Here is a 135,705-nt window from a genome sequence, read left to right on the forward strand (position 1 = left end):
AAACAAAACCCACAATGCCCCAGAGGGGGGTTTTGCGGGTTAGGGGAAGAAGGGCTGGGGAGCGCTGCCCTCCATCCCTGCAGCATCCCTGCCCACCACCCCCGGGCCCCTTCCCGGTGTGGCCGGGGGGAGCGGGGCTGCTGCGGCCCGGGGGGGGTGACCCTGCCCACAGGTAGAGCCGGGAGCCCTCGGTAAGGGGCTGTACAAGGCAGCCAGGCGTTGGGGGTGTGCCATGTGCTGCTGGGGCAGCCCAATGGCTCCACTCATTGCTGGAGCCCAGGACTGCAGGGGCACCCGCAGGTGGGTGCACCAGGAGGGTCCCCGCAGCTCCAGACTCTCAATTTCTGCAGCTTTAGCATCTCGATCTCTGCCTCTGTTGCAGCTCCAGCATCTCTGCCCCAGCGGCTGCTGCACCCTGCAGGTCTTGGGCTGGGGCTGGCTGGGAGTGGGGTCCTGGAGCACCCGGGGGTTATTGCTCTGCCCGGGGAAGCCAGTGGTGGGCAGGGGAGGCCTCTCCCCACGGCAGCTCAGGACACGCCAGGCATAAGGAGCTGCTTCCAGTCTGTACGGAGGATCAAAACAATCAGGGCACGCTGTGCAGGAGGGGGCTGGCAGGCAGCCTTGCTCATCCCAGCTTCCACTTTACACTGCAAAGAGGTTTTCTTCTGCTTTTAGCTTAATGCTGTAAACCAAAAAGTCTTGTGATCCTAATTCTAGCCTAACCCTGCTCCAAAGCGTAATTAATAAAACCCTCTCTGCAGGTTATGAAACTCCTGCAGGGCTGGCTAATTAGTGTGAGATTGGGTCATCAAGGCAGGACCCACTGTCCCGGCCGGGAGGTGCCTCACCACAACCAGGCCACAGAATCACAGAATCATCTGGGTTGGAAAAGACCTTGAGGATCCTCCAGCCCAACCATTAACCCCACTCTGACCGTTCCCAACTCCACCAGACCCTCAGCCTGGCTCAGCCCGACTCTTCAACCCCTCCAGGGATGGGGACTCCCCCCTGCCCTGGGCAGCCCATTCCAACGCCCAACAGCCCCTTCTGCACAGAAATCCTTCCTCAGAGCCAGCCTGACCCTGCCCTGGGCAGCTTGAGGCCATTCCCTCGGGGCCCAGCGTGGGCAGCATTGGCAGGGACAGCCCCATCCCCACCGAGCCACAGCAGGGTGGCCCCGGTGATGGGCACAGCCACGGTCAGCATCACCCGAGGCTGCACCCACCATGCCACGGGCAGGGTGTCACCGCACTGGCTCAGCTACCAAAAGTGAACTTTCTGTGTGTTTTGTTCCCTCCAGGCAGGAGCCCCGTTCTCCCCAGGAAGGGGCTGTGCCCCGAGCTGCCCTGCGTGTCCCCGAGGTGCTGGGCAAGAACAGCCACACGCCATGGCAGAGCGTGGTGGTGGCAGGACAAGGTACGTGACTGCGAGCCGGCGAGCGGTGAGAGCCACCCGACCCACCCGGCCGGCCCGGCAGAGCCTGCCCACCCCCCTGCTGCCTGCCCCCCGGCCTCAGCCTGCGCCCAGCTCCAGCAGGAGGATTTTTCCTGCCCCAGCCGGGGGTGCCCACGGGGAGGCTGGACTCTCCTTCCCAGCACCTTCTCCTCCTCTGCCCGCCTCGGGAAGGGGCTGGGATCTGGGTGTGATCCTGCCTGCCCGGTGGGGCTGGGCGGGGGCGCACCATGCTGTAGGGCTTCTGGACCCCAAACTGCCCAGCTCCCTTGGGTCTGGACCAGAGTGGATGACTCTTTAATCCACCACGCTTTTGTATCTTTATTTATTGTGTTTGAGTAGCTGCTGGGCAGGTTAAATGCTCATTACAGCAAGGATGGGCAGTGCGAGGGGAGAGTAAATCAGTGCATGCTAAAGCACAGTAAATACTGCCCTACCGTGCTCCTCTCCCACTCCTTTTATTATCTCCTTTCAATGTGTTTATGGGTTTTATTTCAGGGGATCAGCTGTCTTTTTAAATGCTGTTGTTCTTTTCTGTACTTGGATGTGAGAAGAGCTGTTTTAATTTTAGTCACTCATGCTTGGTAAAAACTTTAGTGGTTAAATTGTCAGGAAAATCATAACACCAAATGTCCTGACTCTGCCAGGGGAAGCTGGAGAGCTGGGGAGGCTCTTTCAGTGCCAGAATGGAGAATGGAGGAGGGAAAGCAAACACAGTGATAAGGGCATAAAACACTGATATCAGGCACTGCAGCATTTGAAGTACAGGAGAAAGAAACCCAGATGTCTTTAAGCTCCGCTTTGCAACAACGTGTTTATTGAGTATGCTTAAAAAAAAACAAAAACAAAAAAAGAGAAAGAGACCAAAGAGATGCATAGACTGCCCTATTGCATGCTCTACGCCAAGGTACAAAACCAAACCTACTTTGGACACTGGGTGTGTTGTAACCGCAGCCGCGCCAGGAGGTTGTACGTGCAAGTGCTTGGGGCGAGGTGACACGGGGCCCGACCGAGAGCTGGGAGAGCGGCACCAGCGGGTGTGATGCAGCTGCACGGATGCCCACATCTGCCTTCTCATGCGTGCAGCCAAAGACCCATTGCTTGTCCGCCCTTCCTAGTACACGAGGAGCTGCCTGCCTGCCTGCCTGCCCGCCCGCTGACCGTGGCACAGAGGCAGTGTGCTGGCGACAGACGGCCGTTTCCCAGGTACGCCTCCTGCCTTTTTGGGAACTCACCCTCTTCCCTGAACCTTCCAGCAACCCGTATCCCTTCCAAGTCCCTCCTCCTTGTCATCTCCAACTCTCACCGGTCCCGGCAGGCTGGGTGGGGGAGAGGAAGGAAGGGGTGGGAGGTGGCAGGGTTGGTTTTGGCCAAGGCAGTGCCTCTCCCCACCCAGCCCACCTGAGTTTCCAGCCGGTGCCGCTGCTGCCGACACCTCCCTCCTGGCCGCGGGCGGCTGGCTCAGCACACCGAGCAGCTGTTGGTCTTGTTCATGGGAGGCCTCAGAACCTGCTCCTTGGGCAACGTCTCCCTCCTCTTGCAGAGTGCCGGGCTGAGCCGGCTGGGCAGGTTGGCTTGCTGCAGCAGCTGCCTGAAGACCTCCAGGACATTCTCGTTGTCCTTGGCTGACGTCTCCACAAAGCGGCTGTTCCAGTCCAGCTCCACCAGTGACAGAGCATCCTCCACTGGCACCTGCCGCTCGCCGCCGCTCTCTGCCTTGTTGCCGACCACCACGATGGGAGGGAACTTGTCTTCCTTCACCTCCAGGATCTCCTCCCGCAAGCTCTTGATGCTCTCAAAGGACTCGGCATCATCTACAGCATAGACCAGGGCGAAGGCATCGCTGTTCTGGATCGAGAGTTTCCTCATGGCCGGGAAGGAGTAGCTGCCACTGGTGTCCAGGATTTCCACCTTGACCCTGGCCCCGCTCACCTCATACTCCTTGCTGTGTAGCTCCTCCACTGTGCGCCGGTGCTTGGGCTCGAAGGTGTCCATCAGGAAGCGGTGGATGAGGGCCGTTTTGCCCACGCCGGCAGCACCCAAGAAGACCAACCGCACGTGGTTCTTCTCCTTCACCACCAGGGACATGGCTGGGCGCAGAGGGGACAGGATGCTCCGCAGCTGGCGCTCACCCCACGGGTGTCCCTGGGTGGCCACAGCCCCGGCGTCCGTCTGTCCTCCCCTGCACTGACTCAGTGCAGCCAGGGTAGTTTGGTGCCACCTCCCTGCAAACTTCTCCCAGCTGTTCTGCTGCGGACACTACAGTCCCCGGGTCCAGCTCATCTTTTATTCTGGTTGCTCACTGCCATGTGGCACCAGGCTGACCAATCTCCGTGGGTTGAGGGTGCTGAAGAAGGGAGGGGGGGAGAGTGGGGTGCTCCGGGCCAATCCGCAGAGCTCAGTCCTGGAAAGCCACTCCAGCCCTGGAGAGCAGCGCGCTGCGTTGCACATTGCGCTTGCATTGCCCGCCGCTGCCGGTAGCACCGCAGAGCCGGCAGCATCGCAGCCGTCACACTGCGCCAGCTCTCCTGCCCTTTTCTCCTCCCTGGAGATTAACGTGTGTTTCTTGGCGTGGGTGTGCTGGCAGCAGGGTAGCTCAGTGGGGGTCCCCCACCTGTTGGGTGGCTCATGGCCGGACACGGCAGGGGCTGGCGGCTGTCACCTGCAGCCTTTCTTGCACTTATCTGGGGCTGGGGACTTGTTTCCAGACAGGGCTGCTGCAAACATGCCCAACATGATCTTATGAAATATTTGACCTGAGGGGAAAAAATAAGACGTCCTTGAAATTCATGTGTCATAACCTCCACGGTCAGCTGGCAGTTATTCTGTGATTTGATGAAATATTTAACCTGAGGGGAGAATAAAATCTCCCTGAAAATGATGCAGCATGATCTCCATGAGCAGATGCTGAGCAGTTGTGGGTAGGGATGCTGGCCATGACCCAGCCTCAGCAAAACTGCGACCCAGACCATTTGGGTGATTTACTGGGCAGAGAGGCGGCGCGTGTGTGCCAGAGCCCGTCTCTGCATGGATGGGCATCACCTCCGGAGCGGGTTTGCTCATAGAGGTGCAGGTTGCCCCGTCTAGGTGTGTTTCCTCAGCGCTCACGTTCTCTATTTCATGCCAGAGTTGTTTCAGAAGTTGATTTATGCACAAAGGGAACTTACTCAAAATAAGTTTTTATCCTAAATTTGTGCATGTGTGTTTTTTTCTAACTCTGTACAAGTTTTTGTAGTTTTAATGCAGCTGGTTTTCTTTCCATAGCAAAGTCCCTGTTTCGGTGTTGAGTTCTGGCTGAATTTATTCTGTTGATTTCAACAGCCCTTTTCACAAAAATTATTCCTGCCTCTTAATTCCCCAATTACTGTTACATTTTAGCCATGTTAAGAGCTTTACTATCTCATCATATTAGAAGGGCCAAGAGATTGCACTGGGGTGAGCAGAGTCCTGGCCTCGGCTCTGCCTGCCCTGGAGAAGGGGGGATGTTGGGTCCCTAGCAGGACTGGCAGTGGGCCTGGTGTCCGAAAGTACCGGGTACCCCATGGCACCCTGTGGGGTTTTGCATCAGCCAGTGATGCACCTTCGCTCGCACACGTGAAGCTCTCTCTGGAGGGACGGGCTGTGCCATGAGGAGAGCCCAAAGGCGGTGCCAGGGACTGAGCCGCAGGAGTTAGAAGGAGCTGAGGATGCAGAAGATGTGATGGCCTGGCTGTAAGACCTCAGCAGGCCAAAAGCCAGGAGAAGGGGTGGGTGAGCAGAGGATGCCGGGTTTAGGCACATGAACCAAGGGGACGATCATGTTTTGGTGCCTGACGCCACCATCAGTGGAAACAGAGAACGAAAGACGATGAGGAAGCAGGGTGCGACAAGTAATCTCACTCCAGTTTTGGAAGCTGTTTAAAGCTTTTTTTTTTTTTTAATCAGAAAAGAATTTGGTTAATGCTTCTTTGTGCTCAGACAGACATAATGACAGGTTTTCAAGAGAGGAGATGAAAGGAGTTGCCCACAGTTCTTCCCAGCTGGCTATGGTGAAGCTCTGCAGGGCTCAGCCAGCTCTCAGGAGGTGCTGGGGCCTGGGGAATGCCCTCACCACTGTTTGCTTTCCCTGTATTTCATCCAAAGGGCTGCAAAACACGGATCTGTTCAACTTCACAACACCCAGCATCTCTCTTACAGGTGCAGAAGTGGTGCCCAAGGTGAAGGAGAAACCCGTGGCAGGAGGGACCGGGGACCCTGGGCTTCAAACACCCCATCCTGGCTCTAAACCACCCCCGTTATTGCCAGCACCCTGCAGGGAAGGAGCCACGAGCTGATGGACACACCGAGAAACGCCGAGCAGCAACACCAGCCATGGAGGGTTTCCCAAATGGTGGCCAGGAGGTGACCTTAGTGCCATGGGAACCAGCACCGGGTCACATCGCTACTGCTGTCTGCAATTTGAGTCATTTCTGCAAAGAGTAGATGTGTCCTGCATGGTCTGGCCAGGACGAAGAGCCAGCCCAGGCTGTGTTAGACAAAGAAATGTGTTGCAGATAAGAAGCTCCCCTGTCTTGGAGCTGCAGTTGCACACAGCGTGGCTGTACATCCCCAATGATTTTTCACATCAGTTGTCTCCCCTTAGTTTTCACATCTGTGCTGCTATGGTTACCAAGAGCCTGGAAGGTTTTAAATCTCCCTCAGAGCAGTGGAGGATTTCAGCGGTAATCTTGTTAAGAGATGAGCAATGAATATTTCCAAAGGCCTTTTGCATGAATATCTCGTTCCATATTAGCTTATGGCCACTGACAACAGCGAAAGCAAAATGCGGGGGGACTGTGTGCAAGGAAGGGAAGAAACCAGAGAAGGATGAATGCAGTGACTTCTTTTCCACTGCAGTCTTTTGTGCCCAGAATGATGCACCTAAATACTGTATTTTTCAAGGAGGGCTTGGCCAGCCAGCTTGAGTGAGGCATTACAAAAAAAAAAAAAAATCAGCCTGTATTTGCCCTAGGGAAAGACTGACAGGATCTTGATGGGCACTTGGGGATGGGGCCACTCATGGGTGAGTCCTACAGAAAAGCCTCACATGCCACGAGCCTTGTGTGGGTCTGCAGGGACCCACCACGGTGGCAGGCAGAGCCGAGATGGCTCGTGGCTTCAGCAGGGCCGTGGGAGCAGCTGGGATCCAGCCCCCGGGGATTTAGTAACTCGGGTGGAGCGTTGGATCCTGCACCGAGGGCACGTGCTGTGCCCGTGGGCACTGGGGCGCGGTGGGGGCAAAGCCTCTGCCAACACTGAGCCAGGAGAGGGGACTCTGATGCCCCAGGGAGGGAGCAGGTGGGGAGAACAGCCCCGAGCTGCTGGCAGGGAGGAGTGCAGGCAGCGGGAGGAAGGATGAAGGCACAACAGCAGTGATGGGCAGGAGCTGGGGTGGGGCACAAACCAGCTGGGGAGTGGGTTTGGGCAGGTGGAGCCCCACACCCAGCAGTCACTGGCAGGACTAGAGTGCTTGGAGATGGGTGACAAGAGAGTTCTTGGTCATCCTTACCCTAAAGCCAACCCTCTGCAGGGCCAGCAGCGGTGGAGCAGTGGGATACCCCAGGGAGAGGTGATGGACTGTCCCCCAAGGTCCCAACTGGGGCACAGGCAGAGCAGCAAGCTGAGTGTGAGACACCAGCCAGGCCCTGCCTTCAGCAGTCAGGAAAGGGCAGTTTGGGGCAAAACACTGGAAAATGGCCTGTATGCTCTTGCTTCCTACCATGTGCTGGCCAGGGAGAGCCGGGGAGCAGCAGACACAGGGACCAGGGGAGGTACAGGGAGCGGACAGAGGAGGGAGCTGGACCCCTGCCCATGGAAAAAGCCAACAGCACTTGGTACAGAAGAAACTCAGGGCTCTGCACAAGTAACACGGTCCCCTCCCACTGCTGTTCACACGAACCTCTCCCACCAGCCGAGGGCTCCCCGGCTCCGCTGCCGGACACGGCTCCGCTGCAGCGCTGAGATGAGCACCGGGAAGACAATCTGCAAACTTCAGGAGCAGCCCGCGCTGCGTCTGGATGTTTTCGGGGAGCTCATATCTCAGTGATCAGCTGTCACGGTTCAGAGGGGATGGTGGCTGCTGAGGATGCCAGGAGCAATGTTCTGTGGCCGGGCGCTGGAGCAGCTGGTTCTGGGCAATGCTCCAGTCCCGGACACGGTGCCCCAGTGCCCTGCGCTGCCCAGCGAGTGCATCAGCACGGGGTGGTCACGGCCAGGGTGCAGTGCTTTCCTAATCACTAAGAGATGGGCCTTGCCCACTGCTCGCAGGCAGTGAAGCATCGTTACAAATGGGGTGGCAAATAGTTGGCAGCACTGTGATACATTTCCATGATTCTGAGCCAGCTTCTGGAAGCTCATGGAGCTGATACACGGCCGACTCCTGCGAAGGGGTGCCTGGTGCCTCAGTCTTCATGCCCCATAACAGGACACAGAGGCAGCGAATGCAGCCCGTGCCTGTAGGATGCTTGTGTCCCTGCCTCCTGTTTCTGCCCGTGGTTAAATTCATGGTGTATGTGAGAGCAGCTGCCTTTTCAGGAGGGCTTTCTGGCATTCCAGCTGAGAAGGTGAGAAGGAAGCGGTCAGAAATGAAAAACCCCAGCGAGACAGTCACCACTATGTCCTCAGCTGCTGCCCATCACCGCAGGCAGTGGCCAGGCAACAGCCTCGGGGGGGTGAAGCATCGCTTCTCCCACCCAGAATGAGCCCTGGATGGGAGACCAGGCAAAAACGGGAGAGGGGAGGAGATGGCTGGCACTGAGCTGCCAGTCTGCCCGTGCTGCCTGTATCAGAGGTCGGCGAGGCAGGTCCTCACCCCGGCATGGGGACACCGAGCCACACAGGAGCGGGTTAAACCTGCCTCTCCCGGAGATTAAATCCAAATGGCCTTTGATTTAGCGGCAGGTGAGAGGAGAAATCTGAACCGCTATAGCTTCCGCCCCCACTTTAAAGGGGAGCCGCAGCCCTCCCTGATGCATAGATGGATCAGCCATACGTGGAGCTCCGTGCCGCCTGTCTGGAACAGCGTGTCGCCGGATGGATCCTGTTCCCAGCGCCGGCGGGGCTGCCACAGGGGACCTGCCACCCCCAGCACGGAGACCTTTCAGCTCAGCCTCGCTTCAGGGGGGCACACGGGGGTGACCAGCCCTGGAGAGGGTCACACCAACCCCAGCTCCTGCCCCACTGCCTCCCTGCTGCCTGGTGACCCCATGCCAGGTGGGGTTAATGGCTTAATTAAAGGCTGTAATTGCAAGAGGTGCGGGCTGAGGTTTGCCCATAGCCCCAGACCAGGCAGGGCAGGAGGAGGAGGAGAGGAGAGAGGGGCTGGATTTGGGGTTGTCTGACAGAGGAGGGACTGGAGGGGATCCCTGCTGGCATTGCCACCCGCTTTAGGGGGGGGCGAGGGCATCCTCATGGTGTGTCCTGCCCAAGGGGACGTGCCCTCCCCTGGGGATGGGGCTGATTCAACCTGCAGCTGGGCTTGTGCAGCTATCGGTGAGGCTGCTCAGCCCCGTGTCACGGCCGCGACAGCCAGTCTCGGGCGCAAGGGCAAAGGGAAGCTGGCCCTGGCACGGGCGCTCCCTCAGCCTTCCTCCAGCTGATCCACCTCTTCCAAGAAAAAGAGGTCATCTCGGGTTTGAAAACCCACCTTGACCCAAATGCCTGTTTGCTGCCGCAGGCCCTGCACCCCCCCGCCGAGGGGGCCGAGGGACCCGCGCCAGCGCCAGCGCTGCGGGGGGGCGGGCAGGGAGCCCGCGAACAGCCTGTACTAGACAACCCCGGGTAATAAAATCTAGTCTCCCTGTAAACAAATGTCTTGCTGAGGACTAAAGGGATTTAGCGCAGCTGTTCTCAGGCTCGGAGGAGTTTCTATAGCATCTCTTATCTTGCCCTGGCCAGGATTATTAGCTGGAGCGAAAAGCTCGCCTCTCTTTGGGCCACCAACACGGTTTTCCCTCGGGTGACATGGGGTGACAAGCTCTGCAGCAACGCTCTCGGGTCATCTGGAGATGAAATTTGTGATGCTGGGGTCTCAGACACGTGTCTCTGCAGCCCCGAGGTGCCATGTGGGAGCAGGGCTCCAGCCCACCCCCTCCCAAAGCAAGCTGCAGTGGTCCCAGTGGTCCCAGTGCCCGGCTCTGCCCAGCTTTGCCCACTACAGTGGCACCGAGGAGGGAAGCCCAGCCCTGGCACGTGCCTTAACTTCTCTAAACACGAGCGTATGGCTTTGTATTAGCACTGATCCACTTTGAGGGCCAATCAAGTCACGAGCCGGCCAACTGATGGGGTGTCACAAGGTACGTTGAGCAGCCTGTTTCCTCCACGCTGCTCCCAGCAGGGCTGAGCCTGCCCCACGCAGGGCTGCAGCTGCAGAGTGACGGGTCTGTGGGCTGGGGACGGGGGTGGGGAGAATGCTATGACCGCTCCCTCTGTTCACCCTTGGCCACTGCAAAGAAATCAGCCTGGGCATTGGTGGGAGGCCCTTGGCTGTATGGCTGATGCTACCATAGGGGTGAAGCCCCCGATCAAGACCAGTCTTGCTGTCCTGGGTTCGGAGTACAAGTGGGGAAAGGCAGGGAGAGGGGCCAGGAGCAGATGGGGGGAACAAGGATGCTGACAGACCAGTGGGGCTGAATGTGAAAGAGGGATGAAACGAAATGGTACAAAGTGCAATAACATTCACCAGGGCAGGACTTGCAGGGGCATACGGAATCACAGAATCACAGAATCATTCAGGTTGGAAAAGCCCCTTGGGATCATCGAGTCCAACCCTCAGCCCAACTCTACAAAGTTCTCCCCTACCCCACATCCCCCCACAGCTCATCCAAACGACCCTTAAACACCCCCAGGGTTGGTGACTCCAGCCCCTCCCTGGGCAGCCTATTCCACTCTCTGACCACTCTGTCTGGGAAAATTTTCCTAATGTCCAGTCTGACCCTTCCCTGTTGCAGTTTAAAGCCGTTCCCTCTTGTTCTATCGCTAATTCCCTTGTGAGAAGAGACCAGCCCCAGCCTCTCTGCAATGTCCTTTCAGGTAGTTGTAGAGAGTGACGAGGTCTCCCCTCAGCCTTCTCCTCCTCAAACTGAACCGTCCCAGCTCCCTCAGTCACTCCTCACAGGATTTATTCTCCAGCCCTGCACCAGCCTCGTTGCCCTCCTCCGCACTCACTCCAGCACCTTGAGATCTCTCTCATATTGAGGTGCCCGAAACTACCTGGCAGCACATCTCAGGATGAGTGATGCATGTCCTTAGCATGCACAGGTAAGTTATTTCCAGGAGAAAAATGGCAGAATTAGGTGAGAACAGCCCTGAAATACAGCGTAGGATCTTGCCATTATCCAAGAAATTTAAATGTGAAGAGAGGAGCTACTCTGAAGCTCAGAGAAAGCCTGGCACCTCCAAGGGGTGCCTGAAGGTGTTTGGGGAGCCAGGAGTGGATATATGGCTTCTGGTGGCAGTGTCAGAAGGGAGATGGGCTCTTCAGCCGATGCACAGTGTTAGCCCAAGGTCAGGTGCAGCAGGGTCTGATCTGGCAGGAGGTACCTGAGACCCCAGATTCAGGTGACAGGAGCACAGGGGAGGGTTTCACGGGCACCCCACCAGCTTGCCATGGAGCTGGCCCCAACCCCTCTGCCTGTCCTCACCCCTCCAAGGTGCTCCCGCAGCTCAGGCTGGGGCCACGGCCCCTCTCTCCCAGGCTGTCACCGAGGCTGGCAGGGACGCTGAGCCATCGTCACGACTCGCCTCGGATCCCAGGCAGCCGGGCTGCGGCTCCTGCCCCCAGCAGCGTTTGCAGCTGAGCCTCCCCGGAGCCGTGTCTGAATGCGAGCAGCACTCTGCACCATGCCCCAGTGCAAAGGCAGGCAGACGTGATGCTCTTACCCTGAAACCTAAAAACTAAACACTTTTTTTTTTTCCCCAGGATGCATGAAAATGTCATGTTGTAAACATCCCCCAGTGATGCTGCCTGCCCGCGGGAGGCTGCCTGTCACTGCCCAGGAAGGCCCATGCCCCGCTGACTGTGTGACCTTGACTCCTTGGGCTTTCATGCCACTGTCCTCTACCCCTTCCCCAGTGACCCTTTGTCCCTAAATAACAAAAACCTTTATATCGTGGGGCAAAAGTTACCTCAGTGTTGTCGAAGATCTGAACTGATTTTTGCTGTAGCCGTGTTTATGGTCAAACTGCTCCTTCCTTTTCAGTGTGTGTGCAAAGGATGGAGCTACCAGAAAACGAGGTTGGAAACAAATGAGGTTTTAATTAATTTTACAAGGGGGCTTGATATTCCCTCTGAATGTGCCAGGTCCCACAGTGTGGGCTGCGTGTCCCCTGCCCCAGTGTCCTGCGAGCTGGGGGAGCAGTGACCCAGGGCAGCAGCTCCTTGGCTGCAACTTTCAGCTGTTGAGTTTTAACATTTTGGTCTGGCTTCCCCCAAAATCTCTCCTCCTGTCCCTTTTGGGTTCAGTGGAGGAAATATTCGCCTGCTCGCCATGCACTGTCCCCATTCCCTGGCCGTCATCTCACTGAAGCCGGCGTCACTGTCAGAGCTCCTGACAGCATTGCTTGAGCAGCTGCTGTCTCAGCTCTGCAGACTGCGCCAGCGGCTCCAGCACAACCACAGCCTGTCAGGACATTTCATGTTTAAAGCATATTTTCTGTCAGTATCAGCAGCCGTCCCTGTTCAGCCCAGGGACACCAGCCCGCTGAGCTCCTCTGTGCCCGGCTCGGTGTTGCTCTCCGAACTTCTGACATCCACCCAGCCCTTGAGCTCTTCTGGTCTCCCCAAGTTGTTCTTGTTTTGAAGGAAGCAAACTGGTGTCGGTGAGCCATGTGGCACCTTCCCCTCGCTGCCTGAGGTTGGAGTCTTCTGTTGTGGGACTCTGCCCTGCCCCAAAGGACGAGCCTTGCCTTGTCTCTGGTTTGCAGAGCACCCTGGCCACCTCTAAATCAGCTGCGAGTGAGAACAGGCCCCTCTCGTGGTGGTTAATGGGGTGGCTGTGTCCCTGTGTGTGCAGAGGTGCTGGGGGCTGTCCCCAGCAGGACTGACACTGCCAGCTAAGCCAGGAGGAGTGATGCTCTGGGAGTAAAAGACGAAGAAGCCAAAAACACGTTTGCAAGAGAGGAATGGGGGTAGAGGACATTGCATGAGCTGACCTGGGGGTCCGGTAGGGAAAAGGGGGGGCTCAGGCCTCCCCTTCCCTGCAGGGGTGGAGGACATAGCTGCGAGCCATGGTGTCTTCTGGCATCAGAGCTGCTCCCGAGTGCCTGAGCAGAGCTCTGTGGCTCTTCAGTGGCTTTGAAGATGGGGGACGACATGGACTTCACTTCCATCAGCCTCCTCTGGCATCAGCATGAAGCAGAGGTAAGATACCCCACGCAGCTGCTTTATGCTCAAAATCAGGTCTCATTTTTATCAAGACCAGTGTAACTCCAGTGGCACTGGGAGGGGAGGGGATGCTGATAAAACACCAGGATTTGAAGACCACATCTCCCAAACAGGGCCATGCTCACCCCGTGGGTCAGGCATGACCTCCTGCAGCAACCGACTGGTTGTATTTTCCTTGTGCAGTGACCTGTGTATGTACTCATGCGTTTCTCTCCTCTCCCAATAACATTTGAAACAATTGCCCATATTTAACCAGAGCTGATGGATGTGGCTTGTGCTGATGCTGGCCAAGTTCCTTCTTGTTTCACAGCAAGGATGTGGGAAGGCAAAAAGTCTCAGCCTTCAATCCACAGCTCCATCCCTCCGGCTGGGTGCTGTAGGCCAAAGGGGTGTTGCCAAAATCCTTTGCAGACGCAGCTGCAAGGGGAAGGGAAGTGTAATTTTTACAAGGTACACTGAGTCAAGAAAGGCAAAGCACTGCTTTTTTTTTCCCTGGGCAGCTTCTTTAAAGGTGAAAATAAAAGTGTAAAGCTGCAAATTGCTAACTGTCCACCTGGGCTGCAGCAGAGACACATCCCTGGGGGCTGCCAGCCAGGGCTGGACCCCAGGCAGGGCTCCAGCCTGCTCCCCTGCACGGTGCTGCTCACCCTGCTCAGGGTCTTCTCCAGCCTGGGGTCCAGCGGGGCTGTGGATGCTGAGAGGAGAGCACCCAAACCCCTCTGAGGTGCTCCTGAGCACCATGCACTGCTGTGCCTGAGTGTGCAGACCCGTCCTGCAAAGGCACTTTGTCCTCCTGGGGAGGCTCAGACCCATCTTACTTGCACTGTGGCTGCTGACAGGTACAAGTTAATCTGTGCAATTAATTATCCACCCAGTCGCATCCCTTCCCTGCCCTCTAGCAAGCCCCAGAGGAGGCACCGGGAGTCCCAAGCTGAACTGCTTCAGCAAAACAAGAATGAAGGCACTTTGTGGGCAGTAGCACCAGTGGGCTCTGCAGCATCCCCCCCCTGTGCTAAGTGGAAGCACCAGCCTTTGCCATTATCAGAGGACTGAATATCTGGAAAGGAGCAATCCTCTTGACATACCCTTTAAAACTTTTAAGCCGTGAGACTGGGACCAGGCCTGCCTGAGCCGAGGGAGAGGAGATTCTTGGCTGCAGAGTCCAGTGTGTTGATTTAACCAGCCCTTGCTCTACATCCCAGCCCAGGGCACGGCCGGAGGGAGCACGTGTGGGGCTGCTCCTGACACTGGGAGCAGAGGGATGTTTTGCTGGTGGTACCGTCTGTCCCACTGGCGCAGCACCAGGCTGGTCCCCTGGGCCTGATCCACTCCTGGTGCCAGCATTGACGGGGAAACCTGCCCAGCTCTGAGGGCTGGATGCCAGGAAACAGGGGCTGTGGCACAGGCTGCTGGTCCCTGCAGGCAGGGTCACCCTGGTGAAATCTTTTCCTGGGAGGGATGGGGAGAAGGAGCCCTGTGAGCACACAAACCTGCAGCTGCCGCAGGCAGAAACATCCCACGATTTCATTTCCAAAAGCCTGGTGACTGCCAGTCCTGCCCACCCATTGCAAGGAGAGCAGCAGCCCAGTGAACTCCTACGACCTCCCATTTCCCAGGACGATGACTCCTGACTCACTAGAAGCCAGGAGGTGGGCAGGCAGCATCCCAGCACGCTCACCAGGTCCCAGCAGATCTGTGATAGCCTGAGCGTTGCCTTTGGACTGGGGAGCACCTCCCAGTGACTGAGGCTGTTTCAGGACAGCTCACAGCATGTCCCCCACGGCCACCTCCACAGACCTCCCTTCAGAGTCACCCCAAGTGACCGGCTCAGCCCAGCCAGTCTCACACACTCCGGATTGAGCCCTTCCTTCAAAGATGCGGTTTCTTATCACTGTCACAGCTACAAAATGCTAAGGCAGTGCCATGAAGCATAAATGACACTTTCTGGCAGCTGACATCTCCAGGAAGAGTTTACCATGAAGACAAAATAACCCTAAGGTGAGTCAGTGTTCTCAAGCTGCTATCCTACAAAGCCCAGGACGCTCATGATGCCCAAACAGGAGAAAACAAAGGCGAGCGTTTGTCCTAGATCTGTGTGACGACTGCCAGCGGTGCGGGGCGACCTGACACGGCCAGATATGTTTGGCATTTCTCTGGCCCTGCTGCCTCATAAATTGGATTTGCTGCCACTATGTCATGCTCCAGATGACATGGTATGTGTGCCCGGTGTTGGGGGGCCATGGTTGCACAGTGAGCCTTGGACAAGTGCTGGCATCTGCTGCTACCCTCAGGTGGACTCAGTTAAAAGGGTCTTTCAGGGCTGAGTTCACCTGTGAACGAGGGAAATAGTGTTTGCACACACGGTTGTGTTTGTTCATAGTGTTTGCAAAAAAAAAAATGTTTGCAAAGCCACAGCACCAGTGCTGAGCAAAGGCAGGGTAAAGCACGCTGCTGAGAAGGGGCTGCAGCGACGTCCTCCTGCAAGCTTCTAGCTGCTGCCTGCTCCATCCTGGCTTGTTTTAAGCTCCCTCCCTTTCTTTATTTCCCCATATATTTATTTTTATATATGAGGCATGATACAGGCACTTTGTAAAGCTCATGTTTGAAGATATGGTTTCTGTCCTCTCCCATCCAGCCCAGCTAAGGTAGCTCGGGATGGAGGACTGGAGAGGACTGCTCTGCCCAGGGAGGGATGCTGCCCTGGGGCTGCCAGCGCTTTGCTGCCTGAGCCCCTGGGAGCCTGCAGTGTAGAAGGCATTAAGAAATCTCCTTGCAAAGAAGGGCTACAGGAGGTTAGGAAAAGCACTCGCATTGTCAGGGGGCTTAAATTTGCCACCAAGCACCCCTGCTGCAGCCTGGAACTTGTCAGCTTCTGTGTCCCTCTGCCCTTAGCCAGGCACTTGCTCCAGGGCTGAAAACACTTTTTTTTGGCAGTCCTTCACATGGAGCTGCAAACCGCAGATGAAATTTATGACTTTGCCCTCCCTGAACCATGAGACTGAAACTTGTGGGATGAAGACAGCAGCTCTGCTCTTTGCTTTGCTTTCACCTGCCAGGTTTGAGCTCCTCAGGTCCCTGCTTGAAATCCTCTCTCCCCCAACCTCTTCCAGGGAACACTGACCCCAGCAGCATCTCCCATCTGCCCCGGGGGCTCTTGGGGGCCGCCAGCATCGCAGGAGCTGGCAGCTTGTGATGTCGGTGGCCTGACTCAGAGCCCCGAAGCCTGGTCTGCTCCATGCCCATCCCTCCCTGCCTGCCCACAATCTCCACGCTCCGCTGGCTGTCCTGAGGGAGGTTGGTATGTGTGTGCCAGACGTTGCTCCAGGTCCCCGCAGTCTTTCTTTTCATCTCTGATGGGCTCCATGAACTGGTTTCTTAACCCGACAGTTCCTCCCCGGGGGGGTTAGGGCTGCTCTTTGGGCTGGGCTGGAGGAGTGGACAACTGCACCTCCACGGAGAGCCCCAGAGCGGCTGCGGGCACCGCAGGTCCCTGACATGACACGAACCCGCAGCAGCTTTCCAAGAACCCAGTGCTGTGTGTTATCCACTGACCTACTTCTCACCCACTCACCTGGCCCCTCGCTAATTAACTCACATCCTCCCCCTCCTTCTCCCCCCGTGGCTCCTCATCTGATCCTGAGCCAGTCACAGCAGCCAGTCCCCATCCCACACCAGCCCCGGGCCCCGCAGCAGAGCCCTGCTCCCCACCGCCCGGGAGGGGTCCAGCACCGTCCCCAAGGATGCTATTTCAGATCCACACACCAGCAGTGCCCCACAGGTCCAACTCACACCCACAAGTGCTTCTCTGCCCCCAGCCTCCAGCAAGGGTGATCTAGCAAAGCAAACATGGAATAGAATTGCAGCTTTTAAGCCTGAGACTATTTTTTTCTTCTATTTTAGGAGGCAAAGACCAGTGGCATGTTCTCTAGGTTCCCCCCCCACGGCTCCCCCAGCAGCAGCATGTCCCATGGAGGTTTGGCCCACGTTTCAAAGGGGTTTTTGGATATCTGCTTGCCCAGCTTGGTGTCACTTCTCCAGGTCCCCCAGAGGAAGGGTCTGGAGACATGACTGCCGAGCTTCCTGCTGTGGGAGGGCCGCAGGGCGGTCTCCACAGTGCCACGAGGGGTGACTGGGCCAGTCTGGTGTGTCTGACTTCACACCGGTGCTCTCTGTGGCCACACTGGTTCCGGTGTGGGGCGGGTGTACTCTCTCTGGGTGCCAGCCACAGGGCCACCACTTGGGCTGTGCCTGGGGCTTGGGATCCCCCAGCTCCAACCGCCCCCTGCTCTGCATGAGTCCTGAGCAGCAGCACCAGCTTGGTAAGATCCTGCCTCATCCCAGGTGAGGAAGAAGGCTACTGCTCAGCTCTGGAGAGGTCCCTTTGGCCCAGGGAATGGGATTTACCATTCCTCCTTCTCCTCAGTTCTTTTCAGTTCCCCTCAGCAGCATCTAGGGCTCAGGAGAGAGCCAGAGAGGCGGGTGGAGAGTGGGCTTACTCCTCTCTGCCGCACAGCAGAGCATTAAAAACCTTCAAAGAGAATCGCTCATTACGGCTGGTGTGGGCCGGCCGGCACCGGGGAGCTCTGCACACCCAAACCCTGAGCTCTGGGGAGGAGGAGGATGGTGCAAAGCAGAGCTGGAGCTCCTGGCCTGCCCATGGAGCAGTGCTGGCTCCTGCACGCCTCAGATGCTGAGGGGCCCTGGGTGGCTGCAGCAGGGTGCTGGGATGGGGCTGGCAGCTCTGGGGGATACTGGGTTTCTGTAGGGTTATCAGGGGATCATTACTGGGTGAGCTGGAGGGGCCTGATGACCCAGCCCGTGGATGCTGGCAGTGGGGTGATGTTCCTGCCGGTGCCTGGCAGCTGTCCCTGCTCCAACCCTCGCTGGGGACAGCTCACACAATCCTTTCTTGCTTTTTCTCTTGTTAATTTCTTGTGAAGGACAAAAAACCACCCATCTCTGTGGCTGCCCAGAGCTTCAGAAGCAAAGGAAGAGGCATGCAGGCAGCAGCTTGGCAAGATTGCTGCAGAGTGGCTGATGAAATGGGCTGATGGAGAGACAGGCCCTTCCCTTGCTCAGGAAAACAGGGTTTTGTTAAGGAAAACCATGTGGAGGAGGCTTCCCCCCGGGGATCCCGTCTACAGCTGGCCTCTCTCTAGGGCCAGAGCTGCCTCAGGAGCTTTCACCCCCAAAGTGGCCCATGTCCAGCAAGATAAACATCTTCTGGCTGCTTTGCTCAGGTCTGGTCAGGGGTGATGGTGGGTGCTGTGGTCCTGCAGGGCCACCCACCTCCACTGCGTCAGCCCCATGTAGGTCAGGCTGACACTGGCAGCCAAGCGGCATCACCAGAGCCTCGTCTAGCAACCATTTCCTCATGGGTCCTTGGGCCAGGGAGCTGCTGGCTTCAGGGTGAGAAGTGTGGCAAGGCCAGAGCTGCACCACATGGCCAGGGTGTGAGTGAGCCCAGCGAGGCTCTGCTGGCACAAGCTGCGAAGGGAGAAGGTTTCTGGGAGCTGTTATGAAACAGATCCATCACCAACCGATGAGGGGTTTCAGGGAAATCTGCTGGAGCAAGAGCAATCAATTAACCAGCTGTATTTACAGCAGCATGTGTCGGCCGCTGCCACAGCAGATGGGCTCTGCGGTTCGAGCGGGGCTGCGGTCAGAGAAGCCGGCGCTGTTTGGCCTCTCCAGCCTGCCGGAGGGAATGGCAGAAGCTTCAAGGGGGATGCGCTGACCTGCCCATCCCTCCCCAGGGCTGGCTCAGCCCCCAGCCAGTACCTGGCAACGCTGGTGCCAGCCACAGGAAGAGGAGCAAGTCCTGCCCTCCCCTCCCTGCTAAACACATTTTGGACCTGAGTCCTCCAGCCCCTTTGCTGATGTTTTAACACCTCCAGGAAGAGACATTACATTATAATAATACAAATAATTATGCAAACTCAAAAATGTTTGAGAAAAATTGTGGTTTTTCCATCCCTTCAAGGCTCTTTTTGGGGAGAACTTGCATGCACAAGCTAATGAAGTGCAACACAGCTGCAGCAACATGGCTGTGCAGGTCGGTCACATCCTTGCCTTAGGAAGGGCAGGACTAAACCGACTGAAAGCCAGTGTGGTCCTGTACTGTGTGGTGTATCTCCCAGGGATGTGTGTGAGGAGCCAGAGGACCCCGAAAGTGAGAGAGCCCAGTGCTGCCTGCCCCTGCCCACGGGCACACCTGCACATGGCTGCAGCCAGGCACATTGACATGGGAGCCCCCTGTCCTGCCAGGGTGAGAGGGGTGTTTCCATCCCCAAAGCACCTGGTGCATTTTGGACAGGGGAGTCTGTGCCTTCCCACCCCCCCAGTTGGGTTGCAAAGCGTGCAGCCCTTTCCCACAGAGTCCCCCCAAGCTGGGCTCCCCACTACCAGACGCAGAAGTGCTGGGGTAGGGGCTGTTCTCCCAGCAGGTCAGTGCTGCAGGCTGGGGTGATGCTGAGAGGAAGGTGCACACCCCAGGCAGCACCCAGAACCCCAGGAAGCAGCTCACCCCTGGGACAGGCTGGTTGGGGCCTTTTTGGCTAAGTCTGGGCTGAATCCACCCATCTCAAAGCAGGACACTGTTTGCTGCCTGCCCTTCTCTTGTACCATCACAGACATGAGCACATCCAAACCGCCAGCCCTCACACCAGCGATGTCTGCTCCTGCCACGGGACTGAGAATCACCAGAGACCTGGCCCCAGCCAGGGCTGCTTTATTAGTGCAAGGAGGAGAAGGCTGAGGGGAGACCTCGTCACTCTCTACAACTACCTGAAAGGACATTGCAGAGAGGCTGGTGCTGGTCTCTTCTCACAGGGGATTAGTGACAGAACAAGAGGGAACGGCTTTAAACTGCAACAGGGGAGATTTAGACTGGACATTGGGAAAATTTTCCCAGAAAGAGTGGTCAGAGAGTGGAATAGGCTGCCCAGGGAGGGGCTGGAGTCACTATCCCTGGGGGTGTTTAAGGGTCGTTTGGATGAGCTGTGGGGGGATGTGGGGTAGGGGAGAACTTCGTAGAGTTGGGTTGATGGTTGGACTCGATGATCCCAAGGGGCTTTTCCAACCTGAATGATTCTGTAATTATGTGATAATGTGTCACCACCCAGGAACTGTGGCACCAGTTGGGCACGCACCCTCAACCAGCGTGAATTGGCACCGGCAGATTGGCCCCTGCTAAACAGCTTTCCTTGCTACAAAGTATAGAAATTCATTTATTGGAAAGAGTGCTAGCTAACCTCTTCAGGGCTGATCCTGGCGAGCCCTGTGACCAGGGTGTGTGTGCAGTTATTTATTTCAGTGCTTAAAAAGGGGGTGTCCTGGGAGCCGTCTTTCACCTGCCTTGCCCTCCTCTTTCTCACCTCCTGCCAACTGTCCCTTTCCATCAGCCCCAGCGCCTTCAGGCAACCCAAGGAGGACAAGAAGGGACAAGGACCACACAGTCATGTTACTCTAGGGACTATCAAAATGCATATGCCAAAGAGAACCCTGCTGCCAGCATCTCCTCGTCCTCAGCTGTCTTAGCCAAATGCATCTTCCTGGTGTTTAGTCATTCCCTCTTTCATGCATTTCTCTCCCTCTGTGATCTCTTTGCCATGGAAATGGGCAAAGGCCTGGATTTCCCTATTTATGCCAAATTTTTCATTTCCAGAATCCTGCCCATGGGAGGTGCTGGCTCCTGCGGAGGCTGGTGGGGGATAAGTGACCGAAGGAGGCATTGAAGGGTGCCCCAGGAGGTAGGGCAGGGGCCCAGCGCCTTGCGGGGGGGGGGGGGGGGGGGGGGGGGGGGGGGGGGGCGACACATGGCAGGTGTGAACGCACACAAGCACAGACAGGCTCACAGGAGGGATTTCGTGTATTTACCTTGTTCTTGCCCTCTTCAGCTTGTGGTTGCTGCTGAAGGCAGGCCAGGTGGCCCTGGAGAGCCACAGAGTGTCTCCAGTGTCCCCTGCCCCACGCCCATCTGTGTCCCCGAAGCCCCAGGGGGGACCTGAAGCGATGCTCACACCTGCAGTCCCACGGGGAAAGAGGGCCACCAAGTTTTACTACAAACACAGTGTGGTGGCTGTGGCCAGCACCTGCCCTGGGTCCGTTTATGATATTCTTGTGAGGAAAAATGCTGTATTTTCAGTTCCCACCTTTTTCACTGTGCGGTTCCTCCTCTTTCTGGCTCCCTCTTCCTGGTGGACTCCTGCGGATAATTAAATGTTTGCTGCCTGTTGCAGCTCATGGGCTAATTCTTACAGAGGCCACAAGCAGAATATTTTTTTTCATTTCTACAGGATTTTTCCCACCAGCTCCTCAGGGGTTTTCGCCAGTGTTGATGAATTTAGTACTCTGTTGAAATGATGACTGGTTTAGAAGATCCCTGTTATCAGAAGAGCAAAACAAAACGACAGGCTGATGCTGGAAGGGCAGGCGAGCATCCCTTCATCCCGGTCCGGGCGGTTTGGGGCCGGAGAGGCGCCTGCTCCCCACAAAACACTTTGCTGGACGGGGTTGCACAGTGGGGGGGACGCCTGCCCCGTTTTGCGTTCCCAGTATGGCCCAGTGTCAGGGGGTGCTGGTGGGGGGCAGCAGAGCCCGGTGGGGAGCGGGACAGCCGGAGCCCCCCCGTCGAGCTCCTGCTGACACGAGTCCCGGGGCGAGCGGCGCCGGGGCCGTGCGTGGGCTACTGGCACCATCTAGTGGGGCTTCTGCCAGGGACTCCCCGCGCTGCAGCCACCCCAATTTCTGTGCCCTGTTCCCTGGGACAGCACAACAGCCCCGGCCCCCCCGGCCTGCGCTGCCTGCTGCCCCACCCATGGGTTTTCGCCCCCAGCTCTTTGCCCCCGGTATGTGGGTTTTCTACGCTGGGCTTTGGCTGGTTGGGTTTGTGCCCCCCCCGTAGTGCCAGATGGCATATTTTGGGGTACAGAGGCTGCCTGCAAAGCTGGGCTCCCCCAGGGTCAGCAGCCGTTGGGACCAGTAATCCCAACGAGGGGGTCCAAAGGGTCAGCATGGGCACTCTTTCCCTTTCCTTTTTCTTTTTTTTAAACAATTTAACACACAGCCCTCAGGAGTGGGGCAGTGCTGGGTCACAGCAGCATCCCAGGCCTGACCTGCTGGGGGGATTGGGAGCCTGGACACCCCTTGGGTTCTCCATCCAGGGGAGCTGCCCTTCAGGTCACCCCATGGCAGCAAGGGAAGGCTCTGTCAGCACCAAGAAAGGCCTGAGACTGATTCATTTGTTTGTTTATTAGGCCAGAAGGAGAGTTGGGGGAGGCTTAGCTCTGCCCCTTGCCAGGGGCGTGTGCCCAGGGGCTTTCTGGTCTGTGAAGGGGGCCAGCATTAGCCCTGGTTTCCACAGCCCCCATGTGCATGGGGGAAAGGGCTGAATCAGAGCTGGCACCAGCCACAAAACCAGGGCCCCTTCCCTGCTCCCCTCAGGCCTGCAGCTGCCAAGTGCCACCCAAGGGACCAAGGCTTACGGCATGACTTGAGATGAATTCAGCAGTGGTCGTAGGGGAGGGAATAAAAAACCCAACAAACTAAAAATCCTGACCTTTTATTTCCCAGTGTCCAAACTCCTTACAACAGCATGTTAGTGAAATAAAGTTCTCTCTTCCCTTTCTCAAAAAAAGAGACATGGCAAATAGAGTAAGTTCTCTCCTCCATTTCCCAAAAAAAAGACATGGCAATTTTTTTCTTTTTAGAGCTGAATTGTGCTGGATGGTAATGACTGTTGAAAGACAGCCAAAGCCTAACACTTCAGGCTTAGGATTTTTCTCTCCTGGAGGTATTAAGCAGCTCTCGCCCCAGGAAGCAGCTTTTCTGGCTGCTGCAGACTGTGCTGGCCTTGCACCTTCCTCCAAAGCTGCCGGCGCCACGCAGTCCTGAGGAGCTGGGAGCAAAGCAGCCGGGGTGCAGGAGGGTGCCAGGCTGGCCCTGGCACACACCGGGCACCCCCAGCACAGCATCGGCATGGCGGCGAGGGCTCCACGTGCAGCCCGTGCTAGCAGGGATTACAGAAGTCTTTTTTCCATTGTAATTTTAACTTGTCTGCCTACGCCAAGCACCAGAATTAGCCTGTCCCACAAAGCGATGGGAAGAGCAAACGGTCCTGGCTGCTCCCGCTACGCAGGCAGTGATGCGGGCAGCGAGCCAGCACCAGCCCTGCTGCAGGAGACACTTTCAAATGGCAGTTCAGGACCCTTCACCTTGGGTGACTCAGAATTTATGGGCTGGTTGGCATGCTAGATTTGCAAAGGACACCAGGGTCTCACACTGGAGAACAGGGAGCCCTCGGCTTTGCAGGGAGCAGCAGGGCCTGGCAGGGGAAGGCAGGTAGAAAAAGGGCAGGTGACATTTCTTCCAGGAGTTTTGCTTTGTTTCAAAAAAATCCACTTAAAACCCCTAAAACTAAAATACACGGCTCAACCAGATTAATGCTTTTCCAAGGGGAGATGTATGGCGGAGCAGCCCCAGCCTGCATCCTTATCACCTGCTCAGCTCAGAGGAGGGCTGAGCCTCGCAGTTTTAGTTGCCATTTCAAGAGAGGAGCATCGGCCAGAAAAGGCAGCTTTCCCCCCACCTCCCCGGGCAAGCACAGCTGAACAGCCAAAGCCCCCTTCTTGTGCAGTGTCTTTTCAAGGGCTTTTGTATTTAGTAACGTCCAGAGCAGCAGTAAGCCAGTCCCATTATAATTATGTGCTGGCATAAAAATATTGGCCACATGTTAAAACTTGAAGTAGGTCAGGCAGCCATCTGGTCTTGCTGACAGACCTCCATGACCATAGTTAAAGATTCTCATTTTAGAAACTTTACAGCTTGGATAAAATCTGAAAGACCAACCATAAATGGATGTTTCAGCCACTGCTCTAACTCCAGGGGTTAGAAAAACCACAGCCTGGCATTTATTGGATTCTGTTTTAAAAATAGCTAAAGCTTTGTCTACTTCTACAGATTAAAAAAAAAAAAAATCTTAATTCCCCACATGTGATAGTCTCAGCCTCCCACCCAAGAAAGCACCAGTGGTGGGGGCAGCCAAGGAGCCCCCTGCCTCCACCCCGTATGGCAGCAAGGACTATCACACCCCTCTGTGGGCAGCTCTGCATGCTTATTCTTAAATGAGAGAGAATTACTGTACCTTTATGTTACATTTCAGTCAAAAACCCCCAACCCTATGTTTTGCCAATTATCAGGCCTAGCATAAAGGACACAGCCAGCATAAAGATGAACCAATAACCAAATTGTGTTTGATACAAAAGGGTCAGTACATGGGTGAGCGCTGGGGGTACAGTCAGTCAGATTATACATAATTGACATTAATCCCACTGACCCCAACGACGACACCGCACGACCAACAATGGGGGGAATAAATGGTGACATGCAGTCTCCCATAGAAGGGACAGGAGACAACTGAGTCAACAAACCAAATACATGAGACCAAGGAAGCCACATACTGAATCTCTACACAGCCCGTGTTTACAAAGGCCAGACCTGGCTGGAGCCCAGTCCCAGGGAGGTGGGAGGTCCCTCCCCAACAGGAACCTCTGCAAAGTGCATCCACTGCCCCTTCCTGCAAGTGGTCCCAGCTTTTATCCCTAAGTGGGACACCTGACCCTTGTTTACCGGGGCTCCTTTACCCAATGGCTCTCCCTGCCAGGCCGGCCGCACCCTGGAGGGAAGCCTAAAGGCAAACTCACCCCCCTTTGTGAAGGGCTGGGGGAATCACCCATATGTCAACCTTAATTTGGGGTTTGGGGTTGAAACCCCAGCATTTCACCCTAACACTGCAGCTGCACCCACCAAACTCAAGCACAGAGCAGTGTAGCTGAATGTTCACCTGCAAAGAGCCACCCCCCTCACCAAGCCCCCACACCTCACCGGGGAGCAGAGCAGCTCTCACCCAGCCCCATGGTAAGGCAAGGCCTGCAGAGCTCAGAGCAATGGCAAGGACCAGGATTTAGGGGCAGTTTTTGGGCTCAGAGAGCTGTGCCTGCACCAACACCCCTGCGGCTTGTCCAGGAGAGTACGTGCTCAGCCTAGGGCTATAGGCAGCTCCTTGTTCTGCCAGGAAGCCTATGACAGGGCCACTGGGTAAAACATGAGGTAAAAAAAGAAAACAGTTATTGCACTGGCTAGTTCAGGTGGACAGACACATTTGAGCCTGCAGAGGGGCAAATGAGAGACCTTTACCTGTACCCTTGCTGTGCCCCTTGTAGATAACACATGTAACACTGCACAAGGGACACTGCTGCCATCAGCTCCACTGCTGAGGCTGAAGCTCCCTCTCAAACTGTCATTAAAGAACATAAAGTCATCGTGCAATCCATAAACCCAACCCTTTCCTTTTTAGGGCTACCTGAAGACTTTTTCAGCCCAGTATTGTACATGTACTGTGGGGAAAAGGGAATTTTGTTCTGTGACAGAAGTGGTCTTCCCTCTAAAACCACATTTCCTCAGACCTTGTTTCTACTCCCCAAGACAGACTGAAGCTTCTCCACATCAGCAGAGTGCTGAGGTGCCTCCTGTGCCCCGACAGCAGCACTGCCCCACAGCAGCTCTGGCAGACTCAAATTCATCACATCAAATAACCTGGAAGCCTTCCATCAGGTGAATGAAATAGAGGCTGACCCTTTTTTCCAAACAGTTCACATTTATTGATAACGATAAAAAAATCTTTTAAAGACTATCTGTATTTTATTACCAAGAATGAGGTATTATGTATACAAAACATTTACAGAATTTGATATGCAGTTCATGAGTACAGACAGGAAAGTGCAGAAGGACACTGATAACAGGAAAAAAGCCAACAGAAGAGTTATTGGCTGAGAGAAAGAAGAAAAGCAATAAAATCACACAAAGAAAGACCAGGATATGGGAAATTAATTAGACTGCAGTAATCAAGTCATATTGCCACAGCACTTTGCTTAGAGGAGGATTAGCTATTGTTTTTCTGGAATTTTATCTCCCCAGCTGTTTGTGCTGTCATGTGCTTTGAGCTTAAAAGATGTGTTAAGATTAACAGCAGGAAAAACCCGAAGTGCCACTTTTGAGCCAGCTCAAGTGAAAAACAAAATATAGATCTTCAGACTTGAAAAGTGACTGCAACTCAAAAAGGTCTACAAAGCCAGACACCTCTGGACAGATGTGGAGTGTTGAATGAAGCAGTTTCTTTACAGTTGTCAGCAAAATCGCCATCTGAGAGAGAGAGAGAGAGAGAGAAAGAAAGAAAGAAAGAAAGAAAGGGGACCATCTTCAACCCTTACAGCCTGGTAAATGGACAGAGGCATTTGCAAAGAGCCATGAGTGTCATTCAGTTCACCTCAGGCCCTCCTGCTGCACTAGCTCCCCTGCTCCTGGCAGTACTGGCTGCTGCATGTCGAGAATCAAAGCCCCTCTTCAGCAAGCAGGGTTCCTCCCAGGCTGACAGCTCCTAGGAGCACCCCGGCACACGGCTGCTGTGCAGACGCTGGGCACGGAGCTGCTCGACACCAAAGCAGTGGCCTGTCTCACACAACAGCACACTTCAGCAGCCTAAGTGACAGTCTAACCTCCATCTTTGATCTTTAAGTCCAAAAAAGACAAAACTAACCAGTTTGGTTCAGTTTAAGGAGACTGGCCTCTCAGCACCTCTAAACCTGTTACTAAACCACTTTTTGCCAGCTGCCTGCCACACTCCACAGCCACAACTGGTCTGCAGGAGGTGCTCTTAGTCAGAGGTTAGCATAACCTGCTTCTCAGAAGCTTTGCAGTCATAAAAAGAGATTCATACCGAGTTCAGAACCAACTTTCCTCAGGCAGGGCATCCAGTATCTTAAAGAAAGAGCAAGACCTCCACAAGCTCCTCTACCACTTACCCACAACAGTGCTGCCTCCCCAGGACTTATTAGAGCCTGTCCAGCTTCCTCTAGGGACTGCAGCCAGCACAGCAGCTCCCTTCTGCCTGGATAGATAGTTTAGCTCTAAGAGGGTGAGGAAGATCAGGCAGAGTCTAACTACACAAATCCTGCTGTATTTCAGACTGAAATCTTCTCTGCTCCACTGCCAGCTATGGTCTGTAGTTGCCTGTTGAGAGCCCTTTGCTCAGCACTTCAGTCTTTTGTGCCTTTTGCTGTGCATGGGACAGACGGCTTGAAGTGGAAAAATACCTGAACAGACTTTGCCAAAAAGAGTTCAAGTAGGATTGCTTGGGCCTGGGTAGAAGAGGGACAAAATCCAAAATGGCAGTTTACCACTGGCAGTAGCAATAATGAAAATGGTCAAGCAGGCACTGCTTAGAGCATCTTCTACCATATCACTGAGAGTGAAGATCCCTGTGCTCCCTGCCTACATTAAAGCTTCTGCTGCTCAGAACTAAAGCTCTCTATTTCTGACATGCTCAGGGAAGGATAGGAGGCAAGAGGGACTGAGAAGTGCACAGGAAGGATGTAAGCCATACCTCCTCTAGACTAATTTAAGAAGCAAGCTTAAGCTCTGCATAAATTCCTGGTAAGAACAGAGTCTCAGTAAAATCAATTCACGTGGAGTGTACTAAGGAAGCAGAGTGAAGCTCCAGCACAGAGATGGGAACAAATCCTCAGACCGATTGTGGATCAGCCCAGCATGACAGTGAGGGAGAGCCTGCTCTCTGCCTCTCTCTCCGGAGTGCTCCAACCGCAAATCCAAGGAAAGAATTAATTGCTTTAACCCACCAAGACCCAGAGCTCAAATTCCCCAAAAATGTGCTCATACAAAAGGTATTAGTGTTTACAGCCTGGCCACAGCTCTGTGGGTAAGCCTTGAAAAAAACGGACTCACAAAGTCAAGTATCCAGCAACTGCTTTTCTTTGTCTCGGACATCACTGAGTGGCAATGGGAGAACAGTTTGCAGCACTGGAAGATTGCAGGGGATTTCTTAAGATGGCAAGGAATGTCCTGACAGGAGACTTGCAGTTGATCTCTAATGCACTACGGAGCATTTTTGGTAGGGTTTTTCTCTTTTTTTTTTTTTCTTTTTTAACATTTACACAGTTAAAAAAAGTTATTCTTAACTGATGCACTGGTTATTTTTCCTTTCAGTGAGAGCCCTTGTGTTCAGAGTTAGGATTTGTGCAAGCACACTTGCAAAAATATTTATGGCTGAGTTAGGAAAAAGGGTTAAAGTTAAGAGACAAGCTGTTGGATCTAACAAGGACCAAAACCACTAAGTTTAAAATTCAAACAGCTACTTTACTATCTATAAAAGGCTTTTGTGGGGTGGGTTTTTTTTGCGTAATTGCCAGTTGAATATGCTGTATTGCAGTCAGCTGCCACAGGCGAGGGTCCAGCCATCTCATCCATTTGCTTTTCATCTGTTGTGGCACTACCTGGAAATCATGGAGCTGGAATGGGACTGGCTAGAAGAGGTGGTGGCAGCACTGAGCTGGGAGAATCCACTGTGGCTTGATTCAAGGCTGGTCATAGATCCCCTGCAATAAAAAACAGAGTTGTTTTAAGCTTCAGAGCATATAAAGATTTTGATTTCTGCTTTGTATCTATTTTATTTGTTGGCACACTGAATAAAAAGCAGGTAATGGTTTTGGTGCAGATACTCAAAAGCTTTTCTGCCTCACCACATAAGGTAACGGGGATACCAAGCACCTTGCAAAAAACAGATGCTGTTCAAAGAGACTGAGAATTAGTTTCAGCCAAGGCTATCAACTGGCAAGCAGCTGAATTCACTCAGTTCCATTCTGAGTTCCACCCATCTCTACATGACAACCTGCCAAGCCCAACAACTTACACAATGCTTTCAAAGCAAAGCGACCAGTGATGATTACAATGAGATAATTAATCCCTTTTATACATTAGCTGCCCACAGTGACAGTACTGGTTGAATTTTTTTATTTGGCTTTTTGTTTTTTGAGGCCTAAGAAAACATAAGTCCTCACAATTTATTTGTATTTAAGTGAACTTGACACTGACTTGACCACTTAAGTATCAGAAAGGTTTGACACCAGCTGCCCTTCATGAACCTTGGCCAGACATACCTGAAATCTTCAGATCCTATTACTTCTGTATAGTACATCACTTTACACTTGTGAGAGGAAACCTGTAGAGATGCTAAGACATCATCCACACGAGGCAGGTTGGTTGTAGCACAGGCAGGCATGCTGTGAAATTTCCACTGGAGAATATAGAATCCAGGCCACCTGGTCACGTGTGATCCCTGGAAGCAGCCACAGCAAAAATTAAAAATTAACCTTGTTAATACAGAGGTTTGTAGGCTTGAAATTTCTTTTCTAAGCTTAGAAAAGCTGCCTACATGCCCATAAGATTTTTTCCCCAATGCCAATATTTCAGTTCCTCAGCCAGTGCTGGTCAACTCTCCCCGCTCAGCATGCTTATAAAAGTTATGACAGAACACCAGCAGATCCTCCTGCTTTTTGACAGTGTCAAGGGGTTAGGATTTAAATATACTAAAAGGACAAAGTTCTTGTTTAAAACAATATCAATTTTTTCCATTTATTTTCATTAACAGCTGTCCTTTGAGACTGAAAAGAGCAGTCAAGGCTCCTGCCCCACAGAAAGAGAAAACGCAGTTCAAGAGGTCACTACCCATATTTCCAGTTTAACATTTCCAATTAGATGACTTCAGGAGCTCCTTTTTCAAAGGCTGTCCAACGCTTATTTCAAGTCAAAAGGAATAGCAGCAGCAGAAGGTGACTGTAAATATGCTGTGTGTAGTATCAAACTTGGTAAATTAAAGGATAGGTTGCAAATGCCATTAAAAGAACTTGAGGAACCTTGGCCATAAGGACCTCCTCAAGGTGCCTGTTAGAGGGACACACAGAAGCTCAGTCTTAATTTCCAGACTTCTCTCATTACTGAGGTAAGACACTATGATACTCTTCAAACACAGACTGTTTGCTTTAGAAAATAATGGTCAAAGTTACAGCACAAGGCATGTCTTGCTCTTTCTGGATGCACACTTCATTCTAGGTGGCTCCCCTGTATTCCTTGATGAACAATGCCAGTCACCATCGGGGACTGATGCAACGTGCCCTGCCAGCAGAGCCCATGAGCACCCTCCCCCCGTTCCCTGCAGCACACAGCTAGGAACAGAAGCTGAAATGTCGGCCCAAAACAAGCAGACAGTCCAGAGCTGAATCACCAGTCAGTCCTCAATGGGTGTGAATTAGGAGATTTGGAGCTAGCCTCCATCTGCTCCCACACGAGGACTAAGCAGCCTTACCTGCACACTCTCCCCTTCCTTGCAGATAAGGGGAGACTCCACCATACTGTAATCACGCCCCAACTGCCAGACTTTGTCTATCAACTGGACGTTGTTCCCACCAGGAGATGTAATACTGTGAGCTCCCAGAGAGTCCTTTTTAGGAGGCTGTGGGGCTCTTTTAGAATGAAAGATGTTAAAGACAATGTCGCCCTTGCACACGTCAAAATCCCACGTGATCACAGATGAGGCATCCACAATCTGTATGAGAACCTGAGACAGAAAAGTCATATTAGAACATTAGCAATTTGCTCAGTAAAGAAGCTCCTACCAGAAGAGACACAAAGAACAGAGCTTTTCTGTTGCTGGGCTTGGTTTGACTATTGAAAAGGTGTTGTAGATAAAGACACTCCATCAGGAAAGAATTTATGTTTTAAACACATGACTTTCAGAAGCTCTCAAGTAGCTTCTGAGAATATTGTTTGTCTTTGCTTAGAAAGTGGTTTTGAATAGAAAGAAAACCAGCAATATTTTCTAAATACCAACAAGGTGATACTAGGAATGGTCACAAACTTCAGCTACTAAAGCATCATTATGCAGCAGAACTACAGAACAAGGTGAAAGCATGGCAACTAAATAATTCAAGTTCTAAACCATTTTCAGACTGAGACACACAGAGTCCAGAGCAGAGGGCTGAGATGAAAGAAAAGAAGGGTAGGCTGCAACTGTACCTCATGGGGAGCTCCTTTGAAGACACTTGCAGACTGGTAGATTGTTTCAGTCCAAAGCTTTATGTCTTCATTTTCCAACTCTTCTGCTGTTCGGTAAAGGGACTTGGGAACCAGCCCACCTTCTGGTACTTCACACTAAAAGCACAAACAGCCATTAAAAAGGACCCCATCTACATCCACACCCTGTCATGCTTTCTGCCTGCTAGCTTCAGAAACAAAAACATTCAGCAACTACCCAAAAGAATGAGATATGAACACTGTTTGGAAGTAATTTTATAGCTTGTATATCATACACACATACATTTATTTTACAATGACCTGGTTTATGTGAGTTTGCAGAATTACATGCCAGAGGAATAGATCTTGTATCTACACAGCAGCCACCACCACAGAAGATGACCGTGCAAATGCTATAGCTATCACTCATAATGCCCTATACTGAAGAAAGATGTGAGCCACGTAAGAATCCTGAGGAAAGTGGCAATAGTGAGTCAGTCTAAAAAACATATAGCCCCCCAGAGACCTAAAAGAACTGGGGTAGCTAAATTTAAGGACAAAGAATGGTGGGGAGATAGAGTAAGTTTCCAAACAGGTAAAAGGATCTTGCAGTCAGGAAGGTAACAGTTTTGAAGTTACAATTGTCTTGACATCTCAGTACTGGAACCGATTACACAACTTCTCTAAGCAATCTCCTTTTTTAAAAAAGCCTGTAGTAATGAAGTTAGACAACTAACTGATCAGGAATATGCTCCATGGAAGTGTTTGGGGCAGCAGAAGTGTTTGATAACTGAATTAAAACAGAGACTTTGAAAGAATCTTTGAGAAGTCATTTTTGTTCAAATATCCAGAAGTAAAGAAGAGAAAGAGATTCTATCATAGTCTTGTGACCAGCAGGAAGTACTCTAGCAATTTGCTTTCTGGTAACATTCACTTTTGCTTACTTAAGCAGCAGATTTTTCCAGCTTCTCAAGCTCCAAATTAGATAGCACAGACTCTCTCTACTGAAAGCTGCAGCAAAAAGCAGCCCACTGAAGATAAACACATGCTCTACTCTGACACGTTTAACAGTACTTTATTATAATTTCGAGCTGTGTTTGAACAGACCTAGATGAATTTAAGAATGGTACAGAAATTAATCTAGAAAGTGTACAGCGGTTTAAAGAGCAAGCCTGAAATTATATTTTAACACAGCTGAGTTCAGAAAAAAAAAAATCATCTAAGTGTTACTGTGATGGAGGCTCCAGAAAATGCCTGAATCGCACTCCCACACCTCAGTCACACCAGTGAGCCTGTGTTGTCAAAAACATTACAGAGAAAACAAACCTTACAGTATCACTGAGATGTGAAAATGACAGATTCAATCCACACCCATAGCCTAGGCAGGAAACAGCTATTAAGGCACATAAGGGACTGAGAAATACAGTATCTTGCAGTAAAACATTTTTTTTTGTTTGTTGTGGGCCGATGCACACATTGCACTAGGAGACCTGCCTGTTTAAGCCCTGCTAGCAGACATGCCACACATTTCCTCAGGCTCCTGTGGTATCAGATGGTTCTTTTAGGTGACAGGCCTCTGACCACCTGATGGTGACAGCTCCTGCTCAGTGCTGTGCTAACACATCTGCTTGAACCTGACAGGTAACAGACACTACAGCTTTTAACCGTGCTTGGCTCTTTTGAGAAGTTATTCGATATTCATTGTAGAGAAGCACTGTGCTTCTCTTTTTAAAGTGGATCCAGAAGAAAACACTAAGCCTGCAAACCTACATCATAGTCCCTGCCTCCAAACTACATTAGGAATCCTTCTGTGCTTCTAGGCTTCTTTGTTTAGAGGAGGGGAGGGGAAAAATAAAAACCCCACAAGTTGCTATATGCACTAGTTCGTATTCATACCATGCACTCTCCACCAAGAAAATCAGGGATAATTTCTTTATCGATGTAATCCAGCAGTCCCCCGGGGCCCTGGTAGTCATTTCCAGCATAAATAAGGAATTTCTTTCTAGTGTTGTCATCAATAAATGGACTAACCTACAAACAAAAGAAAAACAGAAGAGATCAGGCTCCCACATTTTTCTCAAGTCAATTTTGAAGGCATCAGTTTGATCGCATTAAGTGTTACCATCCTTCTTATGCAAAGTTCACACTACGAAGAACTAAATTAACCAACTATATAAGCAAGTTCTTAGGCAGTGTTTTTTAATCCATTCCACAAATCCTATAAAAGAGATGTTACCAAATGGTAACATTTCCTGCTTATAAAGTCCGAGTTCTACAGTGTTTTTACAAACTACAAGTGTGCATCAGTGTGCTGAGGAATACTTTGAATTACAAACATACCAGTGTCCAAAGAACTGGGAATACTCGAGGTGCTCTCAGGATAAGAAGACGACCCAAAGTCTCAGGGTAATTAGCTTCAACCACCTCAATGATCCTTAGCAATGCTTTGACACCAGGTCTCCATAAATGACGCATGTTCAAGCCTTCCAGATCTACTAAACAGGTCCATGAGCTGAATTTGAGAAAGATAAAAATGAAAAGAAGAATCTCAATAGCATCAAAATTCTCCTTTCTTATGCAAGAGTCCAATGTACTGCAATGTGTGGACCCCACTGCATGTTTCAGTTTCTTCTGTTTTACACGACCTGTAGACACTGGAGTTTAAGGTCCTTAGAATAGAAATGTCTTAAGAGTATGCCAAGCACAGCTACAGAGGTCATGCAACAATCACTTTGCACATCACACGTATGCCCCGCTCCCTGCAGCATGCCAACTCCATGTGAAGCTTAACATGAAGCCAAAAGAGATCCTGTCAACAGCCAGCCCAAACGTTAAACCATTGTTTTTACTGGGAAATCAAGTGGCCACGCTGCTGCTATGTAAAGCAGTTTAGAATTTATGGTGCAGATTTCCTAACACTGTACAGCAACAGTGCCATTACATGTCAAAGATAATTCTGTTGTCAAGTCTCAGGGAGGGAAGCTTTTTCTATATGAACAGGTATGTTCTTAATACTAAATACTGAGCTTCAGCATATGCTTTAGTTACTTTCCAAGTTCAGGTCTCGCCCTGGGCATGAATTCAAGATTTACAGCTGTGCTGCACCAGCTAGCATCCATTAAATTATGCATAAGGCTTCTATGAAACAGCAAACACTTCTTTGTTTCACTTCAAATGTTTAATATGTAGTGCTTCAGGATTACTTCTACAAACGAAAATCCAGCGGGCAGCACAACTCCACAATTACACACATGGATCTGACCTCTCACTGACAGCTAGGACAGCAAGTTCTTTAACAGGGAAAAGATAAGCAGACATACCATGCAACCCCAGACCTTTACAGATTAAGGAAAGGAGTCAGAAACTGAAAAGAGTCCAAGAAACACTGTTTCGTTTCAGGGCCAGTACTGCATTCATTCCACACTCTTAAATCCATTTTGCAGTTAACACTTTCATAAGTGACCCCTACAAAGACTTAAAGATGGGATGGCAAATCATTTCTGACAACTTCACATGAAGTCATGCCAGTACTTGGAAAACTAGACCCCAGGTTTCACAGGAGCCTCATGACCTCACCTTGGATCAAGAGTTAAGTAACTGCATATAATGAATGAAGAATGCACACAAGAACTGAGTGTAATGAGCCTTGGTATGGACTATAGGTGAACAACTAATATGAAGATAATAACCTTTCCAGTAGTTTCAGGTATCCATGATATTATCATGGCCTGATTTTTTTGGCAGCCTGTACCAATGTCTGCCTATAAAATCCCTCAGAAACAAAAAGGGGAGTTAGGCTGCATTTCTTTGCAGACATTCAGCAGTAGAAGCATAAGATGCCCCACGCAGGACCATTATGAACATGACACCAGGACTGCTGGAGCAGATGGTGTGTTTCCCTCAGGCTTGACCATGCAGATGCACGCCGGTGGTAACAGGGGAGGCTCTCTGTTAACTGCCTCTGTGCCTGTGTCTGCATGCACGACACTGCCTGCCCTTTGCTTGTTCCATTTAATAAACTTTGCTCAGCCACATCACACTGCCTGATGTTCCCCCACACACACCGTGAAACCAGATAAATCCCAAAGAGCAAGTCTGCTAGTTGTATTCTACCTTATTGGCCTGCCAAATACTTTTGTATTCTCCTCGCATCGCCTCAGCCCTTCTTCATTTATTGAAAGAACCTGCACAAGAAAACATGTTGTTTAGAGAAGACAGTCTTAAACTGAGTAGATGAGATAAAGAAAAAAATGTTTAAATCCAAAGACTAATTAAAGCTACAAGCTCAAACCAGCATAATTTTTTTTCAAAAGAATGAACTAAAAATCACTGCAAGATCAACCAGTGGGGTAAATGTTGAAAAATAAACATGCCTTTCCATAAAAGCAGTAAAATGTAAACAAAATCCTCAGGAAGACTCATGCCCAGGAGTGATACAGACAAGAAGTCTCCCTACACTTCTGCTCCTTAAGTATTGATTTCCTATTTACTCAGAAATTAAAGCTCTTTAAGTCAAAGAAAGTAATCTTGAAACAGAACTAGGACAAACACATGCAATTTAGTATGTGGCTGGAAATGCCACTGGAATAGAAAAAGTAAAATCCAATCCCTGCTTCTAGTGGTTGCTATGGCCATGACTGTCATTACCAGGAGTCAAAAAAATTATTGCATTTCTGCCAGTTTTCTGCTTGGAAACTGAGCAAATCACAAAGCACAGTCTAAGCCATGCCTTTAGAGAAGGCAAAATTACAGGCAAGTACTTTTTCTTTTAAAATAAATTATTCTTATTCTTGGAATATGGGCTTGACAATATCTGAGCATGGCATTTTGTCTTCTGTACAAATGCAGAGACTTGAAGCACTGTACAAACTGCAGAAGAATCTGTGAAAATGCTAACCAATAACCACAGGGGCTGCCAAGAACTACGCCTTTCCGCCATCAGTTTGCAGTTGGAAAGAATGCAGAAGATCAGCTACCAGGAGCTTTCAGATGTATTCAAACCAAAAACAGACGGCCAGAGAGTACATCAAAATATCCAGAGTGATGAATGTTCTGGCAGAGGAGGAAATATCTAAATGAAAATATCACATTGTTAGCAACTTGTTGGCTCCAAAAATACTTACGTATCGAAGCAAGGCCTCTTCCCCAAGAGCTCGCACTAAGCCTTTGGTATCCATCTGTCCCAATCTCAGCACATACAGTGGGCGACCATCTGAATAACAAGAACAAATATATCAACATAACCCTTAGTTTTACAGCAATAAATAATTTGAGTGAGCTAGTTTTATGCTAAAAATTCAAATGGAAACAAGTCATAGGCACTTCAAACTTTGTTGTACAGCTGGAAGAGGGAGAACCTGGAGCAGATGTCAATATAAAAACTTTACCCTGTTACACCAAAGGATCACCTGTAAATGAATTACAAAAGTTTAATGGACATCTTGATGCAAAAATAGCTCCCCTATCTGCAAGGAAAGTTCAAAGGATTTCAAGCACATCAGTACACAAGACACAGGACTATGATTAGCTTCCAGGACAGCTAAGATACAGGAAAAGCTTCAGTCCATTAGCGTACCCAAGAGCTGCAGTGAAGGCTGTCAGCCTTCTATCACATGTGATGCAATACTGCTCTGGATAGCTTACAGCAACCTTTCTGGAAAAGTAGTTACAGCGAGTTCTGGGAATTAATGAAACAAAGTGTTAACCCAGAGACTTGCTTTCTGCAGTATTTGCTGAAGTCACACCTTTCAGCTATGTCATTACATATTATGCGGAACTGGCACAGAGCCTCACTTATGCAGGTTAAGCCTGGTGAGAACAGACTTGGTTCCAGAGATCAGCTTCAGATGGACCCTCTGCATTCAAAGCCCTGCCTTCTCATGGTCATCTTGCTGCAGACTTGGGCATCCTGATACTGCCCAGGATACAAAGGCATTAGGCTTAACAACTGCATTGGCTAAATCTGACAACCAAACCTTGCATTTCTGGCGCTTCATAATAGGAGCTAGTTGTCAGAAACAACTTCCATCCTCCTCCTAGAGCTGTGATGCATTTTTTAAGCTTTGTTCCATCTATTCTAGTACACAAACTGATTATTTAATCACCAACTTATAAAACTGAATATGCTAGGACACAAAAATTAAAAAAAAGAAAAAGAGCTTTCTACATGAAGATCTCCCTGAAGCCCTATTGTCTGTTTAGCATCACTTCCCTCCAACAACTGCAAAGAGAGGTATCAAATTATCACTAAATCCTTTGGGACACAAGGAAAGAAACTGTCAAGATATGCTATTAAATAAAACCCCACTAACCAAAACTGCAGAGTCAAGGCAAGTTATTTATTTGGCAAAGACACTACCCCCATGAAAAAAACATAGTATTTTGTATTTTATGAGGTGGTCTAAAATAAAAAGTTATTTTAACATCAGCACACACTTATGGAATGTACTGTTTAGCTTTTGAAACCCTAAACAAAAAGTGCCAGTGCTATTAAGTTTCATAGCAGGTCTCCCTCCCTCACAGATGCACACATAACCAAAACCCAACTAATAGCTTACTAACCCTGGTCCACCCGAACAACACGTGAAGGGCAGTCTCTACTGACAGTGCCGTATTATCACAGCATATTTTATATTCCATTAGAGCTTTGTAATTAAAAAACCCATTTGATTGAAGCATTCCTGTCAAAATAAAAGCTACTCAGATGTATAGAAAACTCTGCTAATTACAAGCCAAAACAACAACTTTTATTTTTTTGCACTAATAGCTCATTCTAGACAACAAGCTTCATCACTGCTGCCTTTGCTTTAGCGCTAAAAGCTACACAGAATTCAGCTAGCTTAAGTTTGGCACATATAGCATACGTAGGAGGAAAAGAGCAATAGTAGAAAAGAGGGTTTAAAAAAAGGAACTTACCACTGTAAAATTTTAAATTATAGAGAATTGCTCAGTTTTGAAATTCTGTTTCCATTACTGACAAGCCCATGCTTTACTTGTGGGCATGCTGCAAAAGAGATCAAAGGAACTGGAGGCGAAGGGAGGGGGGCATGAAGTTCACCACAAGGAGAACTTTTCAGAAAAACATTAAAACACTCTTTGATGCATTCTGTACCTTTCTACTCACTGTCAGGACTCAGTTATGTGCTATTGACAGAGGAAGTCTTTGCAAAGTAAGGACAAGGAACTGACAGAAAGGGAGAACTTATTCACAGGTCTTTTTCCCTACAATCTTTACAAGCATACTCTCATTTTTCATTTTCTCAGTTTGAGGTCTGTCAAACCCAAAGCAGCAGGGGAGAGACATTCAAGCTCTTCAGCTTTACAGTGATTAAACTTCTGCTGTGTCCTCCCTGTCTCCCGGCCACTACTGCTGACAGCATCCTGTCCTGTTTCATATGCTTCTTGTAACAGGAAAAGCTAGCAGAAACAATGGTGCCTAGTGGGGAAAAGACTAAATCAGAACACAGCTCCCAGTAAGAGATCATTTCCTTATCTGAAGAGCCCAGCTTGCCTCAAGCAACAAATTCCAAAACGTTTCATTTCTACATGTGTATTAGCAACAAGATCAGTGAACGATAAAGCAAGCAGAGGGATAGGGGTGTGAGGCACGGTCATCCATGTTTTAAAGATCTGGCCGTGGCTTACCATATAAAGGGAATTCAGCCAAAGCCTCTTCCTGTCTTAAATAAACCTGCTCTCTCTGATGTTTTTGCAACATCCCACTTCTCATCATTAAGCTGATTGTAATGCCATATAAGTATTAATTTATGCCATCAGCAGACTTATACAACATCAAAAATAACTTGATTAGAAAGATATACTTATTTACAAACATCTGTAATCACTGAGAGTACTCAGCATTTGCATAACACCGTTCTTAGCATCTCAGAGTACTACAGAAGTGCAATTAACTTTTTTTTAAGCTACCAGCAAAGCAGAGCTCTCTAAAGAGTTAAATGTATTGGTATTAGAAAGATTAGGACCTAGGAGTCTGCCTCCACCAACTAAGGAGCTGGCAACATCAACTGAAATGCATTTAGTACGTAACAGCTGAGAAGTTCCGACTATCCTTCCAGTCACCTCTGGTTAACAGAGAGACTGCTATCACCTTTAATTCAGAACATAAACAGGCTGCTCAATATGCACCCCACAGTACATACCTTTGTCATGGTGATGCCAGCCTCCTGCATAGTAATCTTGGAGTACTTGAGGAGGGTTCCAGGTGTCTAGAATATAGTCTACCTGGTGCTGCTTACGCCACGTCAGCGACTGGCAAAGGATCTCTCTTGCTTTATCAATGTTGAAGTCCCGCGCACGCAGGAATCTTAAAATGTGCTCATCCTTTGGGATCTATTAAAAATACAACCCCAATTTTGTATTCAAGGTTTGAAACAAGAACAAAAAAACAAACAACAGAAGCTGAAAAATGTGCAGCCCTGCACCGATGCAGGAGGATGGTAACTAACAGCAGAAGTTACTCAAGCAAATCAGTCTGTTTGCAACAAAAACATGAGCCCTGTCAGGTACTGCAGCTACCTACATAACAGATACAAAAGTTTCATTAACTCTAATGTAATCATTTACACCTGTCTGACCATACTAAGTCAGTCCAATATAAATGAATCTAGGGACGAAACACAGACCATATGTCATTGTTAAGTAAAAGGAGTTGAGACATCCATGCAAATCACACACCACTGGAAATCCCCCAGCCTTGCTATCAGTGATTTAACTGCCCACACTGCTTCCCTTTCAGTACTGCACTTAGGGACATAGATTTGAGAATATGCCTGGCCAAAACAAACGTAAAAATAAGGTTACTGTAGAACCAGGCAGACTTACAAAACTGATGTTACTCCCCCCTGTGCTGGTTTACTGACACTGAGAGGCAGTCATGCTAAGCATTTAAGCACCTCAGCAGGCAAAGTCAGCTGGACAGCCACAATGAACTACTACTACTGCCACTGTATAGACTTAATTTAGGTTTTGATCATGAAGGGCCACTTAACAGGAACACCCACAGGAGGTGTGGCAAGATGTTTCATCAGGCCCACCTTGTACCTCACACGTTCTGAGACAGCACCACAAGAGATCAACAGGAACTTACTTTGCCTTTGTGCGTCTCCTGGAGCCACTGTCTCAGCCGAATGAGGCAGCTTTCCTGCATTGGTGTCAAGTCACCCAGATACCGCTTGATGTAGTCTGCATCTAGCTTGTCTGAAAGGAGATGGACATGTGATTAGAGTGGTCTTGAACTGACCTAGTCAAAGTAGCAAGTGATCTTACATGCTGATATCTGAAGCAGAGAAGCAGGTGCTGCGAGTCTGTGCTGTCAGAATTGAAAGAAGTTTCTTTGAATCAATGAAGAGATGAGCAAGGCAACATACACAATCATCCTAATGGTAAACCAAGAAGATTAATTCTCCTTCTGCAACTAAAAAAAGGAGTAAAACCAAATATTCCTCGAAGCATTTTGCCAGTATATTCACACTTGTCCATTCATGGCACCAGAAGGTTTGCTTCTCCTGGAAATACTAAAGAGAAGCTTTGATCTATATCTCCCAGTGCAAGAACTTTGCCAGATTCCCTTATTAACTGGGGAAGGAAGATACAACAAAACCACGGAAGCTTCAGTCCTTTCCTCTCCATTATTCCTATAGTGATACCCATCCCTGCATTTCAGAGCAAGCAGGTGGCCATTCAATTTTTCCACTCGTATCTGATATTCATTTACTAGAAAGATCATCCTGTAACAGCTATCCCACACGTTACTGCTTTGCTAGCCTGCACTTTAACATTGTACGTTACCAAAAAAAGAACCAATGTGAAGGTTTTCAACTGCCTGTGAGAAGCATCACAGTGCTGTGAGCCTCTACAGTACAAAGAATCCCACTAAAACAAGTCAGACCAGCATACCATCAGGTGTTCCTGCTGTGGGCTCCGAGGGGCTGCTTGAGGTGTTGAGGATCTCCTTATTGTTCAAGCCCTCCTTTGTGGCAGAGTCTGGTATATTAATAGCGGGTGAAACTGGTCGTCTTGTGTGGGATGTACTGCTCTCCGATTTACATGCAACAGGAGGAGTCCAACGAGGAACAAAAGTTATTCCTTCTTCTTCCAGCTGCTTCAAGTAGTATTCTATTATTTCTTTTCCCTTCAAAAACGAAAATTTACTTCAGCTATTAAAAACACTCATTTAGACACAGAAAGGATTGTGTTGAAAACCCATTAAGTGGCCAGACCTCTCTAAAGATTCCACTTTAAAATATGAGCCTACACACACATGCTGCCCCTGGCTAAAGAGCAAACCGCCCAGCTTTTTGAGCAGAGAAGCCTGTTACTTAGCAGCAGCTACATTCCCTTTTGGTAACTTGGAGCCAGGCACCTCCTTTGACTGCAAGCTCACCTTTTTAATATTGCTGGTGTACTGCTTCATGGCAATTTTTTCCACTGTGCTTTCAAAACCAAAGAAAGATTTTATATCCAGACTTGCTGACTGTTCAAAACAGGTCCAGTCTTCATTATCAGGATGAACCTATTAGTGAAAAGGAGGTCATACAGCTTAGTTGCCCATTTAGAGGTTTGTTTTTTGTGGGGTTTTGTTTGTTTGGGGTTTTTTTTGTTTTTCCTCAGAGTATTTGAAATTACTGTTTTACAGGTTCACATACTCAAAAATATTCAAGTGGAATTTGCAGTCTTTTGCTTCATTTGCAAAACACAGCTCAGAAAAGATAACACCAAAAAAAAAGAGATGAGAAGCCTTCCTATAGTCCCATGGCTAGCACAGCACATTTTTTTCTTAACAAGAAAGGGGAGGGTGGAGAAATACTAGTGTGCCAGACAAGAGCCAAAGGACTAGCACATCTATACAACACTATCTCATTCTAGATATGGGCTGTGACTAGTGTAAAATATTCCACTGTGAACTTTCCACTGCCACAGGTTAGACTGATCAACCAAGGCCAGCTAATCTGGGGACTGCAGCAAGTAGAGCCTAAGCATTTCCAAGCACTCTAGTCTAGACATGTCTGCAACAGACATACTGCAATAGATGGTTCCCTCCTTGACCTACGATGTACCTTAGTATTTTGTAGACTGAAAACTATTTTACTCTGTTCTCCTGTGATAATGCTACAGAAAAAATTCTTCAGTTGACAGCTGAATAAGCTGTCTTACAGCACTCCCAACTTCCTTCTAAGCTTATATCTTAGTTTGCGGAGAAACAATTCTGAAACAGAGATGCTACTACTTATGGTTGGACTCAATCTTAAAGGTCTTTTCCAACCTAAATGATCCTATGATTGATGATGATGCTCTGAAGGAAAGCTGTATTCTAAACTCTCTTCAGCTAAAAGAGACTTGTCTAAGGAATTTCCAGGCTGGGCTCTGAATTTGTATTTATGCATCCCGGAAGGCTGGATTTCTGAGCATGCAACTGCTTTAACGTTCCCTTCCCCCTCAAAACATGCTAAAATTGACTGGGAACAGTATCAACACTTCAGACAGCTACAGAAAAAGAACCATTTCTCTTCATTTGCTTCATCTGCATTAAGGAATGGGGGGTACAAGAATAGCTTGTACAGCCTAAATAAGTCTAAATTGTAATAACAACATTTAAGAAACTTCCTGTCCTTTCATAAATTCAATCATAAAATAATTTTATGAATGAACTGTTAAAACCAATTTATTCTTGAATGAGAATTCTGGCTTTGCATTTACCTACTAATTGCTTGATCAAATAGGGCAAGGAGAAATTTTGTGTTTTGTACATATTTACCACATGCACTTTTCTGTATAGCATTTTCCTTCTTTAAACAGATCTTCCACAAAGAAATTGCAGGGAGAAAAGTATTTTTAAATGTTCCTTGGAAATAATTGCAGAAATAATAATTTAAAAATAATCAGATAATAGTGTCAAATGGGTTTAACATCCGGTGACCTTTTAACCATGGGTCTGTACACAACAGAAAATGTTATCACCTGCATGTAAAAAGAATGATTCAAATAAATTGGTTACGTTTGCTAGCTTTGATTTGACCTTTAACATTGATCTGAAGTTTTACTGCTATACATGTGTGCTGTATGAGCCTATGAGTATTGGCTAAGCCACCCAGAAAAACGCATGACCAGAGCATAGCAGTAAGCACACCACTAGACTCCTCTGTATCAGAAAACGTCTGCACCGAAGACCAAGAACGATGGAAGGAATTAGGTTAAAACACAGCGGACTCGAACATTTGTCTGAGCTGAGCAGAAGGCAAATAAGCTATGCTGAACTTTCCTTTAACAGTTCTGTCAGGGTATCATCAGCCTCACCAAGTTCCACACTGCTACTACAGACCGCAGATTTGCCCAAACAGAGCTGTCAAATACAGCAAATTATGTTGTGTTCTGCTCTCCGAGAAGATGCTCAAGCAAGAGGGTGCCAAACTTGTTTCAGTTCTTCAAGCAAGTGTGTTACATTTAACACTAACAACAATTATCACTCATGGTGGTGTGTTGGTTATTTTTTCTTGCAAGGCAAAAGTCAAGGAACAACCCAACTTCTGTTTATGAGTCCTGAAATCTAAACACTGACTTAGCTCCATCTGTGGCACCACCAAGAGCCTGTTACTCACTGTGTAACAGCAGTGTTCGTTAATAATGACTCTATTAGAGAAGGTTTCATTGTAGGCTTCTATATGCAAAGTCCTTTCTCGTCTGTTCAAAGAATTCTTCTGGACAAAGTAGACATAATCCACTCCTGCAATCTGAGGAAGATGACACAGATTCCATTAAGGTATATTATTTGTGTGAAAGTATATCCAAAAGTATAAACCAAGCACTTTAAACTTAATCACCTTTTTCAATAGCCGTGGTGCATCTATATCCAGCTTACAGCGCCGTTCAATCACATGGATAGCTCCATCCTCACTCTTATATTCGTTTACAGTGTCACTGGCTACAAACATTGGGATCAGAGGACATGTAGGAAACCTTCTTTCATATGCCTATAAAGATGGAAGAGAAGAAAAGAGTCATCACAAACTTCTGAGGGTGTACATAGGGTTCCTTTGTTGACATCACCAGCATTTGGAGGCACAATGCCCTTCATACTTTTCACAGAAGGGATTGAGCCTTTCTGGAGCCCACATCATAGCTGAAAGTCACAGTGCATTCCAAACAAGCCATTTATTAATACGTTCCTAACATAGCCCTTTCCAGGTAAAACAATTTTTAAAACACACATAATACTTCATTTCTCCCCTCCCTGAAAAAATGGAATTGTTCATTATGTACAGTAACAGTCCTCTTGTCAGAGTAACAGGAAAATAAGACCCTCTAGTTCTAAAATACAAGACGACAAAACAATTGTGTTGGATTAAAAAAACCCCTCATGCTAATTATCGGTGTTTCACCAAGCTGTCTAGAGGTTTTTCCATACAGCTCCCAAAGGTCTAATAAAAATATTTCAAACCTATTTCTTAAGCTAATAGGGGTCTCAAGCTCCCTGTGCACAGAGCATTCATAATGATTTCACTGCACAGTTTATCAGCTTACAGTTTTGCCCAACAACATACAGTTTAGTCTTTCCAATACAGTGAGGCCATTTCATACTCCTGAAATTTTAAACTTTTTGCAATAATGGAGAGCAAGCAATAGCTTTGAATCTGGTTAAAGACTACAGTCATGTAAATAAGGTCATCTCAAAGAGTTAACACACACAGAGAAGATGGTAGCAAATCAGACACACTCAGAAAAGGTAGTTGAGAATCTGGGATCAGTAAAACGGGTAAGAGAAAAATGGCAGTTATTCCCCATTAGTAAACTTGCTGAATTTTTGTTTTAGAACCACTGTGGCTCGAGAATACAATACAACTGTTCTTTTTTTTCCTTTTCTTTCATAGTCACAAGTGTACCTCCACTTCTTTTTGGCTTTTTTTCCCTCAAGAGGTAGCAGTAAAGTAACTAATTCTTCAGCCTTCTACCCCCATTCTGAATTCTTTAATTTTTGCTATTGTCAGAACCTAGTTGGCTTTGGTGAAAAGGCAGGATTTGCAAGGTGTCCCAGTGCAGAAGTAAACTTCAGTAACACAAAAAGTAAATCTGAGAGCAGAACATGAAACAATTTAAGAGCTAAAATATCCACTTTGTCCTCTCACATGTTTTTAACTGCTCTGAACATAAAGGGGTTGGAGCACCAACAGGAGAGGGTGTGGAAGAAAATAAGCAGCAGCTGCAGAAAGTATGCAATGGTGGCACAGGAAGAGAAAGGTCTCTTAATTCTCCCTTTGTAAGAATTAAAATACTTAGTTTGTTACCCATGTTCAAACATAGCTTGAATGCAGTGTTAGTCTGGTGTCAGTGGTGCAATGCACTAAAACAGTGTCAGCTTTTCTCCTCCTAGTGCATATTTTTAAGCCGCTTTTGCAGCATGATTGTCCCGAGTTCATAAAGCTCCTCTGTAACATACTAGAAGTACAACCAGTGAGTGAGTACACATGCTCCATTTTTCGGACTTTTCATCTATGCACAGCTGGTTTTATTTAAATTAAGAATAGAAATAATTCCTGGGTTCAGAGATGTGTGCACAATAGAAGTGACAGCGCATTAGTGTGGTAACACAATAGCACGCAGTGGGAAAAAGCCTTTCACAGCTCCAAGAGAAAGGGAGGATGAGTCTTATTAATATGGTATAAGAAGTTTCTTATTTCTTTTCTGAGGCTCTTGTTCTGGACAGAAGGCTGTACATTCTACAGTCATTCAAGAATATGTCAGCCCTCTCCCTGAATAAGTCTCAGCATTCTTTCTAAATTAATTCCTGTTTTAACTAGATTGACTGCAGTTAAATGTGGTCCTAAGTCAGAAAATAAGGCTTCCAGAAGAAGAATAATTGAGAAATACTTCTGTTTTTCAGATTGCTTCATTTAGTACTTTTATTTAAGGACCTTATGTTACAATTATTTTACAGACAAAAGGGGAAGCAGATACTCAATATTTTTCTTACTATTTTCAAAGTCTTTTTACTTTCTAAGTCACAAAGAATTATCCCCATCTGAGTCGCCTCCTCTATGCCAAGCTTTTACAAGCCTCCTTCATTGAATATATTGATGCATTTCTCAGTCCTCAAAATGCTTCCCATTTGCCCTGTGAACATTTTCAAATTACAACATTACCTGCTCGTGTTTCTTGAACAGTGAGAAAAAAATGCCCAATAAGACTTTGTTGTTCTGAATGGTAAGACTGAATTGAATGTGTTCAATTTGGAAGAGAACAAAATAATTATCTGCCAAAAGTTGGCAAGCTCAATGCTTAGAGCAACAAAATACTTGAAGGTTTCAAAGAGATTAACAGTGACACAGTATTCTTTCTCCCTAAGGAACATGCTCACAGAGTATTGAAAACTGTTCACAGTCAATTTTATTGGGCTCTTACATTAGGCTGGTTTTATTTCTTTATGTACCATTGCCAATATGTTCTTGTAATGCATCATTTCTCAGCACAGCCTTGTTTGAAGAAAAAGTGATTATAGTAAACCATAGCCACATCAAAATATTCAATCTGATTTAAGCATAGCTGTCTCTTCTACATGTGGCAAACAGTTCTCTTCCAAGCTACAGAGTATGCTGGAAAAAGCTGCTAAAAACTATAGGACACTAAAAGATCTCACTTCACCATGGACCAAGACAACAGATGAAGAAAACCTGTAATTTGTGGTACAACACAGTAAGACACACATGAGTCAAAGCAGCACATGCATCACCAAGACTGAGGCTATTAAAAGAACATGAGAAGATTAAACATCAAACACTGCTTCTTCTTTTCTAATAATAGAACCAAATGGATTTTTCTCTGTTATTGAGGTATTCTGCACCAGAAATTTTGTCTCAAGTCCAGCTTTGCAGACAGGAAATAACTGAACTGCATTATCCAACATTCCTTTTGTAGTCTGATAAAGCAGAGTATATAATAAGATACCACACATTTTTCCTGTATTGTAGGGGTCTCTACAAATAATATCATTAGATATTACACACCTTTCTCTCAGGATTTCAATTGTACTATGTCGATACAATCACAAAAGACAATTAGTTCCTCAAAAGCAAAGCAACTGCAGTAATCCTAATGGACTCAATGCAAGAATTAAATGCTGCTGCTGTAGGACTACATGCATCTAAGGATGTTACTTAATTTTACCTTTTTTTTTTTTTGTCACATTTAAAAAATACAGCGTGTGGAGATTCTGTTATGTTCCACAAGTAAAAAGCACAGGCGTGCTCATCCTCAAAGCCTCTACAATTGGCGCTGGGCTTGACATGAAAAGTCCAAGACCTCTTAGTCAAAGAGGGACATCTATGCATAGACCTTTAAAAAAATCATTTTAAGCCTGCAATTCTGTTGTTCCTTAATAATGTACTTTTACAATTTCCCACCAGCCTCTGGAACATTTGTGTACTCTGATACATTAGAAGCTGGCATTGTGCATCAAGAAAAACACAGTATGGTGAAGCAGCTTGAACTTCAACTTTAACGGGCTCATTATATAAACCCTTAACTTTCCTAATGCATGTTAACAGTAAGAACATTGACAAGCATAATTTCAACCAAAATAGCACTGTATTAAAGCTTCTTTTCCAACTGCTTCCCTTAGCAACTCATGTTCAGAGTAGAGACAAAATAACGGGATTTATTTTACTTTTACCTTTGCTAGTATTTCAGCTGTGTTTAAAGACATGAAAGCAATCAAAAGTGAGACTATTTTAAACCTACTGCAGTCTTTTTTCATACCCAAGGGAATTATTCTTGCTGCTGCTGCTGCCCTTAGATTTTGGAATTCTAGTATCAGCAATAATGGGATCCTTTCAAAATACCGCCTTTAGAACAGCATTTAGGTATGACCCCAACCCAATTTTCAGGAGGACCAAAGACTCTTCTGGCTTTTAGCTTCTCAAACCATGCCTAGGGCTAATGAAATACCTTGGTAATAGGCATGTGCTCAGTCCTAAGTCTGTAAAGTCAGTCATTTATGCAAATGAGTCATTCAGCTTCTCTGGGCAGATTAATATATTCCCAGGCTCCTGCCTTAAAGGATAGGGATTGTTCAGTATTTCCATTAGATGACTAAAACTAACTTCTATACTTAAAAGACAAAAGGTCTGAAAAAGCTTGCAAACAATCTTACACTGTGCTATTATAGTAGCCGAATCCTCCAAATAGAACTGCTAACCTAATGAAATAAGTAGGAATTTTAGTCACCATTCAGAAAATTAAGCATATTGCGTGCTTTCTTAATAGCTTAATTGCATGAAAAAAGCTGTTAAGATTTTTTTTTTATTTTTGATGTTTTCTGTTCAAAATTTCTAGAACAGTGACCTTCTAAGAGTAGCACAACATTCTCCAAGGGCACCTCAAGAGAACCCGTGAATAGATTTGATTGTCAGGATAAATCTCATCAGCTGCACTTTGTGTGTGCCACATACAAACTCGAATTTCTGCAGTACTTAACCATGTCCGGGTACTCATCTGCAAGCGCACACCAACATTCACCATGCTTTCCTAGCCACGTCGAGTATGTGGAATTTCTGAATTTTCATAAACACACAAGTAACAAGAAGGGTCACTCAAGCAGCATGCTGCCCTAGCTTGACAGGCTGCATTCCAGCAGCTGGGTCATTCCTGCATATCACCATATCCCCCTCCTCCCCCTGCATTAGAGCACTGAGATCAATAGGAGAAACACTGACTCATGGGAGGCCAACCAAGAGGTTTCAAATTCTTGGCTGCTGCATTTGGAAAAAAACAATTCTGGATTAAGTCTCCAAATCAGCAAATAACTTCTCATCCCCCACATAATGCTGTTCATAGCTATTTACCATTCTTTTTATAATACGTATGTTTAAAAATCATTATATTTCTACAAAGACGTGTGTATCTCAGTGCCACTGTATCTCATGGATGTTAGTTCACGTTAGTAATCAGCCTGGGGGCGTGTGTGTGGAAGAAAGCAGATGGTTAGAGCGGATGTACCTCAAAAAAGCTCTAGAAATCATTTTGGTAAGGTAGCATTCCCAAGCACCAGAAAGGGAGAACATGAACCAGACTGCAGCCTGGGAAAGAAAATTAATCTTTTACATACAGGTAAGTCAGCTCTCTGGAAAGGAACACCTCTGTGAATCCAGTTCTGAAGGACAAACAGTCCTCTGAAAGATCTCCACTGCTACAACCCAGACCCCTGCTGCCATGCAAGCAGCACAGTTAAACTCTGCTTTTTTGCAGTTAACTTCCCCCATCAGTACAGCTCTCCACAGCAGCCCTTGTTCAAAGTAGGCTTAAGTGGTTTTTCTCCACTGTGTTTTCACTTCATTAAATGTTCTCATTTACAAAGAAAGAAGTTATTTTCTTATTGCTGGGAAACAAAGGCTGCTTGGCAGTGAGTCAGTCCTAGGAGCTCACACTCTCTAGAAAAGACCAAGAAGGCTTTAGTTACACAAGACTACAAATCAGGCTTATGGGGACTACAGACAACCCAGCCAGCATGAAAAGGCAGATTCAGACCCATGAATGAATGGCTGGATATCATCTGAAACACAAAAATTTTCTATATGCACAAATACGAGGTAGTTTTACCAACTTGTTTTTTGACTTGTCTGTAAATCTTGGCCCAGTCTACACCATCAAGATATGACTAGTCAGATTTTCAAAGTACTGGGATGATAACCACTGCACAATTGGGATCTGTAAAAGTGGATATTAGATGAAAGAGACCTTCCTTCTTACTTTTCTTAACAGTATAAAGAACACTATGACTGACTTTAAAAGGGGAAAAAAAGAGTTTAAGCCTTCCATTGCATTTTCTACTTTTAAAAAAAGTGTTTAGAAGGCTTCAATTAGAACAAGAACACAATATGCTCCTCCAAAGCTTCTCCAGCAAGATTCATCAATGGTTAACTTGCTGACTATCACAGCAAGATCAACAAACAAAATGTTTGCATAACAACTTATCACTGAACAGGATTTAAGCTATGAGAAGGTACATCAGGAAATACCTTGTGTGGAAGCCCTTTGTCTGAAATAAAAATTATATATAATCCTTCACGTGAACGAGCTACTTCAAAGATTTTTAAGAATCAAGATAAATTAAGCAGGCAGTAAGCATCCATTAAAAAGGAAGGTGTTGTGTTCTATCTTGCTTTGTTGAAAAAGAATCTAAGTCCTGATGCCCCACATTTGAATATACCTTCCTTTTAACACATTCATTTTGGAACAGGAAAAAAACCTTCCACTCTACAAAGAGCAGAATTTCACCGGAGAGAGGAAAATCCAGCCTTCACAAACTGAGCTGTACTTGAGAAGGGTGCGAATAGCAGAGCAGAACTGGCAGCACACTCAATCCGAGCCATGCAGATGGCTCCGAGGGGACAGCTGCACCCTGCCGTGGGGTGTAATCCGGTGGAATCTCTTCAAATGGGAACCCAGGGACATTCACCTGGCAAAGGTGAGAAGCCCCTTATCCTAAACTACAGGAAAAAAATTGCACAACTCGTTGCCTTTTTCCCCCCATCACATTCACTACACTGGCAACTGCATCCTGATCTTATTTTACTTAGTCCTGCCTCTATCCTCCCTCCACTACAGTCCAGAAGCATTTTACCCTCCTGTGGCACGAGTCACTCAGGAACAGGATACACTGTCTTCACCCTCTTTTCTCTGGAACAAGATGCAATTTGACCTCTTAAGTAATAATTGACTTAAGTATGTCAAAGATAAAATAAATAACCCTTTTATAAGTTACACAGAAAAATCAATAGGACAAGTCAGCATCAGTAAGACAAGCATTCTGCTTCATTTTAGAGGCTAAAAAGTTCTTGTTTAGTACACAAGTGTGAAGAGTGCTATTGACCTAGGACCTTCTGATTAAATGATCATTAGTGTATTAAGAGTGTAAGCTCACAGCACTGGGAACAAGCAGTGCTGCACTGTTCACATACAGTCTACCAAAGCAAAGCATTCCCCAGTAATTGCCCAAAACAGCCCAACTGCTTCTACTCTGCAGAAATAGATCCCAGCTTTAAAGTTTCATAATGATGGAGTTAGTCTAAACTTTTCATAAAGGAGGCTGTTAAAGTTTTATATTATTATGCATCAAATCCTTGAACTACAATGGCTTTTTAGTTTTTTAAGTTTTGATTTTTGTGGGTTTTTTAGCTATAGACCATACAAATACACATTATTATACAAATTATGAGGCAAGTACTAACAAGAATCTACTCTGCACTGATCCTGTTTGTGAATTCTAATTGAAGACTAATTAATTTCTCAAATAGTGAGAAAAGCAAGCTTGAAAAACATTCTCAGATGTTCTCCAGTGTCGTAAACAGAGCTTTCGGGTAGAGTATCTGGGAAGAAAAATTGTTCGTGGTTCAAGAACTTACTGCAGCATGATATTCAGATTCTTATAATGATATTGCACTGAAGAGGTACTCAAATTCATAGCCCAGGTCTACATCTCATATTCAGAAGATCAAAGGCCCAACTGATTCAAGAGAGACTAATGCACTGAATCAGACATGACCATACAGACATTCTTGGATCCTGCACAGGTCTCAAAGTATTGCCTGTGTTTCAAGCACCCGCAGATGTTAAACAACTTAAGCTCTAAGCAGCCCATATGACCATACAAACACTGAAGGTAACTACAGAAACCATTTCATTAACGTCACCAGGGCTTCACTTGATCTTGCTGGAGTATGACATGCTGTTTATAGTATCCTTGTCTCTACAAAAGCATTTGAAAGACAGTCAAGGCAGTAAATTGAGCTCTCTCACTTTTCTTCTTTTGCAGAATGGAAATTAAATTCCTGAGAAGTTCTGCAGGAAACCAGGAGTCGACAGAAATGAAACCAAGCAGAGGTGGACAAGAAAACATGTTTTTGTTTCCCATTTCCCTGGCACTCACCAAAGCCATTAAATTTTTACCACTGACAGTGCCTCTGCCACTCAAGAGTTCTGCATGAAAGAAAAATTTCCATTGGGGGTACAGAAGAGCATAATCCCTGCTCCTCCTTGTCTTCTTTAGATGCTCATGCTTGTTTAAAGGGGTCCTCTTGATCTAATCAGGTTTCATTGAAAAGGATTTCAGATCCTACATTGCTATGACTCACTTATACCTTGTAAACATCCACACAGAAAAAGGGAGGCTGAGATTTATTCCAATACAAATTCACTCCTTAGTTTAACTATAATAAAGCCTTAGGCTTCAATACTTCATATGAAGAAGAGAGCAAGACTGTTCTGTCCCTTTTTGTATTTAGCTGTATTAGACACCCGTAGTACTTTGAAGTTAAGTAGGTATCTAGTTATGGTTTTTGCACATTTCAAATATACCCTACTCCTAGGTGGTATGAACAGAGCTAAAAGCTGTTAAAGTAATCTTGTGGATGCCATCACAGAACAAACAATACCTATTTGTTCTACCAAATAGGATAACAGGCCTGCCACATGCAAAGCAGGCACGGCAATTTGCTGCTCAAATCCTAAAAACACAGCGAGAAAGCTTCTGACCTTCACATCCTTTCTGCAAATTCCTGAAACAGAAAGTGTCTGAAAGAAATGAGGACACTACCCACAACCATAACAAATTAACCCAGTATTCAGACCAAACTCAAATTCAATAGCTGCTTTGTAATCCCGTATGAAGAGCTTTGATTCAATAAATTAAAAATCTCCATGCACAGAGTCAGGAAACAGCACAGAAACTATTCTTGTGCTATTCTAGCTCAAATGAGGTAACTAGCTGAGACGATAAGAATTTAGAGGCAATTTTTGTTTGCTTCTGGATCATCATCACTCCAAACAGCACTTGCCACCACTCACCCAGAACGTGTACGGGATGTGCACAGGGGAAGCAAAACAACTTTTCAGAACAGAGACCCTGTGGCTTTTGACAAGGAACAAAGCTCTGTTACACCTGACAAGAAGTATCAACGCTCATCTCCACGCAGCTCTGCAGACACAGTCCAGGCTACTTCACACCTATTTAATGCCTTTGAAGTCTTCTGCAGCATAAAAGGAACAGCTTCATGTTAAATCTCAGGCATAACAATAGTTTATGTACACCGCCAATCACAAAAATCATGAAATACCACTGAAATGGTATTATAAATGAAACTACTCTCAATAGCTTGCAGTAGAGTGCTGCTTATACAACACATCACACACCACCCTGGGTTTCTGACAACAGGATCTTTCATGTGTTACCACTGCTAGAAAGCACTTGCAAGTGAATGTAATAGCACTAACACAAATACTGGCATTTCTGTTCATCTCGTTACTTCAGGCAGCATTTCCATGGTTACTGTGTTGATCACTATTGGCTTTAAGTACATTCCAAATATAGACCAAATGCATAGCTTAGCATTTTAAACCACCCTAATAGCTAGGCTGCAGGCTAGTTCTTGTAAAATAGCTTGGAGTCCCTGTGAGGTGTAATGCACTCACAGATATGTTATAGTGCCACGTGAAACTTAGCAAGCATACTGCTCATTGTATCATCCAGGTCGTTTGGAAAAGCAGGCACTGAAACTGGACACATCTTCAAGCAATCTCATCACAGCATCTGCACCATATTCTAAAGCTTTGGTATTCATCTTAAAAAAAAAGGTTTGGTTTGCTTGTGCTTAAACTTCTTTCCTTTGAGGCCCCCATGCAGGGATAGCATTAGAAGTCCTACTGATATTAAAATAACCTTACTGTACAAAACATCACCCCGAACCATGTACACTTTGAGATATTATCTTTGCTGTCAATCACAGGATACCATTTGCAACAAGTATGCTTCCAGGTAGCTGTTGCAGAGAAAGTTTTGAAGAAATTCAAAAGAATTGAAGAAGAAATTCAAAAGAATTGAAGAAGAAATTCAAAAGAATTGAAGAAGAAATTCAAAAGAATTGAAGAAGAAATTCAAAAGAATTGAAGAAGAAATTCAAAAGAATTGAAGAAGAAATTCAAAAGAATTGAAGAAGAAATTCAAAAGAATTGAAGAAGAAATTCAAAAGAATTGAAGAAGAAATTCAAAAGAATTGAAGAAGAAATTCAAAAGAATTGAAGAAGAAATTCAAAAGAATTGAAGAAGAAATTCAAAAGAATTGAAGAAGAAATTCAAAAGAATTGAAGAAGAAATTCAAAAGAATTGAAGAAGAAATTCAAAAGAATTGAAGAAGAAATTCAAAAGAATTGAAGAAGAAATTCAAAAGAATTGAAGAAGAAATTCAAAAGAATTGAAGAAGAAATTCAAAAGAATTGAAGAAGAAATTCAAAAGAATTGAAGAAGAAATTCAAAAGAATTGAAGAAGAAATTCAAAAGAATTGAAGAAGAAATTCAAAAGAATTGAAGAAGAAATTCAAAAGAATTGAAGAAGAAATTCAAAAGAATTGAAGAAGAAATTCAAAAGAATTGAAGAAAATTTTGAAGAAAGTGTGCCCTGACTATTTAGGTTTATGCATATTAGTATCATTAACAGGATTTAGAACTAATTATCTTCTACTGCTATTAATAGTTACAGAAGACATCAAAACCAACCTAAAGAAAACAGTAACAACTTCAGAAAAAAAATCCCTTTTCCTCATAGTAATTTAAGAAGTTTACACACATTTCAGAGTTTTAGTTTACATCCTCTGTGAAGTGTACGCAAATCAAGGAAGTGCTCATTTTACTATTAGCATACAAACCAGAAATCAAAAGGATTTCACAGGTAGCTTATTGAAAGGATGATCCATTTAGATGCACCTACAACTAAGTATCAGTAAAACTCTAACCTTTATCAAGTATTTCTTTGGAGATATATATATTCATAAAGCATTCTTAACAAATTTGAATCATACTAAAAAAAAAGCATCATACAGTATTTGCTTAAGACTGCGCCAAACCAGAAGCAAGGTAGGGGATAGAAGAAAAAGCAAAAAGCAGGAGCAAGGAGTTACTGGGGAACAGGAAGCTCTGAAGCAAACTTCCTCTGTATTGGAACATAAATGTCTAGGTTACTCAGCTAGTGAATCACAGCTTCAGCATCCAGTGTTTTCAAGCATGAATAAAGTTACTTTAATATTTTAATATTTCATTAAAATAACTTAGACCTTGTAAATAAAACAGGAGATTCAAAACAGGCTATGAAGCAATCTTCCAGATAAGCGGAATTTTACTGGTAATTCACTGTTGAGTTATGCAACTATGGTAACCAATTTACTAGACCAAGCAAATAGCCTCTACGTTCACCAGAAGAACTAGCCAGACACAGAAACCTCTATTCTCATGAGGGATGTGACCAGTCAAACCACCCACGTAGGCTCTTTCTATACAGATCACTACTTTATCCCCCTTGGTGTACCCTTCCTGCATGTGTACTATTCAATAGCTGGGCATTTTCATTTCAGAAAAGTGGTCACAGAGAAGCTTTACTAGCAAAATTATAGTGGCCTGATTGTTGCATACAGCTGCATGTAATGAAACTGGAAGGGGACTGGCTCTTAACCACCTAAAAACCATTTTGCTACATGCAGAGATGTAATCTTCATTCAGATAAAAAATAAACTCTTCAATGATTTAACACAACTTTATTCAGACTTTTGATGGTAAAAGGTATACTGATTCAGCAGGCAAAACAGTTTGGGGATAGAGAATCTTACCTGAAGACAATGGCTAACACTCCATCTTTTATCTGTAATAGGTGATCTTTAATAACCACAGGCATATCTCAACAGTACTTTAATTGGAACAGTGGTTTCTTTAAAACAGATACAAGTCATCTGTGGTTTGCTTAAATAAATTTGCCCAGCTGGAACTATGTAATAGTTGATTCTTGTACAGGAGCCTGAATGTCCATCTTCAGAGAACAACTGAATGACCAGGGTCAGATTTGAGGAGAAAGTGCATAGCCAGTGTCAGAGTTTGAGTTACACCTGCCTGACTCCCAGACACTCACAAGAGGATCATTAATTCTTTTCCTCCATTCAAGAAGTCCAGAGAACCCAGAAGAGCACAAGGCACAGTACCACTCCACTGACGAGTGAGCAAGACTAACTTCAATTGCAGCCTCTGCACAACCTTGAGGCATGAATCTCTTAAATGAGAAACTAGAATAGAGAAGTTGAGCAAGTACCACTCCTTTCTCAAGAAAAAAACAAAACAAAACAAACCAACCAGAAAACCCAAACATGCTGAATGTAAATAAAATAATTTTAGTCTTCCTTTCCTTTGGAGTAAGCTGGGAAAGCCTGATCACTCAGGTTAGGCTGGCTTGTGACTAGGAGACCAGTATCAAATTGCTGGTTAGGAAAAAAAAAAAAAGCAACTGACATTGCTGTGGTCTAAGTTGAAGGTGGAACATCTAGGACAGACTTTATAACCGTGCTGCTGTGAGCTGCTCTTCAGTATACACAGACCTGAGCTGACTTAGAGGGGGCAACAGCAGTGTCAGACTGACTTGCAATTTCACTTTAACTTGTTCACATTACATGCATGTGCAAAGCTATTCTACAGAGAAAATGAGTGTTTGCTCTGCCTGTGTTCCAGGCAAGACAGATGGAAATCCGTTCTGGCCCAGAAGCCACCTAGCTCTGAGCACAACACTTTGTTTGACAGATTGTGCCCTGCAATTAGAATCAACTTCAGTAGTTTCTAGGATAGGAAACTTGGCTTCTGACCCCAATTGCACAGGACATGACTAGTTTGCCTCAAGGTTAAAGTATTATGGAGAAGAGGCTGACCTCCAAAAGAGCATCGCAGTAAAGGCTGGCAGCAGGCCAGTGAAAGCTTAAATGCTTGGAGAGGGACATGTGATTACTGGGGAATGTGAGCTATTCTCCAACACTTCCTATTTCTCTGCAGCAGTGCCAATACATAAACCTTTACACAACACAGGAACATACCTTTCTTTGAAATTTTTAAGATACACATATCAAAATGACTGTAAACCATTACATTTGCTTTACCATTGCTTGTACATAATCATTACTTGTCTTACAGCAGCTGAACAATGACAACTACGTTCTGCATTGCTAACAGGCATCTCACAAACACACAGGATACTGTCACACCAAAAGCAGAATTTGGTACTTAGTTTCCCCATTCTTTTTCAGTTAAAAAAATTGCATGTCTAATTCCTCTGCAGTCAGTTTTACTTTAAAATTCAGCTGCAATCCTACTCTGTCCACTGAGGATCTATTTTTGGAACAGTTAAATATTCCTTACTGCTCTATTGTTCCATGCCCAAGTCTCACTTTTATGAGTTCTACAATTGGTATTTGTCACTTTTTTGGTCTTAGAATCACACACACTTTCAATAAGCAGGTCTTAAAATGTCTAACATCTGGAATATGTTAGGATATTTTAAATAAAATTATTACTGCGTAGACAAAATCTAATTTATGAGGGCGAGGAAAGGATGACTACAGCATTGCTACAGTATAGGCTCAGATTCCTCATTAAACCATTGTCTGAAAGGTTAAAGACCTGTACTACCACAAAGAACAAAGTCTCCTGATCTCCATCCAGATCAAACCCCCCCATGAAGGTTTAGTGAAACAGGTTTGACTTGTCTCAGACTGCACCCATCAGGTTTTCATTTGGCCCAGAGGCAATTGGTCTCTAAGCACTGCAAGAGTGATTTCACTCTAGTGAGAGTATAATCAGTACAGTAAAGAAAGCTTTGCCAAAAGGGCATAATTCAAGATAAGTAGCATGGCTCAACGGTAAAGGTCTTGGTTTGGCTTTTGGGCCAACAAAATATCAGCTTCCAGTAGAGAGAAGCTGTACTCTATTAAGCAAACCAATTAAAATTTATTAAGTACATCAGTTAAATCTTGACCATTCACTTATTTCAATGGAACGTCATCAAAATGCGGCATGATAAGTGTCTGGGGTCTGCAGACAATTTCCTTCTTAAGCTAGGGCGTTAACGGTAACATTTTTTTTAAAATCTTAACCTTACATACTTGTCTGATGCATAAGGAGATCCTCACAAAGCTTAGAAATTGATGATAGATGATCAACAGTACAGAACAGCAGCGGTTCCTCATATGGAATCATAAACTATTACACAGGCTAAGACTCATCACCATGAAAAAGAATAATTTAAAAACTGAGGGAGGTACCTTACAGATCTAACAGAGCAAGCAGCAGGAAGAATGCAAGTAGGGTTTTACTGCCTCTTCCAACACAGGGAGCAGGTGGTGTGAAGCTGAGCAAGCAGGAGACAGGCTCTAGATAAAGGATACATCTCTTGACAGAGTGTGTCATGAAGCAAAATCTCCTGATGGAGGATGTCGCGATAGAGAGTTCATTTTGCTCCAGAAGGAATTGGGCAGGCACAAGAAAGCAAGTACATGCAGTATTATCATAGATAAGGGCACATTCTGGACCAGAAGGGCTGTCAAGACACAGCTCTGTAGGAAGAAAGAGTATCCCAAGAGAGTGTTACCATATGTTTTATCTCATTCTTATCCTCTTCTCTAGAGGCAGATACTGGTGCAATTCAGTACCACGGTTCTCATTAAGAGACAGAATACAATCCTTTCCCCATGTCCAAATAAATCATTAAGATATCAATAACCAGGTAATACCACTGCTAGATGCATCATTGGCATGTTAAGGTGGTACAACTTCTGTACCCCTGAATCTGCTCCCCAGTGAAATACAAAGATACCACCTAGCTTCAAAAGATAAGCGAGTCAAAGAACAGACGAGACTCAATTTGATTATTTTCTAAAAAGCAACTAAAATCATAGATTATAGACAAGCAGCTCTTTGTTCTTCACCCTCCTTTACAGCAGATAAACAAAAAGCAAGAATCAGTTTAGTCAACACAGAACAAACAAGTTCAAGTGAAATTGCTTTAAATCCTGTTCATTACAACATCAGTGGCTGCACCATGCAGACCGTGAAACACTTCAATAGAAATAAGTAATTTCATAGAGCCATGAATTCAAGTAATGAAGAATTTATCCACAGGCCAATGAATTGCACAGCAAAGAGTTTTGCAAATTAAGTACTATAATTTTCACACTGAATGAAATAGCCACAAAAACATCCTCTGGAAAGAATTCCGCTGACTGATGCTCCTGAACTGGACTTAATGTCTGTGGCATTCACATTTTACACTAAATGAAGAGACACAATGCACTCAAGAAAGGAAGTGCTCTCGTCAGGAAACCAACTGTTCCCCTTCTGTTGTAGCATAAACAAATACAAATGACACATCACCATCCTGACCATCACCAGAGAAATATTAATTTTCACAAAATGAGACCTATTATTATCAAAGCAATGATATAATATTACCACAGCAGTAGGCATGGCAGAAAGTTAATATTTCAGTCTCTGTGACTGATAAGAGGTTTGCAATGTAGTTTTCAGCTGTTACAGATTGACCTGAATACATTCCAAAAAGCATCTATACTCAAGTTCTGACTATAAATAACATCAGAATGAAAACAGTTGTAATTATCCAAAAAGTAATCCAAAACGTACACAGCCCTACAGATTTAGGTATTTAGCTTCATAAATCCAACCATGACAAAGCATGAAATGCTAATTTAAGAGAACCCAAACATACATAATTAAGAATTAAAAAAGTTTAAATAAAAATTCATTTTTAATACAAAAGGGTAGCTTCTCTTTGCCCCCTCCCACAATCCCTCTGCTGTCACCAGAGTTAAAGCTGTTAGGTTCCAACAGCCTGTGATATTTTCAAATTTACTGATACATAGTTCCCAAACCTAATTATCATAAAGTAAAACCCAAGAGGAATTCAAGATAGAAAATGTTCAAATCTGAAGTTTCATACATGAATACAAAGCAAGAAAGCCAACAAGTCAGCTCACATGCCAACATGCCACCCCATTAGATCATGCAAAAGGCTTTTTTTTTTTAAATTTCCATTTTCCTAAGGTAAGGACAGATTATTCCCCTCTATGCTGAAGCAATTCACAGAATACACAACTCTAAACTATTAAACACAACTTGCAAATACTTTGCACTGCTAAATAAAACCCGGCCTGAAGACTGCTGAATCAAGTTTCTACTGGCACTTTCATTTACTGTTACAGCAACGGGCTTCGGCATTTTTCAAACTGCAAAGCCCTAATTATTTCCCCGTGGAATCAAGGGCTCCCGCGGTGCAACATGTACTGACAAATGCCCTGCTGACTTGCACTTTCTTTCTTGTGGCCTGCTATGATCAGCTCACTAACCATGCAGGAGGGGATGAGCACCTGCTGCCACGGGGTAGCTCATCAGCCCTAAGCATGCCTGGTGAGGAATTCGGGCTGACCAGGTACTTATTTTCCTTTTTTTCCAAGGCAGCTCTTGACCAGCCTATCTCTCTGAACTGGCTGATGAACACGTCTTCACAAGAAAGCAACAAGAGCAAGCTGGTACACCAACTTATCTGTAATAAGTGACCACATGGTTGGTTATGCTCCTCTGACCCTTCCAAGAGAGAGCCCATGAACCACAAGCTGAAAACCTCTGTGGACTGGGTTAAAATCAGCATTACTCGAGCAAAAGCAATGCAGAGAACAGCCAAGACCTTGAGACCTGATCTCAAATTTTGATGGCTCATTGCTTGCTTGTACTCTCTTGGCACTGCTGCCCACGCTGCAGTGGAGTGCAGATGATGCCAGCCAGTCCTTCCAACACAGGCTTCCCAGCCACGCTGCCACCGTGCCGCGAGCTCTTGGCGTGACTCTCACTGATTACAACTGAAACGAGCTGCACACGAATTGACTGTGAGAAAGCCGAATTATTAAATTACCTGTAATAGGCCTTACTTAATATTTTACCTGAGCTGCTAGCTTGACCTGTCTTAGCTGTATCACAAAAATGAGAGAAAATGAGTTAATAATTCAGCTTAACAGCCTAGTGCTTCATTTAGTATACATACACAGTAATTTTAAACTATGTGAAAAAATGGAAGACAAATTCACTTGGGAGAAAATAAAATAGACCATTTAAGACTAATCTGTAATTATTTTTAACTTGGCTAATTAACAGATTTCCTTGCAAATTCTCAGAATATTCACTCCATAATGCAACAGTTTTAAGATCACATCACCACCCTCCCAGAAACATGCTGAATTCAAGCTAAGTGCAAAGCAAAAATCAATCTCGGTTACGAAATTCACAGTGAATACCCCTCAATTCTGTGTTCCAAAATCTGGACTCTGACTGAATGTGCTTTATGGAAAGTCCTTGGGGGTTGCCTCCAATCTCTCAGGCTCCCTTTCTACTCCTCACACCTTCCATGGTGTGTTTGTTTCCTAAAAGCATGGCAGCTCAAATGCCCTGCCGTAGGCCAGCAGCAAGAGCTCCACAGGAACAGGAAGCAGCTATTGCTCAAGCTGGAGGTGCACGTAACCAGCCATGCCATACGGAAACACCTCCTTCTACATCTGCAGCCGACGTCTCTGATCTCTAAGCAACCCCTGGCTTCTTAGACATGTTTTTAAAATTAACAAAAAAACCCCAAACACCGTATCTCTTTCCCACAGGGGTTTTGAAGGCTTTTACACACGCTTCTTAATGGCTAATCACATGTTAAATTACGAGCACGAAGTTACATCTTTTCCAGATCGTAACTGTAGTATGAGCATCTAGTATTCTGCAGAATGTATTAACCACTTCCTTTCTGACAGGTTCCCACATGTTTAAGATTAACTCAAAAGGCCATGTCGCTTGGCTGATCAACAGATCCTAGAGCAGCACTTCGCAGTCTCAGACCAGCTAAAACACCTGCGAAGGGATGAAAAGTTTGGAGTACTTTCAGAACAAAACAACAAGAACTGTTTTGATACATATTTTTCTTCTACTGACACCTTTCAGAGTTTAACAGTAGTGGTGGTTTAGCTTTTAAAGTGCAGAAGACTGGTTAAAAAAACCTAACTGAAAGGACTTGGTGAACAAGAGAACTGCATCTGTCAGCTACAGTCAGGTCGTGTTTGCCCACAAAAAACAGGAAACAGCTAGCCATGAAAACATCTAAGCAGACCATGAAACAACAGGTGAACTGCACAGTAAGCAGGCTAAGTCAATATTTTTCCCTAGTGCTCAACTTAACTCTTAAACGCTTGTTAACCACGGCTCATTCCAAACAAGTGGCCAAAAATTCATTTGTTCTTACAATGTGTACTAACACAAGAGACCATCAACAATGCAGTTTAACCACTGTTTTATGTCAGACACTTAATATAAAATGAGAAAATCCATACGAGACAATGCTCCACCACAGTTTTACCAATGGATTTCCAAGAATAAATAAGCCTGAATTTTCACAAAGACAGAAAGCAAAATAGATTAGAGTCTGGGAGTCATACACCAGAATGGAAAACTGCTGAGCAGTTTCAGGAGCAGACACTCCATTTGCTCCCTTCCCTGGGCTTTAAGCACCCAAGACAAATCCTCAAGGTGTGCTGCATCAGGGGAATAAATTACTTCTCTATAAATGTAAAGCCTACTTTGTGCTTTCAAAAGCACTTGGAGAACAGCTTCCTTTTTCTCATCGGCCTCTCAGTCCCTTCTCACATGATGTCTGGAATGTATTTTTTCCAAGAAGAAGAAAATGAGACTAGAAGGAATAAAAATTGTAGGAATTTATGAGCAGGTGTGGCACTTGATACAGTTATTTTTTTTAAATGACATTTTAAAGTAATAACCTATAAAATGAAAAGATGATGTACTGCCTGATCAGGAACTCATTACAATCTAGATCAAGGGATTATGCTTTGATTTGTCACTCTGAAAAAACAGATAAATTTTTTCTAATCTACTCTATCATTGAAGCGTATTTATGCCATCTACAATCTTATTACCTTCCTGTAATTTAGGGATACTTTAATTCATGGAGATTTACCTTAAACACTATCATTTTCAGATCTATAAAACCAAAGAATGCCAGTCAGCCTGTTGTCCAAAACCAGTAAATTTGAACCATTAAAATTACAATGTAATCAAAAGGGCCCTACACATTATACTTAAAGATTCATGCTTTAGATACTTTAGATATTCTAGCAGAACAAAGGAAAAACATGAGACCTTTTTTTAAAAAAAAAAAAAAAAATTTTTATGAGTATACATAGTTTGGAAGGAAGTAAGTTTTCAGCCTGAAGGCAGTGCATGATTAATTGCAATTTTGATTTTAAAATAAAAGATAAATGCATTATTTCCACAACTGCAAGCTCCTGACATTGATGACTAGTTTACCTACAGACTTCTTGTCATTGGCATCAGCAGAAGCTGACGAATGCCAGGAACTATAAAAAAGTCGAAACATTATTTTAGGTATCCAAAAGACTGCAAAGTACCTTTGAAAGTCTGTCTCCTGTCACAGTCAGATCTGAAAATCTTAGTTTTCACAAAGCCACGAGTTCTTAAAATCTATGTTAATGTGACTAAATGTAACAGGACAGGTTTAGAGCCCACCTGCACTGTTCTGTCACGTTACTATTCATATTTATTTCTGAAACTAAGTAATTTGTGGCTGTAAATAGGACATCATCTAAACGGACTGAGAAGCAATACATTTTCCACAGAGCTTCCAGAAACTAAAAAAAACCAACCCTCTGGTCAATAGTTCAACTCTTTTTTTTTTTTTTTCCAAAATCCTACTTATTTTCCATTTGCATAAATTCCACCTTCGGAATGCCATAGTAACTGATTATTCATTATTTAAATTTACTTTGGAAATTAAACTCAAGGGAAATCATCTAATGCATGTCAGACTGAAAATGAGCTGTGAATCTCCAAAGTTAATTTTAGCCTCCTGTGTGTTAAGAAAGATTCAAGTTCTTAACTGCCTTTTAGCATTAAGAACTACTTACTCAGCAAAGGCCCTATATTACTTTAAATGTAAACCTCTAACATAAAAAAATTGAACCTATAATCTTTAAAAGTTTTGTAAAAGCAGCTTCTCAGTTTTTCTCCAATATATTTAACCTTGGTAACTTGACAAGTGATTCTAAGTAAACATTCATTTTTTCACATTTCAGCTGCTTCCAGCATTACGTAAGCTTCAACATTAACAGGAGGAAAAACAAGGCAAGATTCTATTCAGTTGGATGAACAGCTGTGCAAGTTGTTGGCTGCTTTTTTAAAAAATATACATATATACATACACACACAGTTTTCAAGGAGTTGATTATGACAGATATGCAACAGAGCAGCCAAAAGTCATCACGTCAGAACTGGTAACCATTTGGTGAAATTGTATTGCACATGTTAAGCGTGTCAGACTAAAATGTGGTAATTTCTAACCTACAATTCTTGAATCTTTTCAAGTTCGGGAGATAGTTTTATTAAAAGATTTGCAAGCAATTCTTAGTGTTTTTAAAGCAACTTAGATATTATCTAGAACCACACAATTTGCCAGTAAATCAGGGGAAGTAGCTTGTATGTGATTTTATGTAGCTTGCCTTTAATGAACTACCTGAAAGGAGGTTGAAGAGAGCTGGGGATGAGCCTCTTCAACCAAGTAATAAGTGACAGGACAAGAGGGAATGGCCTCAAGTTGCACCAGGGAAGGTTTAGACTAGATATTAGGAAGAATTTCCTTACAGGAGGGGTTGTTGGGCCTTGGAATGGGCTGCCCAGGGAGGGAGGTGGTAGAGTCCCCATCCCTGGAGGGGTTGAAGAGTCGGGTCGACATATTGCTGAGGGATCTGGTGTAGTTGGGAACTGTCAGTGCTAGGTTAATGGTTGGACTGGATGATCTTCAAGGTCCTTTCCAACCTGGTTGATTCTGTGATAAAGAAAGGCACAAAGCACACAGTAGTGGGTCTCCCAGCTCTCTACCAACAGCGGTACTTCACCAGTTCTCTCGCAGTATACTGTTGTAGAGTTACATTATGGTTCAACAGATGATTGTTGGATTTCAGTGGAGGAGCATAAGGGAAACTTATTTTCAACACCAATTCAACTTAGAAAAATAATTTTCACTGTGTCTATTTTTACAGTCTTTATATCATAATTCATATATCAAAACACTTTTCTTGTCAATCTTGGTTTAGATCAAAGTGGAATTAAATCCATTTTTTTGTCCTAATATAGCTGCACTCACCCTTCACAGAAAGAACAAAGTTCTCTCAAAACACACTAGAGCAGCATGAATGGAATGCTGATTGTACTTTATTCTCCCTCAAGTACCTCTTTGAAACCCAGGAAAGGAAAAGTGGGCAAATAGGAAGTTTGTAGTGTAAATGACCCATTCTGCAAGTGGCATTCACTTAGTTGCTTGTAGAAAAAAATAATTTTATGCTGATTTCTCTATCTGAAAGCTAAATACTAGTTTGACTTAATGAGTTCCAATTTCTAACTGGAACATGTACCATCCAGGAAATCTTTACAGTCTACATGGGCTTTGCTGACACTGGTGATCTTCATTACTCCTCTACAGACTGAATTACCTCTTCAATTCCATGAAACAATCAGGGAAGGGAGGATCATTTTCCAGATAAATTTTTAAAAAGTACTCAGCACCCTAAGACAAAGATGAGATTCCATGCAACAAGACCCAGGCTAGAAACAGTGATTTTTGTTAAACATCTCAGCAGAACACTGCTGCCACATTTGACCAAAGGGTTCTTTGAGTGGCTTTTTACTGACAGCTGAACATCTCAGTGGGTTTAAAACCTCTATTTGAGGACACATTTTCTCAAAGGTTGGGTGCAAATAAAAGAGACGGACAGAGAAAAATCAAACAAAACACATACTGTTAAAGTAATTTGTTGAGTGTTTTAAATTCAGACTTGGTATATACCAGGATGTGTTCCTCACTTCAGAAGAGCTGCTGGCACTGTTACAATAACATTATAGCACTTCTTCGTTGAGAAAATGCAACATAGTACTTCCACTACAGGGAGTACAAAATTTGCCATGAAATTCCTTCCAGAAGTACTTCATCAACTTATGTAATCACTATTCAACCACAGGAAAACAGTAACAAAAAGCATCAAACTATCATATACTGTTTATATTCTTTAAAGAATTTGGCTCATGGAGGCACTCCTCTACATGCTTCAGAAAACGCATGAATAGTTTTGATAGATCACCACAGTGAATTTTACAAGTTTTAAAAACCAGTAACAGAAGCGATATGGCAGAAGGATGTTAATCCAGTGATCACATTCTGAACAAGTTCAAGCAATAACTTGCTGCCCTGACAGACAAAATAAATCATACATACTATCACTAATCTAAACTCCTTGTCTCAGAAAGCATCCTGTTCAGCTGTTTCTTTTTATAAACATTCTTCTCCTCTTAGTTCACTGTTTTAATTTTTCAACTATTGTTTTGTCCCAGTTTCATATGTAGTATAAGCCTCTTTCTCTCCAAAGGAGAGAAGCTTTCATGTAAGAAAAGACTTAATATTTGTTAAAGATTATTCTTCAGATGTTATCCCCAAGATACAGAACAGTTTGAGAACTCAAAGTTAATATTAATAGTCAGAAGTGTTTCTAATTACACCCAATAAAGCATTGTGAAAAATCCTGATGTCAGCATTTTGACTCAAAATATCCTTGAAGCAATAACCGAAAAGAATTTCTGCCCTCAATTCAATAGCAAGGTAAAGACTCGCTAGTTCAGCAAAAAGCCAGAGAATTTTGTCCAAGAAACTCATTTTGGTTGACTGATCTAAGTACAAGAACCAGTATATTTCACTGAAGGCTAAAGTTACACACAATCAAATTTAAATAGAAACCATCTGAAGTCTAGCTGTCAGAGTGTAGTAAGGTCCTAGAAGACCTTAAATAGATCACAGTCAGATTCTTCACCACTCATGAAAATAACCACTCACTGCCTTGAAGTGTGTACAAGAGCAAGACCTGCATGTGTAACACTGGAGGCAGCTTTAGGAATAAGATGAAAAGAAAATTAAATACTCCCTGTAGAGCCATCTAATCCTTTTTTGCCCCATGACTGCAAAGGATCACTTCTGTCAGGAACTCTGCACTCCAAACCATGTGATCTATCTAAATATTTACACTATGAACACCATTAAAGCTCTCCTCTGAAGCCATTAAACATAGTATATTCAGCAAGTGAAACAAAACAATTGCTATTTAGATTATTATTTAGTTTTAACTGATTTTATCAGGTAAGAAGCTGACCTGACTGCTCTCCTCTGCTGCGCTTTGTAACTCATGAGAGCCACACAGCTGTGGTTTTGGCTGAATATACTTTAAAATGTCAAATACCTACTTCCTTTCTGTTTTCTAAAAGAAAAAAGGGAAGCAGAGGGGGAGAAGGAGGAAGAAGAGGGAACCCATTTTGGTTACTATTTGTAACACTAGCACATAAATTGGCAGCCGTGCATCCAAGAGGCTTTTGTTCATATCTTTGGCCTCCCTAGAAATCTTTTTTTCTCCCTTCCCCCAAAGTATTACCAATGCTCAGAATGCTTTCTCCTCACTTATCCTTCCTTTCATGGCTTTTTCTGTGCTCTCTAGTCCTTTAAGCTCTATACTGATGAAGACACAACCACAACAGTCTTTTAATCAACATACTTGACACCTTCTCCCATGCTAGAATAGAATCAACTGGGAAGGATGCTCTGAGTCTCCTTTTGCTCCAACATGAAAATAAAAATATGAACTATATCTAAGCTTTGGGAGAAAACAAGAAAAAATACTCTGGGTAGAGAACAAACCATCAAAACACATACCTCTCATATTTTGTATATAGTTTAAAATCTGTACGTTCTACAGTTCCTATCAAACAGAGCCCAGTAAGTACTTAGCAATACAAGGAACTGTCAAGGAAGAAAATTTCAGCAAAAAATAATACTTACGGCCATAATTAACTCAAAAGGGTGTTTATACACCCGTACGGGGGATTGATACTTCTGCACCATAGCTGCAGTTAGTAAGACCAACTCAAACCTGAAAAAGAAAATTTTAGAACCATCTGTCAGATGTAAGAAGCCATTTTCAATCCTCTCTTACAATTATTCTGTTCGTGATACCATGCTAGCAATTCTATAAGAAATCCTTCACAATTCCTTGATGACTTTTTTTCCCCTCGGAAGATGCAATGAGACCCTGAAAAGCTATGTATATTTTTGTCAGAAATGACTTATCATTTCTTCCAAAGACAAAATTAGCAATTTTCAGTTCACTTTTAGTAACAAATCTTCAACACGCTCTGTGACTCTTTCATCAGGATGGTGAGACTTCCTGTGCCGCTGCTGAGAACCAAACATTGACACATACCAGCTAAAGGCAGAAAAGCACTGCCCAGTTCCCCCGCATGGTAGGTGGGCTGCCTTGCTTATAGGTCATTCTGAACTGAGACTGGTTTTAAAAAATAATCCACAAAAAAGTAGTTAAAAATACCAGGAAAACACCATGTTTTCAGAAAGGAAGAAACAATGGATCACTACAGCACACTGATACAAGGCATTCCTTCATCATTTCCAAATCAAATTAAGTCTTTTGAGAAAGAAACTCAAGAGATAGCTGGGAAGAAAAACTTAAAAGAAACTAAAAACAGAGCCAGAAAAAAATCACTAGCAAAACAGACATTATTCCCATGGCTTTGTGTCTGCTTTCCACGGCAAAGAGTTTGACCCAAACTCTCCTGAATGCAATTAGATTTATTGAAAAATACTGGCACTAGCACTTGCAGATGAAACCATGGGCTGCTGGCCAGACTCATTTTAGCAAGAGATGGTTTGATTACAAGTTCGTTTTAGTTTTATTTTTTAATGCGTTCTCACCTTTTCTATAATGCTTCTGGAAAGCGTTATCAACTCCAGCTACGGAGTACGGCAGCCGGGCACGGCGGCTTCTCAGACACGAGCAGCAGCCAACAATAAAGTCAAGAGTCACAAGAAAGTTCACCCGACATCCTAGTCAAGAGAGGAATTTACCCATGACTACCCTGCCTTTTTTTAAAAAAACCCACCTGAATCAGCAAAAAAAAAGCCGCAAACCGTCTCTAATCCTCGGACAAAAGGACTTACACAACAAAGAAACTCTCAACGTTTCTTCTCACCGCTGGCCAGGGCAGCGCTGCCCTCGCCCCGCCGGGCCCCCTCCGGGCCGGGCCAGCGCGGGGACCCTCCGGGCGGGGACGGGACCCGGCGGACACCTGTGACAGCCCCGCCGCGGGCTGTCCCGCCCGGCAGCCCCGCGCCGCCCCTGAGGGCACCCGGGCAGGGCCGCCCCGGCGGAACCAGAGCCCCGCGGCCGCGGCGTCGCCGCGACCCGCCCGAGGGCCGTTACCCGCCGCCCCAGCAGCGCTCGGGGAGCGCCGCCCGCTCCTCGGGGCTCACCGCCGCCGAGGCTGAGGGGAACCGGCGGACAGCAGGCAGGGAGCGGCCAGCGGGAAACTTGCCGCGGGAGACAGCAACGGCGGCGGCAGGGCTGAGGGGAGGGCGCGCCAGGGGCGGCGCGGGGAGCGCGGTGAGAGGAGGGGAGGGGGGGAAGGCAGGGGACAGGCACCCGCACGGCGACCCTTACCGCCTCCCGTCACGACGGCCGGCCGCGCTCTGGCCTCATGCCGGCGCGGGGCAGCGCCGCCGCCGGTTCCGGCGCGGGAGGGGCCGCGGGGCCGCCGCCGCCCGTTGTTACTAGTGACGGGGCGGGGGCGGGGCTTGGCCCCCGGCCAGCGGCTGCGCATGCGCGGGCGCCCGGCGGGGCGGCGGGGGGGGCCGCGGGCGCCCTGGCCGCGCGCTGCCTCTGCGCCTGCGCGCTGCGGCCGGGCGGGGCCGGGGGCGCGTGAGCGGCGGGGGGCGCCGGTGGCCCCGAGGGTTGGGGGTGTCGGGGTGCGGGGCCCTTCCGCGGGCACCTCCGCCTCGCCCGGCCTCCCTGAGCAGCGCTTCGGGCCTCGACCCCTCGTCGCTCCCCTCGGGGCCGGGGTCTGGCTTACGCCGCCCTCCTGCAGGCGAGGCCACGGCCCAGCCCGGGCCTGTGGCTCTGCAGGGGCTCCGTGCCGGTGCCGGTGAGAAGCGGGGCCCGAGGCACCCGGGCTGGACACCAAGCCCGGTGGAGAGCCGGGAGTAGCGGCCGCAGCACGTGGCAGCTGTGGTGGTGTCGTTGGGTGCTTTGGGGTGATGGTGCCCAAGCAGGAACTGGAGAGAAACTGCCGTAAAGGCCTGGCTGGGGCGAAGCGTAGCTCTGCTGAAAGGGGAGCAGCTGCGGCCGTGGATCACAGATGGTCTCTCCTGAGACAAGTGCTGTATCATTTCATCAGTGTGTATCAGTTGCTCGCTTTGGGCTAATCACCTGAGGAGGTGCTGAACCTGTCCCAGGTCGTCGCTTGAGCATCTTTCTGCCTCTTGCCTGTCTCCTGTCCTTAGCAGTCATCCTGCCTGGGGTGCTTTGCCGTTTGGGATGTCCGAAAGCCACCTGTCCTAGACCATGTCCAGCATGGTTTAACTATGATGTACTAAAAGCAAGGAATGCAGTTGTGTTTCCGTGTATCACAAACTGTTAAAATAAGGACTTGAAAACTAGGGGTCCATGCCTCCATTCCCTTCAGTGACCCTAGTAAGGCAAATTGTTTACCCAGAACATGTTTTGTTACTGGCTTACTCCCTCAGAAAACAAATCTTCCTACTAAAATTGAGAGTCCTTATCCTATCTTTTTGGTACAATTCTTTCTCTATGAAGGCTGGATTCGTGGTTACTATTAATGAGTGATTCAGCTACAGTTCTTTCTTACACAAACCATGTGTTTTTTAAAGCTGGTCAAGAACTGTCTGTTGTCTGATCTGAAACAAGCAGCTGTTTAATCTGTTGAAAAACTGTTTCTCTGAATCTGGTTTCTGTTGTGGCACTTGGCCGGTTGCCATCATGTAGCTGAAGTTAACAGGTTAATCTAGTAACTCTGTAATTAGATTTAGTTATCTGATTGATACTCCTTTCCATTATGCTTGTAACATCCTTTTCCTGCTCTGAAAGCCTGAGATACAATCCTACCAACAGAGCAGGGTGAGGAATGTACGCCCACTCAGATTCCTCTTTGTTCGTAACATTTCTCTCTTTAGATTCTGGGAATTGTTTTAATTCTTACTGACTGCCACTTTTCTACTTAACCAAATGGCCATATAACCCAAAAAACTTTGGACCTTTAAACATACTTGGAGTTTATTGATAGAGGAAAAGCATTAAAGTGAAAGTCCATAATTTAATGTCTAAATCGGTCATGGTAGGTGTCTTGCCTGTTTTCTGCAGATAGAATAATCTTAACAAGATAGACACAAAAGAGGAAAGTAATAGGGTTTTTTAAATTTTTCTATTATTGTTTATATTCCTGTTACATCTTCTCTTCTGGAAGCTCCAGCAGTGCATCATTAGAAGGAATATAAATGAATAAATGGGTGGGTGAAATGTTTAAGGGAAGCTGTGAGGCATGCTGAAGACTGAAGCCCAGAGGACACAGGCTGAAAATGCAAACCATACAATATTTTCAGAAAATTAGGAATGCAGCTTGCTAGATAGGCAGGGAGGTTGGGCCTTAGGGAGGTTATGCAAGGTCAGTCACTCCCCGCTGTCTGAATGCCTTTCCTGGATTGCATTCCTCCACGTTACGAACTTTGGTTATACAACTCAAAGCCCTGTCCTGTACCTTGTTTCAGACAATATTGCCATGGAAATGTATGAGAACTATTGGTAGTAAATCCTTTTTTATTAATAATAAGTAACTTAAAGTACAATTGCCTGGGAGCAGTGCAGAGCTGATGCATACAAGAAAAGATTCAAAACGCCTCCAGGTCTTGCTGTAATTCAGTGCAAGCCCCTGGAATTTCAGCAGGCAGGAACTCGCTCTGGTTTCTTTTGTTTACACCCCAGACAGTGAATAAACGTGAAGTGGTCCCGGCTTCTTACTGTCCAGCAGGTCTCATTTTTGCAGCTTTTGTACTAAAGAGACAAGATTGTTAGGAGTTCTCAACAAGAGAGCATGCATTCCTTCAAGGTCTTGCTGCTAAGCTGTACATTTATTAAAGGTATGTGAAAGAGGGATGAGATTTTGAGTTCTGATACACTGAAGTTCTTCAAGAGCCATTCCCTAATAAATCAGTCCCTAGTCGGTGGAATTTTTTATGTACTACTGGCTACATTGAAATAAATGTTTGCTTCTTAAACCATTAAAACCATGAAAAAGTTACCAAATGATAACATTTCCAGCTAAAATAAGTATGACTGACAAACAGCTAATGGGACAGAGTTGTGCCCTGGGGACATGTGATTCTGGTTTACACAGAGTTCTTATTAAATGCGTTATAGGTACTTAACTAGGTGTCACAATTTTTACTTTCCCTTGTCAGTCTAGGGAGCCAGTATCTGATGGTGCTGGATATGAGGTGGTGTGAATTCCTTCACTCCTTTATTCTTAAAACCAAAGTAACTGTGACACCAGAGTTCAGTCCTCCAGGCACACACCCGAGTGTGCTCATCTGTAACAGCTGTACATATTTTTGTAAGCTCCTTATATAGCCCATACTGGGGAAATGGTACAGAGGAGGAGAAATTTCTCCACATATCTCTGTAGATCATAAAGCCCTTTGTAATAGCAGGGAAGATACTAATAATCCCAATATGCAGATATAAATATTGAGGGTCACAAAATGCTATAGGAAAAGTCATGCAGTAGGTCCATATGAGAAAACAGACCAGAGCTCTTCACTTCCAGGTGATCCCCTTATTCCCAATCACTGCTGCCTTTTAGCTCTGCGGTAGTTTTCCACCATTGACAAGATGGAGAATAGGGTAAAATACCTCCAGACTAACTTGTGTTCAGAGAGGTGATGTTAATGTATGAAACCTAGAAGGCTCCTGTTGCTGAGATTCTTATTGAGGATTAAATTGGCCCTAGTTTACTGTAGTTTAGTGCAGTATAAGTGAAGGTGTATTAACTTTATATCGTTATTTGATTCATCTGAATTTTCTCTTGTGTCACAGTGTAGAAAAGCCTTAAATGACCTTGTAGACTGAAGCGCTTTATGTTTTCATGCCACAAACAGCCAGAAACACTTTTTCCCCTTTCTTCTCAAGTGAGTGATAGGAAAATTGAATTGCAGGCTGGGAGCTGGCCAGAGACACCAGCTGCCAGCGCTTGGACTCCAGCAGCTACATCAGAGCACAGACACCATTGACATAGCAAAGGTTACACAGATGAACTTCAGCACATAGGACTGAGTCCTGATTCATAAAATACATGGGATGAGCACGTGGAAAGCATCCCAGCCCTTATTCACATCGTCTCATTGCAAAGCCCGTAACCATTTCCTGCAGCAAATTCAGTGTCACCGCTAAAGCAAAAGTGAGCAGGTGGTGCCGGGGGGGCTGCTAGTACAGAAATAATTAAAGCGTGAGGAGCTAGCAGAGTGTACATCCTGGACGAAGCATCAAATCCAACACTCATTCCAATACCCACGTTGGATATTTGTAACATCCCAAAGGTCAATAGCACAATCTTCTTAGGGGAGCGTGAGGAGGGGGAGACACCCTTTGGGGCATTATTTTATCCTGCAGACATCAGGAGGTGGTACAGGGGAGGCAAAACATCAAAGGGAACTCACCCCCCACGACCTTTTTTCCAGTATAAAGGGAAAAACACTTGGATGGTAACTTGCTGGGGTATTTTATTGTTGCTGAAGATGTCAGGCTCATAACACAGAGAGCTGGAGCTGCAAGCAAGGAAGGGTTTACTGGGCTGTTGGGAATGCCCAACCTTTCTAATTGCCTTTGGAAGCACCCCTTGTGCCCGTGTGCCACTGCCTGGGAGCTGCCTGGTACCTGCCTCACCATGAATGGCCTGGTACCAGTCGTCTCTTTAAGTGAGTTAAAGGACAGCCTGGATCTGATCAGTTCATTAATAACACTACTCAATCCTTAGAAAAATATCAGTCTCAGCCAAGAGGCACAGCAAATGCAGGGATGAGTAAATTTCCTATAAAAATAAAAACAAAGGCTGTTTACTATCTTTTTAATGAGTCTGACAGTACAAATGCTCTCGTCTACTTCAACAAGCATTGAATCAAGCTGTTGGATTGCTCACCAGGTAACCGATTTTGTCCCTGTTTGCCTGTAAAATGTTGATTTTTAGGGTTTTTTTAAAATACCAGAGGAGTAATAAGAAACAATTACTTATTATTAAAAGTATTCCATAAATCCATCTCCTTTTAAAGTATGCACTGACTCCACCAGTCCTGGGTCTGCACCCTGTGGGCAAACACTGGATCCTTTCACTGGAGCTCCATCAGGACAAGCCTTCTTTGTGACTGCTGCTCCGCCAGCATAACAGCGCGTGTGTCTGTATAGCTTGTTCCCGTGCCTGAAGAAAAATGAGGCATATCATTATGAGGCACTTGCACACCAAAATAACTACCAGTATAGCTATTTCAGGGTTTATTTTTTAAACCACGCTGTCTGTGGATCAGGTCTGTGCTGGCAGCCTTCATCCAAGGATCTCTTAGAAAACACTTGAGAAACATAAGTCTCATGACACTATTTGCAGGCCCTAGAAACGCTGCTTATCTTCTCTGATCAGCAGAATTCTTTGCATGAATTCCAGTCCTGTATCCAAGGCAATCTCATTATTTGCTATACATGCTCGATCTGCTTGCTAATTTCTTTTTCCTTGTCACGGGGGAGGAACCTTCCTGTGCTCCACAGGCGTGCCTGTGTTTGGGAGATTAAAGAAAGGAAGCAAGATGCATAAAAAATGTCACCCACTTGCGGCGGCGGCAGCTGAATAGGGAACGCAGTTTAGAGACAGATGTTCCTTCCAATTGAATGGTCTGTGTCACTGATTCCAGCGTGTTCAATGCCCCTGAAAAGTGTGAGAAGGAGGGCATTGCTGAGCAGAAGGCTGGCTGCATCCAGGGAGCTGGCGTGCTGCAAGCAGCAGCTCTGCTGATTTTGACATGGCTGCAGCATTAATCCGTCTCATCCTTGACCACCACTGTCAGACTCTCTGTTCTGGAATTAGTTTGGCTAATGTACTGCATGATGGAAAGCCACATTTGCAATCTCTTTGCTAGGCAAGACTGAACAGAGATTGATAGCATCCTCCACCCCTGGGTAAGTGAACTGGTAGCAGAGCTCCACTGAAGGGATACCCACTGAGAGTTTGGCTCCATCTCTCTAGGGATGAGAGATGGTACATTTAACACCTCCCAGCTCTTGTAGCTGTCAGCATGGGGCAGGGAGAGCCTGAACAGAGAAGGAAGAGGTGGAGTTGCCTTTTGAGTCAAGCACTGGCTCTGTAACCCTTGTGCAAGTGGGATGTGTAGGAGTTTTTTCTGAGGACAGCTTCCAAACAGCAGTCTCAAAATAACTTGGTTTAATGAGGGGATGATCTCCAGTACAGGAAGCCTATTTGCAATCATGGTTTCAAGCTGGTAGCTACAGACTAATGTGTGACCACTAAGTATTTCAAATTAGCTAATGAACAGCTGTTCTGTTTGATTTGGTTTTGGTCGTAACCAGACTGAGTCTGAATTAAACAAGAGCCCAGTGATGAAAAGAACCAATATGCCCCAGTGCAGCTCCCTGTACAGAGACTGGAAACAAGCCCAGTGCTTTCTTAGTGTCCCATCCCTGTGTGCACTTGGGCCTTCCTGGGCCTTTGCTGCACCACCTCCATGGGGAGCAAGAAAGGAGAGGGGTCTTGAGCACCCAGGAGGTAGCAAGAGAAGAATATGGCAGTGGTGGGAGTCGAGGCAGCACCAGTCAAGCAGAGGCAAGACCCCCAGGCTCCAGAGAAGCAGAGGACAAATCTGGTTCACCCAAAGCTGACATCCAGCTTGGGAAGCAGAAGAGGGTGCAAGGCAGACAGAATGACATGGAAGGGAGATCACTGTATACCCACCAGAGCTCCAGCTAAATTAGTTTTGCATCTCAATTGGCAGAAAAGGACTTGTTGAGGGGGCTGGGCACCCCTTTATCACTACTCTGAGAGATGCAAGCTCCGCACTGGGTGAACAGCTGTGTGCCTTCCCTCCCCATCACTGCCGTGGCTACATCCAGCATGGGCATGTTCAGCGACATGCAGAGAACTACTGGTGATTGCAAAAAAACCTATTAGTACATGGATGTAAGACACATCAACACTGCGCTGCTCAAACTAACCCAGAAGGTGGTTTTAAATGTAGGCAAGCTAACTGCCAAAAATAAACCCCCAACCCACCCTGGCTGCTGCGCTGTGCCATGGGAACTATATTGTGCATATGATCAGATTCAGCAGGACACAAGCAGCCTAAGGGTCTTTTTACATTTGGCTTGAAAAGGCTAAAAATAGCACCCCAAACCACACTCCTTTTCTGCATTGCCATCTCCTCTGCCTGTTCCTATTCACTGGCACTTTTACATGCAAAGCAGGATTTGGGATCCAAGGCCCGGTAATTAGACTCCAGCCCAGCAGCTGCAAGTGGAACAGCTGGAGGTGTTATTTTTATGGGTTATTAATTGACTCCATGAAAAAAAGTAAGCCCAGCAAACAGAGCCAGCGAGCTGCAGTCCACAGCCACATGACAAGGTCTTAGTGACAGAAAAAGATAAAATAAAAGAGAGCCCAGTCTCCTAAAGCCGATTAGTTATAGCAATTTCTCCAAAGCTAAATATAGAAAAAAAAAAAAAATCCTCCCCCATCTTCAGTTCCGTTGACAGAGATGAGAAAGCACAAGGAAGGAGATAGAGAGAAATTTCATTTTTCACTTAACCCCCTCATGGGTTGCAGAGAGAAACTTCTGCCTCGGTGATGCTCCCAACACTTAAAACCAGATTCCCCTGGCAGCTACGCCCTGACCACCCCTTTCCTCGGCCCTAACAAGTGCAGCTGCATTTGCCTCAGCCACGAAGCCCAGACTCAGCTGAGCAGCATCACAGCACTGGGCAGAGCAGCAAAGCGGGGAAGGTCCCGGTACCAGCCCAGCGCCCGGTCACGGCTGGGCCAGCATGGTCCCCAGCACCTCTCTGCTGGGCACAGACAGGTGAGCTTTCAGAGCCTCCCCTTCCCAGGCACTGTCTGCCTCCCTTCAAAGGGGCTGAGCCATCCACACTGCCCAAAACCAAAGCAAGAGAGAGCCAGGAGACCTCCTGCCTCCAATTCTCCTTCCTCCCTGCCTTCCCTGCAGCTGGGGACAGACAAGGCTTGGGAACAGATGAAGCCACCTGGGGCCTGGCAAGAACCCCTGAATCAGGGGCCAGAGTAAGGAAAGGCTCAGGGTGCTGGTGGTAGGAGAGAACGGGACCCAGCCATTGCCTCGGTAAAACCTACTGCGTATCTCCTTAGACCTCAGGAAAATAAATAACAGGCAACTCCAGCAGGGATGCTGAGAAGCCAGAAAACTGGCAGAACATTTCAGATTTAGGGGAAATTAATTTAGCCCTTGTCTGGACGCTGACAACCAGCAAGGCCTTGTCCCCAAGACAGCCCATATTGCTGGCCCAGGCTGTGGCCTCTTTGTGCAGGCCCTAGGTTTAACTTCTGAAAATAAATCACTGCTGTAGAGCGGAGGCGAAACAGCACCCCTCACAGCAGAGGACAGCCAGGTTCACCACGCCTGGGCATCGCCAGTGCTGGCAGCCAAAGGAAGGGAGAGGCAGTGGTAAGGCTGCTGCTGCTTTGGACCAACATCTTTCCAAAACTCAGCCTAGGAAAGCCCCCTCCGCAGCAGTGCTCAGCAGGAGGTGGGACAGCCCTGTGTTCCACTGCGCCAACACAGGGATTTCTTCCCACTTTCATCAGCCATACAGCAGGAGGAGCACTGGAGGCACCCCCAGGCTTCTCTTCCCAATGTTCAGTCATAAGCAAGACGCACAGACAATGGTTAGAAGAGGGGGATATTTCTCTCCAACCTCCAGCCTTGAGGCTAACCGCCCCTCCTGCTAGGTTTGGGGTATTTTCAGTCCCTCCCATGCTCCCAGCTGCACTGGCTCTGTCTCTGGAGGCAGCTGAGGGAAATGGGTGTGTTGTAATCTCACCCTTAGGAGATGACTTGTTTGAGGTGCAACCAGTTCCCTTAGACATACCTTCAACATGAGCGTGCGCTCATCCAGACATCCAAGCCCACTCCTGGCCCTGCTGCCAGGACCAGCTGTGTTCTGTGCCAACCTGGCAGTGCCAGGACCGTCCTCGTGTAGGAAAGCTCCTCTCGGAAAGCCAGCTCTGCTGAAGGCTGGAAAGAGCTGTCAGAGCTCCTGCTGGGTGCCAGCACTTCATTCCTGTAGGACAGGGTTGTCTGTTAGTCCTTTATTTCCTGCTGCTTTGCCTCAGCCACAGTCTGCCTGCTCCACACGCAGGGCCCAGGGTGCACAACCCTCCCTGAGCCACAGCAAGGCCACGGGGCTTCCAAAACACAGCAGGTTTCATGCTGTTACATGGCCTGTCCCCAGGCTAGAGTTCTCTACAGAAGCATCAGCTTCATGCAGAGAAAAAGGCAGAAGTGCCAGGGGCACAGAGACAGCCCCAGAATAGGGTTCCCATGGGGAAGGCAGGGCTGGGTGCCCAACTTCAGGGCTACAGGGACACATCACCTTTCCCTTCGCCCATTAATTCAGCCAAACCAGACAATTGCTCTGTCTGACAACACAGGAGCAGTAGTGTTGCCCTCTGTCCCCACGGTGGCTGCACAGAGCCACCCACCACTACCTTTAACCTGGTCAGGTGGGCTGCAAACATGCTGTAAAGGGAAGGGAATTCAGCTGCAGCAGCATGACCCTACTCAGGCCTGGGGAGATGCATGTTGCTCATGCATCCACAGGTCTGGCAGTACCACATCTCCCCAGGCTTTTTTCCCCTAGTAAGGCTCAGTATATGCCATCTGTGCTACCATCACACCTCTCCACAAGATCCAAAGTCGTGGTGGCACAGGGGTAGACAGTGCTCTGGGGACAGCAGAAGGGAAGGAAGCTTCTTTGAGGGGGTGTCAGAACCACAGGTGACCTCACTGGAGAGCAGAACTGCAGGCAGCCCCTGGGGTTGCAAAAGTCTTTGGCCTCCACAGCGCAGGATGGAGATTTGAGAGCAAAGAACGTCAAGCAAGCTGAAGGAGAGTGACATTTTCCTTCCCAGCAGCTATATCCTTGCCCACACAGCCAGTGAGATGACTCCATACAGCTAACGATGCGACATGATTAGTAAACAAATGATGCATTTGCACCAGGAAGACAAAAAAAAGAGGAAGAATGAGAAAAGCAAGGAAACAAGCCACATTTCGGGATAGTAGCATGCAGCAGTGAGCTCCTTAAAAATCTGCTGAGGAAGGCACTTGCACAGCACATGGTTTGGGCAGATCAATGAAGCTGCAAAGTGGCCTGCTCCTGGCAGGCACACAAATCCACTTTCTAATGAAATTTACAGCAAGTGGAATTTAGGTCACTACTCAGAAACATTCCGTTTATTCCAGGCAGCTTTTTAAATATTTAAGAAATAGCTGCAAATGAAGCCTGTTCACCTCTGCCTGGAAGGTCCAACTTGAGGCTGTGGCAGATTTTTTAGCTACAGCTTAAAGAATATGTATTTTTAAGCTGTCTTTGCTTGCTCCTTCCCTTCATCGTCACAAGACAGTTATTGAAACCAAATCCTACCATGCAGTCCTGGCACGGGTGGGAACTAAGGGCCCAAGAGATGCTCAGGCTGCAGCGAGCCCAGCCTCATCCCTTCCCCAGGGTCAGGGCAGACGTGACCTTCCTGCAGCCTGTGCTTTCCCTCCAGCAGTAAATCCAGGACTTGATCTGCTGCTGAAGGAAGACCAACACTACAGCATGATCTAAAAACGGCTCTCAAGGGAACAGCTAAAAGCAGCCTCTTAGCAGAGGTGAACCTTCTCTAAAGGCTGAGTGATGCTGAGTGGAAGGATCTGGACTGGACTGGTGGTTGCTAGCACTATTCCCAGATGTCATGCTTTGAGACCTGCCGGAGCCTTTTCAATGGGTGATCGAGGAGGAGAGCTGGAAACCAGGCAGTTCTCCAGCTGTTTACCCAGCAGAAGCATCCACAGCTCCAAATCTTCATGCTCTCAATTCCTGTACAAATCAGAGTGAATGCACAGACATTTCCTCTTCTGACAATGCAAAGTTCAATGCTTTGCATAACAGGCTGATGGGCGTTAACCAATTCCTGTCCCAGCTCAAGGTCCAGCCAGCCAGTCACAGACCTCAGAGCTTTTCCAGCCCAAGCACAAACCAGGAGCAGAGGAGCAGAGAGCAAAAGGTGGCCTCAGGTCACTGCCGGGCTCCGCAGCACATGGTGCTGGTTCCTGGCTGGCTCTTGAGGACTGACCCAGCAGGGAGTAATGTGGCCTCATGGCTACAGGGGTAGAGGGCTTAGTGTGAGGAGAGAAACCACCTCCAGAGCAAGGCACTTGCTGGGATGTGCTCTGAAGGTCAAAGCAGTTTTCCCCATTGCTCACAGACTTGTCCTACCTTGGCAGCTGCCCGCCCGCTCCCGGCCTCCATTCGCTGCAGCCAGGGCATCTCGCCTGCCTGCACAGGACCTGCTCCCCTTGCGTGGGTCTGGGCTTCCTCCCAGCGCTCAGGATTTGGCCTGTCTGCAGTTGAGGTAAAACATGGGTGCATATGCAAACACCTCTGCCTCCTTCCTCGTTATTTTTGACTTGGACACATAAATATCCATTTCATGCTCAGCTGATGAAGGATTTGCTTGGCTGGGTTACGACCCTGGCTGCTGCTCTGCTGCTGGCTCTGTACCAGGATCTGGCACCAGAAGACAGTCGGTCTCTGACCTACAGCCCATCATCACTCCTGGGCTTGGACGAGCACACCAGGACGCAGCTGCAGGGCACGGCTGCTGCACGCGTGTGGCACCAGCCACCAGGGTCCTTGCCCTCTGTGCTGCCCTGCGAGACAGTGTTGGGGCATGGCACAGGCTGTATGCAGAGAGGATGAGGAGGGACCGGTGACGGGGAGAATATATCATCCCTGCACAGCTCCACAGGCCTCACTTTCCTCTCCCCCTCTCCCATCAGTGCTGCATGCCAGCATGCTCCGGATGGTTCAGCTGCAACCCTGGCTCTGCTCAGCCCTCGGCTGCGACCGTGTGTGCATTTGCCCTTGAGTTAATTCACACTGGTGCCCGTTCATCCAGGTCACAGTGTTGGCAACAACACCCATGGACAGAGAATCTTGCAGGCGGGTTGGGGGGCACTGGTGATCCCACTGGCCCCCCCATCCCAGAGCTAGGATCCTGTCCTCTGCACACCTCTGCAGAGCTGCCTCCCCTCACCCTGCCTCAGGCCTCCTGCCTGCAGCTCCAGGAGGGGAGAGCACCAGGAACTGCAGCCGGTTGCTCTGTGTCTGCAGAAAAGTGACCCACCAGGTAGGCCACACACCCCTTGCTTTCCCCATCCATAAAATGGAGTAAGCCAAGCTCTCATGGGTAGCCACAGGCACCAACTGCTTTTGCTTTCTACCTAGGAGGAAAAATGCTCGGCATCAGGTGTCCCACAGGAGGGATCAGATACTTTATTCAATCCTGTAGACAGTGGAAAGGCACCTTCATCCATCCCCTCCTCCTAGGTGCCCGCAGAGTTTCATGCTCCCCACCCCTTTCTGCTGCAGCTGGCTGCAGGAAGCAGCAGGTCCCTTTTCCCCTCCACCCCGAGGGGCTGCCCTCTTGCTCAAGGAGCAGGGCATATATTTTGAATCCAGAACATCATGCACTGACCACTTAAAACCAAACAACCCAGGTGAGAGCACAAAACAGATTCCAGCAAAATCAAGGGAGCCCAGCAGAGCAGGGTGCCTCACTGTGAGTTTTACTTTCACACATCTTTTATGATCTCTTGGCCAGTCCCAGGTTTTCTATTCCACAGGAAATTCCAACACCAAAAAACCCAAATCAGGCCAAATTCAGAGGGTTTTGGGTTGGTTTTTTTCAAAAACTTTAAAGAAAAAGGAAGAGCTGTAATTCTAGAGCAGTGAATTAGGGATCACAAACTGCAAGAACAAACACTTACAGCACCACAACGTCCCAACCTTTTTGTACGTAGGCAGCATGTCCTGACCTTAAGTTTTACTTCCCCCAAAAGAAGTTGGGCTTCCAAGTGGGCTGAAAAGCCAAGTCATTCCCCATGGATGCTACCGTGCCACAGCTGACCCTCACATATAGCGATGGTATCACAGACCTTCCGTGGGCCTGGGCACTTTCCTGCAGGGGAAGGGAATCCTCTGCATGACAGAAAGGGCAACTGTGCCATCCTGCATTCAGTGCACATATACCCATCTTTGTGATGAAGATCTGGCTGCCATCACTGCAGAGCTGCCTGCTGTGCTGGGCAGTGCTGCTGGGCAGCTTCAAGCAGGGACCAGATGCTGCTGGCTGGCTGGCAGAGCTTGGGTTGACCACCTTCAGCACTGAGATCTCCAGGGCCTCAAGTCCATCAGGATTTTCCCCTGCAGCAAGAACACTACTGAGAAGTCATTAAATAACCCAGTTCTGTGGTTAGAAGCAGGAGAAGATTGCAAACAGTATCTGTGCTTGGTGCCCTGGGTTTATGTTGCAGGACAGATCCCAATCTCTCCACAAAAACACAATGGGCAGAACTTTTTCCAGAAAGTCACGGGATGTGCAGAGCATGATCTCACCAGTCAGAAATGGAGGAACTGAGAAAGCTGTGCACGGCCAGCAGGCTAGGACAAGCAGAGCCAGCGAGGCTGTAGCTCCCTGGCCCGCAGAGCTGACGTAAGGGCTTGATGCTGCCAAAAGGCAGAGGTCCGGCTCACCAAGCGCCCACCAGGACCTTCTGTGGGCCAGCCTAGCTCCTTAATCCAGCTACAATAAAATGCTTTTCTGCCAGACGAGCAAGTTGCATCAGCTCCCTGCAAGAAGTAAGAAAAGCCAGCCAGAGCTGGGCACGGTAAGCGCTGCAGCTCCTTTCCCACAGTGACAGGCTGCTGGAGCAGCTCCTATCCCCATGTCCCCAGAGCGGCCGGAGGAACTGTGTTAAGGCACAGGGTGATAATGAGCAGAGAAATCCCATGTGCGAGGACACAGGGACCCAAGAGCGTAAGAGAAGAGCAGAGGGGAGTTGAGCTGCCTGGGGCTGGAAGGTTGGATACTGCAACAGAGCAGCCCACCCACCCATGCAAAGGGTTAGAGCTGCTCCTGTCCACAGATCCATTTTCAAGCAAGCTGACAAATGGATCAGAAGCTGCAGAGCCCCAGGGGCTACATGGGGCTCTGCTGTGTGTGGGGAAGGAAGGCATAAAGGCCAGGGCAGGGTAAAGCAATGCGTGGAGGGCCACCAGGTCTGTGACCTGCCAGAAAGCAATGTTCCCTCCAGCAAGCAAAGACCTTGCTCCAACAAAGCACGCTTCCCCTCGGCTCGCTGTCAGCACGGGGAGCACGTCCAAGCAGATAATTCATTGCTCTGGAGACTCGTGTACTCATGAGACAAGCTATTCTTACCCGCACAGGAAGGAACGGCTTGCAAACAGCACAAACAAGCGCATGGCTCAACCTTATCACGGCATGCAGGGCACAAATGGTGGACGAGGCTCCTCCAATTACTCATGCTTCGACAGTTGGGTTGTGTTTGCAAAAACACGGAGCTGCAGTGGTGGCCAGAGCACTTTGTGCACGACCCCCCTCACGGCTGGGGAGAAAAGTAAATGGCACATGCTTGCAGAGCCAGAGCAAAGCACTGCTCCAGGGGCCAGACTGGGTGCAGCTGACACACAGACACCCACCATCCCTGCCAGCACCCTCAGTGCCTCTCCTGGGGCCCTCTGCAACTCTCGCAGGGCTCGCAGCCACCCCCACATTGCCCAGCACCAACCTGCTGGGAATGTGTGAAATCCTCAGAAAAGACAAGCTGTTTGACACTGTCTACCTTCACACAGGCAAGAGACAGCAGAGAGGGAGAGGGAGACAAACACCTCATTTACAGGACAAACACCACAGGGTTTAAAAACCATTTCCCTTTTGGGAGAGCCTGGAGCTAACTACAGTGGGGATTAATTTTGCCCAATTAGTGGACAAAACTAGTAAAACAGCACAAGCTCCAAAACATATCCATGTGATACCAACACTGACTGGCTAGGGTGTTTGCCTACTCTTTGTCTTGGCAATAAATTCTCCGTTGCTGTTTTAAGAGGCTTACAGCAGCCTGAAGTCCCAGGAAAACCCAATGGGCAACTGATAAGCAAACCTGGGTGCACCCATGTTCCTGGGAGGCTCCGCAGCAGGCGAGCAAGGACAGGGGATGTATCACCCTGCTCCAGACAGGCAGAAACCACTTTTACAATGCAGTTTGAGTCACTCAAGTTGATAAACAAGAAAGATCCTTAAGCATGATTTGCAAGTTACACAGCCCCAAATATCCAACTGACCCACTTCTCCCAGGTCGGTTGTGCTTTCCTCAGGTGAAGGCTGTTTACAATCTCTAATCCACTTTGCATGTTGGTTAAGCAGAGTCCTCAGCACACTGAGGCAGCAGAGGCTGCATCCTGCCTGTACCTGTCAGCCCAAAGAGGCTTTTACTGTAGCTCTGCCTCCAGTGCAGCTGATGGCTCCAGCCGCTGGACTGTTTTCACAGCAAGACCCCAGGAGAGGCGCCGGGACAGGCTGGGGACCATGCTTGGCACTCGCATGCATACGACCGTATCAAGACACAGCATTGCCCAGGAGAAGCTGGGGAAAAGCACCTTTTTTTTTTTTAAAAGCAGTGACCAGCTCCTTGCTGACTCATTCTGAATTAAAACCTTCAAAGAGAACACTGACATTATTTTGGCAAGAAGATGGAAAATTTACTTGAAACTGAAGGCAGAGAGGCCATGGCAGGACTGCCCTTCCCACAGGCACCCCCTCAGCTCCCCACCCTCAACACTCACACCCCTCAGCCCTGCCAGCACCACCCCACTTTGGCTGCCTCCCCCTTGCTCTCCAGCCAGCCCTACCCCGACACCCACCCAGCTGCAGTAGGAGCAGGAGCCAGCAGACACCATCCTGCTCCCCTCGGATGTAAAGATCGAGCTCCCAAAGGTCCACAGACCCCAGCCAGGACCAGTAGCCAGCAAGGACTGTACGCTCCTCTGCATCTCAAGGAGCAGCAATCCCATACTCTGGAAGATCCCATCTCTCCTTTGGGTGCTCCGCAAGCGCTGTGAGTGCTAGAGCAAAGCCAGCATCACCGGGTTCAGTTCTGCTCAGGAATTCATTCTTAACATGATAGAAGCAAAAATTAGTAAGATATCCTGTACTTGGCCAAGAAGCCAGCATGGCTGCCACGAGCTGAGCAGCTTCTGCACACACCTCCCAGCAAGCAGCTCAGGTTCATGGCATTTCACGAGTGTTTCGCAGCACACTGGCCTCAGGTTTGGCTTGAGAGTGTTGCAGATTGTGTGAAAATTCCTTCTACCTGTGAAAGGAAATCTAGGAGCCAGGCTCTTTGCAATGCAAGTGAAAAGTTACTACTTGCTGTTAGCAAGGGTCCGTTTTACTACCCATGTGGAAGAAAAGGGAATTTGGCATATTCAAGTTAACCCTCTAAACCTCTTCCAGGTACCCACACTGGAGGTGGGCACTAACCATACCACAGCTACAACAGAGCCACTTCCCCCGGGCACACACACACCTTGTTGCTTACGAGTCATTCCACTGGCCAGGGCCGAGCACCATCACATGGAGCCCAGCTGATGGTTACATAACACATGGGCAACGTGGGCCGCCGCCAACGCACGGAGCCCGGATCCTCAACGGAATGTAATCCCGCCGCGGCCTCGCTGCCTGCACAGCCGATTAAAGGAGGAAAGGCTCTTGGTTTTCCAGTTTCTGTGAAAACAAATCATTCTGCAGAGCTTCACACCCTCTAGTGGAGATGGGAGCTTGGCACACTGAGGAGCTGCTCTCAAATCCTTCGAGACTGAATTATCCCTACAGATCTGCAAAGCGCATCTAGAGCACTACACACCATGTGACTGCCCCGGGCACAAGTCACAAGTGTCAGTGGAGGAGCAGTTTTATGTCTACTTGCCTGTACACACAATTGCAGCACGTTAAAAATCCTCTCACTTTGTTCACTCACAAGCATTAAATATGAAGAAGGAAGAAAGACAAACTTTGAGAACTGGATTTTATTAATGTTTACCATCTAATTAGGCAAAACTACTTGCTATAACCTAAAGAGACCACACAGATATAATCAAACTGCAAGGGCAGCGCTCTCACCATCCTGCAGAACGATCTTCTGGTCCAGCCACCTGAAAAGAAACGACCAGGACGTTCAGCCACAGCAAACACACTGCAGGGAAAGCTGGGCACAGGCGCCAGAACTGCTCAGCATGTGCACTGGGCACTCAGACCCCACAACGCTGTCACAAACAGCTCATGATCCAGGGCCCTCCTGCAAATGGTTATGCTGCATATTAATTAAAATTAGAAAATGCTTTATTGTTTAAAAGGTAGCTGACAGGAAAATCCTCCAAATAACTTCTTAAAATTAAAATTATTCACACTTAGAAGATACTTTTCTGATTTATATCCAACCTTCCCCTCCTTTATTAAAAAAACCCGATATTTTAAAATATAGCAAAATTTATAAATTTTGGATTTAAAGGATAAATACAGCTCATTTTCCAGGTGCAACTAAGATCAGGATATTTGCAATCACCCTATCTAGGGCTCCACATGCTTTATTCTGACAGCCCATGTAGCCAAAAATACCAATTTGTAACCCAGGGAAGAGTGACATTAGTGAAAGGGAAATGCTTGTGCAAATAATAAACTGATCAAAGATGTCAGTCTGCAGCAGCACACAAGTGAAATGTCTTCTAACTGCAGCCTGTCAGACAGCTCTGCCCAGGTCAGTTCAACATCAGGAGACAAAGCAAAAAGGGAGAACTGGTTGCAAATTCAAAGCGTGTGACTTCTTATCTGGTGTGCAGAATGCAGCTTCGCTCGGAGCCACTACCCAGTCAGGGCATTAGCCAGAAATCCAGCTAGAGACCACTGTCCTCCACAGACCCATCTTCCCTGGATCAGCATCAACTGAAGCATCTAAGAAAAGCAGCATCCCACCTCCAGCTCTCCTTAAAATCCCTCCCAATAGCATTTCTACCCTGAAAACTTCCAACAGCACACCAGTGCCAGTCACCACTTGTGGCCCCATCTCCTTTCCAGCTGGGGAGAAGCTAGGCTCAAGCCTGCGGCGTCACCGTAAAACAAGGCTGCCAGATCAACCCAAGCACATGCCTGATCACACCAGGCACAGGAACGTGACCACACTTCTGCCACAATGGTTGTAGCAGACATCCCAGAGCTTATGCTGGTTCCCGCTGACAGCAAGAGGTCAGATGTGTGGCCCACAGAAAGCCTGCCAGCGCAGTGGTTAACTTAAGAGGTTAACTTAGACTGGTCTGAGCACACTAGAGCCAGCAAAGTGAGCTTGTCCTGAGCTACAGACACTGCTTCATTTCTGCTGAGGAGACACAGTATGAACAGTGTTTCTTCAAAAAACATACTTCATACTGTTGTGGTTACCCTGGCAGAATCAGCTGGGTGAGATGTATAGTGGAATAAAGACACCACCTGATGAACAAGTAGGGGCAACACAAAGAATTAACAGTGAGCTTATTAAACCATCAGGCTCCCAAATTAACACCCCACTAAAATTATCAGGGACAGTTCACACATGTGGTTAAAACTGAAACTGGACACAGCAACAGCGTTATTAGTGGTCTCAAGACAGACACATCGTGTCCTTCTAGCTCAAGTGCTGCTGGTGTGCAGTGCCCCCAGTTTTAAGATCTGATTGGAAATACAGCATCTGGCAGCCGCTGCACAGCCACTGTGGTCTCTACAGCGCAACGGAGCTCCCTCACAAAACAAAGCCACTGTGCTGAGGTGAAAAAGGAGCAGAAAACTTTTTTCCCCTCCCCCAAACCACATAGTCCTTCCTCTCCCTCCCAACCTCTGATTCAGTTAGCTTTCCCATAACGTCATTAACACGCTAAAAGGTTACTTATTTTTGTCTCCTCAGCTTGCTTTTGCTCACAGATGGGCCCAACAAATCCCAGTGCCAGGTCACGGCGAGCAAAGGAAGCATTTTGCTGGGACTGGGGACAGGGAGGGCCTCCCATTTTAGCACCAAGGAAATATTAATTCATTTTATCCTAAACTGCACTGATAGAGCTCACTGATCACCGCAGATCAGTCAAAGCCACATGCAAAACACAGTCTGATGGCAAAGCTGGGTTAAGGAGCACCTTCTTTCTCCCACCGTCTGACAGCTCCTCAGCTGTACAGGAGCAACAATCTGGGGTGACCTCATGGTGAGCCAGATCACCCAGACACCAACAACGAGCAGGAAAAGCTATTTTTTTTTTTGACAAAGAATTTTTGTCAGAAGCCAGGACCACAGCACAGGCCTTCCCTGTGCCCCTTCCCGTGCTTGTGAGAGCACATGCTCACCTGAGCTGTGACCCCAGCTGAACTCCCCAGCTGTAGGAGGAAAAACCAAACAGTAAAGGAAATCACAGATGTAACAAGAGAACAAAATACACAACTTCCAAGAAAACTTTACAATTTGCTCAAGTAAAGAAGCCACCTTATCAGTACTCCCTACCATGGGGGGAACAAACTTTTGGAATTCAGATAATACCAATGAAAAGTCAAGTGAAAAAAATAACGTGCAACACACCTTAACTTCTGCTTTCCGTGTCTGTAAAACATGCCTGCAAAGGAAGGGCAGTATCAGTTTAATTCTGCTAGATGATTTTCAGAAGATTCAGTATACGTTAAAGAAACTAATCTAAAAAACGTTTTTCCTTGGCTTGGGGGGGAACCTGTTGTATGCAGTATCATACATGACCATCAAAACGCTGCATGAATGCTCACACCTGTTACTGCACAGGATGAACCCCAGCACGGAGCCCGCCTGGGAGTTGATCTCGGGCGCGGGTGAGGCTGGCTGGTACGAGGCCGGGCCCGCTGGCCCCACCACCCAGCAGCCCTTCCCCAGCCCTGCGCTTGCTGCAGCACCCACAGACCCTTCGTGTCCCCCACCCAGGAGGGACCCACGGGGCTCACCCGACTCTCGCTCACCTCACGAATGGAAGGACCAAGTGCCAACGTACCACCCGCGGTCACCATTCGGGGCTGGGGCTTCTCTGGGGCTCAGCCCCGGCAGGAAATGCTGCCACGCACGAAGTTCTGGCAAAATTCACAAGAAAAACAAACAGTCCCGGTCTGGCCGCCACCACCGCTCGCCCCGTGAGCGCGGCCTGCCCTGGCCATGCAGCCCCCTCTCGCTGCCCCCCTCGGGCCCGACTCAATTCCCCCCCAGCACCCCTCCAGCCCTGCACCGCCCCGCACCCACCACCCGTGCGGCTCCAACCCCCCCCGGAGGAACCATGAGCCGCGTTTGTCCCTGCACAGCCCCTCAGCTCTCCTACCGCCCCCCGAAACCCATATCCTGCCCCCCGGCCCCCCTGCACTGCCCCCCAGGCCCTCCTGCAGCCCCCGCAGCGCTCCAGCCCCCCCCCCCCATTGCCCCCCACCTCCCACACCGTCCCCCAGCCCCACCGCACCCCATGCCCCGCTGCCCCTCAGTCCCCAACACCCCCCCCACACTGCCCCTGCCCCTCAGCCCGCAGTGCGCCCCCCACTACCCCAGCTCCCCCCAAGCCCCCCGGACCCGCCACGAGGCCTCGCACGGCCGGAAGATCACGGAGAGGAAGCGAAAGCCAGAGCGCCTCGCAGAGCACTTCCGGCCTCCCGTAGTCCTCCAAGCCCTGCCTTAAAGGGCCAGCGACGCCCAGAGCCGGCCTGACCGGCGTCGCTATGGCAACCGGCGGTGCCGGAGCCAGGCCCGAGGGCGGCGTTGCGGGCCGCGGGGGCGGGCAGCCGGGTGGCGAGTGTCAGCCCGGGGCGCCGGGCCTTGGCCGCTGCAGTTCGTGGAACCGCTCGGCGCTCCCGGCTCCGCCGGTGGCGCAGAGGCCGCGCCGGGCCTGGCCCCGCCGGCCCCCGGGGCTGCAGAGGGGGACGGGGCTCACGGGCGCTGCTCGGGCTTCTCCGTGAAAGTACCGGGACGAGAGCCGAGAACTGGGGGGGCCTCTCGGGGGAGATAGAAAACACGACCCCAGCCAGGTCGGGGAACAGTCCGCGCTCTGGGACGGTGCCGGGTTTGGTTTTATATCCCTAAAAAAGGCAAAATCTCCACACACGGAGGGTTCAGAGGCTGCTCTTGGCCAGAGCTGAAACTGCACCCGTGTTAATACAGAGTAAATCAGAATTGAAATCTAATTTTCTGTTGATGGCTTTCGAGGCCATCTGTTTATGTTGAATTGTGCTTCACTTTCAGTGGCTCTGACAGCTCCACTCCTGTCTAAGCGAGAGAGGCTTTTCAGCATGAATAAAGGTATCGCACTCACATAATTTAATCACGAATTTATCTCCAAGACATTTTGGTATAAATAGCCCAACAGAAGAAAAACACTACAACATACATGTAATAGCTTTCTTCCTGATGGCTCATTAAAAATGAATAAGCACTTCGTTTTATTTCTGCAATAACACACTGTAGCAGACTTTTATAAAATATACATACAGATCTAAATCATACCTACAGATCTAAATCATACATACAGATCTAAATCATACATGCAAAACCTGGATGGGAAGAGCAGTTTGTAAAGCCAAGCACCACACTGCAAGCAAACGCTTTTTCAGGTTGCCTGTAAAACCTCCGTGTGGCCTCTCAGTGCCAGCACGTTCAAGCAAGGAGGTTGAATGACCCGGTGACAACTGGTTGTCCCACCAGCCCAGCCCCACGCCGTGCGAGGGCAAATCAACCCGCTGGCTGAGCAGGTAATTCAATACTCCGGTTTCCCATTAGTCGGTGCGCAGCCCGTGCTGCGTGCTGCTCGGAGCCTGCTCTGAATACTAAACTGTTCATTTTCTTGTGATTTTTCCTTCTGGTGCTTGTAAATACACAGGCGGAGTGTTTTACAAATACCGAGGAATGTCTTTCCAGTCCCTATGAAATTAGAGGTCATGATCCCTGTTTTGCACACACAGAATTGTGATACAAAGGGATGAATGAAAACATAAATGCCCATAGATTTGAGGAGCTTACTCTACAAAACCCGCTTCTGTGTTTTTCAGGGTACAAAGCCCTTTCCTTCTGCCCCTCGACCAGTGGCCACAAGCCGAGGGATATTAACCTCCCTCCCAACATAGCCCAGATTTTCACTTATTGCTGGTTTAATGTTAGATGTGGTAATGCTAAGTAGGATAGAGGTTTTTTTATTGTTATCACAGTGAATCCTTTAACAGTGCCAGAAGACAGGCAGAGCACAGTGGAAGAGCCCGGCCGTCAGTCCGCCCAAGGCTGGACCCTGGGACCTTGCATGCAATGGCCACATGAGGCTCCTTGCAGGGCCAGATGAGCCAGCCGGGCTGCACAGGCACCCCGGGCACCCTCACAAAAGAGATGGGCTTTTCCAGCTGAGCTAGAGGGACTCTGAGACCCTCACAACCTTGTTCAACACCAGCCTGGCAGGGAGGTGCAGGAAGCAGGCAGACACCCCGCTCCAGACAGACACCCCCTTCCCTCCGGGGCAGCACATCAGGGCAGCACGGGGGCATGCATGTGCAGAGCCTGGAATTAAAAGCATTTCACAACTGATGCTGCAAATGGTGCAACCTGCTGCACACCTTTGTTGTGTCCTCCTCCCCTCACACACCCTCTTTTGCCTCTCCTCTTCATCTCGGCACTGCTGCAAGGAGCCACAGGCCCACGCAGCTACCCAGCACCAACCGATCGGCTGCCACACACCCCCGTGCTTTCCTTTTCCTGGGCGTAATACTGCCAGGGCTGCAGCCAGCTTTAAATGTTATGTATCTCATTTGTACAGCTGAACCTGTGCCGTCTGGCTAATGGCAGGGACAGGTCTGAAAACAAACTAATTCTTCTTTTTTTTTTTTTTCATTTTTGATAAAAGAAAACATTACCTCTCTGAGATTTACACACTAGATCAAGCATAAACCTGAATTATCTCCCTCTTCTTTTTTTCCAGGGAGCAAATAATAGGTAGATCTATCCATCCGTCTGCTTTGTTACACGCCGCCCAGCTTGGCAGCGTTTCTGTTGCTATTAAACCATGCTCATCCCCCTTGACATTTAAAGGGCCGTTATATGATTACTGTCACAGTCTCGTACGTGGATCCTTAAACCAATTCTCTCCTCCTCTTCCTGCTGATGATGGATTTGCTCGTTTATGCCACAGTAATTTGTTTTTCTCACCCAGTGCTCCAGCAAAATGCTTTCACTGTCAAATGTGGTTTTCTGTACAGTCCTTCCCTGCAGTGCCATGTTACAGCCAAGCAGCTCCAGGCAAATTGGAGCTGCCCTGTCTTTCAGCAGTGTTAGCAAAACCAAATATGCCTTTGGGATCCTGGTCACATCGGGGTTGGATTCTCCCGCATTCGGAGTCGCTCCTGCAGGGGTGCGAAATGTGGCAGACCTGTTGGTGGCTACCCCGGCTGCTCTGTCGCCCCCGTGCAGGATGTCTCGTGGGACAGGTGGACACTGGCTGTGGGTGAGGAGCACACGGCGCTCGAGAGCAGGGAGTCGAGGCTTTCCACCTCTTTGGGAGCCTCTTTTCCACCTCTGTGGGGTGGGGGGTTGCAGCTCTGCCATCAGGTCAGCACACACATGGGGAGACTGTGCAGAGCACAGGGTTTGCTGCCACCAGAGCTTTCCCAGATGATCTGCAAAGGGGAGAAACATTTCAGTGAACCAAGTCCTGAGAGTACCTTAAAGTTCATTTTGGCCGTTCCCGTGTTTACTTATTGGTAAGATCAGAAACACTGTGCTTGGTACCCAGCTCTGCCAGGCGCTGATGGATGGTTTTGCCAGAAAGCTGGTCTCGTACACATCCAGGCATTGCATTGAATGAGTAAAAGCACCTGCCACAGACTGTGAAACAAAGCTAAGCCCTTGTCCCATGCAACAGTTTGTACTTCAGGTGTCTCTGATATGAAAACCTGGCTCTGTACATGCTCCCAGCCTGCTCCCGCCACACACTGCTCACACAGAGGGACTTCATCTGCCCTCACCAGCAGGACTGTCCACTTGCTCCAGTTCCTGCTGCCTCAGAAACAGGCCGTGAGCAGGGCTACCCTGGCCCATCTCACCTGTGGAAAATGAGGCCAGCAGAGATCAAAATGCAAGTTGTTCCCCTTGGATGGAGAGCGTCACAGCTGGTCATGTGGACCTGGACACCTGAGCCCAAGGCACTCAAAGCGTGGGCCCCGCCATGGGGCTGCAGTGAAAGCTTGAGGATCTCTGGTTTAACCTGAAAAACTAAGTGAAAATTTCCTTCTCCATAGAGCTTAGTTGTTTCTAGAATTACTCCCATCAGCATCTCCTCTGTTCCCAATCCCTTGCTGCAGAGAAGGTTGCAGAGGTTTGCGTAGCTGATGAATCGCTATTCAAGCCCACTTGCTTGTAGAAAAACATCCTCAACCAAATCCAGCTGTGCTGGGGAAAGATGTTTTCTCTCTCAGGTACTTGTCACTGTCCCCAGCTGGAGGTTTCTCTCCCATCAACCTGCCAGCAGGGCAGACTGTGTGCACAATTCAGACAGAGCCAGCTGGGCTGGTGTCCTCTCCTCCAAAGACAATAAATCTGAGAACAGGGAACTCAGTGAGGAATTCTGCGTTGGCCAGGCACGCTGCTGATCATGGCACATCCACGCTGCTGCCTCCCACCTACCGGGGGCTTTTTGGAGGAATAACTCATTGTGGCAAAACTTCTGCCAGATCCAGTATCATATATCATCTTTGCTATACCAGGTATTATTTATCCTCCAGCAGACAGCATCAAGCTGCCGAGCAGTATGTCATGGAGCTTGACTAACTTCTCAGGCACAGACTAAAGCTGTGCCCAGCCCTGGGCTCCTCTCTGCTGCCTGGTGGCTCATGAGGCACTGCGTGCATGGATTAACGCCTGCAGAACAGCATCCTCAGACCTCTTCATAGAGCTGAAACAAACCCCAAAGTGGGGTGGTGAGTCCTCCCCAAACTGCCCAACCAGCACATCTGCAACAGTACCAGTGTCCACGACACAAGCTGCTGCGGGATGCTAACTCCTGCCACCAGCACAGGTGGATCTCAGAGATTATGTTTCTTGGCTGTATGCATGTGTGCATGACAGGACTCAACACCAGCAGTAATTCATCTGGCCATCCCATGAAAACTGTGTGACAAGGGCAGGCAGGGAGGTGTTTAGCGTGCCTGCAAACACTGGGGGGAATAACCATCTTTAACAACAGCAGACCCCTGTGTAAGCAGGAGGAATGCTGGGCAGTGCAGGGACAGGTGGTAGCTGGGGACAGCCCTGAAAGGACCATGGCACTTCCTTTATTCTGTGCTCAGGTAGTCACGCTCTGAAATTCCTTGAGATACTCCAGAGCACTTGATCCTTTTCCACCTGGGAGCTCTCTGTACCCTTGCAAGCGAGGTCAAGTCACAGCAGCAAACAGGCAGCAGGAGGCACACCTGGAGCTCTGGTCACTGAAATTGTCCCAAGGAAATTCTTCCGTATTGCATTCTGGGGACCAGCACTGACACCCTCTTGATCTGAAAAACCCACAGCCCTGAACATCGCCTGTCCCCAGCCAGGCACTGCCAGTGCTCAGAGTCCCCCGCCCGCCGGCCGCCTCCCCACCGCCCCGACAAGCTGGTTTATAGGGCCGCAGCCACATGGGAGACGCGCTGCCAACGCAGGCGCCTCGGATGAGTTGGTGCCCTTTGCAGTCTCCTTCTGTTGCATTCCTATATAGTTTGGCCAATTTGCATAACAAACACACGGTATAAATGTCAAAAGCAGCCACAACCATATCTTATTTTTTCTTCAGATTCTAATTACATCATTTTCACTCTAACTTGCTTTTGCAGATAACTGAAGCCTGGCGTGCCGGGGACATTGCCGTCCCACATCCCTGGGGCTGTGCTCCGAGAGCCCAACATCCATCTTACTTACAGACACCCGACGAGAGCTCCTGCCTTTCCTGCAGATGCAATTAGCTGCTCTGTCACAGCTGCCCAGCACAAATGGACCCAGGGAGGAGAGAAAAACACATGTTGAGCCAGGAGACAGACCTGCATGGCAGCCCGGGGAGGCAGATGGCCTCTTCTGCATGCCAAGAGGGAAACTGAGGCAGAAACAGCCAGGGGTCTGGCTCTCTGTTGCAGATCCACGCTGCAGATCTGGGTTCCTGGTGCGCCCCTTGTCTCACTTAGGTTTACACAATTTCTTGTGAAGTGGCCCGAGACCCTGCACTCTGGGTGTTTTTGCAGATGCAGGGTGAGGGAAGACGGCTCCAAACCCTGGTCTTTTCCAGACTTCTCCACGCACTCCATCCCTCTCCCTGCTGAGCTGTGGATAAACCCTGGATAAACCCACCTGCTGCTCTCCGTGACAGCCCCACTGGCTGCATCTGCTGCCTCCTGTGGGGCACATTTTGGGCCTGTATCTAAGTGTTTCAGAATCCCTAAAGCACCACTTTTCATTTAATTCTGCAAATGCAAATGAGGATTTGCAGGAAACCATTTGATTCACGGGTTCATCCTTTATTTTGGCAGATAGCATCAGTTAAACGCCTGCTTATTTCTGCTTTGTGAGAACAATATAAACCACTTAAGTACACATACAAGATAGACTGATCCATAAGTGCTTATGAGCTGTTTGATTTACCGGGGCGTCTTTATCTTTGCTGAGTATCTTACAAAGTCATTTATTATTTAGCAGTAAATTAAAGCAGAGGGTCTGTGATTTTCAACAACAGAAATTAATACCCCAGCACTCCTTTATACCATATATATCTGTAATTTACAGCCCTGAAATTGGCCAGATAGAGCTGCAAGACAATCCGTTTCCCCTTCTCCCTTGTTACCTCCTGATTACTGCTGCACAGGGGGAAATAAAAAATGGACTCGCAGGAGAGACGCTCAAGTCAGTGAAGGATAGTTTTAAATTAAAAGTCCAGTTTTTGTGGCTCTCGTGAGATCCCCTTTGCTTCCCACTCTGCCCTCCCACACACATCACTTATGGATAATATATTGAACATGCTGCAATCTCGCCTTGAGACTGCTGATTTTTAACTTCACCAGTTCTGTGCTCAGGGTTAATTATTATTATTATTAATAACAATTCCACCTGCAAGCCTCGCAAACACATGCAGTGGAGGGGTAGCCACAGTACCCGCAGAGCTGGAGCAAGTGTTGTCTATCCAGAGACACAAGTGACAGCGAGAGCAGAGCTCTTCCCTCTGAGGCTCCATGGAGTCGTAGTCTGTGGGTGATTTTAGGAACAAGGGTGAGGGTGTTGCACTGGAGAAAAATACATCCTTTGAGCTGGCAACCCCTCCCTTTGGCGCTGGGCCAGGTCATCACCAGCAGCCTGGTGCCACGTTCAAGCACAATAACATGGTCAGAAAGTTTTATGGGCTGTGTCGCGCTCTGGTTGACACAAAGAAGCTAATAATTTATAGCAATTTCATGTACTACAAAGGCAAACCATGTCCCTCTCGGATGTAGCTCTGCAAGCTGCAGGGATAAATCATCTCCAGCAGGGAGCAAATATGAGAAAAGCAGAAAAATGACCCCAAACTTTCTGCTTGGCTTCTCTGGATGGAAGAGATGAAGGGGCCCTGCAATCGCCCTCCTGGTGCAGGTCATGTCCTGGCCAGCCTGTACGGGTGCCCAGGCTGTGCTGGGGTTTCTGAGCCCTGCCTGCAGGCACCACGGCGTGAGCTGCTGCTGCCCAGACAGCCTGCACGCTGCCCACAACATCCCCTTGTATCGCATTTTGTCCGTGCCCACAGGAGTTCCCTGTCCTTCTGGAGGCCACTTGGGCTGCAGAGTACTGGGATGGCACCCCAGAGGCATGGGGGGACAGGAGCTGCGCCCCAGGGGCTGTGTGGAGCCATCTGGGTGGCAGCAGGGGTGCATACACCAGCCACTCCTTACTCACCAGCAAAACGAGCCATCTACACAGCAAGTTCCTCATGTCTGGGGCCTCCATGGGGACAGGATTTGTGCTTTTGGACAACAGATCCATCTTCAGGAAACTCGGTCCTGCCCTGGGTGCTGCCAGCCAGGAATGGCACCCATGTGCACCACAGATGCTTTCCCCCTCTCTAACATCTGACATCTCCGTGTTGGAGCCACACAAACCAACCTCCCAGCATCTACCAGAGGTGTTTCACCACACCAGTGACTGGGGTATCACCACACCAGCACTGGGGCCGCTCTTGCTGCGCTGCTGTGCCACATTCTGCCACAAGAACCCAACTCCCCAGCCTGACAATCCTGCAGCATCGGATGGGATGTGACACCCCGTCACCTTACTCTCACCACACTCACTTGCTGCAGTTCCCCAGGCAGTCGGCCGGGTGGACCACTGCTGGATTATACGAGTGCCCTTCAATTTCTTGGCTAAATTAAGAGAGTAGTTTGTCTTGCAGCAAACCAGATAAACAGGAGGAAAGACATCAGGGAATTCAGCCTTTCACAAGTCACGTTTTTCCCCTCTCTTCTTCTCAAAGTGGAGAAATTTCCAAGGAGAAACCGTTGCAGTATTATCTGTCTGTTTTGGGGAGAAAAGCAAGCTGATTAAAAGCAAACATAAAGCAAGAGCTTGGGGTCCCAGAGGCTCCCTTGCAGGAGTTCAAAGGAAAAAAGGAATAAAAGTCAGGAAGCTTTAGAGCAAGACATTTAAGCTTTGAAGATTGTATCAGTTACGGATGAATTAAAAGACAGAGTAATTAGCACTGGAAGCTACAATACCTGAAAAGATGGGGAAAACTGGTTTCTTCATGCTCATGAAGTCCTTGCAGCAATGCTCGTGCCAGGCTGGGTTTATGGCCCAGGCACTCGCATCATCACTGGCAGCATCTGCATGTGGCGGCTGAGCCACGGCAGCTGGGATGAGGGTTATCATCAGGAAACACGCGGCCCTTTGCATTGCTTGGGACTGCAGCCCACCCTTGGACCCCCTGCCTGGAGCAGGGATGGGGACAGCAGCACCCTGCACTCCCCTCGGGGCCTGCACCAAGCCCCAAGATGCCGTGACCTGGAGGTGGAGATAAGGTGGGAGAACAAAACTCCTTGATGAGTGTTGGGAGGCACCTGAAGCTTATCTCCTCTGTGCCTGCCAGCTGAAGATTATAGGCTTTTATTTTCTTCTTCCCAGTGGAAAGGGAAAAAAAGAGAAATAGGGGGAAAAAAACCATCCTGAATGCAAAGCATGAGCCTGAAATAAATATCACGGCTATGTTATCCCATTAAAAAAGCATTTAGCTTGAAGCTTTGAACACCTTGGGCCTTACAATGCTGGGCTCTGACTGTGATGAGCAATGGGAATATACCTCTGCCAGCTGCTGTTGGCTCCTACCTCCTTGGCAAACCATTTATTCTCTAGTGCAGAATATTTTTTAGCAGAGCCACTTGGCTTCAGACCTGCTCAGGAGTTGATTTGCTTGAAAATCAGCAAATTAGACTAGGTACTTCGGTAGATCAGGGGTCATGGGCATGGAGGCAGGTCCCAACCCTTGAGGGGTTTCATCTTCCCCTTTGGAGGCAGGTCAGGCTCCCCTTGCTCTGCTTCTCCTGCCGTGGAGTTGGGACTGGGGCTTTTGAGCTGCTAATTTCTATCCTAGTTCTGCAGAAAGGGGACGGCTGGACAATTGTGCTCTGACAGTCCTCTGAGGGCAGTGAATCGACCAAATCTCTAGCAGATGAATGGGCAGGAACTGCTTTCCTGCATGCACACACACAACCAGGGCAGCGATAAGGATGTTCAGTGAGAAGAAAAAAACCCAGGCAGATTCCTATCAAATAATGTGTTCCCATATAAGTGATTCTCAGCAGCGTGGAGACCGAGTTGGGCTCTGTGGCACTTCAAGAGGGACGTTCAGAACAGTGTAGATTAAAAAAGCTCTAAAACTGTGTTTGCACTGCAACAAAGTTAATTAGGTTTCATTTTTTTGGTGGAGGAGGTAAAATCAGTCCAGGCAGCAAGGATCAGCTCCAGCCCCAAGAGCCGCTCCAACTGTGGGCAGTGCTGAGGGGTGAGTTGCCCTGGGGGGCTGCCCTGGCTCAGGTTTTACAAACTGGGTTTGCAGTTCAGAGCACCATCATCCATTGTCCTTGGTGGGGTGACAAGAGCAGGTGTCATGTCACCCTCCTCCATTGAGAGAAATCCACCCCAGTGGAGCTGGGCACATTCCAGCCCCTCCAACCTCATCACCCTCCACTCTTCACAGCTGCCTCTCCTGCTACTTTTTTCCCTCTTTTTTTAGCTAAAGCTCAATTCAAGCAGATCAAGGCTGACCCAGGCTAGCCCCTCCTGCCAAAATTTTCATTCCTTTCGATGGGAAAGATGTGAGGAACCCTCATCACTGATGCCTCCAGCAGCATGTTTCAAACCCCTTCCTTGCTCAGGAGGGCAGCCGTGCTCCTGGCTGCTGGAGGAGTGGGGAGAAGGGTGACAGAGCAGTACCCTGCAGCTGGCAAAGGTCTGATGATATTGTTAAAAAGCCCTGGAGCAAGCTTTTTCACCCTAGACCATATATTTAAAAAGCCTTTTCACCCTGGACCATTTAATGACTCCAGATGCCCCCATCTGCAGAGCCAAGGCAGGGGCAGGGACACTATTTGCAAGGCCCCTGCCCGGTGTGTGCAGCAAGGGAGCAGCTTTCCCCCTGGAGGGGGGCATCCCGCCGGGGATGGGGACCTGCAGGAAAGGCTGCACCCCTCGTTTTGGCTACGGGCAGGTACCCACCATGCCAGCTCTAATCGTCCCCATTGCCACTAGATGTCAGTGAAGACTGGAGCTGGGGCTGTGCTTGGGGAGGGCTGGTCCTGCCAGCAGCGCTGGGGAAGCAAAAGCGGGGTTCTTGGGTGATGGGCATCGCCTTGTACCCCTCTCTGCAAGGCTTGGGGACACGCAGTGGGACCTGCCACCTCCAGGCATGGGTTTGGAGGTTTCCCCCGCATCTCCCAAGGGGTCAAAGGCCTCCAAACCTTGCAGCCGAAGGTATTAGGACTCCCGATTCCCCATCCCTGGCACTAAGCAGAGATCATCCTTCAGCCCAGCTGGCAACTGCTCCTCGTTAGGCAATAAGCAGCGTGTTAAAACAGCAAGGGAAAGAAATGGGGCAGTTTCTTTGAAGGCTGTGCTACGAGCAGCTTGTTAGTGTGCATCAGGGGCGGGACGCAGGGTTTCTGAGGGAGCTGTGTGGGTCCTGCAGGCTGGCATGGGGTGAGCTGTGGGGTCAGCTGTACCCCAAGCCTGGGCTCTGCACGGGCCCCCAAGCCCTCTTACCAGCAATAATGCATCAGCTATTTAACATCACCCTAAAAACCTCCACCCCTTCCCAAGTCAACTGTTTAACATCCTCCTAGAAGCATCCTCCCCTTCCTGAGTCTTGCCAGATCCTTTGCTTTACCATTACAACAGGTTTCACCGTGAGTACAAAGGGCTGTTTAGGCTTTCTCACTGAGGATGGGCCACACCGCAGCCCTGAGCCACACCAGGATGCTCGTGGGAGGAGTGGGGCAGAGGACAGCCCCCAGCCCGGCTCCTCCGACCAAGCTGAACCTGATTCCTCCATCTCCAGAGGTCTGGACCCGGAGTTTTGCTGCTGTCACCCAACTGCAATGTCCCCGTGGGAGCATCTCCCCTCTCCAGCAAGCTGGGCTCACTTACACCATCAAAATGTAACAAATAAATAACGAACGCCTTATTTCCATGGAAAGTGAGGAATAGTGGATGTTACTGAGCCAAGCAATTTGAATTTGCACTTATTGGATTACAACACATTGGCTTCAACCTCCCAATGAGAAGCAGTTTCCCACCACCAGTAGACGATTATTTAGGCAGAGTTTGAAGTAACTCCCCAGCCTCCCCCACCAAAACCCATCAAGATCAACCCTTTTCCCCACAAATATCCCCTGGAATTACCATTTTCTAGTGAAAAAAAAAAAAAAAAAAAAAAAAGAAAAAGCTTTACATCAAATTCTCAATGACCTCTGGTTCTGGGCTGGAGTTTCACAGTACTAAATACTACAGGAGCACAAAAACTCCATTCTCCTGCCAACCCTCCTCAATGCATATTTGGGGGTCCCTTTGTCCTCCCTGTTTCTAGTCCTGACACCCAGCTGCTGTGTGCCCCATCCCTTAAATACAAAAAGTGCAATTTCCAATCCCATTTCTATTCCTACAAACGTCTTCTGAGATTCAGAATGATGCAGAGGAGCAGTCCCCTGCAGGGCCCACATCCAGCAATCCACCTGAAAGTCCACACTGATTAAAAGAGGCTTCATTTTCACTACAAAATAGCAGAGGTTTGAGGGTTTGGGGGGGTTATTTATTTCTTTCTTTTAGTTTGGTTTGACTTTTTTTTGTTATTTTTAAATGGTCTACTTGCTGAAGGCATTCTTGTAGAAAAAGATTGTCTTGCGCTCACCAGGACTGGATGGAGATTAGTTTGATGGGCTGGAATAATCTATGCTGAGCCGGGGCAGAGTGAGATGGGATGCTCTGCCAGATTTTGCAAGATTTTAGCCAGCATGTGCAGGGATGTGAGGGTCTTGGAGCAGTGCTCATCAGCTCTGCAGTCCAGGCTGACAGGGAAAAGCCAGCACTGAGCAGCTTTGCCACGTTCATGGCAAGCCCAGAGATGCTCTAAATATTAAGTGGGATTTGCAGTGTATTAAACCCTCCCTGAGATGCCTTTTGGAGCCGTGGGGGCCAGGGGGGGCTCTGAAGAGACACATTTGGCCAAGCCCTCGCCAACAAGTTTCAGGGTGGCTCCATGGCACATGGCGGGGTGACACTGCTCCTCGCTGTCCCGCAGGGGACAGAGCGAGGCCACCCCCGGGGGACAGAGCGAGACCACCCCCGGGCAGCCGCCTGCCAGCAGCAGTCTGCGCAGTCCTTCCATTGTTGCCTGAATAATGCATAAAGCATCACGAAATAATAGCTTAATCTTCAGCAGTTCCATCAGCCCTGCTCCTGGTCTTAAGTCGCACCCGTTATTGGGAAGGGATAACAAAAACGCAGCCACCACCACCAAATCCAGAGAGCCTGGGAAGGCTGGGGGCTGCCTCTGAGTTAACTGCATGCAAGAAAACAGCTATTAGACTTTCTGAAGAGAATTAAAAGGGAATTAAGTTGCTCACTTCAGCTTAGTCAGTACAAATAAACTTTCAGCTGTTGGATTAGCAATACCGGAGCTGGAGCAGGAGTGGTGGCTGCTGGATTTTCTTTCTTTCTGTTGTGTGGTTTTTTTCTTTTTTTTTTTTGATTCTTGTCATTCAGGGCAACAGAATGTCAAACCAACCTGGATCTTATCCAAGAAAGGTCTGCCTTCATGGCCGTGATGCTATTGCTTTCATTCCTCACAGAAATAAAGACAGAGGTAAAAAAAACCCCAAACCAAAACCTAATCCCAGTTCACACTGGCACCTTTTATCCCCACAAGAGTCCAATGCAGATCTTATTTTTCATATAATATTGGACAAAGAAACATATCTGCCAAATAAAGAGATGCTCTCTCCCCCATCTGTGTGTGGTTTTCTCTGCACAGCTGAACTCGTGCTGCACCCAACAAGAGAGATGAGCCCAAGCAGAGAATAAACTGCCAAATAACCGTCGCCTGCAACCAGACTTGGAAATAAAAATTAAATTGGCTTAATGAACCAATGCTCTGTCGATGGCACCAAAGCATGGTTTGAGAGAGGAGTGACCCCCAAGCACCATCGCATGCCTGGCGTGGGTTTGTGACCTGAAAGCATTTGCAAACAGCCCAGCCTGACCAACAGGTGATGCAGACGAAGCAGGCAGGACTGGCAGAAGGCAGCTGGGGTGGGGGCACATCCCTTCAGTGGAGTAATGGAATAAATGTGAGAGGCCTTCATTTCTACCCAGTGACTCCAGATACAAGGCATCTGGCTTGTGCCTCAGTTTCCCCAACTGCAAAATCACACTTCTCTTTTCTACGGTGCATGGTTGGATATCAACTTGCAAATCTGCCTGCTATATCTCTCTCTATACACACACATATACTATTTATAGTGGGAGAAAGAGGAATTTCTGGCTAAGATGCAGTACATCCCCCCCTCTCTACAGACATGCTTAGAGGGGGTCACAGCATCGCAGCCTACAGCTGCATTTGCCCAGTTAAACCCAAGCAGAAGGCAAGACAAATAGCCAGGAAAGCAGCTGGGCTCAGGCAGAGGCTGGGTTCCAGCTCCAAGCAGGGTCCAGTGAGACCCAGGGGTTTCCATCGTCTGGGCTGGGCTGGAAGCAGATGTTTTTCAGCACGTTGACAGATGCTGCATTTCTGTTCTGTTTGTGTGCAGGCAGTACAATGCCGGACCGCTTTAACTGGGATTTTTATGGTTTCCCTGAGAGGGGTTTCGATGAGGTTAGAAATGTTAAGCAGAGCCTTGAACCACACCAGTGTTAGTGAAGCCGTGGTGCCGGGGGGTCCCTGCAGGTCAGTTTAACCCATCTCCAGTTACCCCCCAGCAGGATCCAGCTTCACCATGGAACCAAAGCCTGCACCCAAAGCAGGAACCACCACCTTAGTCCTGCTGATAGTCAGCTCCCCGCTCCCTGATGATCTTGGGCCAAAACTGAGCGTGGGGCAGAGGTGAAGGGGTGGGTTGCAGTGGGACGAGGAGAACAGGAAAGCATCGACATGCCCGAGCATTCCAGCTGAGCGGTGTTTTGTCACCTCACCCCCTGCAAGACAGTTCTTCCCAAGAGAGAAGGAGCTCAGGGAGCTCGTGCACACCAGGGTGGGCTTCACGGGGGGTCTTGGGGGGACCCAGGTGTCCTGACTCCAGTCCCAGCTGCTGGGCACAGAGCAGAGGAATCTCACCAGAGAGCACCGACCGCAGTGGGGTTTGCACCAACGGAGCCGCAGATTTCAGACCCGGCGTGAGCGAGCAGCCTGCCCAGCTGTCTGCCTGTGCACGCTGCAAATCCTCATGCCTGTGAGCCAGCAAGGTACCGGGAACGCGGGCACAGCTGAGCAAATACAATCGCTACATGCAGTTATTAATTGGATAAATCTCACATTTTGGTGCTTGCGGAGGAAGCTTTCGGGGAAGTTTCAGCGGCTGAGAGGTTATTCCTCCTTGCCTATCTGCTCTGGGAGCACCCTGGGTGCTGTAAGTCGTGTGGGGACCGTGCTATACCCAGGCACTCGGGAAATAAAGTCCTTCTGTGCGCATATGCATGAATGTAATGGCTTGTGGAAGAGAGAGGGCATGGGAGGGCAGAAAGGGGAACTGCCTGAGGGCACAGGACACCCACAGCCCCTGCTCACTGGGGCTTCACAGCCCTGAATGCAAAGACACCAGCCTGCTGTCCCCCACAATGTCCCGGGTCCCCAGGTCCCTTTCCCAAGGACTATTCCACCCACTCTTGGTGCTTCTTCCTGCTAATGCTCCTGTTTGCCCAAGAGGTTTTCCCAAACACCATCCCAAAGGAGAGGTTCAAAGGCAGCCAGGGCAAACACGTTTGGAAAAGGCACAGGTAAATACTTACATCCCTGAGCATTTCCTCTGGATTAGGCAGCCAGCACCAGCTTTGCCTGTGCCCCCTGAAACCCTCCTGCTCTTCTCTGTGCCCTCACTTTGTATCCCTCCTGCTGATGAGAGCCCCTCATATCCTGGAATGCTGGGCAGCAGCTGAGAGCTGGCTGCAGCAGAGAAAACCCCCTGCAAAAGGTTCATGTGGCAGGTAAAACCCTACAGCGCAGTCTGGGCTGGATGCTGACACTGCCCAAATGCCCCACAGCACCTCGGGGGTTGGCAGGGGGGGGTGCTGCTGGTTTTCCCGGCTGTAAGGAGACATTAGACAGTGGAAGAGTCAAGAGCAACAGTCAAATGAAGCAGAAAAGGAGGGAGATGCTGAGACTCGCTCTCCGGAAAGGTCATGCACGCAGCATCTTTATGCACAGATAATGATCCTCACGGGTCAGCACTCCCCACCCCGACCCTGTGTCCTGATGGCAAATAAAAACGTTTGAGCCATTAGCACTGTGTTACTCAAGCTGAGGGCAAAGCTATCAACCAATTTTCCTCTTATGGAGTCTGGAGACAAGGGGAGGGATGAGTAATTTCAACCCCAGTGCACACAGAGAGAGGGCTAGCAGGGGGTGAGGGTGGCAGAGCAAAGGTGAGAGGCAAATTCCCCTTGGAGCATCTTTGCTGGCACCAAACAGTGCTGTAATTGCTGTGGATAACATGCAGAGAAGGGAGCACGGCAGCCTGGGGCTGGGATTGCCCTGGGTCCAAGCCAGGGGCTGGCTAGCTGCAGCAGGACCCTCACCCCAGGGCTTTAACAAGGGATTCCCACCCAGGAGAAGAGGGTTCACCTCATGGCTGACCTTGTACCAAACCTTTCCACATCTCATTTTCCAAACAGCTGCTTTATTGCGTGCAAATAACACTCTCCACCTCCATGCTGCCACCACAGAGGGCATGCACATGGGGACAAATCCCAGAGCTGCCACCTCCTATGGGATGAGAAAGAAGCTGACCCATCTGAGCTGCAGGGCTTGTTTCACCCCAGCACCTCGGGGTAAAACACCCATCCACTGACCTCCAGAATCAGTGGGACATGACCTGCCAAAATATAAGTTTTAACAGCAGCTGGAAAGGCTTCACTGCTGCCCGAGATGCCAAGCCCAGGTGCCTCTCCTGCTGAAGTTATTCAGCCTGACAACATCTTTTTGGTTAAATTCTCTGGCTTTCAGGGTGCTGTGCTGCCTGGCATGTAACACTTTGGCTGTTAATGGGGTGTTTCATCTCCACGTCCCCCTCCTCTGTGCCACTCGCCTCTGGGCAATATTGAGGACTACATGTGCCCCTTTCCCTGCTTGGATCCACGCAGTCCGTAGATGTTTGTCCTCCCCCCAGCTACAAGACAGGAATAGCAGGGCCTCGAGGAGACTCAGTGGTAACTCGGGTTTATTTGAGGATGGAAATAGACCAAAATTGCTTCTTATGAGCCCTCTGAAATGGACAGTGCATGAAAAAAGGACAAACCCGGGGGGGGGGGTGGTGTCCTGCCTCCCGCTGTGCAACGTCCCAGTGTGTCTGGCCAGCCCCAGTGACACAGCCCAGCATGGGCTTCATCTTTGCCTGAAGGAGCTTGTGCTTTGCTTCTTTGCATGCAAAGCCAAGGCAAAGTTTTCCATTGCTGCTGGGGCCGTGTAGAGCATGTAAAGCCTCCGAGCTCCATGGCACGTGCCTTGCCCTGCAGAGCCCAACAGCATCCCCCCCAAGGGGTGGCTCACATCCCGCCCCCCCCCCCCGGCTGGAGAAATTGATGCTCAATAACTGCTGCGACAGCTCCTGTGGGCTCTGGCTCAGACATTTATCTGGGCAAGATGTGCTTAGATACAAACAGGACAAAAGGACAGCGGCAGACAGGATGGGGGAGGCTGCAGGCAGTGTGGCACTGGCTTGTTCCCCCAGCCCTCTCGCTGACCGCAGGGACAGGCAGACCTGCGCTGGAACGTCCCCTCCATCTTCCCTGGCAGATGCACAGAGGCAGCTGCAGAGCTGCCTGACAAGTGATGTATTTGGCCCTGGCCTAAAAATGTCACTTGATGTTCTCCTTCCCCATGACAAATGTGCTGGGGTTTGATGCTAATAAAACTGGGGGCAAGAACTTGATAAAAACTCCGAATACAAGCACAGCAACTGAACTGTCCCAAAAAAAGTTTAACCCTTGATCATCCTCTATTTTGATATATATATTTTTTATTTTTAAGATAGAGAAATATAAATTCCTTCCCTTTAAGTAGCTGCCAGCAGTGAGGGGAGATGCAGTTCAGAAGCCCTGGGGAGAGAGGATGGGACTGGAGTAGCCACTCCACTGGAGCGAGCAGCATCCAACCCCCCTGTGAGCACCGACCTGCTGCACCCAGCCCAGAGCCTGTGCAGAGTCACTGTGATGAGCCTTGTCTTGCTAATAAAATAACTGAACATGATCGCCTGCCCTACTCGGATCATGGCCAATATCCATCACATAAAGCTCATCCGCCAAGCAATTTATTTGTTAATGAGGGAGGGGGAAAAAAAAAGCCCTTTCAAGGCTCAGTTGTGCTCTGAGTGACGCTGGGCTGGTGCTGAAAAACACATGCCGGGAACTCGTGTGGGTTTGCACCAAGTCAGCTGGGATCAGAGGGTACCTGAACCCATCCTAGGAAGGCTTGGGCTCCTGCTGAACTGGGGATGGCAGTTTGTTCTGGGATGACAGAGCACCGAGGCTGGTTAGGCAATATCTCAGTGCCCATCTTCCAGCTATAATTAATAGGGCATGCACCCTGCACCCTCATTACCTTGACCAGGGCAGAACAGCCTGGTCACTCCTAAGGAAAAACAACAAGAAAGCAGAAAGAGAAAAATGCCTGTAGTATAACTTTGCTAATAGAACACGTGACAAGGATAACAAATGCAACCTTTCCTCAGCTGTCCTTAACATTCCAGAAGCCATCCCTTACTCTAAAGTACCAGGTGAATTTTTTCTCCTTTTCAGTACTGAGCAGATTCAGCTGCCTGGAGTGGTATTTTTTTGTCCCAGCTTGGTACAAAGCATCTGGGTCTGATCTTGGAGGTCTGGATCCTCACAAAGGATGGAAATTTGTGAGCACATGGGGCAGACAGGTGCTGTTCCTCCACTGGGCTATCCAGGCTGAAAAGGAAACTGCTGTAGTCATTATTTTGGGGAAATTTAGAAGGACTTGTGTGTTTTCAAGTGGCATCCTCTGGACTGGGCTCCAGATGCTTTAGATTTTGGTATTGTGTATTAATTCTTCCTGGATGTTAGCAAGGTAACCGGTGAGCTGGGATCCAGAAGCACAGTCCCACATCCCTAGGCTGCAATGAGAAGTAAAGGATTTCACTCTGCAAGGCAAATCCCTGTGTTCATACTCAAACAATATGAAAACCACAAGTTTTGTTTGTAAATGAGCAAAATCCTGTATTTCTGCCCCTCAAAGGTTGGGCAAAACCCTGAATTTACTGAAGATGCGGGCCAGCATCCCAGGACATCAGCTCTCAGGGTTCCTGGGGAAGCTGCTGCCTGGGATGAGCCACAAACCTCCCCAGACAGCAAACCTTCGCCGAGTTTCCCGTGCATTCATCAAGAAAGATAGGGTATTTTCATGGAAATCAATCAGTTCATGAACAATTTGCAGATGAAGCAACGGGCCGAATGCCTGCAATAAGAGCAGCAAACTCCTCTCACCAGCCCTGGTTTTTATGCAGCCCCTTTTCCATAAGCACCCTGGGCTCTGCCCCATGTCTGCACTGCATGGACATGTTCCTCCTCTCACCCAGCAGGGTTTCGGCCACAGCAGACTATACACTGAATAGGTCTGAAACATCAGTCTGGATTTTCTTTTCTGGGACCACAGGCAGCTCTGCAGGCAAACCCTGCTCAGCAGGAGGAGGGCAGCCAGGAAAACCCAGGCGGTTCTGCAGCCGCAGGGCCACAGCTCCTCTCGTCCCCCAGCCTCCACCTCGCTGTTGAAGCTGAGACCAAAGGTGAAACCTGCCTGAGACCATTTTTCTTTCTTATTTTCTATCTTTCATATTCTTTGCACAGCTCTTCTGTCTGGCAATATGCTAACACTGCCACCAAATTGAAGTTGGAAGATTAGAGCAATCAAATCCATTTCCACAGGGTACATTTAACTGGACAGGTTTTACTTTAAACTTAAGTACCCTACTGGGGATTCATTACCAAAATCCATCCACTTCCCATTTGTTTCTAATGGGAGGAAAGATGAGTTTTGAATAATTAAAAGCCATCTCTTCTCTGCCTGCCTGCTACTGGACAGAGCAAAGGTTGTGCCACCACTCATCCCTGCTCCAGTATCTGAGCCCAGCACTATGTAGTAACTCTCCAAAACTCCTAAACAAACCCTGTCCTAAATTATTTATAGAATTACAGAATGGTTTGTGTTGGAAGGGACCTTTAAAGGTCTAGTCCAACCCTTCTGCAACAGGCAGGGACATCCCCAGCTGGACCAGGTTGCTCAGAGCCCCGTCCAACCTGGCCTTGAATGCTTCCAGGATTGGGGCATCTACCACCTCTCTGGGCAACTTGTGCCTATGTCTTGCCACCCTCCTCATAAAAAATTTCTTCCTTATATCTAGTCTGAATCTAGCCTCGTTTAGTTTAAAACCATTACCCCTTGTCCTATTGTAACAGGCCCTGCTAAAAAGTCTGTCTCCAGAAGAGTAACACTCCAACCCCCCAACCAGCTCCTATGTGCAGGACACACAGAGGATCCTGGCAGGGACATGAGCTGCTGGGCTGGGCTCTGGGCTTTGCAATGCACTGGCTGCGCATCCAGCTGGGCACTCAGGGAAACCAGTGCTGAAAAACCATCCCCTTAAATAAGGAACTGTGGAATGGAAGTTTCCCAGCTTAAAGCTCTTCCACATTCTGGTCTCTAGTTGCATCATCTCCGAAGGGCTGGGCTGCCCAAGCACGTCTGTCGCATAGCAATCACTTTCCCTGCAAGGGCAGTAGGGGAAAGTGATGACAAATTCCTCAAGTTAATTAAAAAGCCCCACTCCAACAACGTAGCAGAGCTTTTGAAGTAATTTATGAGCATTTATTCATTTTGTCCCAGCACAATCTCTGTGGAAATGTAAAATTCAGCTACTGTATTATTTTCTCTTTGCATTGACTGGAAGGAGAAAGAACGAATAGATTCTGTTAAATTAATTATCAGCATTGATTTCTTGTCTTTTTTATATTTTTATCCCGAGACAGAGCCCTCGGTAACTTTGAAGAATCTCTAGCACTCAGACTTGGAAAATTGATCTACTGGTTTCTGTGAAGCAGCATTTCCAAGCTCCCCTTCCTCAAAATACACTTTAAATGTTAATTTGCATGCTCGAAAGGAACTTGGTGATTTGTCATTATATTTGCCTCCTCTCCCAGATGTAGCTACTCGTTCCCTTCTTAATTGATTTTCATATTTAGATTCAGTTCTAGGGAAAGTAATTTGGGGACTGAATCGGAGAGAGAATTAATAGCTGACAACAAACAGGAACTTCGATGGGACTTCATTAGGCCATCCGAGCCCCCAAACTGGTCCTCTCTTCCTCCAGCAGTTTCATTTTCATGATCTATTATAAATCATTATATTGAAAAACAGCCACTAAATAGAGACTCCTCACTGCTTTTGCAAAGCAGAGGCAAAAGCTACCAGATAAGGCGGAAGAAATTATTTGCAAACATTTGTTGGAAGAAGAGCCCTGGAGGGTTTCTCCTGGCTCCATCAGTCATTGCTGGCTGCAGCCCGGGCGTGTGGGATCCGGGCTTCCCGGCAGCCTGCGGACGGACACAAAGCGCAGCGGGGACATCGCCAGCAAAGGCAGGTGCTACAAATCCAGGTGTGATGCGTGTCCCCACTCAGGCATCGTGGATTCACCTGGGGATGTCCCCGGCTGCACACAGCGCCGGGGCGGGGAGAGGAGCCTGAGGAGCTTCGAGCACTGGTTGGAAGAAGCCTCAAGCCCTGAGACACCCTGGTGCTGGCGAGTGCTCCTGCCCCTGGGGCAGACCCACAGGGATGCCATAGCACAGGCAAGCTTTTGATAGCCTCCATCACCCCAGTACTCTCGTTAGTATTACTTAATTAACAGTCATGAGGACACCATGTTCTCAGTGTTCCAGCTGATGGCAATTACCCAACACCAAAAAGTTCCCTGGGTTGACCTGCCCAGGGAGCTGCAATCTCACTTCAACTCTGGTTTGACTCATTGCACTTTCAGCACCTGAACTTATAAAAAGAAACCCCATCTTCGAAGGAAGGAATGTTTTTCTGCCATTACATTTCATTTTAGGAGCACTCCAAAGCCGGCTGGCTGGAGAAAGCAGTTTCTTCCTCTCTCCTACTGTTCTAAACACAGTTAATTCTTTTATAAATTAACTTGCACAATGTCACAGTACATTACCTCACCTTGGAATATTTTTATTCTGAACTTTGCATGGCTGATAAATGGAACGATGCTTGGATTTTCTCTGGGGATGTTTTACCCGTAATGTAACTTATTAAAATACAGCTGACTGCAGAAGAAATAGCACTTTTTCAACAGGGTCCAGGTTATCCAGCGAAACACAGATAATGAATAATAGTTTATGGCAAAACTGATAATTCAGCAGCTATTATACACACTGGTCCTGTGGTTTCTTTTAATCATTGGAAATTGCTAGGCAAGGTGCCATGGACCACTGGCTAGTTGAAAAGTGGGGGTCCCCAGGAGGGGGTGGCACAAGGTCACCTTTAGGGGTGACAAATCAGAGGAGCCCTGCCAGCGATGATATCCCTGCCCAGCCGCTGCAGCCAGGGAGCTGCACCCACTTCTGCAGCTGCTGTGGTTTATTCCAGCATTTTATCCCTGGCTGTGAAATGCTGCTTTATTTATAGCAAGGCCATGAGGTAGAGCAAGGCAGTTTTATTTCTGTGTGCATTTGCTTTCTCCCGTGGGTGGGGCAGGATGGGGCAGCATCATCTCACCCGGCACTGCCGGCTGCTCCCCTGGATCCAGGGGTGCACGTCCCTTGGGGTACCCCTTCCCCTGTCAGCCAAGGGAGGGGATCCCAACCCTTCTGGCTGTCCCTGGAGAGTGGAGAAGGGCTTTCCCCTTCCCAAACGTTAAAGGATGCTGGGCATGTTTCTCCAGTTGTTAGCCACACTTTCAAAGACTTCCTCTCGTTTCTCCACCATTACAGCCAGCTCCAACTGTGTAGGTGCTGCCATCCTCCAGGACCCCTACCCATGCCATGGCAGAGGGGAGGTGGCTGCTCACACTGTCCCATCCCTGCTCCTAAGCCCACTCCCATTTTAGCCACTGGCAGCCTGGCTTGGGCCCAGCACACACTAAAGGACAATTTCAGCAGTCAAGAAGAGAGAAGGTGGCTCCCACCAGAGCCAAGAAGCAGACATAACCCCAGACACTCCATTCTTTCTACCTTTCTAGAGACAGACATGTGCCACATACCTCAGAGCACTGGGGACAGCAGTGGCTCTAGATGAAGGCACCAGGATGCCTCCAACAGTTTCACAGTGCTGGGAGAAGCCATTGCGGGGATAGTGGGGAAGACCTGCCCAGCTGCAGCTGCCTTTAGCCCTCCACTGCTCACAAGCAACACCTGCTTTTAGCCTCCTCCCTCCCCAAAATAGAAAGGAGATGCCAACCCTTTTTCTTCCTTTCCCTCTCTTTCATAGCACCCTGAAGCAGGGAGGGACTGTTAACCCTTCCCTGCCCTCCGGCCCTTGGCTGTAACACAGCTGCCCCCAGGCCAGGCAGCAAGGGGACATCACGGGCAGTGCTGGTGTCTCAGTGTTGGTCCCATCCCACTTCTTCCCTTTCCAGCCCTGCCATTGCTACCCAGGGTATTGCCTGGCTGCTAGCAGTGGTGATGAGAAAAAGCAGATGGCAAATAGACTCATTTTCTGAAGCAAGATTAACCCAGAGAATGAGCAGCAAAGGGGCGAATGGAGCATTCTGAAAGATCAAGGAGTCAGGGGGGATGTGAGGGGCAGGGAAGGAAGATGCAGTATCCCCTCAGGTGGAAGAAGAGAGCAGGCTGGGATCACTCCACCCAGGCAGCACATCATCCAACAGCCAAACTGTGCTGTGTCAGGGAGGCTTGAGCTGGCCCCAGCCTGGGTGACATCCAGGGATGCTGCTGGGGCTGCCGTGGGCTCTGCTGAGTAATGCTAAGTGACCACTTAAGTGCTGTGCCTCAGTTTCCCAACTTGTACCCCCGGGCATTTATCAGAAGTGTCGGTAGTGACATGTCACACGTCTAAAGTACAGTGAGAATCTCTGCAGAGAGATGTAAATCCAAGTCAAACACTTCGCATCTCCTGGGAAGATCAGAGGGTAATTAGCTCTGACAGCAGGACCCCAGCCGGCAGGAGGGCAGGGGCACGGTCTCGCTGGCAAGCACTGGGCACTGCTTGCTTAGAGCTGGCTCCCCGGTGCTGCCTCGTGCCAGAGCATCCCAATTTCCCATGGTGAGGCTTGAAAAATCCAAGGGTTTGGACACATGAAATCTGCTCAGTGTTTAGTTGGACTTAAAAAAACCTCCTTGCTTTTCTGTACTGCCTGCAGCCAAGCCTGGCTGGGCTGTCTGGGATGGGAGACAGCGAGTAGGATGTTTGGAGGTGACAGGCTTCTGGAAGAGGGCAGCTGCCCGAAGGATTTCATGAAAACTTCCTTCTGTGTTAGTCACCCCCGTGCCAGACCCAGCACAGCCCGTATCCACAGCACAGGGGCTGCAGCTTGCAAGTCTTGGCTTAAACTGCCCCAGACAGCATCTGAACACCTCCCTTTTACTGATTAGCAGGCATCTTTGCTTCCAGCTCCTTGAGACTATTCCTCCCCTCTTTAATAAATACCTCCTCTTCCTCCTGTGACAAACCTGCCTGCACGGGCAGGAGCCCCTGAGGCCCGACTGCAGGAGCTGCTGGGGCAGAGAGCTGCCCGGGAAGCAGGGCGGCAGGCACTGCTTTCCCAAATCCCTTCTTAATTATGAATGATGAACACTTGAAAATCTGACCCGAGGTGGCTGTTGTTGAGTCATCCTCTGTTTAATTGCTTGCAAATATTACACTGTCTCGCAGTGTGGGCTGTAAATTACCAGCAAATAAAGTGTGGAAGCTGCTTTACAGCTAATATATTGCTTCTTGGGAAAGTTTTTTGATTAAATGAGTCTTTTTGCTGAGCTAACAGCCCCTTCCCAAGGGATCAGGCTCCAGTGAGGGATGCAGGGGGATGCAGAGTGGAGGTCTGGGCCGGGGGATGCTGGTCTCGCTGGACCATGCCTGCCCCTTGCAGGTAGGAAGAACCACAGGGGAGTAAAACACAGAGACATCCAGTCCAACTGCTGTGACAATGTTTGTGCCACTTGCTGAGAGCCTCAGAAGTGCCAAGCACTATTTATCAATATTTCCCAATACCCCCCAAGGTGAGTCTTTCTGATGATTTCAACATGAGGGTTCATTAAGTGACTTCAAGTGAAAAAGAAGAAAAAATAAAATCCGCTGTTCAGCAGTACAGATTTCCCTGGAGGCTTCTGTTATTATCATCTTCCCAGTTATGAGTGATTTATCCTTGATGTTCCTGGCTTGGCATATGCTCTGCAAATTATTGCTCCCATTGTGAATCCAGTCCCTCTTGACACCCGGGCAGAGGGGATGCAGCCACCATGGGTGCCAGCACCCCTCTGCCTTCACCGGTGGTCACCAGGGGTCTGGGCTGTCCTCCTGGAGCATCATCTGTTGCTTATGTCTCTTAAGCTTTGGCCATGGGCAGCCCTAGATGATTAAAAATCATTGCAGGAAATGTTGAGATTGGGATGAAGCTTTGGAAGTCTCAGCTGTGGGTTGCTGAAGCCTTTTGGGGCATCTTGGCTGGTGCCATGTGGATCTTCATGGACAGAGCTGGTGGTGACCCAAGTAAGCAACAAGCCCTGTTAGGAAGGGCTCCAAGAACAAGATCTGTTGGAACTGCCCCCAGATTTAACCTAATTTATTAATTCCCACCTCTGGTCAAAGGTCCTCTGTCCACCATCAAAATACATCCATCCCAGGGGAAGGAGGTGGTGGTTGTTTGGGAATCTGAGGAAGGGTGATAAAAAGCAGAAAATACCAGCAATGCTGCTGAACCACCTTCCAAAAATAGATGGTGTCCAAGCAAAGGAAGAAAAAAGTGTCTCCACTCCCTGCCTTGAGCTGTTGAGGATTTTTCCACGCACATGATTAGATGAATTAAAGGGTTACAGAGAGTTCTGGGGCTGAGCTGCTGCCAGGGAAAAGTCCCACCATGGATTTGGCCTCAGCACCGGCTGGTGATGGCTCAGGACTGCGGCAGGATCTCCAGTCACATTAAAATGATAAATTTCCAACCTGTGGCATGAAATGACACATGAAATGATGACTTGGATGTGGTTTGTCCATGACTAACAGGAAATAAGATTTCACATCATTTCTAGATCATTCTCATAGTTGTGCTGACAGGAAACGGTATTCTTTGAAGCAAAGCATCTCCCCCCAAGAAAATCAAGGTTATTTCAAGGTTTTATAACTTCCTGTTGGCCATCAGAAAACAGGAGTCAAAATCAACAGCATCCTCAGTCAAACATACCCCAACCCACTGTGAGCCTCCGATTTCCTAGAAAAAGCCAATTGTGTTAAGAAGCACTACTGGCTTTTCCCAGTCTTCCTCTGTAACTCCAAGATGAAGCATAATTAACTGATGAAGGATGATCCTTCTATGAAGGCACTTATTCTACTTTGCAAAGAAATGCAAACTATAATTAGCAGGTTTTTTTCTTTTGGCATGCGCAACCTGCGAACACTCATCAGTCCTCGGGGGCTGCTGCATGGGGAGATGGATTATTTATAGGTGTTGAGCAGGGTCAGTCCTTCAGACATTTCAACAGCAGGTGGTGGCACAGATGAAGAATTTTTTGGAATCAGCTGGTGAGTTTAGCTACATTTCAACTCAAAACATCACCCTGAGGTGGAAAGAGATGTGTCCATGGTCTGTCAGTCCTGCCGTCCCCATCACTGATGGCTTTTATAAGTCCCGAATGTTCCCTCTCCTCCCCATTCACTTCAGCCACCTTGCCACGACTCGAGACTCCAGAGGAAAAGCACAGTTCCTGTAAAACACAGCTGAGAAATGAGATTTATGTTTATATCAAGGATGAGGGATAGAAAGACCATGGTTGTTTTCTTGGGGTGCCCAGCTGGGGTGTCCCTTGCCTGGGCTCACCCAGCATCTCCTGCAGACTGGTCCCCCCACGGGACATCCACCTCACTCTGCGTTTGGAAACCATTATCCAACCCTTAGAAAAAAGCCTGGAGCAGCCAGGAAGCCATTTCCTCTGCCAGAAATACCTGGAAGAGAGCAAAAGAAGCAGGGAGGAAGGAAGCAATAAAGCAGAGGAAGCTGTAAGGCATTCAAAACCTCAGGACGGCGACACTCAGGGGCTGGAAAGGAATAAAAGAGTATCTGGTCTTTGTTCACCTCTGGAGCCACAGCTCTGGCAAAGATGAGCAAGAGCAATAGAACTTCCACCAGTCCTAGGTTTTCTTGATGAATGTTAAGGATTTTCTCAACAAGAACTCTGAATAGCGTGAAAATAATAACAGAAAATATTTTTGTTTTCCCAAGGGAGGAAGATGCACATAAAGTGGTTTTTTTTCTGTCTGGACCATGCTGACAGCAGCCCTGGGTGCAAGTAGCTGCTGCACGGATTTCAGAAGCCACCCTTGGAGAAACACTGGAAGGAAACATGTCCTTCCCCCCTTCCCTCTCTCCTTCGGCTAATTTTGTATTTCTCTTTCTGGCTGTGCTGCAGAGAGTAATGAACGTGGGTGATTTGCCATCAGATAAATTGCATGCCATTAGCTGCCTGTTTAGAGACCATATTTCCTCTTTGTGATGGGAGCTCAGTATCTTTCCAATGAGTTATTACTTGGAGATCTTCTAGACCTGGACTTTAAGTACCGAGCAATTACTGTGCCGTAATTCCAGGGCTGCTCGCCTCCCTGCTAGACAGTCTCTTAAGCCTCATCAGGTTGACTGGAGGAAGCTTTTTTAGTTTTAAAAGAATGGCTTAATGACAGCTGTTTTGAGCAGCTCCCTTTTCCCTTCTCCTTTTCCATCCAGCCTTTTCAGTCGCCCGCTACAAACTCCTCACCCTGCCCAGCAGTGCTGGGTGATGAAGGAGGGGGTAGCTGGGGCTCCAAGGTTGCATCTTGTAACAAAGTGTGTATTGGAAATAACAGAAAACTGGCCAAAACCTTGTACCTACACGTGCATTAAACCATGGCACTGCTGCCCCGTTGTGCCCAAGCCCTCCTGAGGGGCTGGCACAGCCATACATCCCAGCCCAGCATCTCTCAGGGGTGCAGCCCATCGCTAACCCTGCTCCCACCTCTGCTTGGTATCTCCATCACTGCCTGCTCCAGTGGCCAAGATATGTTCCCAACATATGCCCATTTTCCCCTCTTAAAAAATGAATTACAAAAGTAATAGGTGCTTCTTCAGCTTAGCATGGTGCTGGAGTTGAGCCTAGTTCTTGACTGACATGATCATGGTGTGGGTTGGAGGGAGGTGCTGTGGTTCTAAGAAAGAGGTGCTCTAAAACTGAAGGAAAAACAGCAAAATTTTGTGAAGAGGCTGAGCCAGCCCTTGTGCTCCCCACATGTCCAAACACAGGCAGTAATGCTGCTTCCCCCAGGAGATGGAGGCTGAGGGAGACAATGTACCTGGAAGCATCATCCCTTTTAGGATCACCAGCAGCTCCTCTGCCTGCAAACCTGTGCAATCACTGTCAGAGATTTACTCCCCCAAAGCACATTTCATTTTATTAAAGAATATGGCAACAACAAGCATAAAACTCAGGGCTAAAGCCGTTAATACAGAGTTCATGGTGCCTGAAGCATCTCATGCATTTTTAAATGTCTCAACCTGCCTAAGTGGAAAATAAGACAGCAGAGTGCCCCAGGCCTGTCCAGCAGCCCACTCGATGCCTGCTCTGGACACCTCCGCTTCCTCCCAGCCCTGGGGCACGCCAGCTCCACACTGGGTCCCCAGCAGCCTGGGCAGTGGGACAGGACAGGGTGCAGAGGGATGGGATGCAGCAGTGTGGGATCCAACAGGATGGGAGCCAACAGGATGGGATCAGCAGGATGGGATCAGCAGGATGGGATGCAGAAGGATGGGATGCAGAAGGATGGGATGCAGCAGGAAGGGATCAGTGAGATGGGATGCAGCCAGGACAGGGTGCAGGGGACAGGGTGCAGCGAGCCATGATGCAGCAGAAAGGCCGAGCACCTGTGGGTGCTTCCCCAGCCCTGCTGGGACCCCTTTCAGGAGCGGGGCCCAGATCTTGCAGCAGCCCCAAGCACTAGCTCTCAGCAAACAGATTTATTAATGAATGATGAATAGCATTAATTAAAGAACATTCCTGATGAGCAATTAAACACCTAAGTAATCCTCAGGTGGGTGGGTGGGTGGGTGGGTGGATGGATGGATGGATGGATGGGTGAGGACCACCGCGAACCCCTGATTTATGGGTAAGGGCAAACCCTCCCTTACAACAGTAAAAGTGCACCAGCCAGGAAACTTGCTTTTTTTTCTCTTTTTTTAACAGCTCTTCTTACTTTTGACATCTCTCCACCTTCAGAGCTTGGAAAGTCTCCCAAAACAGTCACAAAGGCAATGCGTGCCTGACAGGCTTGGTGGGGTGACCCTGGCCACTGCTGGCTGCAGAGCTGCTTGTTTGAATCAAAATCTCTTTCTATTCTTCCTATGACTTTATTCCCACTATCAGATGCAGGAAAATCACCCTGTCCTGGGACAAACCAGGCAAGGTGTCCCACACTATGATCAGGTTTTTCTCTTCCTTCCCCTCCTCCAGAGAAAAAATAGGATTATTTTTGCAGCATTGGGTTTTTTTGAATGACCAAGTAATGGAACAAACCTACGAGAGATATTTCAGCCTCCCAAACTGCTGACGTTGAAATGTATCCAGGAGACCAGGCTAATACTGGGAGTATTTTAAATAGATCAAATAATCATTGCTTTGCAAAGCCAGATTTTTATGTCTCAGGCCTCAGGCAGGTAGAGTTCAAGTGTGTTTCGATAGTGTATTAATAGTGTATTAATGAAGCCCGCATTTGCAGCGCGTTATCTTCAAAGGCACTCTTGGTTTTGAACTGTAATTGTCCACTGAGAAATGACAAAACAAACAGCAATTACACTGAAAAAGGGATTTTAAAAAAATTATGCCAGTGGGACTGGAGCTCATAAAACAGTGTTAGCGATGTATACACATTAAACTGTTGCCAATTGCCGACGAATTGAAAGCACAGAAGTGCCTTGTTTTCCTATTTTCTTTCTTTTGCCTTTTTTTATTATTAAATTTTTGCAGTGTGAGTGATGCCCAGGGATGAAGGCAGATGGTACATCTGCAGCCAGACCCACAAGGAGCTCCCAAAACATCCCCAGAGTGAGATGGGGACCGGGACTGGTCCTCTGCATCCCTGAGCTCACAGGAGATGTGGTCCCTGGAAATGCCGGATAATTCCTCTGCACCCAAGGTGCCCTCTGGAGCTGCGGCACTGGGAGCTCCCTTCCAACATCGCTACCTTTTAAGAGCGAAGCTACAGGACATGCTCTGAAAACTGCTCCAGTCTCTCCAAAAAGATGAGAGCTTACCCACCCGGGGGACATTTTTATTAGCATGATGCTAATAATCTGTTATTTTTATTAGAGTGGCACTGTCCCTCTTTATGTACAATCTGTAGAGTTCTTTTCCATGAGATAATATAACCCACACCAGACCCGGTGTGCAGAAAACTGTTGATAACAACATGGGGCCATTTATTTTGTGTGGTATTGTTAAAGTGAAAACACCAGCCAGGCAGCGGTGGCCAATTACTGTCAGCTCTTACCTGCAAATAGGGAAAAATTCCCCTTCCTAGGAAGGAGAAAGAGAAATTATGGACTGGACTCGGTGCTGCAGCAAGGCAAATAATAATAATTTCAGTGTCTGGAAAGATTTGGGGCTGAAGTGCCTCCTGCCTGCTCTGCCACGTTGGGTTTCCACCTTTATTTTTGGAGTGTTTCTAATTTCAGACTGGTTTCTCTTTACCTTAAGTACACTCTTCTATTAAAAATGGAGAAGTATATTGTTGAGATCTAACCTACTGTAATTTAAGTAGCTTGTATAAAAATGTTAAGCAGCACATGGTTGCTGTCAGCTCTATAAAGAAGCTCTAAAACCACTGAAGCATTGGAAGGCTCTGGCTGAAGGGCTGGATCCAGCACCTGCCAGCATCGCTAACTCTCCAAAAGTGCAGGCAAAATAAATACCTCTCTGCATCGACATTTTCCACTAATTTAGTTGTTGCAAAACCAAGGAATTAGAGATGAGAAAAAATGGAAACGCTCATTTTCCTTTTCCTGCTTGTGAATAAAACCTAAGTAATATATTAATTTTAAAACCATAAAGAATATGAAAATCAGGAACAAAACACCCAGCTCCCTCATTGCAGATAGCACTTATCTTGTTTAGAAAATCAGTTTTAAATGCATGCTCAGATAAGCTTACTTTTCTGTCTGTAGCTAGCACATTTTAAATGGTTTTATCTAACTAATAAAAAACATTTTTGATGCTGGTTTTTGGGCATCTTAAATTGAAAACCAATTTCCATCCAAATAGACTATGGCACACATTGTGAGTCCAAAATTAATAATCATGTCATAAAAAAAGAAATGCATCATTCCCTATATTATAACATAATAAAGTGCAAACACGAAGAATTGCCATAAATGTACATTAAGCTCCATAATTGCTTAAGTAACCTCACATATATAAAGTGGTTTCTTCTGTTTAGTAAAAACAGGAGCTGTAAAAGAAGTAAACCTGCAGATTAGTGGTTACCAACCAAGAAGAATCGAGTTAAGAAAATAAAGTACAAATGAGAAACAAGATTAAAGCCGATCATGTAAACCAAGTTTTCCGCTTTGCTAATTTAAATCATGATTAAAGTGGGTGGCTGAAATCAATCGTCTCTGAAGTCTTCAGCTTCAAAGCTCCTTCCACCCTGGGAGGGGCTGGGGGAGGGTTGGGGACAGTCCTGGCACGCTGGGGGATGCAGGGGGATGTGGTGGGACATGGTGGGACAGTGGCAGGGGATTAGCTCTTGGGTTGGTGCTGAGCTATCATGGATTAAAAAAACTAAATTACAAGTGCCCAGAGCTGCCCAGGGTCATTAAATCCTCCCCAGCCTTGTCTCCATCAAATGCTATGCTCTTGGAAAGATGCTTGTTCCACGGTTGTTCCTGACTGCACGTGTCAAGGAAAGCAGATGGGGATTTCGGGAGAGACAAGGGGTATCAGAAGAGAAACAGTGTGATGGCTGATGCTCCATCTTGATGCACATCCCATGATGTTCAGAAAATTATGGGTGGCCTAGAGCCATGAAGCAGGGAGATGGGGTCCCCAGCACCCACCAAATCCATCCCCTCCTGTTTTATACAGGTAGGATATGCAAGTTTTATAGGAAAGCGTTAACAGGGACCCTCCCATGTAGGCATCCTACAAGCCGGATTGGGGTGAGAGGGGGCAGCAGATGTGTACCAGCCCCACAACAGTGTCCCATCTGTTAACCCATCTCACCTCGGTGGGAGATGGGAACCCCCTTGCTGCTGCCATCGCTGTCAGGGTGCTGTGGGGAGCCCAGGGATGTGCTGTGTTCACAAAGCCCTACAGTACCACACCAGGTCCCCCCGCTCCATGCTTGGCCATGCCACCACCCACGGGTTTCCCACCACTGGGGAGCAGCGAGGGCTTCACATCCCTCCATGCCAGCCTCCTGCGGTCCTTCGCACAGCTTCTGAGGAAGCATAATCTTTTTGGAGTGGATGGGGAGATGCCCTAGATGATTTGACATTTCAACAGGGCCTGGGGCAGCCCAGAGGACATGCAGGGACATGGCAGTGCAGCTTCCCAGTGGCTATGGCGGCATCCTGGAAAGATACTCAGAAAAAAACCCAATTCCTTCCTGGCATCTCTCGCTCTGACTCGCTTCCAAAGCACACCCCCTGTTCCCGAGCAAACCAGACCATCTTTCTTTCATACGAAAGAGAGAGGCTCAGCAAGATGTAGCAATAATCTGTCGTTTTCTATTCCGCTGCTCAGCGAGGAGCCTCTGGGGATGGCAGGGAAGGAAAGGGACCTCAAAATAGCGGCAGACTTTCTGCGCAGCTGGAGAAGCTTTCTGGAACAAAGAAAAACTTGGAATAGAGCAAACATTCCCCTTACCCGTTCCTGTCCCAAGAAAAGGGCTCAGGTGAAAGTAGCTTGAAACACCCTGTATTTTTACTTGGTTGGGAATAGCCAGCAGAACCCGCTTGGAAGAGGTGGAAGGCTTCAAAGGGGCATCTACCATCATCAACCAGCTGGGGCATCCCAGGGCTGGGGCTCGTGGGTTACGTCTGCTTTGGAAACTGGGTTTGCTTCTGCTCCCTTATCAGTATGTTGCCCAACCTCTTGTCTTGGCAACTCTTGCTCCATCCATGGAACAGGCACCTCTCACCTTGGCAGGGGACTGCTGTGCAGTGCCCCAGCAGCGCCTGGCCACTGCGGCCCTGGGGTCCCACCCGTGCTCTGAACTCTCCAGCAGCTCGTGGTTTTGGGGTGAGAGAGGAGCAGCTGAGGGAACTGGGGGGGTTCAGTCTGGAGAAGAGGAGGCTGAGGGGAGACCTCCTGGCCCTCTACAGCTACCTGACAGGAGGGTGAAGGGAGGGGGGATGAGTCTCTTGAGCCAAGGCCCCAGCGCCAGGCCCCGAGGGAATGGCCTCAAGCTGCCCAGGGCAGGGTCAGGCTGGCTCTGAGGAAGGATTTCTGTGCAGAAGGGGCTGTTGGGCGTTGGAATGGGCTGCCCAGGGCAGGGGGGAGTCCCCATCCCTGGAGGGGTTGAAGAGTCGGGTTGACCCAGCCCTGGGGGATCTGGTGGAGTTGGGAACTGTCAGGGTGAGGATCATGGTTGGACTGGAGGAGCTTCAAGGGCTTCTCCAACCCAAATGATTCTGTGATTCTGTGAAACTGAAAAGGGCATTGTCAGAGTGCTGGGTCTGAAGAAGCAATTCCCGAGCAATGTCACTCAGAAGATCCCTCCAAGGCTTTGAAAGAGAGATAAATGCTGACAATGCCACCATCTCCCATGGGAGGAGCACCCCCATGCCAATAGCCAGGCGAGCTCCAGGAAATGAGCATCTGCTGTGCGTGGCTGGCACAGGAGGAGCACACCAGGCTGCGCCGCACCAGACCCTCCCTGCTTTGGGACTGCAAGAGGCACAGGGCCACCCGTCCCCACGGAGGCCACCATGTGCCTGCAGGGTGCTGTGCTGACTGCCAGAGCACAGGGGAGGCAACGAGGCATGGCCAGTTTGAAGCCCCCATTTGAAGCCCGTTGCCTGCAGGTGGGACCACGCCGATCTGTGCCTGCCCAGCCCTCGCCATCAGTTCCCTGCCATGCCTCCAGAATGAGACCTGAGCATCTGAGCTTCCTACTCTTCTTCAAACACTGTAGGCCTTCATCCCTTCTCCCCATCATCCTCCTGTCCCCAGAAAAGAGGGATGTCTCAAGCCAGTAAGGGGGAAGGTGCCCTGTAGCCAGGGCAGCAGAACCAACCTTTTGCTGTGGATGCGATGACAGAAGGACCAGGATGATGTAATTCTTTCTGCTGGAGCACACAAGCAGAGATTTGGTCTCTGGAAGGGGTGAGGGGCACCTTTGCATCACCCAACCTTGAGAAGGACTCAGCCCCAGTAGGGTGCAGCCCCCATGTCTGGTTCCCTGCCCGAGAAGCTGGCAGCAGGGACTGAGCTGCTGCGATTTTTGGTGCCTGCTTGATTTGAGCTCTTGGCCACATCCCAGCTCAGTAATTTCCGAGTTCCTACCACCACCTTGTTAAACCAAACTAGGCATAAGCTGAAAGCAAACCGTGGCAAGGAAAGTGTTTGCAAAGCACCGGCACCAGATGTCCCAGGTCCCGGGTGAGCCTCGTCTACCGTAAAACGCACCAGCTCGAGGCTTTCTTTGTCTCGCCAAAAAACAAGCGCTAAGGCTAAGCACGGGCCTCATGCTGCCAAGGGGTATAAATTGGCACCTATTAGCCATCCTGAAAATAACTCTAACTTGTTTGACATAATGAGGTGATTAAATCAGCATGAGAAATTCTGCTTCTTGAAGCCAACAGGACACGGGGAGATAAATTGTGTTTCAGATCTCAGCACAATTAGGGAAAGGACAGAGCGCGATTTGGGGAGGGGAACATCTGTGTGGGCTTCATTGAGCTTGGTTGTGCCGTGCCAGCAGTGCTGGGCCGGGGTGAAAAGGGGGTCTGCATCGACACACAGTCCTGCCTCCTTTGTTAGTGCTTTGAGGGTTGGGAAAGCACAGTTTGCCTAATATGCCTGATTTTACCCATTTTCTGCCCCCCCCCAATCCATTAGGTCATGCAAGGACATTGCTGCCAGCTCCAGCCAGTGACCCGCCACCATCTCCCACACCTACTGCCCACGTGTTTTCCTGCTGCCGAACTCTTGCTGTAGGAACTCAATGTGCTAAAGTCGGTGTTAACACGGATGGATCCCACCCCACCACCCCACCACCCCCAGAGAGCCTCTGTTAGCAAAGAGCGTTTCAGCAGAGTTTGCTTTTGCTTTACCAGGGAGGGTAAAACACGCAAGAAAGGTGCTGCACGGCGTGTGGATCTGGCAATAAATGAATGGAGTTTGCCATGTTGGTGAGGAGCACCTGAGCAGTGTCTTGGGTTGGTGTCCTCAGCTGCTGGAGCAGGAAGAGCATCTCCATGCCACAGTGCAGGAGAGGATCAGCCAAGCATGAATACACTGGTGAAAGCTCCAGAAATCAACCTTCTGCCAACACCAGCTGACCCATGAGCTCCCGAAGATCCCAGGGGAGCTCCCAGATCCCCCAGCCCTGCGCTGCTTTGGGAGACCTTTGGGGTCTCCACGTCAGCATGGATCTGCAGAGCTCCACCAAGCCATCCACTTCCATCCCCTGTACAGACGTTTCCATCAGATTCTCAGTGACCTTCAAAGGGTTGTCTCTGCTTGGCCAGCTCTCGTCTCTGATGATTTGGTTCCTCTCCAGTACCTGTCATGCAAATGGAGGCATGGTAAATCTTTGGCCAGCAGTGATTCACATCTAGACATCACAGGGACTGAGGATAATGAAGGTTTTTGAAATCCAATAGTCCCTAAACACTTTCAGGTGGTGCCTTTGACTTTCTATCTTCATGCTTCAGGGACAAATCATTCCTTACAACCTGTGCTCCCAGATCCTTTCGCCTGAACTCCAGAGAAGGATTTCAGTTAGGTCTAGCACAACGTACAGTCATTTGTCATAAAATTATTTTTGTTCATTTATCTCCATTCTGCCTTTTCAAGTCCTTTTCTTGTGTGCTACTTCGGCCAAATTCCCAATTCCCTGAATTTATTATCACTATAAAATGGTTGCCTGCTCCACAGCATGACCTAGACGCGCACCCCACTGCGATGCTTTAGAGGCCTTCGTCTGTTCCTATGGCAACTGGAAAAAGAGGCAAGCACTGCAGCCAGCACGGGGACAGATCCTGCACCGATGCTGACACCCTGCTCCCGGCTAGGAGGCTGCGAGGAGGCCAGAAGAAGATGGGGGGGGATACGCAATGCTGGGTGAGTAGGGCAGAAACACAACTTCCTGGTGTGTTCAGTTCCCTGGTCACCTCGTAGCAGCTCTGTGCTGGGCCCACGCGTGGCCAGGAGGACACAGCTCTGCCAAGATGCTGGGTGGTGCTTGGTCTTCGCCTGTCGCAGGGGGGCACAGCGTGCTGCGCGTGAATCTGAGGTGGGATGGAGACAATAAGTGCTCAGTATGCAGTGGGACGTGGATGTAACTGCGGGAACAGGGATATCAGTGCCAGGTCTCCCGGGTGCCTGCGGTGCTGCCCAGCCACAGCCGGCGTGGTGCAGGGACCTCCCCACCACAACATCCAGCTGAGTGGCACAAAACCCTGCACGCTGCTGCGCTGGCCTCGCTCTGGTTTCTTATTCTGTTTGCCCTTCAAGTAAAATACCCCTCACAAACCCACTCTCCCCGTACCAGCCATCTTTGCCACAAAAATCTGCTTCTGCAAAATCTACTGCCTTTAACCTGTTGATAGACGTTAACACCTTTACTTTCATTTACTGATGTTATTCTCTTTTAATTCTTTATTAATCAATTCCCACATCAGCCACTCCATCAGTTTGCCTGGGATCGAAGTAGAGCTGACAGGCCTGTAATTATCCAGGTCATCTCATTTATCCTTTTTAAATGTTGGCCGAGATCTCACCTGGGAAATCAGTGGAGCAGATTCAGCTCTTGCTTTTGACACAGACACAGTTTTGTTTTTTCTCCTGTGATGGGTCCCTGTCTTCAGGCTGAGGATCCTGTGGAAGCTGCCTAACCAGCACTTTGTGTTCAGCCATGGGCACCATCTCTGTCTCCCATAGCATCCCAGCTTTCATTAAAAGCTGGGAAAACAGCATGGAAGGGCCCCTCATCCTCTCTGAAGCACAGGGACTGGCTTTTCTGCTGCTTGCAGAGCATGAGCTGAGCTCCAGGTATGACGGCTCTCAGACATCACCACAATATACACTCGATTTCCTAAGCATCCTCTGGTCTGGGGTCTATTAGTCACCTCCTCACACAGCAAGATGCTTTTCCCCCCATTTCCTGGTTTGAAAACAAATGTTCAAAACTGAAGCAAATAAAACTAAAGCAGGCTCTGAGGGCAAACTGGATTATTTTGTTCTGAAAATAACCCAAGGGAGCTACATATTTCCCCACCCTGGGTGTGTACTGCGGTTCCTGACCCGATGTCCCCATCCATGTCGGAGTGACAGCACACATGAGCATCCCCGCAGAGCTGGCCACAGCCACGGGGCTCAGCCCTGAGGGGAAGGTGATGGGCACCACTCCGTGTGTCCCCTTCCCTACTGAGGGCAGCGGTGTTGGGGCCAGAAGCTGCCCCGCAAGGACTCATGGCTGCTCTTTGGCCCAGGCTGAGCTTTCCCCAGCCAGTCAAAATACTGTGAAGCTGCAACAGTGAAAGAAAATGAGAAAAAGAACATTTGCAGACAGCAAACATTCATATTAAGGCTCCTTCAGCAGGTAACACAGCCACCTATAAAAGCTACGTGCAGCATGTCTTCCAAGGCCAGGCTGCTTTTAACACCTATCAAAAGACACTAAAAGATGGTGAAGGGGTATGATCAAAAGAAGCAATGCTATGGAGATGCACCCCAGCTGCACCGATGGGGAGGCAGCGCATTTACATGCACCTATTGCCTTTGATCCAGCACTTCTCGTTTCTGATTTTACACTTACAGAGGATGCTGCTTATCCAGGCAGTGCCTGGAGCGACTGGCCTAGCCCTGTGCATTCCTGCTGCAGACTGTACAAAGCACTGGGGAGGTGGATGGGAAGGAACTTCTCCTCCGTCTGCAGCCACGCAGTCGTGACACGCTGGCAGGAGAGACGGGCAGAAAAGCTTTGCTTGCTGCCATCTGGCAGCCCGAGTCCAGGAAACAGGGGCTGGAGGTGAAGGAGAAAATAGCTTTTCTGTTTACCCACTTGTAGGAAGGAGGAGGAGGTTAAATTGGGACCAAGAACCGATTTGCAGTCCTGGCAGGGAGTGCAGAGCCACATTCACAACCTCTGCTCACTACTGCAAGAGCTTCTCCCTAAAGGCAGATGAAAACGTTTGGGTTTTTTGGTACTGGGAACCAGAGTGGACACCACCAGACTGCATCCCGCGTTAATCAAAACCCCTCCGGGAAGCGGCTTTATACTAAAGGATTTGTGTGGGATTGCTGTTCAGCATCAGAAGGGTTTGTTACAAGCAAAGGCACCGTGGGGAGGATACCAGGGGATGAAAAACCGCTGCATTTTAACACCCAAGGCTGGCTGGGACTCAGCGGCTTTTCCTTCTAGCTGCTGCTTCGTAATCCCAGTTTGTGTTTCCCAGCCTCCCAGAGGGGCACAAGCTGGGAGCCAGAAGCACAAAGCAAAAGGGCAGTCAGCTGAGTGGAGGAGGTGATCCGATGGCAGGGGATGCTCTGCAAGTCTTGGCACCACGGGGACTGCTCAGCGCTGCTGCAAGAAAGGAGGTAGCCGCAAGCCCCACCGCAGTGTTTGCCGGCTGGGAAAGCTTGCAAAAAGGTAACGGCCTCCAAGCAAGCGTCTGCGTGCGAGTTGCAGAGCAAGCGTTGCTGCAAGGTCCTCGCGGAGTAAGCTCAGCCCTGCTCCAAAGAGGCTGAAATCTGGGTCAAGGAAGGGATCGAGTCAACCATCTTCTTTCTCTCCACTTGAAGGCATGTTTGCACGGTCCCTGGGCATGGGAAGGGACCCGTGCTCCAGGGGGACATCATGGGGCTGCTCCCATGCAACACGTTGAGCTCCAGATGAGCGGACCCAGAGAGCCCGCAGGTGAGTAGCACTGCGCCAGCACTGGCAGTGACCTACGTCAAAGCAACACCAATGTTTCCCATCAAGGTTTCTGAACATGAAATTTCTGCCTATGCCCGGGCTACTTCATTTTTCATCTCTCCTGTCCGCAAGCTGCTCTGATCCTTTCCAGCTGACCTTGGGGTCCTCTTTATTTACTGCCTGCCCCGTCCTTTTAACACAGAGGTGGGATGCACCTCTCTCTCCAGCAATGCAAAGGGATGGCTGGAGGCAGCAAGGACACCAGAGATGAAGGAAACCCACCTAGGCCCTCTGCCCGCCACGGCAGAGCCATCAGCAGGGAAGGGTGTGCAGGACCGCAGGTTGCACAGCCCCAGCTAAGAGCAGTTTTGCCAGTGCCACAAGCCAACCTCACTCTGCAATTTGGAGAACCACCGCCGACACAGAAAAGACAAACACCAGCCGCTTCTGAGCGCGGCAGGCAGCATTTCCATGTGTCCCTATTTCTGGCATGATAAACCCCAACACATTATAAGGAGGGACCCTACTGCTGTCTGAAAGGCTTTTAAAAAGCTTTGTTCGATACATTTGTGGTTGTTAAAAAGCCTGGCATCGATTCTCCTTCACATCCCTGCCAGCTCATCCCTCTCCGACCTCCCAAACCTGCCGCTTCTCCAGAACTAGGATCCCTTTGTACGGCAGCATTTTATATAATGCACTCAGTATGATGAAGCATGCAGTCGGACTTGCAAAAATGTCTTTTGAGCACATCTAAAGCTGCTTGTTAACCAGAAGGGAGATACAAAGAGCACAAACTACTTACGGGGATATTACAGCTCGCATGTGCTGCTTGTGCGCAAAGACCCATCGCTACCCAGCAAACTTCTCAGGAATCCAATAGCACGGAGGAATTAATAGCTGTAAAAAATAAATGGGCTTTGTTTGGTAGCTTCCTGCCACTTGTGGAAAACAAAGTGGTTTCAAACACTGGGACTTTAAAGCTGGGTATTTTTAAAATTAAAAAAAAAAAAAAAAGAATCGAAAGAGATTTCCAGCTGACATCCAAGCAGTGATGAGCTTGTTTGGGAAGTGTTGAGGAAGGAGCTGGAGGTGTTAGAAATGCTTGTCTCTTCTTCCCTCCCGTGACAGCATTAGGACAAACTGAAAGAGCCTTCAGCCTCACGGGGTCTGCATCACACCGCCTCGTTTCTCAGCACTGCAGGGGCTCGGGTGGGATATTACCGCCACGGCGCCGAGAGGTGACACTTCTCGCAGGAGCAGAGGTGTGTGTGCCGTGGGGTGTGAGCATCAGCCCCGCTCGCCCTACGCCAAGGGATGGGGCAGGACGAAGAGTCTCCGACCCACAGCAGGCAGACCGCAAAGTGAAAGCTGCTCACCTGTGGAAATACAGCCCAGCGGCCGGAGAAAGCCTTTCCCTTATTTACAGCAAATTCCCAGGAACCCAGGTCTGAATTGAAAGCGTTTGCTCACTTTTCAAGAAGCTATTTAGTCCTCTACAGAGAAACGCACAGCATCTCCATAAATTTCAGCAATGTCCAGAGGGCAGCAGGATCAGAGAAAATGCCCTGACCACGAATGCATCAATCTCTTCAGGAAAGAATCAATTTTTATGTGCTTGTAGCTGTGGAGATTATTGTTGACCTTGTGAAATCATAAATAGAAGGCACTTTTGGCACAGTCCCTGCTTTCATCCAGCTTGTTTTTCTCTTCCTCTCTCCCCCACCTCCCCATTTTTGGAAGGTAACTGCCTACTTTGCAGGCAGCCTGCCTACAACCACCTCCTTTGGAAATATTCATGCTTTTTTTTTTTTTTGCTAAAGGCAGAAGAGCCCCTTGATGTTCCTGGGCTCCATCTCCTGCCAGTGCTGGGTTCGCATGAGCAGGGCAGGAGTGCAGTGCTGTTGCAGCTCCAGATGTACCCAAAGCCATTAGCACCCATTTAACAAATTCTCACAGCTGAGCTTTTTTCACCATGTAGCTACAGGCTTCATGTTCCCAGGTCAGTCTGGGCTGTTTAGTTATAGAGGGTCAAATAAATTGCATATTTCTGTAACAAGTGAGTTAATGATTTAATTCCTTGCATTCTTAAAGACACCTGCAACATCAAATTTTGCTCTGAATACACCCTCAACCCCCTTTTACAGGCTCTCAAAGTATCTGCATGCATGGGCACACTTCTGCAGAAGCAGAAACCCCCAAGAAACCATTTGGAAAGAGGATGACGGATCTAAGGGCTTTTTGCAACAATCTTTCCCCTGCCCCGCCACCCTCCAAAGGCTCCCTGTAGGGAGAGCTATGGGTTTCTTCCTACAGCAATTCAGGTAGGTATTGCAGCATCTCTCACCAAAAGTGCTTCAACAAAACTCAGTGTCGAGTTTAAACGGTGCCACCCTGAAGCAGCAGTATAGGATGCTCTAAGAGCTGGTCCAGCCTTGGATGGGTGCCTGGAACTCCCCAAGTTGTGTTAGACACTGAGGCTACCTGTCTTATTCCTTGGGCCATTTTCATTGCCTGGCCAGCTAAGGAAACTGTAGGGATCCTTTTATATTTGGTAGATTGCAAAACTGTTAAGCTTTGAGGAGGACACGAATGGAGAACTAACACAAATTGATTTTTTTTTTTTTTCCCCGTGCCTTTGGAGCAGCCCTACCAGCCCACTTCACACAGGCTCTGGCTTGGGCCGAAGCCCTGACTGTCAGCACTGTGACACAGCAAGCAGCACAGGGTCCTTCCCTCAGGTGGATTCGTTTTGTCTCATCATTAATTACCCATCTAAGGAACCAACAAATATTTTTCCACGTTGTGCTTCAGTGAGAAAAAAAAAAAATTAATTTTGACATAAGCAGCTCTAACACCCCAAAACAACAGTTAAACCAGACCTCTTGCCTCTCCCTAGCTGCACAGGCTCTGGACACAGCAGCTGTGGATTTGGGGAGATGCCCCCCCAATGCCATGAGCATCACCCATTACTCCATTTCTTACTCCTGGGGCTTCTTGGTGATCAGAAGGCAAGTGCTGCTCACACTGCCCTTGAGTGGGCCCTGAAATGGCTGCACGGTTTGTAGGGTCCTGCCCCAAGAGCCATGGGGAAGGAGGGTCAGAGGGTCCTGAAGAGAAGGTTTCACAGTGCTTCCCTTTTGCTGCTGCCTCTTGGCAGGCGGAAGCAGGCAGCACTGTGAGCATCTTCCTTCGGCTCCCTGCCATAGCAGTGAACCAGTATAGCCTGGGACTGGCACTTATCCTGCCTGAACGTGATCTTGCCTTCTCTTTTCTGCCTCTGCCCCCCCCCCCCCAATAAAACAGCAAACCTACCATTCCTCCATGCAGCTTTTGGCCCCCAGCATCTTTGCAGGCCCCATCCTAAGCTCCGCACTTTCTGCAAGACAGTAACAGACTATCCCCTCACCCACACTAGTAATAAAAACAAGGTTCAGATCCTTATAGTTTTTAAAGATAATGAGAGCCAGGTCTGACCCTTGCAAGGGACAGGACCAGTGCTGGGATGCTGCTCCCCTGCAGCCAGGCTGCCCAGCTTGCAGTTGTGGGCAAACAGCTTTGCTGCTAAATGAAGGCGCTGCAGTGCCCCAGCGGAATATGATGAAATGAATAAACAAAATGCAAGGCAGCCAACAAGAGCAGTGCTTTAATCAGGTCAGATGAAAAATTAAGTTTAAAAAAAAAATTTTCCAGATTCAAATCTTTTTTCCCCGTTAACAGCTCATGAGTGGCTCAGCTCTGGAGAATGAGCAAGAAGAGAGGACAAGGGCTCTGCAAAGCGTGAAGAGACCCGTCTGAGTCCTGCTGCCCTCTGCTCAGCACAGGACCAGCTCCTGGTGCACGTCCTGAGGGATGTTCAGTCCTGAGCTTTGCCTGAGCAAGGCCACCTGTCACCATCACAGCTGATCCTCTCGCAGGGACCACGAGCATCCCACAGCCAGGATTTAAACCCAGATCTCACAGAAATGGCCCCAGGCATCGCCCCAGGCTCCCCATGGGCACTGGATTGTGCTGATCCAAGCGGTCTCCACCCTGCTCATCTATCTACCCCTGGGCATCTAAGCACAGGAGCCATCACAATTGCTCCTGTCACTTTCCCCACCTCCAGCCCCCGCAGCTCTCTCGTAGCATCCCTGGACAATCCACAAGATTCAGTCACGATCATCATTAACTCATGGTCGCTACTAGAAAACAGGGACAACTGCAGCATGCCAAGCCAGTGGGTGGCATGGATCCATCAGCTGATGGCCTGGAGCACAGTGCCAGCCAGACCTGCTTTTTCTTTGGATACACAGCCCAGGGCTGCCTTTTCTTTCTTCTCCAAGCACCCAACCAATTAACTAAATAAACAAGGAAGCAGCAATTAACCTGGCATTGGCCTCTTCAGCACCCCGCTAGCAATCCTCCCTCGAAGGAAAGCTAACAGATTTCCCTGCTACTCCAGACAGCTCGAGGGCACAAAATTTTTCATGCTCTGACCCTGCTCCAGTCTGTCTGTGGTTCCCAGCCCCTCCAGCCTGCCGCCCTCACCAAAATGTGCCTTTTAAGTGAAATCAGACCCAAAGAGCTTTTCTGGGCCAGTGCCTCTCAGATGCTTGGCAGGAAGATTTGCAAATGCAAGTGCCTACAGGTGCATCTCGAGAGCTGGCCAAGCCCCTGCACGCAGTTGCCCACCGTGGCTCCCATGGCATGTGCCCCAGGGAGGGCTGCACAAGCAGCACTCGGAACCCCCAGCTCTAGGTGTTGGGGTTGGCGTGCTGGGCAGGGGGTGCAGAGGCAAGGGGTTAGTGCCAGCTTGGGAGCACAAAAATGTATGTGAAACCCAGCGCCAACAGAGCCTGGCGAGCTGGGCAGTGATAGCTGTTTCCCATCCAACCCTGGGCAGGTTTTGGGGCTTGCTGCGTTCTGACGAGACCTTTTGCTCACCCTGGGCTGGAGTTTCAGAGCATTTAATCTCAGATCAAGAGAGAGCTGCTGTTTCCTTCCTTCACTACAACCATTTGTTGAACTAGACCCAAGTTCCCAGGCAGGCAAGGGCATCCCCAGGCCGCCTTGTTCAGTGTCTCATCCCTGCATCAAACATTTCATGAGTCTCAAGTCACCACGGGGCAGCCCAGCCCTACAGCACCCCAGCTCAGGGCAACCCTCCAGCTCTGCCTTATTTGCCTGCCCCCACCCTAAGAACACCCCCCACCTCTCCCCATGCTGCTGGGGGCTGGCAGCGTGCCTGAGCACCGCTGGGGCAGAGCCAGGTCCCCCCTTCAGCCAGATCTGTTGGCATTTCAGCAGTCTCTGTCCCTGATCCTACTGATCAACAAAGTTATCTGGACGTCTGCCCCATCCCTGTGCCTCTCCAGCTCGCCCATCACTCGTGGCATCAAGGCAGCCCTTCACTGGCACAGACACGTGCCTGGTGAGGCTGGTCCTTCCACCCACACCCCGTGTCAGCCTGAGCTTCCCCAAAACCAAGGACAGGCTGTTCCACACGGCAGGTGTTACCTGGGGACATCCATTCTTCCCGCACATGGAGACATGCTGCAGCCTCTCACCGAAACACCTCTCCTGCTTCCCAGGAGCATCACAGCAGCTTTACTGCTCTGGGATAAGCTGCAAGGCTGGATCACGCTTCCCACAAAGCATCATGGCCTTACAGATCCCACAGGAATGAGGCAAGGCACGGGTTTTGTAAAACTAAGGGGAAAAAAATATGTATATTTTACAAACCCATCTTCTGCACAGACAGGCAGCTCTTTGAAAGCTGGAGTGCCTTGTAAAATCTGGGTCAGTTTTGTGAGATTATTTTGAAGGAGTGGAAAATCATTTTGACAATTTTGAACTACCCTATTTTGTTGGTTTGGGTTTTTTTCCCTCTCCTGAATAAAGTGCCTGGGAATTACTTTTTGTCTTTATAATCTACTGAAGTTAAATCAAAGTTAAGACCCAAATAAAACACCCCGAATGACTGGCGACAGAGCTCTGTGAACTCTCCCCATGGAGCCAGCGGGGAGCAGCCGGGTCTCTCACCCCGACCAGCGCTGCCGCAGCTGATTAACCGAGTCATTAAATCACTCCTTGTCTCACCAGTGCGCCTCATTTAAGCCCAATTCCCTCATATTTCCAGCCCAGCAAACATCACCCCAAGGGACAGAGACCAAGGTGTTGTGTTCCTATCCGGCAACTACTGATGCCCTGTTTATGGGAAGAGAATAAGAAAATATTGACAGTAGAGCAGAGGAGCATCCCCGGGGCGGGGACGGAGCTGGGTATACTCTGTCCTTAATGCAGGCTGCAGCACTGCCCTGTGCCCCCAGGGACAGACTCACTGCCCAACCACAGGCCAAAGCTGCCTGCAAAGCCCCTGCAAAAGCCACCAAATCTCCTGTTCCACACATGATGAGACCACTCAGGGACACAAGTCTGGGTGACAGCAGTGTCACAGCACAAGAACCCTGGGTGTCACCGCACCAGGATTCACTTGCTTCAGTGGAGATCTCATCCTGATCAGCAGCATCTTCTCTCCTTACCCCACCACTCCTACTCTGGGAGCAACTGGCCAACATTCGTTGCTGCACCCTTCCCCAAATACAGCCCGAACGGCACAAGACGAGGCTCTGATGAGCAGAGAGGTGGCGAAGGAGGTAACAAGCCCACCCCATGGGCAGCAGATCACCCCCAGACCGCCCGGGGGGATACAACAGCCCCCCTGCACAAGGGTCTGCTCCCGCAGGGAGGGCACCCAGGCTCGAGCAGGCTGCACTCCCACACCAGGGTGCTGGGTGCTTCCAGGGCCACCCTCTCCACCACCCTCCCTGCACAGCTCATCAGGCTCTGCGGTGTGAGGACTGCAGACAGAGCAGGCGATAATTTCATTTCCCTTGCAAATGAGGCCCCATTCCTTCCCCATCCCCGGCACCTCATCAGTGGAGCCGTCATCTCCACCCCGCTCCCCACCAGCCCTCGCTGCCTCCTCCGCTCACTTCAATTTGTTCACCCAACCCCAACAAACAGCCATTTCCATTTTGTGAGGAGCCCTGGCTGTCAGTATTCTTACAGTCTTGTTGCAGACGGTTGATCGGGCAGGTTTGCTTATTAATGAAGTTATGACAGTTAACTATTAATAACAACAACTTGCTTTTCTAGCAAACATGGTTCTCTGAGATGTTATCCGATGCCAATTGCTGAAAGCCATCAATGTATGAATATGCTGCTTAGGATGGGATGCTGCAACGAGCTGGTTGGTGCCTATGTGGAAAAGGGGCTTTGTGGATGAGAGAAGAGGGCTGAGAGGGGGATGCAACGAGCTGGAGAACCCTGACAGGTCCCATCTCAGCACAATGCTCTCCCTGAGCCCCCACCCTTGCAGCCCCGTTGCTCACTCTTAGCAGGGAGCATTTTATGCCCCTGTTTCTCCATCATTTGCACCCCTTCATCAAGGCTTTCCCAGCTTCACTCCTACTCTGTGCAGGGCAGGGGTCCAACATCAGTCAGCCTGAGTCCACCAGCTTTGCCAAGACACCAACCCTTTTGCTATATTTAAACAGCCCTGGGAGCACTCTTGGTCTCAACAGACCCATTCCCCAGCAAAGGTGCTTTTGAACTACCCCATGCCATAGCAAAGTAATTAAAAGCAAGCCTGAAATCTTCTCAGGGAACTCAGAGCACAATTAAGGCTGCAGAAAGCAAAGACTCAGAGCTCCCAAGTCCCCTCCCAGGCAGGAGATAGGTGCAGGCGCTGGGTGGGGGGCACAGGGGAACAGCCACAGGGTCACACTACCTCCTGGGGTGGTACCTGCCTCAGTTTCCCCCCTCTA

General features: G+C 48.3%; 2 protein-coding genes, 3 long non-coding RNA genes and 1 other non-coding gene across 8 annotated transcripts; 1 reads left to right on the forward strand and 5 right to left on the reverse strand.

Moving 5' to 3' along the window:
• The first annotated feature begins 1,104 nt into the window (after window positions 1-1,104).
• On the forward strand, window positions 1,105-6,060 carry LOC141968020 (uncharacterized). The gene is made up of 3 exons (XR_012634796.1): window positions 1,105-1,198; window positions 1,301-1,416; window positions 5,629-6,060. It is a non-coding gene; the product is annotated as an uncharacterized LOC141968020 (long non-coding RNA).
• LOC141967863 (GTP-binding protein Rhes-like) lies at window positions 2,254-3,728 on the reverse strand. The gene has a single exon (XM_074922062.1). It carries the CDS (start codon window positions 3,538-3,540, stop codon window positions 2,914-2,916), a length of 627 nt encoding a protein of 208 aa, XP_074778163.1. The 5' UTR covers window positions 3,541-3,728; the 3' UTR covers window positions 2,254-2,913.
• Window positions 6,061-25,494: 19,434 nt separating the features above from the next.
• Window positions 25,495-69,358, reverse strand: SEC14L1 (SEC14 like lipid binding 1). Of its 3 annotated transcripts, none has more exons than XM_074921938.1 (17): window positions 69,257-69,358; window positions 67,585-67,675; window positions 43,612-43,761; window positions 43,390-43,521; window positions 41,178-41,306; window positions 40,691-40,925; window positions 39,882-39,991; window positions 38,935-39,124; window positions 35,899-35,987; window positions 34,889-34,959; window positions 33,116-33,287; window positions 32,672-32,806; window positions 30,779-30,913; window positions 30,069-30,320; window positions 28,864-29,042; window positions 28,201-28,302; window positions 25,495-26,053 (listed from the first exon to the last, which is right to left on the reverse strand). In XM_074921938.1, the coding sequence occupies exons 2-17, from the start codon at window positions 67,645-67,647 to the stop codon at window positions 26,038-26,040; spliced, it is 2,160 nt and encodes a 719-aa protein (XP_074778039.1). In that variant the 5' UTR covers window positions 67,648-67,675; window positions 69,257-69,358; the 3' UTR covers window positions 25,495-26,037. The 3 variants fall into 3 exon arrangements, with proteins under 3 accessions (XP_074778039.1, XP_074778040.1, XP_074778041.1); XM_074921939.1 differs by lacking the exon at window positions 69,257-69,358 and adding an exon at window positions 68,512-68,622; XM_074921940.1 differs by lacking the exon at window positions 25,495-26,053 and having other exon boundaries at window positions 27,813-28,302.
• Window positions 69,359-84,645: 15,287 nt separating this feature from the next.
• Window positions 84,646-85,496, reverse strand: LOC141968013 (uncharacterized). Its single transcript, XR_012634795.1, has 3 exons — window positions 85,342-85,496; window positions 85,020-85,125; window positions 84,646-84,926 (listed from the first exon to the last, which is right to left on the reverse strand). It is a non-coding gene; the product is annotated as an uncharacterized LOC141968013 (long non-coding RNA).
• Window positions 85,497-85,694: 198 nt separating this feature from the next.
• On the reverse strand, window positions 85,695-89,474 carry LOC141967832 (uncharacterized). Its single transcript, XR_012634765.1, has 3 exons — window positions 89,401-89,474; window positions 88,809-88,916; window positions 85,695-85,966 (listed from the first exon to the last, which is right to left on the reverse strand). It is a non-coding gene; the product is annotated as an uncharacterized LOC141967832 (long non-coding RNA).
• LOC141968109 (small Cajal body-specific RNA 16) lies at window positions 88,551-88,730 on the reverse strand. The gene has a single exon (XR_012634809.1).
• Window positions 89,475-135,705: the final 46,231 nt, after the last annotated feature.

This window comes from Athene noctua, chromosome 18, assembly GCF_965140245.1.
Source record: "Athene noctua chromosome 18, bAthNoc1.hap1.1, whole genome shotgun sequence".
NCBI lineage: Eukaryota > Metazoa > Chordata > Aves > Strigiformes > Strigidae > Athene > Athene noctua.

What these genes read in the sequence shown, in the direction of transcription:
- LOC141967863 (XM_074922062.1), bottom strand. Translation starts at nt 3,540, where the DNA reads ATGTCCCTGGTGGTGAAGGAGAAGAACCACGTGCGGTTGGTCTTCTTG.
- SEC14L1 (XM_074921938.1), bottom strand. Translation starts at nt 67,647, where the DNA reads ATGGTGCAGAAGTATCAATCCCCCGTACGGGTGTATAAACACCCTTTT. An exon ending in ACGAACACTGCTGTTACACA is followed by an intron (nt 41,307 to 43,389) that starts GTGAGTAACAGG and finishes TTTCACTAATAG; the next exon opens with GTTCATCCTGATAATGAAGA. An exon ending in AGGAAGGGGAGAGTGTGCAG is followed by an intron (nt 29,043 to 30,068) that starts GTAAGGCTGCTT and finishes GGCTGCTTCCAG; the next exon opens with GGATCACACGTGACCAGGTG.